Below are 144,179 nucleotides of genomic sequence, written 5' to 3'. Positions count from 1 at the left end.
CAACACTAAATTTGGAAGGGCTAGGTCAAGGGGCAGGATGAAGCTCTTGTTTAAAGGCAGGATCAGTATTCATGAGAAAGGAGCAGGCACCTAAGGAGGAAGAGGATATGGCAGAGCAATGCAGGGATTTAAGATCAAAAGAAGGTCAAAGGCAATTGTACCCAAAGTGTGATCACACACAGGGCTATTCCAGGGAGGACAGGCTAATGAGGCACACTGCGTGGCACCACCAATAAAGCTGTTTGTGGCACTGTGCCCATGTCTTCCTTACCTCAGGGGGCTCTTGAAAGAGGCTGTTATCCTTGCTTCACAGAGGAGGAAATGAGGCTGCCTAGATTCTGGGGACTTGCCACCAATCACCAAGCTCACCAAGTGGAGGAGTCAGAGCTCCGACCCCATCTCTGACTTGTTCTCTTTCTCTTTCCAGGGTGGCATCTGTTCCCACTTTATTAAGATATAAAACTTCAGCTCAGGGACCACCTCTTTGCGCCATGTTCCTCCCACTTTGAAAACAATCCCTGCCTCCTCCCCACCCCATCATCTCACTTCTCTTTGAGGCCCTCACCCCAAAGGAAGAAGATGACAGCAAAACACAAGTTTCCTTTCCTGAGCACTGATACTTGATCAGAACCTGCGCTGGAAGCTCTGCATATCTTTGTTCATTGAATCTTTCCCAAGATACTGCAAGGGAGTGCAGCCCCCAGCCCTTCCCTGCAGATAGGGACACCAGAGCCCAAGCCCATGGAGCTCAGAAGTGACAGAGCAATGGACAAGCCCACATCTGTCTGACTCCCAATTCTTTTATCTTAGCATGAAGACCCAAACTTTTCCCTGACACTGTTAGGAATTCTCAAATTCACCAGCTGTGGACAGAGTAAAAAATACATACATGATAGAGATGAATAATGGACAGATTCGAAAAGTCACCAATGAATTCCTTGGAGCTCTTTCATTATCTTTGCAATCAATCCCAGACTCCACTTGCATCTACTCAAAAAGATGCTGGGGCTCCTGTTGCCTTTCCTTGGCCCTGTGGCCTAGGCATCTAGCTCTGATTTGCTTGTTATGCACAATTACTTATCTCTTAGGGTTTCATGTATTCTTTGCACTCACCTGGAGTGGGACTGTATCTGAGTTCTGTCTGGTTTAATTCCATGACAATTGACATGAGTCCCATAGATACCAGCTTAACTGACAGGTTGATTGCAACAGTTTCAGTTATATTCTTGCTTCTGCAGATTCACAGAATAGTTAGTCTCAAGTCCTCTGCCTTGCAGCTTGCCAGGGGTGCACTAATATTTGGATCAAAGCTTCTGGCAGAACCTGGGCTATAGTCAAAATAGCTATCACATGTTAAGCATTCAGTGGGCTTCCTGGATACAGATACAGTGACAGAAATGGCAGTTATATTCTTGCTCTAATTTTGAAATGTCTATGAAAAGCACATGTCTTTATGAACCATTCCTACACACCCCTTTTGGCACAGGGCCCACCTACAGAGTGGGGGAAATAGCATTCCTGTATGATTGTTTGGCTGCATCACTGACTATTGCCTCTTCATGCACACCCACGCTCTTCCTTAAGATGTGCATGAACTCTGATCTACTTTCTCTTCTATTTTCCACCTGGATGCAGAGCGATTTGGAACCCCATAGGAACTACTTGCACACAGGCTTTTTCATCTGTTTCATATGACCTGCTCACCACACCAACCCAAGTTGTGCACTTTGGTCATGATTCTTAGTTACAAAGACAAGCCTAAACAGAAATATAATCCTGATGGAATTAGAGAATACTATTCTGTTAACATGTATAGCTAACAAATCCAACATAAGTAGAACTGACAGTGGGTACAAATGCAACTCAGTACTCAAGCAAGGTTATCCTGTCCTTAGTGTTGGGCACAGGGCGGTGAGTAAACACAGCACAGGGCTTGGTACACACACAAATGGCACCTCACTGGAACAGGCCACTGGGTTAGAGGCATCACCATCTCCTTTGCTGGGAAAGTTGTAGAGGAGCAGAACATGAACTAAGGATTATCTCACTTAGGTTTAATTACTGAGTCACTACCTATGGCTGTGTTATGGTTGGGTTAGTGGGTAGTAAAATGTATTTAGTGAGTCATATCTAATATTACTTTAATGGGTTGGTCTGAAATAGAATGATCACAATACAAAATATATAATAAAATGAGTGTTTGATGAAATTTGGGTTTGGGGCCAGCACTGCTGCACAGTAGGTTAAAACTGCAGTGCTAGCATACTCCACCTCTGATCCAGCTCCTTGCTAACATGCTGGGGAAAGTTCTTGGGCACCTGCAACATATTTGGGAGGCTGGGAAGAAGCTCCTGGCTTTGGCCTGGTCCAGCCCTGGCTGTTGCAGCCATTAGAGAAGTGAATCAATGTATGGACAATCTCTCTCTCCCTCTCATCCTGTCTCCCTCTCTTTGTCACTCTGTCTCTCCTTCTTTCTCTCTGTAACTCTGCCTTTCAAGTAAATAAATAAACCTTTCCTTAATAAAATAATTTTTTAGTACACATACACACACAGTAGCTCACAATGTATTTGTTTCCTGTGGATCATTTAGAAAACCTTCAGAAGTCACTGTTTTTTTTCCAAATCTCAAACCTCTTCTTTTATTCACTACTGCTTCAACAAAGAAAGAAATTTCTCAAGTTGTCCCAGAACTCTTGGCAACTTCCTTGACCCTTCTTGGATCTGATGTCACCCATGGCCTCCACTGCCTGGCTCAGGTTGTGTTGTAATGTCCTGTCCTCTCTTCCAGTGGAGAGCATCATTTGCTCTACTTGATGAAGAGCTTTTTCCCACGTTGCCATGTGTAAACAGCTCTTCCTCACCCAACCACTGTCTCAGTTGGTTCTGTAGGCCTCAAGAGAGGTACAATTAAGCACCATGGCAACCACCAAAATGGGATGAAGATCATTTTAATTTATTACTTAATAATAATGAGGTGATGGATGATACAGGAAGGAGGACAGAAAATACCACCCAATACTCTTGAGTGCCAGAACCATGGGAACACATTTGCCACACTGCCCTCACTCAGCCTTTCAGCCGGAACTACCATGACCTGATGGAGACACAGGATGACATCTGAAATTTCCAAGGCATCTGTACACCCTGCATTTGGAATCCACCACACAGAAGCTCCAGGCATTAGAGGTTCCTACATCCATATAAGACAGCTTGGAGACAGGCAGCTCTAGGTGTCAGCACTACACAGCCAAGGACAAGATGAGGTCTACATGTGACCTTCAGGAAGTCATTTAGTTTCTGTAATCCCAATGTTTTCCTCTCAATTAGAAATGCAAAATGCTTCAGCATACTTACAGGATTAAGAACATTAGCTAAGAACAATCGCAACAGTAATGGGCAATGCTTCCTATAGGCTTTAAGTTCTACTGACATTAGAGAACTGGTAAATCACAATTATTGCACAGTATGGTCTCAGTGGCAAGAGACAAGATACAGCTACACTAAATGATGCATTGTAACAAAATGTTGGAAAGAAGTATATCTAATACTAGTAGTGGAATGGTGAGTTTTGTGTATTCCTATTAACAGATACTCTCAACAGACAAAAGAAGTAGTTTTTTAAAATTAGCAGATAAAAGCATTAATTTTAAAATAACTAAGGAGGATAAATGATTCTTGCCTGAAAGGAGAGTTAAAGAGCTGAGGATTTCAGGAAAGACAGACCCACAGAGTTGCCACTGGCCAATTTGTATTCATATTGCCCTGAAAGGCCACATGAAAGTAAGGTTCAGTAGGCAGTCAGTTCTTACAATGCAAAATTCAACACATTTTGCTGTGATCCAAATATTTTCCTGTTTCGTTCTGTGATTCAGGAAAGCTGTTGAAATCTTTGGGAGTCCATTTCCTCTGCTCTACAATAGCAGGAGCTCTGTGAAGATTCCATGAGAGAATGGACGGGGTGCCCCTGCGTGGTTCCTTCCCAGGGATCCAGCAGTGATCTTGCCACGCCTATTTACAGGAATTCCTGGTTGTATTCAGGACTCATTTGCCTCAAAGTAAAAGCCCAAAACAGGTGTTTTTTTTTTTTTAAGACAAATGTACCAGAAAGACACATGGACCTGTCATGGATGGCAAGACAGGAGTAGAATCAGACTTCAGGGCATCCTGAGGCACCTGAACCAAAGCAGCAGCAGCAGCTCACACAGTCTCAGGGGCCACTTGAGTGTGAGTCTTCACTGGCTCACAACCCTGGGCCTGCTCTCCCCAGGACCCACCTCGCTCAGATATTAGCAGGAAGGTCCTAACACACAGGAAGGAGCAGCTGATTAGCCAGAGAGGTTCAGGCATCCCTCGGTAGATCTAATCCACTCTGATCCTTGCCCTGGTACTTGCCTACAAGTCATGAACTCCAGGTGAAGGGTCCCTGGCCAGGAGGGTGTGACTGTTATAACTTGCCACCTCTTTGCCACTCTATTTGTAAGGAGTCAGGAAAGTGAGTCACGAATGCAATTTGCACAGGATAAATGCTCATGTTCCAGAGACACTTCTTACAACCTGATCATAACAAACTGCTCCTTGAACAGATACAGCCACAGTAATCATGTCTTAGCTGTAATTTTGAAATGACTGTGACAAGCACATGTCTTTACCCATCATTCTTAGACATCTCTTACCACCTGTAGCAACAGCAGATAGCATTTCCTTGTGCTTGTTTGGCTGTGGCATTGAATATTGCTCTGCACTCACACACCCCCACACTCCTCTTAAGTTGTGAGTGAATTTTAATCTACTTTCTTTTCTAGTTTCCACCTGGGTGTAGCGAGATATGGAAACCCCCAAAGGAACAAATTCCCAGGCAAAATCTTTCATCTGTTTCAAGTGACCTTGTCACCACCCCACCTCACCCCCAAGTTGCATTCTTTGGTCAGGATTCTGAATCACAAAAACAACAGACACTTTACTCCAAGAGACAGAATTACTAAGTTGTTACATAACTATTAGCTTACATAACTGTGAAGTCCAAAGTCAAATAGAACTGGCATTAGGCAAACTGCATCTGGGAGCTCAGTGAGGTCTTTCAGATAAAGCTTGTATCTTTCCTTAGAGCAATCAGTTGATTTTATCTCAGACAAGATCCCTCCAGCCCCAGTTCAAACTGCCCTGTTAGCTAGCACCTCGAACAGAAGGAGAACCTGCCCAAGCTAAGAACTTCAGCAAAGATTCAAAATGGAGTCTTGTCAGGGGAACTTGAGTCATGTGCACAGCCCTGAGTTCATCCCTGTGACTAGGGAAATAGAAGATGCTCACTGTCCAAGTCTCCTTTGGAACTGGTCCACCGCAACTACATGCTTATCAGTGGGTCTGACCCACCAAAATCACATAGAGTGAAAAGTGGTTCTTCAAAGCAAAATTGGAGCTATTCTCAAAAGGAAGCATGATAAATTGGCACATGAAAATACAAAGTTTCATGACTTTATGAAACCGCTATTTCATTTTTCCTCCATTCTCTTCCCAGAATCTCAGTTTTGTAATAGTTTCTCATACCCTTGGGCAAAGATGTCTACTGTAAAGTTCACCACCCACATTCAGGATCTCTCCCCTCCCAAAGTATCAGATGTGGAGCCCACAATTTCAGCATGCCCAGATGTATGAGCAGTGAAATGGGAATACAATCGAGTGCTTGCCACAGAACTCACCCTGGGCAAGAATAATCACGTTATTATACTGCTTTTATGGCCTCCAGAGGTCATCCTATATACATGTGTCCAGGCTTCATAGTTCATGACTCAGGAAGCAGCCCCATCTGCTCTTACTTTAAGACAATGAGAAGGGATATGAGAATAAGCTAGAATATTTTCTGGGATCCCATAAAAGGGATTCTGATCAAGCACATGATGTTCCCAGTTTTTCCTTATTGTACAAGAGCCAGAAGTTGGCTTATCTTACTTACCTCTCTTCTCTAAAAGTCTAAGGAAAAGTGATTGAATTTGATTACCAAGCCCTGTTTAATTCTCACACTGGACCTGCCTACTTCACAATAGGCTCCAAAAAGCAAATAAGATAATGTGTATGAACATCCTTGTAAATTTCAAAGTGTAATTCAAAAGCAGGCTATTATTAAGTAATAATTATTATTAAGTAACAATTAAGTAATAGTTATTTATCAAATCTTTCAGCAATTACTTATTCATGGCATACTGCTTTTCACGTATCATGGCATTAGCTAGAACTATAAAAATGACTCATATGGTTTTAAGCAGGAAACAGCCATTGCAGATACATCTAAATCACCAGCAGAGGCTCCCCAGAGGAAAAGACATCTGAAATGGGTACCAAGTGGGTGTCTCTGCTGTTAGAGTAGAGGAGATAGGGGGTGCCTGACCAAAGACTCAGTAAAACACAGAAAGAATGGAAAAGCACAGGAGGAATTTATCTTGCATTCCCTACATATATCCAATGTTCTCAATCTACTGGTCTTCTTAGGATTCACTATCATTTTACATAATATGACAGCTAAATATTCTTTGTCATCCAACATTAGCTGTCATTTATCTTAATTCTCTCTTTCTTCCTTGGTCTTTAGAAATTTTGCCCATCCTCTTTCCTCAAGAAGTATCTATGGCCATCAACCTAGCTGGCTTTAAGAAAAAGCTTTCACTTTTCAAATTGGCTGTAAAATTTAAAAAGACCTTTCCCAACAACCATTGCTTTTACATGTGGGATTTTGTTATCCACAACCAAAGGCAGAAAGGGCTAATTATGCTTTTTAAAATAAAATTAATTTCATGCAGATACTTTCCTTCAAGGAGGACAAAATGATCTCCTAAATAAGTAAGTATACTAAAAAGCTATTTTCCCTCTAAATTAGAAGCTCGCCACGCTCCTCTTGAGTTCCTCCTGGATTCGCTGGCGTGGTTTCCAAGGGTTGCAATCTCAGCCTTCAGAAGGGCTCGGCTCTCCAGCTGTGCTGTTGCAGAGGAGAGTCTTCATTCCTCCTCAACCCAGATGTGCACCCTCTGCCTCAGTAGCTCCATCTATAAAACTGGAGGGCTTATCCCTGGCTCCTGCTATGAGAATACAGAATAGATGAACCCCTTGGGATTCCTACTGTCTTTCATGACCAACAAGTGGATTTCACGTAGGGAGTCCCTGCTGCTCTTTAAAAAAAAATAAGGAGGAAAAGGAAGGAAGAAGGGAGAAAAAGCAGGAGTGGGAGAAGGAGAGAGAGAATGAATCTGCTTTTCATATATGTAAATGGTTTAGCCCATAAAAAAAATCTTCCTTGAGGTAGGCAAGGTATAGCCTGAGGGTTAAGATGCACCTCCCCTCCCATAGATTGACACCCAGCTCAGCTCTTTACTTGAGCTTCTTGTTAAGCCAAAATTGTTAAATCCGGAATCTGCATTAAGTATTTAACCTTCTACCACCCACCATCCATGTGGGAGCTCCGAACGAAGACTAGAGGCCAGCTTCAACTTGGCCCAGCTCTAGGCCACTGTAAGAATTTGCCAAGTGAAACCAGCAGATGCCTCTCAAATAAATCAAAAACAACAACAAAAAAATTTTCCAGATCTTCATTTCCGTCATAGAGCCAAGTCATGCTCCTTTTATTAGCTATACAGTCAACATTTTTTTGGTGACAGTGGGAGATGTCAGGGTCACGTCTGTGATGCATAAAGAGGAGGTACTCAAATTGTCATTCGGCACCATGTTTATTCTATTGCGGGAATCAAGCGAATGAAAGACAAAATTGAGGGTTTGAGTCAGAACACAGCCACATTCTCCATCAAGCTACAATTTGGAGATAACAACAATCCACACTCAATTAGGAGAGAGGCAAGCCACTAAAACCTAGAAAATATATCAAATCAGTCACTAGGAAAGAGGGGAAAATACGTGGAAATGCAAGTGTCTTCTTCTCTCCATTATTCATCTCCGTGTAGGCTCATGGTTCCAGCACCTACTAACTGCTTCTAATGGCATTTTAATGGCTCTCTGCTCAGCTTTGTCTGGAACAGGGGGAGGCAGTCACGATCCCACTGGGCTCAGTCACCAGGTAAGAGGCAGCTGCCCAGCACCCACGCAGACACCCTGCCTGCAGTAGTGAGAATCTTCCATCTATCACTCCAGTGCTGTGTGGCCTGCAGTCTCACAGGGCAAGTGAGGACAACCTAGCTTGACCCCTGCTTCTGGGGAGCCATGAAGTGCGAGGGAGAGTGGTGACAAGTGTAGGAGGGCAGGGTCTAGAATGAGTATCTGATCTGACCACCTAGACAAAACCAAGGGAAGAGCTCCAGGGCTGCCCTCCTCCTCACACACTGCTGGCTGTCACTAATTCATTTCCCTGTCTTCGACTATGAAATGTGGAGGCTCATTCGAAATGTATAACATCAAGACGAGGGAGTGCCTCACATGATAGGTGTTAGCCCAGAGGGCCCGAGTGCAGGCAGAAAGTCCCTCGGTGATGCCAAAAGTTCCTGCTGTGAATAGCTGGGACTCATTCAAATGGAGCCGACCAATCAGAAGACAACCTTTGCCTCACCACTACTTAGGTTAGGTGTGCCTCGGGCCAGTTCCAGTGCGACTTGCCTGGCACAGGCCCGTGCAGACCAGTGAACCTCGCCCAGGAGCAGCCCCTAATAAAAGCCTGATTTTATCATCATTCTGGTCTCCATAGTCCTGCTGTTTTGGTGCAGATTTTATCTAACAATAGAAACCACTGTTTCAGGGAACAAGTGATCCAAGACAAGAGGCCAAGGGAGTGTCCCAAATGGTGACAAAATTCAATGTGGAGGAGGTCAGGCAAAGGGGGAGCTTCCTCAGGAAGATAAAGTTGCTGGACTGGCTAATGTGTTTTGAGAAACATGTAACGGAAAGATAGGTTGGGGGAAGGTTAGTGTTAAGAACTTAAAGCCAAAGAAAACAAATATAACTTCAAAAATGAGGCTTAGCACCAAAGACAACTCCAAAAATTACATCAAATGGTCCAGCTGGGAATGAGAGATACATGATGCTAATAGTGTAAATCTCCCCTTGTGGCACAGCCGATTAAAACCACTACTTGGGGTTCCTGCATCCTATGCCCGAGCGCCACTTTGAGCCCTGTCTCACTGTGCTCCAGCTCTCTGTTAATGCACCTGGGAATGCAACAGATGATGGTCTGAGTCCATGGGTCCCTGCCACTCACATGGGAGACCCAGATGGAGCTCCTGACTCTCTGGCCTGGCCAGTCTGGCTCTTACAGCCACCTGGGAGATGGAAGGTATCTCTCTCAGTTTTTCAAATACATAAAAAACATTTTTTTAAAAAAGTGAGTGTAAACCCTGAGTATTGCACAGATCCAAAGATTATGTAACTACATTGAGAGGCTGTGGGGAAGGGAAGTGAAATTAAGGAGAGGTCGGCAAACATCCTGCATTCTCATCTCTGGCAGAAGGAAGTGCATAGATGACGTCCACAACAGGAATTCCAATGTCTCCATGGCATCTCAAGATGCAGCTAAACCTGCCTCACCAGGAAAAAAATGAGTGAGGAGGCGAGAAGTGTTTGGGGGCTGTAAGAAGGGAGAAACAATGGGAAAGTATTGTTGGGCTTTTCTACTTTTTGGGGGGGAGTGGAGCTATTTATTTAGTCCTACTTGGCTTCCTGAACTCTGTGAATATGTAACATGAATAAGATGTTATGCAAACAAAACAAAAGCAGCCTTATGAACCCCAGTGTGGTTTTGCTAAATAAAATATAGAAAGCTCAGCTAAATTTGGATTTCTGATAAACAGCAAACAAGTTTCTAGCATAAATATTGCATGGGATAACCTTACACTAAAATGTTATTTATTGCACACTGGAAATTCAAACTTAATTGGCATTCTTACTTTCACTGGCTGACTCTGGCAGCCCTAATGACAAGAGTACCATGTCACTTCCTATTTTGTTCAGTATTATACCTATGCCACTTTATAAAGAAACACAAAAAAGATTTCTTTAAAGTCTCAGTTCCAGAAAGAGTTATGCTTCCTCCTGAGAAACTAGCCTGGTTTTTTCTGCCTCATGGGCAGTGTGAAACATGGAGAAAGACTGGTTTGCACTGGAGAGTTCTTAGCAAAAAGTTGCTCACCTGAGAATGTTAACCTTTCATTCTACCATGGCCATACCGACTGGTTGCAAATCAAACAAATTCTATAATCAAACCTATAAACAAAGCAAGCAAACAAAAACTCTGGTTTTCTAAGCAAACCCATTTTCAATGATCTCAGAACAATCCAGGGCAGCTGGGCCAGAGACTTTCTGGGCACTGACTAGATAAACAGGTGAGTCTGGGTTCAGGGGTGGTCCCAGGGGCCCACCCGCAGGGTGCCCAAACCAACACATGCCAGGCAGTATGGAAACAACCAGGGACTCACAGCTCTGCCTCGCCCTCTCAGCACAGCAAGCATGGGCATGGGGCCACGGGGCCAGCCAGCCATTGGGATGCTGGGCTTTGCTCTCTGTCCCCACAGGTGGAGAGGCTCTGGGAGGAGAGATCAGAAGCTGTTACTGACAGGGAATATGCCATCTCAGTCTCGCCATGCCCTGCTAGCTTGTTAGTGTCACTGACAGCTATTCAAAGACAGTAGAACAAGGGAGCGGGAATCTGATGTGGAAAAACAAAGAACACATGAGAAATCTGGCCTTGAGTAGATTCTTCCTGAGGTCCATCAGCCACCATCCCTGCTCATATGGCCTCAAACGCAAAGGGACTGCCACTGCCTTGGCGCTCACAGGCTATATCCAGGCAGCCAGACCACTGCCTCATGAGCTTTCCTGAGAGGCCCTTTGGAAGGCCAGCAAGCACACTGTCAGGGTTAGGGTACTTTCTGGTACTTACCTGCACTTGGATTGATTTAACCAGTTTTTTTCTCAAAGAGTTTAACCTCAGCTCAGGGTAATGGGTCAAATACTTAGGATTTTTCACTCTAAGCCTTGATCCAGGGGAACATTTTTTTCTGTTCTCCAACTGGTAGGGCAAACTGACTTCTGCTTCTAGAGTAGAAGAGAGCAGACTTTTCCAGAAGGGCTACAGGGCAAACAGTTGGGGCTTGCATGATCTCTGTGGTGAGTCAGGCCTGCCCTTCCAGGGCTCAGGCAGCCCTGGGGAACGCCCAAAGGGACAAGCAGCTGTGCTGTAGTCAGACCTTGGTTACTCAGCCAGAGTTTGCCAAGCCCTGCTCTGGAGAAAGAAGATCCCTTTCTTCTTGTTTTCATTTTTCTGTACCTTCATAATGTACACACAATTTTGTGAGCTGACGTGTTCTGCCCTGAGAGCAAAAGGCAGCCAACTGTGTACTGCCCAGTCTCACAGAGTTCTTACTTTGTGGCTCCTCTTGCTTTTCTGGATCTGTCATCTCAATTCTACACCCCACTATGCCAGAACTGATCCTAGCCCCTTTTCCTAAACACACACACCACCAGTCATACAGAAATTTGTCCCAGATTTCCCCACAATGCAAAATGCATTGAGTTTATGTTAGACACAATCCAATCTATTTAACACTAAGTGTGTTATCCTTATTCTCCTAGTTGATCTGGCTACATTCTTTTTAAGTTCTGGGCTCCTGGAAGGTTGCTTTGAAAACTTGTCCTGCCTTGTTGGATGGAGTGATTGAGTCCTTCATCTCATCCCACCCGCATGCCTCCCTGTGCACAGCTCTCCTGTGACATGCACCATTTTCTTCTTGTCACTTGGGACTACTTGAAATGATGTCACCATCATTCTTCCCCCTGACATTCAAAAGCCTCTTTACAGATCTTGTCTTAAATAACATGTTTTTCCTTCATGGCATAAATTGAAAGTCAATCTATTTATGGTTCTGAGCAATAGAAGCAAATCTCAATATAAACAGGGAATAGGAGTTATTGGAAATATTAAAAGGAGAAGCGGGGTTGGCATTCAGCACAGTAGTTAAGATGCATCCAATCAGAATGTCCATTCAAGCTTGGGCTCTGTTTCCAATGCCAGCTTTCTGTTACTGTGCACCCGAGGGCAGAAGGTGGCTCAAGTATTTGGGTCCTTATCAAACATGCCTGGACTTGAGTTCCTGACTTTGATCTGGCCCATTTCCAGAAATTACAGGCATCTGAGGAGTGAACCAACTGATGGGAAGTCTCTATCGTTCAGCCTTTCAAATAAATAAAGAGAAATGAAGGTGGACACCAGTGGTTGCAGAAATGCAGAAACAACAGCAACAACAGGGACCCTGGAGGCAGAAATTGGTGATCTCTGTTTTACTAAGGCAGTGGCAATGTATGGGGTACATATAAACACATCTTGCACATCTTTAACTGGATTCTAAAGAGTCAGTGACACTCTGGGCCACATGCCAACACTTGTTCTCAGGGGGGAACATGGAGTCCTGACATTGTCATTGCATCAGGACCACATGGACTGGCAGAAGCAGTTCCCCTACAGAAGGAAGGCTACACTCTCTTAAAGTGACAAGTGCCATACAACAAAAACAAAACAGATGTCCACTCTACTGTGTTTCCAAACAAAGACATCTCAGCCAAAAAGGACAGAATGAGCAGAATATCCTGCATATGTGCTAGAGGCAAACACAAGGCACTTAGAGCTTTACCACTGGATGCTAAACAGTGTTTTCTAAAGCATAGGTGTAACTGGGTCTGGCTGCAGCCTAAATCACAAAAGTCTTGCTCTTTGACCCAAAGACTTACTTATTCATGATGCCCTGAAAACTGGCCAAGAGTTCACTATTCTGACCCTGTCACATAGATAGCCTGTGACTCCACATGTGGAATGTGTCACTGACATACCTTATTATGTAAGAGGCAGGCTGTGAAATCCATGTCCACAGCTTCATGTCAATACTTGAATAGAATTGCTGAGGTCTCTGCACTGGACATGCCACCAAACATCCCAGACCCACTGTGTCCTGGGAGCCCTGAGCTCACCTGCTCATAGAATACAGGCCTTGGAAATCTGCATCCTCCTCTCTCCCAGCACTGATCCTCTGATCCCCTCTAGACTTCCCTGGGAGAGCATCTTGTAAACAATGCAAGCAGGACTTCCATGTGCTCTGTTTCAGATTTCAGAGGCTCCTGGTCCCTCCACTGCCACTGGCCCTGGGAGAACACAGACATTCTCACAGAACAAAGACCTCTATCCCTGCTATACCCAGAGTTCTTAGGGTACCACAGGCTGAATCGCTGGGGTCATGGGAGCATCATGGGGTCATGGGAGCATCCAACTGTGGGTTACACTGTGTTCTCAGTACGCAGTGGGAGGCTGGAACTCCTAGCCTTTGGTGGAACTCCATCACCACTTTGTTGGAGTAATGAATCCATCACAGACACCACTCACTCAGCATCTGCCTCTATCCTCCAACCACTCCCTACTTCCCGGTCCCATGACCTCATAGAGGTCATCTGGTAGCCCAGATTACAGGCATGTACTACATGAGGGCTGGGAGAGCACCTGTCTGGACTTCTCAAGCCTAAGTCACAATACACAAAGAGGATTCAGATGGTTGGTACTTCCTTGCCTACATACAAGTAAAAGCAAATGTCCACAAGGCCATGTGGTACTCCTCTTCCCTGTCACACCCTGATCTTCCCCCAGATCCCCTCTCTTCTCCTTTAGCTGGAACAAGCAAACACATCCATGTTAAAGTCCCCCTTGCAAACTGAACACTGCAATGCAACACTTGGAAGGAGACCTAGCTCTACCCACCAAAAAGGATCCACTGCTGTTATATGAGGAAAGCTGGCCCCCCAAAGAACACAAGGACCCCAGAGAGGGTTCATTAGCAACTGGTGGCTGCTGGAGGAACAACAAAATGTAAGGAAGGGGCAGAGGCCTAGAGACTTGGGGCAGTTAGAATCTACAGTTGGGTGCCCACAGCCTGTCAGAGTTTGTGGTTTAAAGTTAAGTAGACTCAGAGTTTAAGTTCTGGTTCTTTATTGTGTGATCTTGTAGAGGTTACTTAACATCTCAAGCCACTTTTTTCCCTATTTGCAAAGTCTGACCCAGAATGTTGTTGAAAGTACTAAGACAATGTACATCAAGCAGCTGGCATAAATGTTGCTGAATGTTGCTGAATAAATTCTCCCTTAAGATTATTGGGAATGGTGATGCCTCCAACTCAGAAGGTAGCCGTGGTCTGTTAACCGGGACCCCCAGTGATATGTCTGCCGTCTCCTATGCAAGCTACCACCACATGGGTCCATACCAAGGAGCCTCTAGTCTCCCCAGTGCTGGTATCTCAGAAAGTCAATTTCTTGCTAGACACAGGCACCTGATTTTCTGCCTTTCCTTTTTACCTGAGCCTCTCAAAAGGTAACTGCATGAAGCATCTCAGGCCAGCTTTTCAAAATGTATTTCACCCAACTACGGGCTTGCTCTTGGGGAGATCTCCACTTCTTCCACTCCTTTCCTGAGACACCTACCCCTTACTGGGGCAGAGGTCCATGTAGGTTTAGTCTTACCTCTGAATGTTGCAAGGCTGTTTTCCCTCTCTGAAGACAACATTGACCCTATAGTATGGAATTTCTCCAAGGAGAGAGGGGGCTGCTCCCTCTACCTTCATGCAGGAATGTAAATGCATTGGGAAGACTGGCTGTTAAGGCCTGCATGTGAAGAAACATGCGACTCATAGAGAAATGTTTCCTGTTCCATTAAAAAACATCATGGGATATGAATATAACCCCCTTTTTTGTTTTTTCTTCATCCATTAAACAATTCATTTCTTCATTCATTCAGAAGGAACACGTGCAAACAAATTCTCATGAATTACTCAGTGATTCCTTTACGTATTAAGGGGACATGCTGGCAGCAAAGCAGGAGGCAACAAGCCAGGAAAGTACAACCTTTGATGGTGGCTTGGTAATGGTGGCCCAAGAGAGTCGCTAACCATCCTTCTCATTTGCAAATAAGCCAGAAAAATCGGGTGTTTCTGTACATCCTTTGAAAACAGCGATGGGGAACTTTGTAAAAGTCACAGAAACCTTCTAGGGAGGAAGCCATTTAACTCCTACCAGGAACCAGGAAGCTCCAAGAGGAGTTGGTGTAGACACTGAGGACATCCAATGCAGAAAGGATTTAAATGACGTGGAGAGGAATCACAGTTTTCTCCTTAAGGTAAAGTGATCTGAGAAACAAATCGGCTTCTATTCCCACGATAATAACTATTATCTTTATTTAGTGATATTTGGCTTTTGTCATGTTGGAAAAGAATATATATAATTGTACATTTTTAATGTAAAGAAATGGATAATGCCCCATTGTGACATCACCTGTTCAGCTTTCTGGGGTGTTCCTTCTGATCCATTCACAATCACATGCTCACACACGCATGGCCTGTGAATGACTTCCTTTGATTTCATTGGCATCCTTTTCTACGTGGAATTGAGCCTGCTGGGTTGTTTTAAAATACATCTGTAATATAAAAATAATCCTTTTTTGTATGGTATAGTTTAATGGGCAGTGGGGTTTCCCTTTCCTCTCCCCAAGTTTCCTCCCCTTCCCTCTGTTCTTTGCTCCAGTCGTACAATGGGTGTCTTCTGTGAATTTAAAGTCTGCACATTGGCTCATCCTGTAGGTACTATATCAATTTGTTTAGCCAGGACCCCTCTAACCTTGCGTTGTTCCTCACTATGACACACAGCTCAGTGACCAGCAGCTTATGCCTCCTTCCCCACCTCTGTTTAACAGAAGTGATGGACAACAGTGTGGCTATCAAGTGAAAAATATCTATTGCTGAGCTGTCCTCCAGAAAAGCTGTAGTGGCCAATCACTTGCAAACAGGGGAGGGGAGATGACAGAGATGAGTAAGAGAGGTACAAAGGGGAAGAGGAAGTAGGGTAAAGATGGGCTGAGATGTAGACAGCACTGCTGAGTTGTTCTTTGTGAATCCTCCCCAAGCACATCTCAAAATGCTTATCAATTTTCCTGAATTTGGTTCCCAGAAACAGGCTCCTACTGACCAGTACTTCCATATTCTTCCTCCTAGGTTCCATTCTCAATGTCCAGGGGTCTAGTGGCATATGAAGTCTCATCTAAATCTTCAGTTTTAGAGCTGAAGAGGTGTCTTTCTCCCTTTTCAAATGGTGAGAGATGTCATCATCCAGAAACTGACTCAATAAATACTATCCAGACCACCAAAAGATTTTTCAGGATGTGTTTCTTCTTCCCTAAATATGCCTTGATTTTATTTATAAAGTAGCACATACTTATTTCTCAATTGGATATGTAGAAAGTAATATCAGAAACAAATCATCCACAGTCTTCAAAATGAGTCACTGCTAACATTTTACAACTTTTCCTCCCATGCTTTTATTTACACATTTGTCTTTTAGAAAACTATAAATGCACTATAAATACAGTCTTGTACTCAACTTTTTCCCACTAATTTTACCATCAGTGTTTGCTATAACCTTCATAAACATTCACCTTTATGGCTGGATGATTCTGTAAGTGGCTGTTCCTTTTACCAGGACATTTAGAAAATTTCTCCCTGCAAATAACACAGATCAACTTCTTTGGACAAAGCTAATTTTATATTTAGTTTTGATCTTAGTTTTTTTTAATATACAAAATACATACAACAGCTAGGAAGAACTAATCGCTTCCTGGGAACTTACTATTCCCCAAGAATTTTATTTGTCCTATTCATTCACAACAACTTTTCAAGGCAAGCTGTGTATCATTTGCCCACCTTCCTGATGAAGAAAATGGGATCCAGTCACCACACCTAAGCTGACCCTGCAATTAAATCTAGATCCTCTTTGTTCGAAAGTCCTTTATTTTTATCCAAACCACACAAAAACATTACTTTTCAGAGAGTGTATATACTCTTAAGAATATTAACATACACTATCTCTTATTCTGCCACCTTTTTACTATGTGCACTTGTTTATGTTTACTTGACTGCTGTGCCCAGAAAAGTTCTTATTTTTGTTTATCTTTGAGAGTAAGAGAGATGGAAGCAAAGGGAATTCTTACATGCTATTTCATTCCCTAAACGCCTCCAAACTACCAGGGTTGGGCTGAGACTGAAGCAGCAAACTGGGAGCATAATATCCCCCCCACCCCGTCCCATATGAATGGCAGGAGCCCGATTAGTTGAGTCATCAGTACAGCTTCTCAAACCTGTGATGGCAGGAAGCTGGAGTCAGAGCTGGAGGTAGGAACCAAGCCCAGGTACCACACAGTGGGATGTGCATGTCTTAACCACAAGGCGAGACAATAGCTCCTAGAAAAGCTTTTCAAGTTCTTATTGGTAAACATTCACCATGTTTTGCATTCCGTCCCCACCCCCATAGCTTGAATTTTTAAAATATTTAACTTCTTATTCAAGAATCCAGTTTAGAATATACAATCAGGTATGAAATTTAGTGTGTAGAATAAGAATAAATTTCTCTCAAATTTCTAGCCAATGAACCTAAATCCATTTGTGGCAGATACCATCTTTCCCATCGACTGACATTACATTCTTAGTGGAATATGTTTCTATCTTTTCCCTCCTCATTTATCCAGCCATCCATTCCTTTAGCAGTACCTGTTGCACTGCAGAGACTCACTTAAGGGTCTCCATGCAGTGAGGAAGACAACAGAACTGCTAGATGATAATCACATCTATAGTTATTTAGCTGTAACCTCCCTTGTTGTAACTATGAAGAAAATAAAGTCACGAAGGCTTAAACCAAGAGGCCCTGCTGTGTTCTCACACAAGCACCACACTCTTCATGTCCATAAGCTAATATTCCCTTCCTATGTCCTTACTAGGCTCCCTTGCGTATCTGCCAGGTGAAAGTAGGAAGGAAGTTTTTTTCAACACATGAAAATCACACTGTACTACTGAGTTAAATCAAGCAATGAAATTACAAAGAACCCAGATCTTCAACACATTTCACAATTCTATTCAAGTCTTCTTTTTCTAATTTTTAATAACATCTTGTAGTTTTCCACCACAATTGTTCAGTTTAACTATTAGGGCAGCTCATGAGCACATTTCGTATAATTCTGCTCTTCTAACCAGGATCCCAGTTTCCATTATATTTAGCATTTGTGTGTAATGTTGTAAAAGCAGATTACTAATTTTATGTTCTTCTTATATATTAAGCCACATAATCAAGTTTTCAGATTTCTTTCTTCCTTCTTTCCTTCTTATTATTCTTATAGTCAGAGAGAAGAGGAGACAGAAAGGTCTTCCATCTGCTGGCTTACTCCTCAAATTGCCACAATGGTTGTAGCTGAGCCAATTCAAAGGCCAGGAGCCAGGAGCTTCTTCTGGTTCTCCCTCATGGGTACAGGGTCCCCAGGACTTGGGCCATCTTTCATTGTTTGTCAAGCTATAAGCAGAGAGCTGAATCAGAAGCGGAGCAGCCAGAGCATGGACCAGTGCCCATATGGGATGCAAGTACTGCAAGAAGAGGCTTAGCGTATTACACCAGCGTCAGCCTGTAAGAGCTTCTTTCATTTGTACTCCTCAGAGTTTTCTGAAAACACATTTCTATATGAATAATAACAGCATCTTTCCCTTTATAATTATACATACACTTCTCTCTTGTCTATTACTTGTTTAGCAAGCTGGCCAGAATGTTCAGAAAAATAAATATGATCGTGAATTGTAAGTCTCCTTGCTTTGGTGTAAGCATTCTTCATTATTTCGTTGTTTCATAGGATACCAATTAATGGTTAAGTCTGATACTTTTCTACTCAGATTTTTAAATATCTATGTAATGACCCCATGGAAGATGAGTATATCTTTACGTTATCAGCTGCTGCACTGGTTGCATTTGAGTGCGCTAGCTGATGGGTTTTTTTTCTGGAGTGTAGCAACATTTTTGAGCACTGTGGAAGCACCCTGGAGCCTTGGCAAGAGGTCTGTGGTTGGCATCATTACACCTTGCACGTGTTGAAAGAGCCTGTGCAGGCTGATGGCAGGTGCTCCAGGCTCCTGAAGAGGAGAATCTCATCACCACCACCACCAAACCCCACCTCCCAGGCATCTGAGTGTGCCAAGGAAGAACACAGAAATTTCATGAGAACTCTAGAAAAACTTGCCTAGTATTACGTTAGTGTTTTATAATTTTAACAATAGGCCCATCTGGTCCATCCTTAAGTCAGTGGAAATATTCGAAAGATGACAACACACACTAACATCTGGAGGAAAAACAGACACTGGTTCCATGATCTATCCCTCCCTAACATGATCAAAGACTTAAAAAAAAAAATGTCACGGAGAGAGCCCTGGCTGGAGAAGCTTCCATTGAAAACATATAAACAAGTGAATAAGACACGCTCTTGACAAGGGACCCTTTCTCAGATGTTTTTGGGGCCCTTTTCTCCCATTTTGCTTAGGATAGAGGTGGAGATCTGCTTGGGAAGATGTGGCGAGGTCACCTTATTCCCATTCCATTTTGGGGTTTATAAAATACCGTCTGAGTTCATCAGTTAAACACACAGGTCAGCCCTGCTCACATCACCCTCCAGTGTTCAAGGTTCAGTGAACTCAAGTGTTTCCCAAAGAGGAGTGAGACTCACAAGCCCACATTGTGATTCAAACTCAGAAGTCGGTCAAAGACTCATTTCTTATTTATCTTTCCGTCCCTGTAAGTGACAAAACAAAGTGATCTTCCTCAGGCTTGTCAAAGAAAACTCACAACGCTAAGGACTTTCAGCAAACACAGGCAGCATGTCAACAGTTACCCATTGCCAGGATACCCAATTATTTACTCTGACGGCCATTGAGAAGGGAAGATTTTTTTTTTCTTGCAAGGCTCCTGTTTCCACGGGTAGCTCCTGTAATGATAGTTTTATGATGCCGAATAATACCAAAAAAACAGGGGAATTTTTTGGCTAGTTGAGATTGTTTTCATGAGCTATTGATATTGTGCACAGCTTCAAGGCTAAGTTAGTAATTTTTCCCCCTAGGAAAACAGAATAGGCTGAGCAACTGAGGACTTGCAATTTGAAAAAGAGAAAAGTGCATGGGAGGATTAATGCAGGAGTTACCTAGCATGCATGCAAACTTTTCATCCATGTACTGAAAAGCCATTCCAAGCTTTACTGATGTCCGAAAGAACATCACAGAGGACGGAGTTCCAGACCGTGACAGCAAGGCTTAAGTCCTCTTTCTTTCTTTTCCCCACTCCATCTCCCTCCCTCTCCACTCCATTTTCAGTTTGCTGCCTGCTGCCTCCTGGTAACCCATTTGAGAGAGCCCGGGCACCCTCACCTCTTCCACTTCCACCCTAAGATCTGTTTTGTTCTCCTACTAGATTCTCACTTCCTCTCTGACAGAACGTTCTGGCCTCCTCTCCCTCTTGATGTTCCTCGCCTGTCTTGGAGCTGTCACAATCAGTTGCCCTTGGAAAGAGATGAGGGAGGGAAGTTCAAAGACTCTCGCATTTTCAGAGTCAGGGTGATGGGCAAGTTGTTGGAGAATCTCACAATTTAATATGTTTTAACCATATAGGATCCTGGCACATGCAAGAAGAGGAGTTTCGCTGCTAGGCTACTGCACCAGGCCTTCTCTTTCTTTTTCTATCTCTGACACAATCATTTCTTGAGTATGTACTTCTAAGTAAAATCCTATTTTCCTGTAAACTTTGACAATTCCTTAAATTCCTTCTTGCAGCAGAGGCAAGCACCCGGACCAAGCCTGGCCATGGGTTATGCCCACAACACTTGAGGGGCACTGAGTAGGGACCGACAAAAACCTGTGGGGTCTAGTAGGGCTTTTTCACATCTCCTAGGCCTCTCCCTAGACACTCTCATTTGACAGTCACCTTGACTTCAGGCTTTCTCAAACCCCAGGCCCAGTTTATTGAAAAATCCTGTTGAGTTTACTTCAGAATGTGTCCAGGACCAACTTCTGCCCGGCGCCTCCACTGCTACTGCGCCAGTCCGTGCCAACACCAAGTCCTACTTGGCTTCATGCTCGCAGCCCACAGTTCATTTCCTGTTGTCCCAGGAATGCATCAGCACAATCTGATTATCTTAAAGCAATAGCAAAGTATTTTTTGAAAATAGATCTCACTGGGCCACAGCCAAGGTGTCCTGCTTCCTTCTGGGAGCTGTGGGAAGAGGCCATTTTCCTGCCCTCCCCAGCCTCTCTGGGCTGGCTACAGTGTCTGGTTCATGGCCCCTTCCCCCTCAGGCCTGCAAGAGATATCAATCCTCCAGGCTGTGACTCCTGCCTCCCTTTCTGACTTACAAGGATGCTGTGTGTCCATCTTAGCTGCACTTGGATCAACGTCTCAGCCACCTCATGAGCAACCATAATTCCACTGCAACTGCACATCCTTTTTGCATAAAAAAAAACACACTCACATGTTCTGCGGACCAGGCTGTCATATGTTTCCCACACCACCTAACCCACTCTCGGCTTCCCCTCCTGCCCTGCCTCCATCCCACCTGCACAAAGCCTCCAGAGTGACCCTGTCTGTGCACGCATCACATCACCACTCTGCTCCAAACCCTCTGCTGCTCCCCACCTCACAGCCCCAACACCACCACAGTTAGTATCAGCTGCTATCTTTAAAAATGTATTGACTAATATAAAATTCCTATCCTAGCAGCACTGATGTGACAGCATTACAGGAACCACAACTGACTTCTGCTTGCAAAAGTTTTTGTGCAAAGCTGACATCTATAGCCAGGCAGCCATCTGCTTGCCAGGTCACCTTTGTTCAATTTGGCTCCACAAAACAGACTGGGGCTTTACATCTTTTAGAGCTCAGATGCACTTAAACAGCATGGAAATCATTTGTTCCTTAAAAGTTTTTGGGGAAAAAAAATCCATGTCTTCTTAATACCTTTTAATTCAACTGAGCCCTAAATGGATTCAGCACAACAAAGATTAGGCAGTAGGATGAAGAAGTCACCAAGAGCAAGCTTTGGAAAACTACGTGTTATTGATGGCCATCCTCCAAGTCCTCTCCATTTTGCTTTCCCAAGTGCTCTAACGCCCTAATTAAATGCAAAAAAAAGGAATGGAAGTGATCTTTTCTAATCCCCACCTAGCTCTGCTTTAGACACTAACTTCCAAGATGCTTGTGTGGCTAAGTTTTAAGTTATATCCAAATGCCCCACTTCCCATCAACCAGATAGCTGGCCCCGTGTGCAGTAGGATGGTCACCCTGGCTAAGTTGAGTAAACCACTGGAAGAGAAGGCCTGTGATCTCACTCTAGAACTCCAGAAAATCCCAGAGACACATCACTGGTCCCTCCCATCCCCAACTACCATATATGCACTTTCTAACACACCAGCATAAATCTGAAAATAAAATTTGCCATGATCACATCTATACATGTGATTCTCTAGCATTCTCTAGCCCAAAGGAAGTCATTTTCACTTTATTCTAATAGAAAATTCAAATATTTCTTGCACACACACTACCTTCTTTGTTTGAAGCCTATGAATTGAAATTTGTCTAGTGTCATTCTTAATGGCATCTGAGCCAATTTCACTACCTCTACAAGAAAGCATTTAGCAACTGCACTCAGAAAAAAAGACTGAATCCATCACAAGTAGGAGTCTTCCATTAAATATATCAATGTGATTTTAAAATAGAGATCAGAGGGCATTGTGACCTAGTAGGTTAAGCTGCCATTTGGGGGATGGGACAAGCATTGGCTCAACAGACTAATCCTCCACTTCCAGGTACCTGCATCTCATCTGAGTGCCAGTTCGTTTTCTGACTGCTCCACTTCAGGTCTCATTCCCTGTTTATAGCCTAGGAGAACAGCAGAAAATGGTCCCAATCCTTGGGCCTCTGTATCCATGTGGGAGACCCTAGGGAATCTCCTGGCTCCTGACTTCTAATTGGCTCAGCTCTAGCTGTTGCAATCATTTGGGGAGTGAACCAGCAGATGGAAGATCTTTCTCTGTCTCTCCTTCTCTCTGTGAATCTGCCTTAACAATGGGAAAAAAAATGCCATGTGGGATACCTCCATCCCCATGTCTGAGTATCTAGGATTTGTTCCACCTCTATCTCTCCCCATATTCAAACTCATGGACCAGAGAGGCAATAGATCATGACTCAAGTGCTTGAGTCCCCAACACCCAATGAGAGACACAGATAAACTTCCAGGCTCCTAATTTAGCCTGGCCCACGCTTGACTATTGTGGGCTTTGGGAAGTAAATTAGCAGACAGATCATTTCTCTGTCTCTCTTGTTTTGTGTTTCAAATAGATATGTCAATGGTTTTTAAAAGGGTGGAAATTTGACAGTTGTGTCTTAAAACAAGACTTGGCAAGGCCTAGCGCTATAGCCTAGTGGCAAAAGTCCTCACCCTGCACATGCTGGGATCCCACATGGGCACCAGTTCTAATCCTGGCAGCCCCGCTTCTCATCCAGTTCCCTGCTTGTGGCCTGCAGTTGAGGATGGCCCAAAGCTTTGGGATCCTGCACCCATGTGGGAGACCCAGAGGAGGCTCCTGGCTCCGGATCAGCGCAGTTCCAGCCACTGCGGCCACTTAGGGAGTGAACCAGTAGATGGAAGATCTTCCTCTCTGTCTCTCCTCCTCTCTGTATATCTGACTTTCCAATAATAACAAATAAGAGTTTAAAAAAAAAGACTGGACTGTCCCCAGAACTGATGCAAGTGATTTTAGGACCCTTGGCTGCAAAAGAATCGAAGGTTCTTGGCTGCTCACAAATCCACAGAGTTGCTATCAGCAGTGGGCTTTCTTTGTGTTTCTGATGTCCCAACCTTAAGACAGAAGGTGTAGATGTTGGTTCCACTCATCCCATCCCCCAGCACACACATCTATGTTTGCTAGAGGGTGGAGTGGGATGAAGGGAAGCATTCTAGACCACTCCACAACTACCCTGCATTCTGACAAGAGACAGAAGATCAACAAGATGTTCTCAGCTGGCCAGAAAGACCTGGGTATTTGCAGCAATAGCCAGTGGTACACACCACCCTGTAGTGCAGCTCATTTGTGTCCATTTCTCCTTTATTCTCTCGGGTCAGAGAAATACTACATATTATAAAGCAACAACACTCACAGAAAGCCACACAGGACCGTCACTCCCTTGGATGACAGTGGCAAGCTGTGGAAAATGGGACTCCTGGTCCCAGGTGACTTACCGACAGATTGGGCAAATGATAAGACACAACAAGAGATGGTTTATGGCAGCATTTTCCCACATACCAGCACATGGTGTGGACTCAGAGTGTAAGCTGTCAGTATTATCATGGCCATCATTGTTCTTGCACGGTTACTGTTTAAAAACATGATTGCCACCGTGGGAAACACGCTGAGAGCTCACTGTCATGTTGTCATCACCCACCCTGCTCCTAGCTGCTGCAGGAGGCCAGGATGGGTTTTCCTTCTTCACTGTTCAGGATCATAAAGAGTCAGAAGGGAATACCAAGTCAAGACCTGAAGAAATGCCAAGTCTAAAAGCCAAATCCTGCTGGTAATAGAAAAGGAAGCCACGGCCAGGAGCCAGATAGAACTCAGAACATAGAAGAAGCCGATTTGGAGCAAAACCAAGGGGGATCCTGGGAAGCTGTCCAAAAAGGTGTTGGAACAGGGACTGCAGTTTGTCTTTCCAGGCCACTGGACATGGTCATGCTTAGGTACCAGAAGCTGAAGGACCAGAGCCCATCAACAACAGTGAAACAATAGCTCTCAGATCAGCATCACCTGGAAAATACTTTGCTAAAATGCAGATTCTCAGGCCCTGCCCAAATCTAGGTTGAATCCAGCACCAGTAATAAGGAACAGCAAAAGGGCAAGCAAGCCAGCATCTCTCAGACTGCACCTGCATCATAGTCACCTGGGCAGATTAAGAAATACCTGTGATCTGGCCCTACCCTACATCGTTATACCAAAATTTTTCCAGGATGGAGCCATGAAGTATTTGGCCTTTGAAAAACTCCCTGGGTGATGTTAATGGAAAATCACTAGTTCTAAAAACTCCTTTCAGGAGAAATCTGATAACATAGGGGTGCAAACAGGTCCCCACCATGCTGGGAATATTGGAGAGTCATATGTTCCAATTCTATCAGCCCTTTGCCTTGAGTTCCACGGAGCCTTAATTGAGATGGCTTATCCGAAGGGCCTTGAACAACACCACCTGACCTTAAGCAAAGACGTTTCTGCCTCAGATTGCTGAACAAATCATTCCTCGAGTGTCAGGGGAGAAACCATAATCCTTTGAAGTGAGCAAAGGGCAAGCTTTCCAGAACACTGGGATCAACACAAATGAAGGCCACTGGACGCACTGTCTCCAGAGGACCTGGGGAAGACCCAGCGCTTTAGCGACTGAGATGAAATGAATTCTGAAGTCAGTACAGGTTGATTGCGCTCATTGTGCTGGAAGAGCTGCTTACTAATTTCATTAGAGCCTTATATCTTGCTATCTGCTCAGCATTTCAATCTGTTTTCAGGTTTTTTTGCTTCTCTGTTGAATTTCAATCAGGGGAGGGAAGGCCAATGCTCTCTCCGCCCTTCCTGCTTCTTCCTCTGTGTCTCGTGATTTTCCTCGGTTGGCCTGGCTTCCTCTTCCTCTTTTACTCTCCATGAGATCTGGGGAAGGCCAAATTGTACATTTGATGTCAATGACACATCCTGGGGACTGCAACTGGCTGGTGTGACGACCACCTGCAGCTACCTCCAGCCATAATTGCCATTCTAATTAACTACAATTATTTGCTAAGAGCACTCACACATTTACCAGAGAAGCTAGATTAATGGCCACTCGTAACATCGCAAAGCTTGCGATCACACCAAGGCACCACCTAATTCCTTCCTCCTTCCAAAACAGCATGTGCAAACTGGTCCTGTCTTGCTACCTTCAGCCCACTTGGGACAGTCACATGGGGTCACGGGAGCAGCAGGATCCCACCCAGACTTTCCATCCGGAGCTGCACCCCCACCGTCTTCCATGTGCCGCCTCCTCGTCACAGTTGAACCAAGCCCTTTCTCCTTGCATTTCTTCGAAGTTTAGCTGCTCTGTTTTGAATTAATCTCCCACTCCTGCAAAACCACCCTTTTTATGCCTAACCTGGCTTTGTGAATTGACTGAAGAGGACAACTGGAGCAAGAGGCAAATGGTAGGGACGGTCCCGTCATGCTGGTCACATCAAATCTCGCTCCGCATGCAATTAGAGAAGCTGAGTGAGGGTTTGTGGAAAGGCTGCCTGCTCCTTACCTCCTTACCTCCACCGCCAGTTTTGGCTCTGCGGATCAAACTGCTCTTAGAGTATTCTACCCCAGCCCTTGCACTTAGCAGCCATGGCCAGCACCCCCAGATACATCTGAAAGGCATATACCAGGGTTCACAGGGCACCTCTCCATCTCACTTTGGTTGGGAATTGCTCCATACCTTGATTCAGGAGGCACCCTCTCCATTTGACAAACAACAGGTACAAGGGCGTAGGCATCATGGTGACTCACCCCAGACAGAACTAGGCCTAAAGCTCCCTGACGGCACACAACCAGCAACTGGGAACAACAACACAGGCATCTCTGGGGACTTCCTGAAAAAAGCAAGATCTGATGCACAGGGACCCACCAGGTTCCACACCACAGATTCCAAATTCAAGTAACTTCTTTTGGGGGTGATGTTGGGGCATGAATTATCCTAAGAGAGAGCACTGTATGCCACTATATGGATGAGTCCTCCTGCTCAAAATGCTCCTTGCTAGTTGGAAAAGGGAAAGAGACTGGGAAACTAGACTGGGAAAGGCGGGGAGTGGGCAGGAAACAAAGTGGTGAGTTTTGTTGTGGAGCCAGTAAGGAAAGGTGGGGACAGAGCAAAGACCCAGAACTGAGTGATCAGAGCTCCCACAAGGCTGGACTGAGGGCAAGAAAGGGCATCAAATCAGAGGAAGGGAAGGCAGGGAACAAAACTCCATACCCTGCCAGGTGGCTTTACGGCAGCCTCATCCCCCAGATCCAGTGGCTTCCATCTAACTGGGAACTTCCTCTCTGCTAAGGCCTATAAAGCCGGGCACACAACCCAGCTCCAAAGAGGGAGCAAGGCCATCAAACAAGAGTTCAGAATTTGTTCTGCTCCCTGGTTCACTCCCTTTTCATCCAGCTGCAAAGGGGAGAAGCAGACCCGTTCCCCTACCACAGCATTGCCAGGACCCAGTAGAAGAGCTGGATCTCTGTGGTCAGGCCAGAGGTAAGTCACATTTTATTGTCTTTGGGGAAGATCAGAATCCTAGAACTAGAATCCAGTTGTCTTCGTGCATTTTTTGCTGCTATGGATAGAGTATCAGACTGGGAAATTCATATTACAAAGAGGGAAGAACTTTCTTTGTCCAGGTTCTGGAAGCTAAGGGTCTAACATTAAGGTGCCAACATCAGGTGCGGCCTTCTTACTGGTTCCTACATGGCAGAGGACACCATGGCAGAGAGAATGTGATGGGAAAGGGGAAGGAACAGCAGTCAGCATAAGATCTCCCTTGAACAGCAATCGCTGCCTGCAAGAGCAAATCCACTCCTACTCTACCAGCATGAATCCACTCATGACAGTGCTGTCCTCCAGGCCCAATCGCCTCTCAAAGGCTCTGTCCCAGTATGCCCCAGGGGCAATCAAATTCCAAAGTGAGTTTTGGAGAAGACATTAGAATCGCAACTCGAATCCTAGCTTCTGTGCTGCTATTTTGTCTTGCTCCCCTGCTCCCCTCCATAACACCCCTTCAAGTATGAACTCCTTAGAGAAAAGCCTATTTCTCCTTTCATCTGCATCTTATATCTCTCAGTCTGGCACAAGTGTCCACTCCCAAAGCTAATAAACTCTGCTTAGGAAAACAAAAGGGGAAAAAAAATCTAGTTAAATATATGAAAGAAATAGATAATGTTTGCACTCTCTCCCGACTCTTCAGGCTCTGTGGGTGCCTCAGGGAGAACAGAACTGGGTTTTAGTCCTCTCTGCATTTTACATCCGAAGTACTGGTGCAATGCCTGCATGCAATAAATGTTAGCACACCCATGTGAAGCTGCAGATCTCCCACTCCCCATCTGATCATCATGGGTTCTCAGGCACTCTGTGGGTTCATACAGGCATGCGTTGAAGTTGTCTACAGCCATACCACCCTGAACGTGCCTGATCTCAGGTGTGCGCTGAGGGGCTGGAGGCATATGTCTTTCAATAGGAGGCATCTGGCAGCTCCCTGGCCGCCGTGCCCCTCTGCCAACCTCCTTCCTTGGCCATGTCTTTCCTTAGCATTTCCAAGGTCTAAATCTCTTCCCTCAGATCTTTCTCCAAGTGCTGGCTCCTCAGCCTCCTACCCTGCATGGGCTCTGTCCTTCACTGTTCTGATTTGTTTAAATTCTTTCTAAGCACTCTAGCCCAGCACAAGGAGAAACTACACTTCTGAAATCATATCACTTTTACAAGTGGCTTAGCCCTCGAGGACATGCCTGTGCTGTATTACCTGCAGTTACCTGAGTTCCATCAATGCCAGGTGAACTTGCCTATCATGGTGTGCTCCTCCAGGCCATCTGCCTTTCCTTCAGCAGGTGGCAAGAACAAAGATGCTCAACCAAGAGTCGGCACTCGTTTACTTCTGTGTACCAGGTTTACAGACAAGAAGAGAGCATCACAGACAAGTACTTCAAATGTTATTATTAATACTCAGGTCACGTACCTCACATCTTCCTGGCAGAGAGTTCTAACCACACATGTGCTTCTCAGAAACACCAGTTTAAGAACTACTAGGAAGAATAATTCTGGGCCTGGGCCTGGGTTTGACTATTGGCCTCTTCACTTCCTTGTTCCTTTACCAATCATCTGGAGGTAAAAAAAAAAAAATTAGTGCCCACCATACACCATAAAACACTGTATTGAGTTTAACACAAGCAAAGCACCTAGCGTAGGGTCTAGCACAAAGTACTAACATGCTGCTCCTAATCTTTGGTGCTACCTTACAGGTGGATGGTTCACATTCACAAAATCCTGCCTGCATCACTCCACCTCTCCTGCAGCCCATCCAATCCCAAAGCTCAGTAGTAGAAGCTGCCATGGTGTGGTCCTGCTGCCTGGTGACTTACTGGGGACACTGTGCCTCCACTTTCCTTTTGACTCTGAACTTAACAAGTTCCCTCTTTCCAGGGATGTTCCAGGAACATCCCTCACCAGAGGATGTATCCCCAAAAATAATAATTGAACTATAAGTGATGGCAGCTGCCAGGGCAGTTGGGACATGGGCCAAGGAACTTGGCATGAAGTGGAGTCAAGTTGCCATCTCAGCAGGAGAAATTGGCCCTGGCCAGGATGAGAAATGAGAACTGTTGCATTTAATGGGGGCACAGAGAAATCTGGTGTCTAGGTAATCCACTTGGAACCTCTTGGTACTGCCACTGATTGATTGTGATGGTAACTGGACAAGTTCAGCAATCACATCTGAGAAAGAAATGGTGCCCAAGGGTTGGAGTCATCAGAGTTGACAGTCTAAGTCAGCTGACAGCAATTCACTTAGACCAGCAGAAATCTTTGCTGAGGATAAGGGAGATAATTATCCATTGGGACTTTAAGCCCAGCTACTGTGAAGAGTTAATGCTTTTAACATTAACCTTGTTCTTAAGTATCTCTGCAAGAATGCTGGAGAAGCTACTTCCAGACGTTTCTACTTTCTACTTCCAGACGTTGTAGAAAGAGACAAATGTAGCAAAGGAATGCCTTCCTTAGCCATCAGGTTCCACACAAGCACATAGGGACCTGCTTGCCATCTATTGAGAGTGCTGACTGATGGGACTCATCTGAAAGCCCTGGCAGAGATGCCCTTGGCTGACGATTACTGCTTCTTGGAGTCATGCCTCCTGTGTAGAAGCACAAAGATCTATCACGTCTGCGGAGTCAGCTGAGGCCTTTAATTAGTGGTATCATTTGGATAAATACTGTGGGTGTTCCTCAAAGGCCCATGTGTTAAAAGCTTGTTCCTGAAGATCTTCTTGTATGAAGGGATTAAGGATGGGGTTTTACCCAATTCCGTTGTCTGAAGATGGGGCCTTGATAAGTCATTGGATTGGGCTGGTTGGGTTGGTTTGTTGAGGTGAAGTCTCTTGAGTGTGAGTCCGACGGCTTTATAAAGAAAAGCAGCAAGACAGAAGAGAATGCGCTCTCCATCTAGCTGCCTCCATACTCCCTACATCTCCCCTTTGCCAGCCTCCTCCTCATCAGAGGCTGCCTAATTTTAAAACGTGAGCTTCCGAAACTGAGCCAAAATAAACCTTCTTCTTGTGTAAGTGGCTTATCTGGGTATAGCTAATAACATCAGACTGTACCACTGTTCTTTCCCACTGCCAGCTCTGCCTCCATTCCCTTCTGTAGATGTAGATACAAGAGAACTCCCTATACATTTCTATGAGCTGTTCATCTCCGATTTTGCTGCCCACCCCACTGCCACAGAACCCACTTTCTCCAATTCAGCTCTTCTCTGTAAGGAAGATGCTATTTGCCTACATCTGCTTTACTCTGCCTTATTATTGACTCGGTCTGGACAGGGAGTTGGGGCTCTCTATTACATGACTTCAAAGTCCCTGTGGCTACTGCTATTAGGAAATCTGAGAAAGGCCAGTGCAGGCAGGCAAACAAGGCACATGCAGTGTGGCTACTGATAGGCCTCCATTTATACTGCAGGACCCCTGCCAAGAGCCTGGGGTCCAGAGAATCTGGAGGTAGACTCCACTATCGCAGGGGAGCAGTTTTATTTCAGGTTTGAGTCTTCACAAGCAGCCTCACTGCAGAGCCCCTTTCAGCCAAAGAATCACTAGGCTTTCAAGCACACCTGGTAACCTCCCCATCCCGGCCAGTCTTTGGTGGAGGGGTCTGGTGAAAGAAAAATAGGTCTGGGAAGAACAGGCCGGTGCCTGATTTCCAGCTTCCTTCTCACTGTCTGCAAGACCCTCGGCAACCCACTAAACGTTGCTGACCCCACTTTCCCCCTCTATAAAACTGAACACAAAGAACCTTGCAGAGTCAGTGGAAGGATTAAATATGATAATGTATGTAAAACCCCTAGCACAGAGCCTGGCTCTCACCAACTCCTAGGCATTAGTATTTTTTCACATAAAGAGGCTTTAAGCTTCTCAGTGTGATGAGTTGTGACTGGTCTCTCCTAGACGATTCACATACCTCCCACAGTGCCATTTATAAATAGGGACACTATTTACGCTTGGGTAGAACAAGCAAGGTTTGGGGCAGCTAAATAGGGCAAGGAATCGTCTAATGAGCATGCCTTATTTTTATCCACCACTTTGCATTTGAGACATTGTTATTTTGGTACAGGTCAGTCTCCCGGTGCAGTGTCATTTGTTGCTGATCACCTGGATGAGTTACATAACCACATTTAGACTCCAAGTTCAGAGAGCCATCAGCTCCAAGTGGAGAGATCAGGCAGAGCACAGCTTAGGGCTGTGTGAGAATTGGAGAGCAGAAGGCCAGGCCTGGACATTAGTAGAGCTCGTGACATGGCCAGGAGCAAGATCTTCGCTGGGGCAATGCTGCCTTCCAAATGAGGTCTCTTCTATTCAGTTGCAATTCTTGGGCCATTGGCCATGACCCCAGACTCCACTGCAGAATAGTAATCTCAGTAGTTTGGGAAAATGTTTTCAAATCAAGAGGAAGAAATACAAGAGGTAAATATCAAAAGAATTGGACAAATCAATAATCAAGGCTCCCTTTAATAAAAACTCACACCCTGTCCAGCTTTTTGACATCATTATCCTTCAAGCTTCTCCTGCCAAGAAAACCTGGGGCTGTGGAGGCTCTGGCTGAGCCTGTGCATCCCCACATCTCTGGTCCCAGCTTGGGCATACTAGGAAATGGGCCTGACCAAGGCGTAGAGCAAGACAAGGGATGGAGCATCCCAAGGAGGCCCCACTCCCTGCCTTCCTGAGCTGGCAGCTTGCCAATTCTGCAGGAATTTAGGAACAGGCCTACCTCGTTTCTGGCAGCACAGACCCACCCAGGAGGTGACCCTGCCATGCTGGTATGGCCTAGTCACCTCCCAAACATCCCACCATACCGGCACAAATGCAGGAAGCAGGGCAATCTTCATTTCTGTATCCCCAGCTGCCTTCTTTTTCTTTAACTGCCTTTCCACCTTCTACTATGAAACATGCTTTAAGGAAAGACAGAGTCAAGTTCCACCAGATTCTAACCTGGCAGAACATGAGAATGTGTCACAAACATCCAGTGTGGGGCCTAGCACAATGATTGCGTGGCTAAATCTTCACCTTGCATGCCCAGGATCCCATATGGCCACCGATTCATGTCCCAGGTGCTCCACGTCCCATTCAGCTCCCTGCTTATGGTGTGAGAAAGCAGTAAAGGATGGCCCAAAGCCTTGGGACCCTGCATCTGGGTGGGAGACCTAGAGGAAGCTCATGGCTCCTGGCTTTGGAATGGCTCAGCCCTGGCTATTGTGGCCACTTTGGGAGTGAACCAGTGTACAGAAGATCTTTCCATATATCCTTCATTCTGTGTAAATTAGAACTTCCAATAAAAATAAATTTTTGTAAAAAAAAAAAAATCAAGTGCAACCTAAACTTTCTAAGGGGAACGGGAGAGTGAGGCTTCTGCACGATGGTGTCTGGCTCAGGGTGAAGCGAGGCATAGTGCTGGTGCTTTGTCAGGGTACCTGTCCTTCAGAATCACCACACCTCACCCTTCTACTCAGTCCCTCAAATGCCTCCAACACAAATGGTGAGGATCAGGCTGAAGCCAGAAGCCTGGAACTCAATTCTGGGCTCCCCCATAAACTCAAATGTTAGACACTGGGATCAGGAGGAGTACTGGGACAAGAACACAGGCATTCACAGTCTGCACGTAACCAGAGCCTTCTCCAATCACTTCCTCCAGGCAGCCTTCCCAAATTTTCCAGCCTCCTCATGAACTCCTTTTAAAAATCCCCAGCTCTCCCAGAGCTCATGCCACAAATTTTTCCCTTAATGACAATCTCATTGTGTTTCTAAATTGCTTTACATTCATTCTCTTTTCCCAATGGAATTTTAAGATCCTTTAGAAATAAAAAGCTTTTCTCTCTTATTTCACTTAAAAAAAATATCATCACAGCCTGCATCAAGGGTGCAGAGAGCTACTCCCAGAGGCTGGCAAGTGAACTCAACCCAGCAGCTGAGCACAGTTCCTGGCACACCCTCGCTCAGTGCACATTCACTCAAAGAATGGATCAATGAATGAACGCTCCCCTATTTACCCACACCCCTTTAATTCCTCAGGCTGATTTTCTGAGAAACAGAATAAAAACATAAAACAATGAAATGAGACAAAAATATAACATAGTGGGAGAAAGTGCTTGGTGTTTAAATGCTTTCTCTACTTTTAATGGGGGAAATCTGGCTTCTTGTCCTCCCATTGATGGGCAGAAGGGGCTGGGTGTACATTTGAGATCCACATCTGCCACAAACCCACCCTCTAGGATTTGTACTCATGTCACCTGACAAGAAAAAAAAATCTGCTTCTAGCTATAAAGCAAGCTATGGAATGCTAAGATTTAATGTGGAAAAAAAAATGGAAGCAAACAATTTAACAACTGATACTCAGAGAATCTTGCATAGCCCTTAAGGCTTTTAGTTGCTATCTGTTCACTGCATTTTGGGATTTCTATTGACCAGCAATGATAATTAGAACAGTTTGGACTGTTTTTGTGATTGTGTACCCAAGTAAATATTCAAATCAATTTTCCTGCCATGCTTAATTTTACCACCTTAGATTGTTGTACCTACAGCCTAGAACGGGTAATCCCTTTCCTGGGACATCCATTCACTTGACCACATATGATTGGCAGAAACCGCAGGAGTTCTGCTTAATGAAATTTGCAATAAGTGGCATAGACACTCACACCACTTAACCTTGGGCATGTCGCTCACTCTCCACCTCCCCATGTGATTTTGGAATTCAATGTAATATCTAACAAATCTCAAAGATCAACAGCGCAAGAGTGTGCACATGTGTGCCTGCAGGTTGCTCATTCAGACCCAAGAGGAACAATATTCACCTTCCTGCTCTATTCTCACCTCTCCCAACACCCACTACTGCTAACAAGAGTCTAAAAAGTCAATCCTTGAATCTGACAAACCCATTACCATGGTTTTCGTCTCCCTGGGAAGAAGGTCAGATCAACTCCTAACCCAAATTTTGGTTTGAATGTTGAGGCTGACGAAGCCACATATGAACTAAGAAGGATTGAAGAGATTAATCACCTCCTAGATTAGGAGGACAGCCTCCAAAATGGCTAAAGAGAACGGAGGGTTACTAGGCTGGCTTTTGCTGTAGTCAGGGGTTACAACAAAGGCAGGGATCTCATATGCAGGCCAAGATTCTAAACTTCTAGCAGGTGTTAAGGAAGGATGTTGCAACCTTATTGGCAGGCTTATGAGCGGAGCAAAAGAGGAAGGAGAGTGACAGGCACTGGAGACACCAGCTGTCAAGCATCAACTGGAGTTAGATGCTTAATTATGCCATACTATAATGCCCTCACCTACTCAACAACACCCAACTCAACATGACCTTTCTCTCCCCCTCAAAACAAAACAATTACTCTCTCTTAAGCTCTTAAAAGCCAAAAATACATCATTTTTACCAAGTCCCCTCACTTACTTATCCTCATAGTACTTCTCAAAATCTTCTACCCCTTTTTCTTGTGTCAGAAAACAATGAGAAGCTGAAACCCTAGATCTTCACCTTTGCCTTCCTACCTGGTAACCTTGGATGAGGTCTTGAATCTTACTGTGCTTTGGTGTCTCATTTGTAAAATGGGAATCGTGATGATACCTGCACTACACAATTGTTGTGAGAGAAAATGAGGTGGAATTCATGGAATTCTTACAATGCTTGTAGTGTTGGCAATCTGTCTCTCAACTGGGTTTTACAGCACTTGCATCTTTCAACCATTTTTTGTTTTCCAATCTTCAATCTAAAGGTAGACTGGACTTTGTAAAGCCTAAATCTCACCATGTTTCCCATCTCTTCTTAACGCTGCAATCAGCTGCAGATGTCCAGACACTCCCTATGGTGATTCTAATCTCTTCACTTTGCTCCAGCAGAAAGAGGCAGAACTGACCTGGATTAGCTAAAGACACAGTGATGGCCGAAAAAGCCATCAAGAAATATCCGAAAACAACTGCTATCATATGTTTGTTAACAAGTAACAACAGTGTTTCTAAATCCAACGAACGTTACTATTTCTGATAGGAAAAAGAATCTGGGTAAAATAAATCTGACAGTACCTAAAGCAGTTCATCATAAAACATGTGACAGATGAACACAATCGACAATCACCTCATGCTGATAGCAATGGAAACTGCAGAATTCAATACGGAGGAAAATGCAAAATTAGCAAAGCATTAGTCACCAAATAAAAGTCCCACTGTCTGAGACATTCCATTGTTAAAAATTACTGAATAAACCGCACATTGATAGAGACTTTTGTAGTCCACATTTGACTTGGAAAATTAAAACTTGGTAAAATGAGTGTTCCTGAGGACATGCGGTAGCAGGAGCTTTGATGACCACTCACCACTAGATCAATCTTTGTCATAAATTTGATTACAAAAATCTTAGAGAAAATATTCTAGGAATGTGAAAATAAAAAAAAAATCTGGGGAATGATATAATGATACCATTTTGAAAATGACCTAGGTAATTTGTCTAAATAGAGTTCATTCTCTATCTTTCTGTCTCAGTGAAAGTTACCCAAATTGACAAAGTTCTCACTTAAATATTTGTATTTTTAGTTACAAAGGAAAAAAATTACCTTGCGGGGGGGGGAGGGGTCCACACAACTGTGTCTAAATGGCCTTTACCCTTACTTGCCCCTAGTCCTTACACAGGAAAGGATAATCCACCAAGCCGAGGACAGCGTCTTAAATGGGAGAAGTAGAACTGGGCAGCAACCAACACCCTTTTCTTTCTAGAGGCCAAATTCTCCAGTACTTCCATCCAACAGACCCAGAAACAGCTCTACTTTAAATGGACTCTATAACGCAGGAGAAAATGCAAAGTCCTCTGTGATTTGAACAGCCCCTTGCCTGTGCTTTTCCATATCATATTTGAATTCATATAAATAATCTTATTCAGGATTCATTTCATTCTTGCAGCAAGACTCATTAGCATGCCTATCTCACAAAGGAGTAAACTGAGACTCAGAAAGGTAAGGTAATATGGTCGACACCACACAGCCAACAAGATGGGGAGTCAGAATCTCAGTTTAGATCCTTCTCACCTCAAGACCAGTACAGACAGAGTTGATCCACGTCCTGCTTAACATCACAGACCCAGTGGCCCAATTCAAACCCATGAACACAGCTGATTAAGATTCCCAAGCATACTGCACAGGCTTCTTCCTGGAGCCAACACTAACCCCTCTGGAATATTCACCATCCTGTCCCCAATGCCCACCCCAGGCCTTCAGTCTCTCCTCGAAGCAGGCAGAAGGAGGAATCATGTGGTGGATGGAGTACAGTGTTTCCACTGAGCCCAGGCCAGATATCACTGGCCCAGCTCAATCTTATCTGCTCTCCTTCTCCCCTTGGGACTTACCAACTCCCCCAAAATTGGAGATGAGTAAGAGAGGAAAGCCTATAGAGGTGACATATTATTCCACTTTTCATAATTTTAACTGAAATACCTGAGAAGAGCTTCTTTGAGACAGAGTATCACTTCACCTTACAATGAAAAATGGATTCAGGATGTGGCAGAATCCCAGCTTGGCAGGTGTGGCAGCATCAAGCTATGGCGAGCCAGGAAGCGAGACAGAAAACCAAAGCTGAAACTTAAGTCAAACTCTCCTCTTTCTCAACATCTCCAAGGGCTCACCTTAAAGACACAAAGACTTCCTTCCCATCAGCCCCAGTTCTCAAGCACTTAAACAGCTCCATGTTTAATCAATCAAACATTAAGAATGCATTTCAACAACAGCATGAAATCCCACTCAACCCACAGCAGGTGAGCAGGGCTGAAGTCACTGTGTTCACCCACTCCCTTGGCCTTAAACGGCTCCACTGAGAGCATTGCTGGAGGCTTGCAGGCCGAGGAGCAGCTACTGAGCCCCTGTTTTCTGCCAGAAGTTCTGGACAAAAGCTGAGCTAGTGATGGGCTTCAGACGAGCTCCAAGACACCGAGTGAACAACACACAGGTTTCCAGTGTGTGTTCCCCACTGGAAGCTTCCCTAGCCACAACCAGACTCTCAGAAGCCAATGAACTGCAGCCATAAACCTGGCTTTCTCTCCATTGGCCAAAGTTTTCTCAAGTGTGATGCCTCCAAAGGGTGGCAGAGTTTAGTTAGTCCCTCTGTGGCTCTGGAGAACAGATCTCTTAAAGCCTCTGTTTACAGCCGTGAGCTTTAGTGACTCCAGTGGTTCCTGCAGCAGCAAGCAACAAGCTGCCTACACTCAGGACATGGCTTTGCCTGCTTCATTGCCACTGGGTCCAACAGGATGTCTCTGGGATGCAGGTTGCACTGGGCCTCCCAGAGGCTGAACCTTCTGCCTCCCTTGGTCCTCCTTGGGACCCCGGGGCAATTTCTGCTGCCCACAGATTCTCAATCTCCAATGTGATTCAACAGCTATTTCCTGAGGGCCTTCTAGGGACAGTACCCAGTGTTGGGGCTACATAGATAAATGCTCATCTCCAAAGGACCCATCCATTTGGCCATTGCTGCATGTGGATTATGGGGACTCATGATTACCAGTGCCCTTGTCCCGCCTGGGCCATGCCCTGCTCCCTCCCACATCCCCTTGTCCCCTTGTACTTTCTACTTGGAGAACCCATCCCATCCTAATGAGCACACAGTCCCTCACCCTACCATGGACTCTGACAAGTTCCATCTGGTGTCTCCCCCAACTGCATTCCCCAGGACATGCCCTACCAACTGTTATCCCTCTCCCCAAGCTTCTGATGGAAGATTCCTTTGGTCAGAGTGTGGGAAGCCCATGATGTGTTTTGCTCAGCAGTGCCACAGGTGTTGTACCCCACAACATCCCTTATGCTAACACCATTCCAGAACTTGTGCTGGGACGCAACTGCTCCAATTACCACTTGAAGAAGAGATAGGGTGGGAGTGCTTTCCTCTAATCCCTGCCCTCTTCCCCCTTGGAACCTTAACTCTTTGTAAGCAGTTTTCCAGAAACTTCTCCACCCAAGCCTATGAAATGGACTCTGAATGCCCTGCTTCGGGCAGGCTCAGATTCTCAATGTCCTTCTTGAAGCACATGGCTGCAAGCTGAACAGTGCTCTCATGGTGAATAGGGGACAGCCAGGGACACTAGGGCCAGCCTCCATCACTCTACTAGAGAGTTAATATGTCTAACACATCACACCTTCCTGGAAGGCAGATCCCACCAGCAGCTACCTGAGCTTACAGTCCATGAACACGCACTGTCCACTACAGCTCATGGCCCCAACTGTCCCACACTCACCTCTTATATGTTCTTTCTCTTTCAGCCCATTGTGAGACTTTCAATTTATACCGATTTTATTTCTTCTAGTAGGTCTAGGTTTCTGATTTCCTTTTTCAATATCCTTTTCTGGTTGTAACTTTAATCCTTACCCACTCCATGGCCTTGCAGGATCAATGAGTGCCGTTGTATTGAATGAAGTCAGAGACAGTAAGTGGGAAACAGCACAGGGCTAAGGGCAAGGACAGAAACCTACTAGAAAGTGGTCCATTCCAAAGGAAGAATGAAGGCCTCAGGTTACGTCAAGAACAGTACTGCTAAGGTCCAAGTATAAAAGCATTTTCACCCTGAAAGATGTTACACTTACCTTTTCCACAGCACCAAGCCATCATATCCTGCAGTGCAACAGCACCCAACAAGTAGTATTTCTACCGCCTGTAGGGGAGCAAAAAAAGTGAAAGTGGCAGTACCACAGGTATCACTGCTGTGGGATGGTGACAAGCATACCCACTGTGCAGCACTAGGGGTGATGATGCTGGCCTGGGCGCTCCCCGCTCCCACAGTAAGTCACAAGGTATGCCTACCCTTGGAAGTGTGTACTGGTAGAGGCTTCACTCACACTCACAGAGGTGACAGAGGGGAAGGAACCTAATCTGAAGCACCGACCGTCTTCTGTGGTTTAAATACTGTCCCCACAGCCAGTTTCTGGCTACTGTGGAACACTTCTAAGTGATACCTAGGATGCTTGCCTAGCGTTGCCACCGCACATGCAAAGGCACAACAGCAGTGAAGGAGGAAGGGATGCGTTGTGACTAACATCCTTATTTCAATATAACTTACTTAAGTTATATAACTCCAGCTTTACCAATAGCTGCGTATGACAACTGTTCAGCTAGCTGTCACAAGCCTGCCTAAACTAACACACCATGAGCTGGGAAGGAAGAAAAAGGCATCATGTGGTCATCAAGAGGTCAGGTTCACAGCACAGGAAGCCCCTCCAGGGATCTTTAGAACTACCTCACAATTAAGTGCGAGCAGAAGGGACGATAAATCAGCCAGGGTCAAAACTTAGAAAATATGGTTTTGTTGTGCCTTTGCTAAGCCTGTGTCCATTTCTGGCTCATAGGCAGCAGTTGAAACCCCTGAGCCAAGGGGTCAGCCCTGGGGTCTTTGCCTCTACAGATGCAGCTCCCCACTAGGCAAGACTGCTCCCTGCTCTGAAACTGGGACAAAGCTGCAAATTGCCCCCCTCCCCCTAGCAGCCTGACTGTGTCCTGAGGCATCACCCCCTTGGTGGGTTCCTGCTCCCCTCTGCCTGGGGTGACCTAAGAGCATACTCCTGGATCCCCCCTCAATCACTCACAGCAACACCAGTCTTCAGAGTCCCAGGGACAGAGGCAGTCCCAAACTGTCCAGCTTGGATCAACAACTCCAAGATATGGAGAATGTCCTGCCCAGAGCACAGCTGTGAATCAAGCAGTCCAAGTCCAGAAAGAGAGAGTTATGTAGAGGATCTGGGCGATGGCCCAGCATGGGTCGCAATTAATTGTTGCCAGGGCATTTGGCCGGCTGCATTCATCTCTCACACAGCACAAAACTGTCATATTGACAACAACTTTATTCAACAGTGGTGCCAACTAGCAAGTCTAAAAACAGTGAGCAGAGACGAGCGTTCCTGAGAGATTTCTTGAGCTGTCATCCTGAAACAGGTTCTCAGCTGCAAGTTCTCTGTACCTAACATGCCACAACAGCACTCCACAGGAGGCACTGCGACCCCCATCTCAGAGAGCAGCATGTTCAGTCTCAGAAAGATGAAGCAGCTTGCCCAAGATCATACAGCCCAGATCATTTCAATGACAGTCACCCACCCTGCGCTGCCTGGCTGTGGAACATGGGAGGTCAGCAGAGCCACTTCTCAGGTCAGCCCACTTTCCTGCCACATCTCTATCCTCTCTGTCATGTCCTGCTGCCTTCCCTGAACCCCACCGCTCTTTCAGGGATGCAAACATGACCAAGGCCTCAGAGTCCCAAAGGCTGGGATTGGAATCTAGGCTCTCCAATTTATGGACTGTGGGCTCACATGCTTGACTCGAGAGGCCTGGCTTCTTCCAACTACCACTTGTTGACAGTCATTCCTACCTTCCAGGATGACTGTGGGAATGACATGAGGCCACAGATGTCCAGCATCATGCAGAGCAGCCATCGTAGCAGGGGTCCAGCAGGAGCTGTCATCATAAGCCAGAGAACATGGCCAAGAGAGGAGTCAGGTCCTGGCCCAACCTTCATTCAAGTGCTATAGATGGGCATGGTTGGGTCCTGGGATCTTCACTGCCCTCCCATGGGGCCAACAGGCTTCAGTGGTCCCTCCATGGGAAGGAACCTTGCCCTGACACAGACACAGAACAAAGTGGGGGTGACGAGAAAGATTCCATAAGCAGCACTTACCACATGCTGGGCACTGTTGTAAGTTATTTGCAGAGACAAATTCATTTGATTTTTTAGATTTTATTTAAAAGGCAGGGAGACAAAGACAGACAAATGACAGATCAATCAAAATTTCCATTCTCTCAGATCCTCTCCAAATGCTTTCAACAGTCAGGGCCAGACAATGTTGAAACCAAGAGCCCCAAACCCAACTTGAGTCTCTAACATGGCTGGCAGGGATCCAACTAGCTCAGCCATTTACCAGCTCCCATCAAGGGTACACACTGGCAGGAAGCTAGAATTGTAATCAGAGCTGGACTTGAACCCAGGGTACTCTGATGGCGCCATGGATCCTAAGCCTTGTGCCACTGCCAGCCCCCATTTAACCTGGAGAGCAAGCTGGTGTGGTGGTTCATCCTTTTCCCACCTAAGTGAAAAGAGCATGGGTGACTCCCCCAGGGCCCACTCAGCCCTAAGGGGAAAAGGGACCCATTTCCCAGCAGCACCTTCCATCTATGCCCCCAATGAGCCTTCACAGCTCCAGCACATTCCTCTGTGATGACCCCAGTTCTGAGAAACACGGAGGAATCTCCCCAGTGTCACTCTCCCCCTGCTCTTCAGTCATTTCCATAGGAGACACATCGAGAGGCAAAGATCTCCAAACAAGCAAAATTGTGGGAGCAGAGGCAGTCCTGGCTTAACCCCAGCTACAGCTGCTACACAGCCTTTCTGGCTGTGCATTCCTGCAAGCTCTCCTTGTCCCAGTTTGCTCATCTGTAAAACAGACAGAATCGGCCTCATGGTTTTGTTGTGGGGCTGAGAGAGAGGCATGAGGAACTGTGCCCGACACCTCCATTGATAACTCCAGCTACTGTTGGACGCCTCTTGGCAGTATCGTGCTGCCACACCAGGCTTGTCCTCACCTGCCCTGAGACTCACTGGCATCCTCATTGGCAAACTGGGGATAAGAATCAAACCTTGCTTTGCAGGTTCCTTGTGGATATGGGTGCAACTGCCATCAGAGTACTGGACAAGACACCTGACCCGTGCCATCACAGCACTGGGCAGGGCGCCTGGTATCCAACCTGTGCCATCAGAGCACTGGGCAGGGCACCTGGTACCTGACCTGTGCTTTCACTCCGGTGCCCAGGCCATGTATTTTTAGCATCATGAGCAGCTTTTCCTAGGAACTTGATGTTTTTTGCAACTCCCAACAGATCACAGGGTTATTTCCCATCACCACCTATGGAAGGGAAATAATTGCACGTGTCTGTTTTATAAATATAAGGGCTACCTAAAGGAGACCTGCATCTCAAAGCTTTTAAAGGATCACTTTAGAGGGGAAAAAAAAAAAAAACCTCTCGCAGTAAATCCAATCTGAGGTCAGAACACAAAGGAAAACGGGCCACCAAGTGCTACCCTTCAAGCTCTAATTTTCAGTTTCTTTTCTCAGAAAAAAAAAAAAAGTCAACAATCCCAAGCAAATCCACACAGGACCTTAAGCTATTTGCCAACTTTCGTTGGGGACAAAAAGGACTTGCAGTTGCTGTGTGACCTTAGGCAGGCCATGTACCTTCTCTGGACCTCAGTTTTCTGACAAATACAAAAAGTACAGCATTAACTTCACGGGCTTGTGGTGAGGGTCAAGTGGGAATGCTAATTCAACTTGGCCCAGAAGGCAAAGCATGGGGTCAGGTTGAATTAGTATTATTTGATACTAGTATAATGACTCCCAACTTAATGCTTAACCCTAGACAGAGACCTGTAGGAAGCTGGTGACTCTGTGTCCTCGTCCCTGGTCAGTCTGAATGCCCTGCTTTGACAAGCTCCATGCCCTCGTGTCTCCCGTCAGAAGGCACTCCAACCTTTCTGGAACGAAGCAGAAATAAAAGCCACTCAGCTTCACAGGGTGAAGCAACGCAGCCCTCTCTCGGCAGGTGCATCCACAAGGGGGGGGCGGGCAACAGCTGCTGTCAGCAGCCTCATGGCCAAGGCTGTTTTCGGCAAAAGCATGGCTGGTCCACTTGGTATGCAGCCCAAGCAGGATCGACTCTGTCCCCCAGCCAGCAGTGCCCCAGTTGGGAGAAAGAGCCTTGGCCAGAAGGAAGCCTCCTCCTGGAAATGCCGCTGTGAATTCTGCCATTTCACACCATTAGCCACTGAGCCAAGATATGCATAGAATTTTTAGAAGTGCAATGCTGTTTTGGAAAGATTTGCTTCTTCTCCCTCCCAAATTGCCAACCAGAGGGAGATGAATCCAGCCCAGGATGGGGCTGAAATGCAAGAGCCGTTAGGTGAGCACTCAAGTTGTCACTGCATTTTAAACACAGCACACAACATGCTACCCAAACATCATTCATAAGCTCGAGTCACAGGTTTCACACGGAAACCGGGCACATGTAGAAATAGCTCAAGTATGCCCAACAGTAGGAAAACAAGGAGGTATGAGGAGTCAAGGCCACAATCACTGTGCCCACCTTGAACATCCCAACATCTCAACCTTGTCATCATGTATGCTCTTGCATATAAGCCCACACGCCACATGGAAAATTCTAAACAAGCCAATGTCCTTGTGTTAAACCACACAGCTCAACGATGCAGTGTCAGAACCATGGTTATCATCATGTTGTCTCACTGTCCAGCTGCCTGGCTGCCCACTGGCAGAGCAGCCCCTCCAAGTATCTGCCAGCCTGGGACATTTAGTTCCTCCATTTATCACTTCCTCCTCTGATGCACCTGTCTTGGCACAGAACTCATTATACCAGGGAACTGCCCCAACCAGACTCCTGGAGTCCTTAGGCCATTGTGCTCACACACAGTGGGGTGTTGAGGCTGATGTCCCACGGCTGGAGGCAAAACTCAGATCTGGAAGGAACACAAGAGTCTGCAGCACTCGTGAGCATCCTTGCAGCCTTCGGGGGGGTCCTGCAGATGTAACCTTGACTCTGGTTCCTTCCATTCCTTTGCAAGCACCACCCATCCTTCCATGGTCCCCACTCCCGTAGTTCAGGAAGTCAGCGTTGGACTCACAGGTGGGGGGTTGGCTGAAGTGGATCCTGGAAGCAGCACTCTATGATGACAGGATTTTGTCACTTCCTCCCCACGCAGTACAACCACCAGGTGTGGGATCTGAACACCACTACAGATTGGGACACAGGGGGCAACACCAGATCCACAGGGTAGCTCCACTCCCAGCTGCTGCTGGCTTCTGGCACCTGATCAGTCATGCTTATGTGGCCTCTTGCCCACACGTGCCCACTCTGGTTCCCGCTCTGATGTTACTCGCAGAAGTGAACTTTCTGGCTTGGCCCATCTTAGTCTCTGATGAGTTGAGTGTGTGATTTTGAGTTAGGAGCTCACTAGAGTGTAGATCATGCTGTGTGCAAAGAGGAAGGGAAAAGAAAGTATTAGTGAGAGCCTGGGATGAGTTCAGGACAACCTCCCAAAGGCGAGAGGACCTCTCCACTTCTCACCACCCCACCAAAGCACTGTACCCACCCCACTACGGGGCCTTGACTACTTCCCACAAAACCACAATGAACATCTGTTAGCAGAGCATGAATGATGTAATTGCTGTAAGCACACAATATTATTCTCATCAGGATAGTTATTATGGCTGTTACTCTTTTTCCTGTTATTGCACAGCAGGTCTTGGGGAGAAAAGGGGAATGCATAGGACTGCTTACGTCACCAACAACTGCGTGCTCACCTGATAGCTATGTCCAGCAACTCACAGCTTGAGCTGGATGATACATTAGTACCAGGAGAAAGGTCCACATGACTGTGGCCAGGGCCAATATAGGGCAAATACTCTCGGGGCGTACAATTTAAATGAGGTGCCTGACCCTCCTGCTTCTAGCAGGCTCTGCACATCATGGCAGTGCCCCAATACCAATACTAGGCAGGGTAAGCAGGGAAGACAAGTCTCCTGTGCTCTCAGAAGAGGCTTCAGGTTAATTATGCAGGGCTAACAAATGAGATCTGCACCAAAAGAGGCCACTTTTGTCTATTTGGCAGAAAGAAAAACTACCTGCTTTTCACATCCTATAATTCTACAATGAGAAAAAGATTGGTTTAAGAAGCAAAACCAAAAGGAATAAACTAAAATGTGTTTCACTTTAATCCTATGCCTCTGGGAAGACTGAAGGAACTTTACTCAGTAGCTGATGTTCCATCTCCCAGAACCTGTCAACCCAGAGCATCACTGGTCAGCTGCGGAGCCAGAGGATTTGCTTACTCCCCTTGGGAGAAGGAGAAGATTGGAAGTACATCGCTCATGATCCTCAAGGTGAAGAGCCACATTTCAACTGCAAAGCCAGCGCTTCCTTCACACCAGTACTGCGCCTCATGGCAGCTGTCTCTCCTTCCCCATCTATGTTCCTGCTTCCCTTGAACATTTGTTGAGTATCTGCTGCATGGCAGGTACCCTCAGGACTGGGGAACACCATGGGGAGGGCTACAGGGACTGAAGGCAGGCCCAGCCTTTCAAGACACATACAGCCACGCTGGAGCAACAAGCAAGGAGTCCATGGGCTACTGCTAAGCACTGGGCACTGGCCAGGGCACTGTAGATGCAGAAGTCCATGACACAGATGAGTTCTCAGCCTTCAAGGGACAGATCACCCACAGTGTAACTGCAGCTGAGAGAAACAAGCCTGGGGAGAAGTATGCCCCCAGAAGAACTGGGCAGGCGAGTGGTGCTGCTTCAGGAGCGGATCACAGGTCTGTTTCCTCCTATAGACTTACAAAGATCTCACTGTTGAGCAGGCAGAATTCTCACGACCATTCCCAGCTAGAACCAGTCTTTAATGCAGGACCATCCTTGACTTAGCATGGTACAGCTGAACAGTCTTCCAACTTTCAAGATTATCTTTGATCATTCAGAGGGGCTATTCAAGGCTTTATTATAAAATAGGCCTCATGTTGGATGATTTTGCCCCAGCTGCAGGCAAATCTCTGAGAATGTATAAAGTCAGCTAAGCTAAGTCATGATGTTCAGGAGGTTTAGTGTGGTCAACTGCATTGTAGGCAGTTTTCAAGTTATAGGGGCAGAGAATCTAGCAGGATGTAGCCCAATCCTAAATTGAGGGGTTTATTATTATTAGCTGGTCCATATCGTAAGGGACCCAAAAATATCAACTGGTCCAAAGGCACACTGAGAAGGGGGTGGCAGCAGATGGAGACTCATGATTAGCATAGGAAAATGAGCTAAGGCCCAGGAGAGCCAGAAAAACTGTTATGCATTATCTGGGATCTCGGACAAATTCCTTAACGTTTCCCAAGTCCTCAGGATCCCCTCAGTATCCGAGACCCTTCCATACCCAATGCTGCCTTCCCAAGCACTACTGCCTGAGCCTGTGCTCAGCTCAAGGATGACTCTGCATACACACAGAGCCTGGATACATGGAGCTGTGCTCTTCCCCAGCTCCGAATCTGGGGCTTGCAGGTGCAAGAAACTGTGCTTTTCAGCATCCCCGAGAGGTCAAGTTCAACAATGCATGAGAGCACAGTTAGACTACCACCTAGGGTGGCAGTGTAGTAGAAGCAGCAATTGCTTCCAATCCTGTTCTGGAAACAAAGAAGGAATGGATGTAATATAAAGACGGTGCCAAGGTAAAGAAATGGCCAGGAAATCAACAGTCAAACAAAATGCTTGGACCATGCATGGTGACACAAGCCCATCCACCAATGGCCAGGAGCTGCTAATACCACCCCGCGCCATCCTTCCACCTACAGCTGAGCAGGCATTGAGCTGCTTTGATTCCCCTGTGGAAATCCATCGGCCTCCCTCCCCATGGGCTTCAGGGAAAGCACCAACTCTGTGCTTCTGGCTTAGAGGAAGGACAATGCCATCTCTGGGGACAGACATTCAGCTCCCACAACCCCTGTCATAGCCTGATCCCATCCTGAGGTGGCCATGGAACCTGACATCCCCACCCTTCCTCTTCCTCACCTGCCTAGTGTCAGCCATGCCCCCTGGAGAGTGCTGGGATAGCTGAAAATGTCTATGGCCCTGCCAGAGGTTGGGTGGGGCCTGCAGGGTGACAGGTTGAGAAGCCTCAGAGATGAGCCCCAACAGGGAGAGGATGAAGGAAACATGCTCAGAGAAGGCACTCTCTGGGGAGCGGGGCGAGGGATGTCCAACCAAAAGGCCATTTGCTAAAGCTCCCTGCTTAGCCAGGAGGTTCTGAGTGCAGACGTGAGAAGAAGGAAGATTCCTGAAATGAAATTGCCAAGTCAGCAGGTTCCACTGAATTAGGATGGCCTTATGTCATCTGGGAAGAATGGAGAGCATCAATATAATGACTGTACATGTCACACCATGAAGCATGATCACCACTGTGGGGTATCTGATGTGAAATCCCAGAAATTTTACCATCAGGAGAGGGGGCCAGGGACCATGAGGCTATGACCTGAGGCCATAGGTAAGCAGGGAAGCACTCCATGGAACCCCAAAAAGCAGGAAGCTCAACTGGGAGGAATCAGCAGCCTACTGTTCTGTTGCTGATTCGCTCCTGAGGTGGAGAGGGAGGATAGCAACAGCAGCAGGAGTTTTCCATGTGTGGCTCTAAGCAAGAGCACAGCAGCACAAGGCCTCCTATGGGACCTTCTGGCCCTCCCCTTTTCATACAGAAGCTCTTGTTACCAAACCTAAGTGTAATCACGCCCAGGTAGCCACAAAGACGCCCCTAGTCTCATCCACCTCCTCAAGACCAGCCTGAAATCTCCTTCCCCTGGTTGACAAAGTCCTCCTCACCAGGCAGGGCAGTGACTCACCAGTAAAGGTAGTAGAAGAAGGAGAGAAGATAGAAAGCCAGCTTGCACCAGGCCTCCTTCTGACAGTAGCTTAGGGTGTCTGCGTTCATAACCACCGGTGGGTCGTAGGCGAGTTCCGAGCTGTCTGCAGGACAGTGGAAATACCTGGAGGACAACAGGGAAGCAACATAAGGGACTCTGAGGCATTGCCTGCGCCTCGCCCTCCCGGCACAGGACTCCAGTGACCAGCAGCTATCTGCCTTCCACCAGTGTCAGAGTTGGGCACCTCTACAGTGTGGCTTGATGGCCACCTCCTAACAGGAAGGACACTCGGATACGCACACAACTGCTCTGACATATAGAAGAAAGAGTGTGTCACTTGCTGCCATCTGGAGGCACCAAGAAGGGACTCCTTCCAGCAGAGCTGCAGGTGTGGTGGAGGCAGGGCCACCTTGCCTCCACACCACTCTACCTGCCATTTAACTTAGAAATTCATTGCATTGGATCTCCCACCCAGATTCCCCTTGAAAATCCCCAGTGCCCTGGGAGGGGCCTCCCACCTTAGGATGCAATAAATGTATAGGTTCTTCTCTGAGAGAGATACCCAGCATGGCGAAGTTGATGCTGACCATGTACAGGGACAGAGCACTTCCAGGAGGAGCTGGGGGTAAGTGAAATCACAGTAGGTGGAAGGCAGGAGGCAGGAAAGAGGCCTCGAAATACCACATCTGCAGCTGCTCCGTGCGAACCAGTCCAGGCCATGAAGGAGCCCAGGACACTGAGTCACTACCCTGAGAACCTGTGCCCTGCTCGCCTCCAAGCACCCAGGCCCAAATCTCCTGCTCATGAGCTGCCTGTCAATCACTTGCTGAGGGAGTTCTGAGAGGCCACATGTACAGGTCAGTGGCTCCCACAGTCAATCCTGACCAGGCATCTAAGAGTGGGTTCTTGGTGACAGACTGCACCCAGGCCACTTCCAGGCCACTCTGTGCAGTATTTACTCACAGAGCTGGGTAGCCAGCACCATCATCTAACAGCAGATCATTCCCCTCACCCCACATAGAAAGCTCTGTACCCATTGGCCATCGCTCACTCCCTCCCAGCCCTTGACATTCACTCATGTTCTTCCTGTCCCTACATATATGCCTACTCTGGGTTGTTTTCACAGAAATGGGATCATACAGCATGTGACCTTTTGCGCCCAGTTCCTTTCACTTATATTCATCGATGCAGTAGCTGGTATCCGTTCTTCTTTTCGTTGCCCAGTGATATTCCAGCCTAAGGATGTACATAGCATCCAGCTGACCCACTGCTCAGCTGCTGGATAATTATGGATAATGCTGCAGCTGTCTCCAGCACTGAGCTACAAGGTAGGCTTGAGGTTAGTGCAGCCACTGGGAGGTGCCTTCCCTGCTGAGATTTGCTGCCTAGAAGCAGCCTGGGAAGGTGGCTTTGGGCGGGGAGGGGGGGTAGTTCCTGAAGGCAGGCACAGGGTGATTGACCCACCTGGGCTGTCAGTGTCCCTGGAGAACAGGCTACTCGGACAGGAAGCAGGCAGGGGCCAGGTGAGGCAGACTTACCTCCAGAAGTGATAGAAAAGCAGTGGGACATTCAGCCCCAGGGTGAGCCACTCCTGTGCACACAGGAACATGATGCAGAAGAGGCTGTGGATGGAGTATTCCGGAAGTACCAGCTGCAGAAGGAGCAGAGACACGGGTTGGGGTTAGAGGCCAAAAGCCATTCCAGCTTCAACAGCACCTGATACTGTGTGTCCCACGGAGGTTATGCAAATGGCCTCCCACAGCCACACAGTTACTACCCCAATGCTGTGATCCACCTCTGCCAGGTTCTCCTCCATATGGTACTGGAGCTTTTTTCTCCCGGGCCCAACTGGGCACAAACCCTCTTCACTTGCACCCAGGGATGACCACCAAGAAGCAGGTTAGGGATGATGTAGTCCCTGGCTATCCCTTCCAAGGTAGAGCCACCAAGACAGTGTGCTCAGAGTCCCCAGTAGCTCCTCGGCTGCTTACTCTTATCCTATCCCCTGTGAGCTGTCACCCCCAGTAACCCATAAACCTGAATGGAATTGGTGCTCTTGTTCCAAAATCAGGAGCATCAGGAAGAACCTGAGAAGTAGCACTACAGAGGAGCCAAAACAAAGACAAACAAGTGGTTCTTCTCTCCTCCTAGGAGCTGTCACTCCAGAGGCAGTGACACCAGTGGATGGACATGAGGTACAGGACCTCAGCACCATACTGACCGACCACATCGGTACCCCCTTCCAAGCACCTCCCATGTCCTGGGAGCTCAGGGGGCCAGCCCTTGGAACTGGAGGCTGAAAGTCTGCTATGTGTATCTCCATGCTGTCCAACCATCAACGTACACCTCTTCTGTCGAGGTGTGACACGAGAGAGACGGCAGCCCTGAATCACCTACTATGGCACCACCCTGGGTTCCAACTCCAACAAATCTCTGAGTGGATTCCAGGCTTGTGCATTCATCACCACTGCTCTATTCTCCCTGGGGCCTGATGTGTGATGGGAGCTACAGCCTTCCAAACCAGGAGGATTCATCACTGTGCCTATGCGAAGGGAAACTGCTTACTGAAGGCCAGCTGTCTGCAGAGGTCTCCAGGATTTCTAGGGATTGAGGAGGTGGGTGTTGTCCTGGGTGGCCTCTCCCAACTGTCCCTCTCTATGTAGAACATGGGACAGGGTCCCTACAAGTCCTGGGCTCCTCACATGGCTCCACAGAGACCTTGAGGAGTGGCAGTGCCTCTCTACAATCCCACTCCCCCCTTCTCCCTCGTCCGCAGGATGTAGAAGATGCAGGAGACTTGCTCCTTCTAGACCAAACAGAAACCAGCCCATCCCATGGCCATAACCACTGTCCTTCATCATCTTCCAGTTTGTGGCCCCTGAGGCCCAACAAATAACATTTCCCAGCCCCCTAGTGGCTGGCTGGGGTCCTGGGTGCTGTGAGCAAAACAGGTGTGAAGAGGAGGCTGCAGCACCTGATGGCTCAGACAAAATGCTCCCACGCATCTCCCTACTCTCTCTGACACAGCAGACACATGGAGGGAGGTGGCTGCTATACTATTCAGAAACATAAGACAGGCCCCTGCCTCTGTGATGGACTCAGGGTACCAACAGAGCTTCCTGTAGCTAGATAGAACCTATCTCATCCAAACTAGTCGGCAAGCCCTAGAATGAGTCATCAGTGGAAAAGCCAAGCTGCATGTCCTTGCCTCCTTCTCCGCCCCCAGCCTATCCACACAGTCCTTTCATGAGCAAGCCACAGAGGCCAGCCTGGCATGCTGCCCTGTTACTGGACATGCCAGGGAGGGGCTGGCCACCAGGCAGGCATAATACTTGCTCTTTTGTATGCACAGTTGTACCTAATATTTCCTACCACTGATCAGTAAACAACTATTCTGTAATGAACACTCCCAAACTCCCCAGGCAAAATATGGAAACGGACTGAAGCACCACCATAGCCCCATGGCCCTTGAGGCATCTCTGAGCAATGGAAAACTGTGTTTGCTCATAAAAGAGGCTGATGAATGGTGCTAGTCTCACTCCCTCATTCAATGAATGGAGAAACTATTTCAGGCAGGCCACAGTCTACTGAATTCTCATGTCTATTTATGCCTTGCTCTCTCTAGTGAAAAGTACTAAATTCATAGTCTCAATATAGGTAGGATGAGATTGCTGAAAAGACTGCATTTCATTCTAACCAGGGGGGATATCACAGAAGGTTTCCTGATCAAGGCATAATTATGGGAAGTTGGAAGCAACGAGTAAAGCCTAGTCGGATATGGAACACAGAGGTCAGTAATCTAGAAGTGGACCAATGGGCATAGTCACATAGAAAAGGAAAGAAGCCATCACCCGGGGTGGCTCTCTCCCAAAACATCCCACAGGCCCCACCTTCTTCAGGATGTGAAGGCCAAGCCAGAGACTGTGCGAGGACTGGATAGGTGCTAACATTATTCTACCTGTCCTGACTTCCCATCCAAGTTCCACCCACAGCTCAGCGTTAGGCCTTCCACCACAACCTCGTTTCCCCCAGAAACCCTATTTCTTTGTGTTTGACATGTTTTACACTCATTGATGCATCCTGTTATTCATTCACATATCCAACACTTGCTGCTTCATCTCCCTGGTAACTGTCACATACAATGGCAGAATGCTGTGGTGAGGGGCCCAACTTCTGCCTTATTTTCACTACAATGGTAGACAGGGACATTAAGGAGAGATTCATCTTGCTCCCAGAGGAACAAGAAATAGAGGATGTGCATGAGTTGAAAAGAAATAATGATGAGCCATGGCAGGGGAGGGGGCAGAGACGGAGAGGAGAAAGGCGGAGAGGTGCCAGGTGGCCCTCCTGTTGGAGAGTTATGTGCTCCCCACGCATCCTAGGAGAGGGGTTTTAAAGGGCTGATGGAAGCATGCTTGGGTCCCAATACATTGAGAACCTTGACCAAGAAAACCACAGGGAAGACTCCCAGCTGCGAGACTGAGCCTGAGTCTCCACCCACCTGCCAGCAGACCCTGTAAACTTGGACAAGCTTTTGTGCAGATATCACCTTGAGCTGAAAAGATCTGGCCTCTCTCCATGGCTATGTGAATCCTTATCTGTTACAGGATCATCTACAGTACCAGATCAGGGAGGCCCAGCGGCGTGGCCTAGTGGCTAAAGTCCTCACCTTGAACGCACCCGGGATCCCATATGGGCACTGGTTCTAATCCTGGCAGCTCCACTTCCCATCCAGCTCCCTGCTTGTGGCCTGGGAAAGCAGTCGAGGACGGCCCAAAGCCTTGGGATCCTGCACCCATGTGGGAGACCCGGAAGAAGTTCCTGGATCCTGGCTTCAGATCGACACGGCACCGGCCGTTGCGCTCACTTGGGGAGTGAATCATCGGACGGAAGATCTTCCTCTCTGTCTCTCCTCCTCTCTGTATATCTGACTTTGTAATAAAAATAAATAAATCTTTAAAAAAAAAAGTGCCAGATCAGGAAAAGTTGCCAGCAGCACTGAACCTGTCTTATGGGTAAAACACCACACCTCCCAGCAAGGCACATCGGACAGGTGAGGGAAAGAGCTCCCAGAAAAAAGAGACTCCTGTTGGGACAAATGTGTTTAGAGAGGAGGGAATCACAATTCTCAGATGCTAACCTACTCACTGTTGGCAAGGAAGTCAGAAAAGCGGCCCAGAGCCAATGATATTTCCTAATTTTCCTGATAAACCCAAGCATCCAGCTTCCACATGAGGTTAGAAGCACCAGGGACTATTCCACAGCCTGCAGGTTGAACCAGGGAACCCCAAATCTTGCCTCTTCTCAACAACCATCTTCAGTTCTCTGTGTGTCTGTCCTAAGAGTTAACAGTCTGTGAATGCAAAGAAAAAGCAAAAGGTAACAGTGTATCTTTTATGGGACTGTCCAGGCCTGCTTAAATGGGCCCTAAGATAGACAGTTGTCCTGAAGGTGAAGGCAATTTTCTCATAAATCCTTCACATCTGTCCCTAAATGAATAGCAACACACTGGCCCTGCTCAGAGTACACGGGGATTGGGGGGAGGGGACAGCAACAAGATGGGATAAGGTTTGGCAAGCTTGGGAAGTTAGGGTGTTGCTACACAGAGAGACTACGACAAAAGAGTGCCTCTTTAATAACCTGGTGAAGGTCACCCAACACAGACTACACCAGCAGTCTAAACATCCAGTCCTGGAGGGTGGGCAGTCCAGTCCTGGTAGGCACTGCCCTGTCAGGGCCCCACAACCCAACCTCAGAGAGCACAATAAAGTGAGAGCAGCCCAACAGTGAGGAACAGTGCATGGGCTGACTTGGAAGGTTGCCTGTCTGGTGGTGCTCAAGTGCTAAGTATGTGAATCTGTACCTACATTTATCAGGTATCTTCATTCATTCATTCATTTGAGAGAGGGAGAGCTCCCACTTACTGGTTTACTCCCCAGATACCTACAACAGATAGGGTTGGTCAAGAGCTTGGAATGCAATTTAGTTCTTTCACATGGATGGCAGGAATACAATTGCTGAAACCACCACTGCTGCCTCCCAGACCTGAGCTGGATATCAAACCCCAGCACTTTGACAAGGATCCCACAAGGCAACCAGGAAGAGTTCAGCTCCCTGTTCCCCAGCCCTGGTGCACCTGCCCTGCCTCCTCTTCCAACCCATTCCTTTATTAGAATCCAGCAGTGGTCCAGAGCCACCTGGAGGTCTTGCTAACATGGACTGCCAGACCCTATGGGACTTGGATGTGGGTGGATACTTGGAGTCTGTCCTTTATGATGACTTCCTAAGTGAGTCATTGAGAACACTGCTCCTCTGATTGTGGTGCCAAGACCATATTGCCAGCACCACCCAGAAGCTCCCTGGAGCTGGAGAACTGGGGCCCTGTCCCAGATCTCCTGAATCAGAACTTGCACTTTGCACAAGCTCCTCAGGTGATGTATAGGAACATGAAAGTGTGACAAGTAGTTGCTGAGCACCACCCACCTACATCACTCACCTGGGGCACTTGTTTAAAATGCAGATTTCTCAAGAGCCAGCACTGTGGTGTATCAGGTCAAGCTACTGCCTATGATGCTGGCATCCTATATGGATGCTAGTTCATGTCCCAGCTGTTCCACTGTGACCCAGCCTCCTGTGAAGAGCCTCATAAAGTAGCAGAAGATGACCCGAGTGTTTGGGCAACCACATGCAAGACTCAGAAGAAGCTCCTGGATCCTGATTTTGCCCCAGCCTGGATGTTGCAGCCATCCTGAAGTAGACTCTGGGGCCAAGAATCTGCATCTTCAGAAGCATCCGGGTGACTGTGTCAGACTGAAGCTGAGACATGTAGACCAAAGGTCGGGAAAGCACCTGAAACAGACGCTTCTGTTCTCCTACACCAGAGTATCCCATGTGCACAGAAATCCTTATAGTTAGCTCTGCTTACGGGACTATAGCCTGGGGAGAGAGTGTGGTCATGCGCACCTGGCTGTCAGTAGTCCCGTCACCACTGTTTGGCAGAATTCCAAGGCTCCTCTGGTCCCTGCACTCAGCAGCCTCCAGTCTTGGGGGGCCGACTTTGGCATCTTCCTGGGATGGAGGGCAGTGCTTCAACATCCTTACACTCCCAAATCTTCCTTCAGGTCCCCCCCATATTCTCCCACTCCTCCTCAAGCTCACCACTTCACCCTCTCAGTCCTCTCCCACCAATCTGTAGCCTTTTTGGTGTCTGCTCATTCAGGAGGTGACTGATTCCATGTAATCCAACCTTTAGACGGCAGCCCTGCCCACTCCTTCCCATCCTTCTAACACCAGTCTCATGCAGCATCAGGAGACACCTGGATTGCAGGGGCACCGCTGCCCATCTCCTCACACACGCGCTAAATGTCTACACTGCCTGAGAAGCCACCGGGAGGAGGGGAGAATGCAAGCACACTCGGATAAATAATGCCCCATTTTCCAACGGATGTGGTTCCCCTATGACCTACTGCCACTTCAGACATCCTACCCCTTGCAGAAACCCTCTCCTTTTCTTACTTTCTCTAAGCCAAGGATAACGTGGCGGGGGGGGGGGGGACGGGGAGTGGATCAGGTTCAGAGAATGAGGAGTCATCCGGCAGAGGGTCAGGATGCTTGAGAGGGGCACTAACTGTAAGGAATGTTCCAGAATGCAGAGGACAGGGTGACAGGTCCCACAAGCCTTGTTCCAGGGCTGAAAAGCCCCCACTTAGGCACTCACTCAAAGTTAACCAGCAACAAGCTCTAGCTAGGCCATGAATGTAAAACAGCCTGAAAAGGGGAGATACAGTGTAAGCAGCAGCACACACCTCACAGTCCATCAGCCATGAAAAAGGGGGAATAGTATCATGGCTTAGAAAATTAAGCCTCAGCCTACCATGCCAGCATCTCACACTGGCATCAGTTGGAATCTCAATTACTCCAGCTCCAATTCAGCTCCTCCTAATGAACCCTGAGAAAGCAGTGGACAATGGCTCAAGTGCTCAGGCCACTGACTCTTCTGGGAGACACAGAAGCAGCTCCGGATTTTGGTTCCTGGCTCCTGGCTCCTGGCTCCTGGCTTTGGACCAGCCCAGCTCCATCTGGGGAGTGAACCAGCAGATAAAACATTTCTCTTTTTCCTTCTCTCTAAAATTTGCCTTTGAAATAGAAACAAGTAAATCTTAAAACACACACACAATGAAAATGGACAGTGAAGGACAAGTGGAGGCAACCTACAGGAACGTGGCCTGGGGGAAAGAGGACAGAACCAACAATTCTCACTGAGGGAGGGAAGCAGAGAGTGCCCCGTGGAGGAAATGCCCTCTACGCCAAGAACACAGCTTGAGTTCTGCTGAGGAAGGCACAGCAGATGCCACGAACCCTGAGCACCATCCCTCCACCCAGGTGCTTCAGAGAGTTACCATTCCTACTTTTTGTCTTACTTATTTCAGAGAAGGAGAAAGAAGAGTGCACTTCTATCTCCTGACTCACTTCCCAGATGCCTGCAACAGCCCTTGGATGGGACTGAAGCAAGAAGCCAGGAACTCAATTCAATCTCCCATGTGGGAGGCAAAAACCCAGAAACCAGCCACTTAAGCCATCACTTACTGCCTCCTATGGTCCGCAAGAGCAGGAAGCTGGAGCCAGGAGCAGAACCTGCTACGAGTTCCAAGTCCAAGATACAGGATGCGAGCATCTTTACCACTGCACTAACTGTTAGACCAAACGCCACTTCTTTTTCTTCAGGTTCTGAAAGGGCCATCACCTACAAGCTCTCCACAGAAGTGACCTGAAAGATTTTCCTTGATAAATCTGAGAATTTGCAGGAAACACCTGCAATGACCGCACCTTGCAAGGGAAGACCATGGTGACATGGAAGAGGCTGGAGGGAGAAACAAGCCATATCTTGCATAAAGTGGCTGACAGTGAATTCATCTGCCCAAGCTTGCTGGTAAACTTGAGCCCAGCTGTGAGACCTGCCCTCCTAGCCTCCACAGGGCCCTCCTAGCCCTAAGCAAAGAGCAGAGACTGCAAATCCTGAAGAAAAAAAGATTGCATCCAACTCTGAAAGCCTTCGTAATTCAGTGCCTTTGCAGAGTGGCATTTTCCATGTGAGGCTCCTTACCTAAGGAGAAGCCGGCACTGCCAGAGAGAGAGTTTCTGTCACTACACCACTCAGCACCTCATAAAGCAAGCCTAGACCCGGCCTGGATGTTCAGCCGCACCATATGCTTCCCATTCCAAGTTCTCCACATGCTGGAAGCAGACGATGAGCCAGGAGATAGCCCAATGTTAAGCACCTGTTGCCTTCAGCAGGCTTGAGAAATTTTGCTCAAAACGAAAGATGACAGTGAGGGTAAGCTGAACAAGACAAGAGGCAAAGTGGCATGTGGGGAAGGAGTGCAAACTGTGATCATCTGCAGGATCAATAGCTATCAGGCGTCTGCTAGTGCATGCACAGGAGGGTGGGCCAAGGAAGGACAAATGAACCCAGCCTCTGCATCACCAGGAAAGCAGCTGTCCATCCCTGCAGGGTCCAGCCAGGGATCACATGAGCTGGGCTCTTGCCAAGCTTCCCCAAGAGTTTGACCTAGTAACTAAACACTGGGAAGAAGACCCACATGAATGTCCTTTTCCTCCCAACAAGGGCTTGCCTGACAGTCCTTTGAGCCTTGGCTCTAACCTGAGCTACAAAGAAGTGGCAGCAACGAGCACTGGATACAGCAGTTCAAGCACCACTCAGGATGCTCACCTCCCATAGCAAGGGACCAGGCTTCAAGTCTAACCTCCACTCTCTATTCAGCTTTCTGGCCAGTGGCAGTTGAAGGCTCAGGGAGTTGGGCCCCAGCCACCCACAAGAGACAGATACTGAGTTCCCAGCTCCCAGTGGACCATCCCTATCTGTTGTAGACATACGGGGATTAAACAAGCAGATGGAAGACCTCTGTCTCTCTTTTCTCTCTCTCCCCTCCTCTATCTATCTGTGTGTGTATTTACCTCTCAAATAATGTTTTTAAAAAGAAGCAATAAACCTTGGATAAACTATTTATTCTCAGTGGATTCAATCTCATCTATAAAATAAGAATGACAACAGCATCTCTTTCATGGGACTGTTAAAGCATTAAGTGAATTGATACGCAGGAAGCTCTGAAAAGATCTAGCACATAGTACCACTTCATACCTATCTGCGAGAACAGGCTTCTGACTTGCATGATCTCTGTAGTTCCTTTCTGCCCAACTCTTCTGCATTTACTTCATAAAAAAAGCAGCAACTAAATCCCCCTTGAAAATGAAGCCACCTTTCCCTCTACAATCTATTTGCAAAGCCTGCACATTTTCAAAATCCTCCTGCTGCACTACCTTCTTTCCCCAGAAAGGCCATGTGCTGTGCAGAATGTGGCCAATTTGTGCATTAACAGCAACAACTCCTAAGTTACAAAGCTCGTCAAGCTCCTGCAGACTGACACTCTCATCTCCCTGCATCACTGCTGTGCATGTGACGTCACTGTTGTGTGATGTCACTGCTATGTGTGTGAGGTCACCGCTGTGCATGTGGAGTCACTGATGTGTGATGTCACTACTGTGCGTGCATGCCATTGCTGTGCACATGACATTATTACTGTGTGCATGTGTGTACATGATGTCACCACTGTACATGTGATGTCATTGCTGTGCATGTGGTGTCACTGCTGTGTGAAATCGCTGCTGTATGGGTGACATCACTGCTATGTGTGTCACTGCTGTGCATGTGACAATATTGCTATGTGTGACATCATGTTGTGTGTGCATGCCACTGCTGTGTGCATGACATCACTGCTGTGTGCATGTGTGCCACTGCTGTGTGTGTGATATACTTGCTGTATATGTGGCATCACTGCTGTGCGGAATTGCTGTTGTATGTGTGACATCATTGCTATGTGTGCCACTGCTATGTATGTGACATCACTGCTGTGTATATGCATGTCACTGGCTCTTTCTGCATCTTTATGGTTCTCACACCATAAAACCATCAGTCAACACAGGGACTGGCACCACAGCACATGCCCGGCAATTTCACACTGATTCATTCAACAACTGCGTGCTGAGAGTCCATGTAGTACCAAATGCTGCGACAGGCCCAGGACAAATGAGGTGAGCACTCCAGGCATCCCCAGGCTGGTGGCAGTGGTTGAGGGCTGCAGGCTGCACTTACACAATGGCAAGTGAAGGTCAGCAGCCAAAGCTATGGGCAGTGGGAAAGCCAGGGGCTGGCATGTACCATGGCATGCAGCCATGGGGAAAGGGCTCCACTTCGGAACAATGGCAACTCTTTGCTCCAGCCATCTCTGAGTCCTGAGAATAGCTGCCCCCAAATGCCAAGGATGCCATGAGAATCCTCTGCACCCAAATGAAAAAAAGAGATTTCACAGGTGAGGAGGTAACTGCCACTCCATCCACCACCTTCTGCAGCCCTTCCAGCCCCAACCTCCATCACATCCCACTGGAATCACAAGACTCCCCCTAACTGGGCAGCACAGTCCAAGTCACCCCAAATCTACTTTTTACTTGGCAGCCAGAGTGACACTTGTAAAATATAATCATGGCACTTTCCCTGCCCAACCCTCCCATCTTCTCTGAAAACAAAACCCAGCTCCTCAACATGACCTCTGAGGCCCACAGGGCCTCCTTGGCGCCCTTCCACCCCACAGTCCCCCACTGACTCCCTCGTCCACTCCACACCAACCACATCTGTCCCAGCCCAGCCTGTGGGTCCCCACCTCAGGGTTTTGGTACCTGCTGCAGCCTCTTGCTGGACATGGCCTCCCTGGACTTTCACAGATCTGGGTCCACCCGTTCGAGGGTCAACTCAAGGTCATCTCCTCCTAGCACCCATCCCTCATTTACTTCCATCTTTCCATAGCATTTATCTCATTATCTAAAACCACATTATGCCCTTGTCTATTCATTATCTATTTCCCACACTAGAATGCTCTCAAAGGGCAGCTTGCCTTAGTCACAGCTTTATCCCAAAGCCCACGATCACAGCTGGCACAGTGTAGGTTTGCTTGGATGAGTAACTCCCTGGGCCTCTGATAATTCCATCACACAAACACAGCTAGCATCATCCTCAAGTGCATTTCTGAGTCTGAAATTTGCAACAGCCACCCAAGAAGGCCAAAAAGGCACTAATCAGCACTAATCTAAGCAAACCTGGGATTCAGTGGCTCTGGCCCAATGTTGGTGTATTTTCCACACCCATAGCTGAGTGATTTATTAGAACAGACAAGACAGGAAGACTAGTATTTTTAGGGGGGAAGATGGAAGATCAGCAGTAACCAGTGTGCAACTGGGCGTGAGATGCTGGTTCTCAGATGAGGGATGGCCAATAAAACCCTCCACTCCATCAGGATGCCGGCTGGGGGAGCTGAGCAAGACAAGATTGAGGGCAAAGCCTAGGAGGAAGCCCTTGGTCTCACCAACAAGGAGCAAATGGGGAACAAGGAACTGAGCTAGGAGACTGATAAAGAGCAGCTGGACAGCTAAGGGGAATAGCAGTGAGTGAGCGGTCAGCAAAGTTGGCAGGGTGGTGGGGCTTTGTGTTGGAACACATAGGAAATGTTGGCAGCCAGCCTCTGCTGGCAAGATGCACATCCTCACTCAGATTGAACACCTGTAAGCTGAGTGATGGTGCTGGAATCACAGCCACATCCATCACTGTGCAGCGAGGCACAGCTGTAACGTGGGGGTCAGCGGCTGGCAGAAGCAGGAGCAGTACGACCATGAACCATGACAAAGTCACACACTTAGCTGATGAACGTTCTCAATTTTCAGTAAGACCAGAGGCACTTTGTGCAAGGCATGGGTGCAGTGATTACAGTTTTAATGCTGACTAATCAGACCCCCATTAGAAGATCTCCCAGGGAGTGTATGTGAAACCTGGTTAGCCCAGGGCTACCAATTGTAAGCCCTGGACACCTCAAGCCGCCTCACCAGCAGAAAAGACAGGAGAGACAATGACAAGGATACTATAGTCACCTAATTAGGCCTAGGTACTTAGAGTTAACCCTTCTGTGGAAACATGCTGAAAGACATGCAGCAGCTGGAAAATCTGACAAGATGGGAAACTTAGTTGAAAGCTCCAGAGTTTTCAAGGTGGTTGCCAGGGCAACCTCAGGGACCAAAATCTGGAAGAGCTGAGGCATTCTATTTTAAAAACACCCAGCTGATCATCAGGGAGCCAGAATGAGACAACCAGACAACAAGACACCTATCAAAAACTCATCAATAGGAGTATTTCCCAAAGTCAACAATAATTCCATCTATGAGGTGTATTTTGACCCTTGGAAAGCAAAGAACTTCAAAGTAACACCCCCTCCACCAGACAGCGGTAGAATCTAAAGAACTCTATTTTTCATTTTTAATAAATGGGGAGAGTGAAGAGGCAGGGGTGGAGTGTTGTGGTTAATCCTCAGCCTGCAGTGCTAGCATCCCATATGGGTACCAGTACTAGTCCCAGCTGCCCACTTTTGATCTAGCTACCTGCTAATGGCCTGGGAAAGTAAGTGAAAGACGGCCCAAGCCTTGGGCCCTTGCACCCATGTAGGACACAAAGTTCCTGGCTTCAGACTGGCCCAGCTCTGGGTCCTTGCAGCCATTTGGGGAGTGAACCATTAGATGCAAGATCTCTGAATTTTAAATAAAAATAAATGGATCTTTAAAATAAATAAATAAATGTAGGGTACTTACTTATTTTTGAAAGAGAGGGTGGGGAGAGAGAGAAATATTTCCCATCCCATTCATTGCTTTACCCCCCAAACACCTGCAACCACCATGGCTGGACCAGGCCAAAGAGGAGCTCAGGACTCAATCCAGGTCTCCTACACAAGGTGCAGGAACCCAAGTACTTGGGCCATTAGCTATTGCATCCCAGGGTACACATGAGCAGAAAGTAGGAATCAGAAGTGCAAACAGATCTAAATCCAAGGACTCCCATATGGCATGCTGCTGCCCCAGGGCGTCTTGGCCATGGCAACGAATGGCATCCCTGGGATCTGTATTTTAAATGCTGTGCCTCCTGCCACCAGATCTGTGGACCGTTACTAAAGTGAGAGGAAGAACTTACTGTCAGCTAAAAAGGGTCATACAGGACTTGGTGGAAGTGGGCTGGCCCAGATTCAGAGACAAGTGCCTGGGCGAGGTCCCTGAGTGGGCCACGAAGGGCAGTAGAGGAACAGGGACTTGATGCAGCAGGCAGTGAGGAGCCTCAGAGGTTCAGGAATAGCCTGTGCCCAGCCACATTAGCAGAAATGATCCAATGCAGCCACGTGGATGAATTGGCAAAAGCATGCACCTGATTTTGAGAACACCATAAGCAAACCTGTGGCTCTGAAGAGGGAAGAAATTAAACATCTAAGTTTTCTATAACAGGAGTGAAAAGGAAGCAATGAAGAAATGTTATTTTAAAATGTTAATCCATGCCTTGATCCTCAAATTGGATAGCAGTTGGCTCACCAGTGTGGTGTTCGTGAATCATGACATATTTGTCTCTGTACAGCTATATTAAGCAATACCTGGGATCAGGCTTAAGTTATTTGTGTTTGGAAATGTAGTTCTCTGGGTGTGTTCCAGTTTCTGCTTCAGAGGAGATGCTGTTATCTTTACACTCATCTACAGAGGGCCTCCAGTGTGCCAGGTACACACTGTACCACAGGGCAGCCAACAGGGTGGAAGTAGCCTCGGCCCTCAGGAAGATTACATGCTGGTCAGGAAGGGCACACTGCTGTGCCAAGAGACAGCTGCAAGCATAGCCCAAGTAGGGAAAGCACAGGCTTTCTCTTCCAGTGAGATAGAGAAGTGTTCACAGAAGGGGAGACATTTGAGTGAAATGCAAATACAACACATTAACCCACAGAGAACATTCTAGGGAGCATCCTGTAAGAAATGGCACCAAAACCAGAAATCCAGAGCAGAAATTGTGCCTTATGTATCTCCATGCGCAGCACTGGGTGCAGTCTTGCAAGCACAGTTTAGTACAACATCCATGTTGGGTGAGCTAATGGGTATCTGAAAGGAAGCAAATTTCAATGAGGCTAAAGGATGAGTGGAGCCAGGGATCCGCACAGGGGTGAAGCCATTGCTTGAGATTCCTGCATCACACACTGGGGTGCCTGCTTCGTCTCCTGATGCTCTGCTTTTGATCCAGCTTCTTCTTAAAATGCATCCTGGGAGGTAGCAAATGATGGCTCAAGTACATAGGTCCCTGCCACCTATGTGGGAGACCCAGGAACAGTTTTGGTTTCTGCTTTGGTCCTGACATAACATCAGTTGTTGTAGGCATTTGGGGAGTGAACCACAGGTGGAAGACTGATCTCTCTCTCCTTTTCAACTCAAATGAAAATTAGTAAGTTTTTAAAAGATTTATTCTTACTTGAAAAAGTTACAGACAGAGAGGGAGAGATAGAGAGAAAGTAATCCTCCACCCACTGGTTCACTCTCCAAATGGCTGCAAACGCCAGAGTGAGCCAGTCTAACGTGGGGAGCCAGGAGCTTCCTCCAGCTCTTCCACTTTGGGCATAGGGACCCAAGGACTTGAGCCATCCTCTGTTGCTTCCCCAGCTAGCAACAGGGAGATGAACCAGATGTGGAGCAGCCAAGACTAGAACCAGCACTCATATTATCTGGTTTTATAGGCAGAGAATTAGCTTGCTATGCCACTGCACTGGCCCCAAAATAGAAAAAAAAATCTTAAACATTCATTAGAGGAAATTGCAGTGTTAAATGGTCATTCACTCTCAAAAATCAGGATCCCAAAAAGGCTTCTATGTAAAGAAAACACAGACAATCAAGGTTGCTTAGGTCATTCCAACACTAGAGTGTAGTGTGAACAGGGGAGGAGAACGGGTAAACAAACCAACGACCCAAAGCAACCTAGGAAGCTATTGTTATCGTCCAGCGAAAGGCAAACGGAGCTGTGCCAGCAGTGGCATGGAGGACAAGGGCTGTGATTCATGAAGCACTCCAGAAATCAAAGCCACAGAATGACAACAGATGTAGCCTCCACCCCAAGGAGCAGGGCAAAGAACTGACGGCAGGTGGAATGTAGACCCATGAGCCCATCCCTTCCTCTCTGCATTTTTGCTTCAACCTGGAAAATAGGATATGTCCTTCAACTCTTCACTCCTTGAGGAGGCATCTTGGAGGAAGCCTGTGGACGGGCTTCTCTGTTCTGGAACCAGTTTGTCCTTCAACTGCATGAATTCTTTCTCCACTCCTGCAAGCTTGTGGGAGGGTTATGTGGTCTGGGGCCAGAGCCTGCCTCTTGGCAACACAAGCCTGGGACCTACTGCTTTTTGACAATGATTCGTTCTCCTGTTCTCCAAAGTTTCAGAGTGCTTCTGTGCCCTTCCACACGTATGAACCCTCACCAAGACCCTTGTGCCTGTCCCCAGTTAGCTTCAAAACTAAAGAGGTGAAGATTTATTTGTTGGCTCTCCTTTCCCGGATACTCAGTGTGGAGATAAACAGCAGGACTGGGTTAACAAGGTCCAATAGTGACTGCACACACCTGGAATATGAAAGGCTGAATAGCAAGGGACATGCAGACATGGGGACTATAGAAAGATGAAATCATCACAGGCACTCCAGCACTGAAGAGGGGAAGCTCTGGAGACAGAGGGCTAATGCTAAACTAACATGTGGTGCTTGACAGTGAGGGGGGGGAGGCCATAGAGAGAAATACCCCCAGGGCTGGTATTATGGTGCAGCACGTCAAAGCACACCTGTGACGCTGGACTCCCATGTGAGTGCTGGTTCATGTTCCAGCTGCTCTGCTTCTGATCCAGCTCCCTGCTAATGCGCCTGGAAGAGTAGCAGAGGATAGCCCAGTGTCTGGACCCTGGCTATCCATTTGGGAGATCCAGATGAAGTCTGAGGCTTACTGACCCAGTGCTGGCCCACTGCAGCAGATGAAACATTTCTCTGTCCCTCCTCCTCTCCCTCTAAATCTGTTCTTCAAATAAATAAATTCTTTGAAAAAAAAAAAAGAATGAGCACTTCATTCTCTGCACCACTCATCTGTTCTACATCCACTCTTGACAAGCTCTGTGCATTTTTAAAAAAGAAAATTGAAATCTGGGCCTCGCGCAGGAGCTTAGTGGCTAAAGCCCTCGTCTTGAATGCGTCCAGGATCCCATATGGGCACTAGTTCTAATCCAAGTGGCCCTGCTTTCCATGCAGCTCCTTGCATGCAGCCTGGGAAAGAAGTTGAGAATGGCCCAAAGCCTTGGGACCTTGTACCCATGTAGGAGACCCAGAAAAGGTTCAGACTCCTGGCTTCTAATCAGCACAGCTCCAACTGCTGTGGCAACTTGGGGAGTGGATCAGCGAACGCAAGATCTTCCTCTCTGTCTCTCCTCCTCTCTGACTTTCTAATAAAAATAAATCTCTAAAAAAGAGAAGACTGAAATCTATGTTTACAGATCCTAAAATATTAAAAGGATCAAACAAGGCAAATTGGCAGGTCATATCTAACCCACCAGCTTCTAACTGCAACATGGCATGGAACAAGAATATAAGGCTAAGAGAAGAACAAGCAGTAAATGCAGGTACAGAGAAAGGAGAGGGAGATCAGAAGGAAAAGGGAAGATTATGCAAGACAGAAGGGAAACTACTAGAAAGACGAGGAAGGAGGTGAGTCACATGGCTCCATAGGAAGTCAAGGGCACCAAGACAGAGACGTCAGCCCCGGTAGATCCAGTCATTGAGATGCATTAGTGACCTTCAAAACATCATCAAAAGAACACCTCCCCGACTGCAAGGGATTCTGGGATAAAGAGGCATGAGGGACCGTAGGAGGAGTGAGAACGATTCTTCCCAGAATTTGGCACAATTTGAAAGAAGAAATGTGTGGGCTGGAAGCAGGAAGGGTTACCCAGGTCAGTGATTTTTTTTTTTTAGAGCTAGGAGGATGAGACATGTTTGCTAACGGCGGCTAGAGGCGGGGAGAGCAGGAAATGGATGAGACAGAAAGGTCCTGGGGAAAGAGGGAGCTAGTGTGGATGTGCTACAGACTGAGAAGGGTATCACATCCTGGGTGAGCTTTTACGGGGCAGAGGGGCCCTGAGCAACAAGGAAGGTTTGGAGGGATGAATCTGTGGTGAGGAGCGGGAGGGGAGGCATGCGGCACAGTGGGTAACATGCCACTTGGAATGACTCCAGTCCCCTGTTAATGCCCATTGTGGGAGACAACAGGGAATGGCTCAAGCGTTTGGGTCCTCGCCATCCAAAAGGGAGACTCAGCTCGTGGCTTGGGCCTGGCCCAGCCCCGGCTGTTGCTGACTGACAATGAGCTGGCAGATGCTGGATCCTGAGCTCTCCCTCGTTATGCCTTTCAAATACATAAAATATATTTTGAAGATGGTAAAGTGGAGGGAGAAATACAGGCAGAGCTCAGTCTCCAGGGTTCGCACTTTCTCAAGAGTGTATGTGACAGAGAAGGCAGGCACTGAGGGGTAGCAGACTCCCTGGGGAAATGAAGGAGCTCTCGGCAGAGGGAATGTGATGGGGAGTGGACTGCAAAGGCAGAAGCCAACTGCATGGTGACAGAGCAGGAAGTCTAGTGCTGGACAGAGATTGTGCCTTGCAGAACCTGGGATTCCACAGCAGAGCGCAAAAGGTGAGATGGGAAAGGCATGTCAGTCAGCACAGGTGACAGGGCAAGAGGGTCACTCCTCCTGGGCCCTCCCACAAGCAAACAGGCACACAGTGCACGCTAGCCAGACATGGACCAGGAGGTGCAGCCCAGGAGCTCCGCAGTGGGCAGCCAGGCTTCTCAGGAGCCACGCTATAACAAACAATGTGCATTTAAAGATCCTGGTGCCCTACAGGATCACAGGCAATCCTAAAACCACTGACCTGCAGACCACAGGACCAACAACCTGCTAGCGCTGTCCCAGAACCCAGTGGCACACTGGCCGTGCCTGCAATCAAGAAGAAAGGCAAGCAAATCCACTTCAGTGAATTCTGTAGGTCAACTCTCGATCATCCACACCAAAAGAGGGGTACACCACCAAGGCGCAGAGCAGCAGGGGATCCCTTATCACAGGTTCAGGGTGATGAGTGTTTTGTGCTTGCTCATTTTCCATCCAACAGATTTGCTCTCCCAATTACATCCTGCTTATATCTCCATTAAAACGAGCTTCCCTTTCCCGCAGCCAGAACAAAGGGACAGTCAAGCAGAGGTTGGATACCTGCAGGATACAATGAAACAAAGGCTAATCCACCTGCCAACAGGGAGAGGTCAAGGGTATTTCCACAAGTACACTGAAAAACAAGCCCAGTGAAATCAATGTGAATGATACTGTGAAGGGAAAGAGATGGGGTCAATCTCAACTCTCATTTGTGACACAGGGGTCTCTCTGGTTCTGCTCACCTGCAGAACAAGGGGCCCTTGCAGCTCTAACCTAACATGATGCCAACCTGGAGTGTGGTGACTACAGAAGCCTCAGCACTGGTGACAGCTCCCCTTTCACTTCCTTGCTAAACACCTGTTGTGTGGGCAGCAGGCAGGGGCCTCACAACTCAGTCCCAGCCATCACTTGTACCTGGTCTGGCTGGGGATGAAACGGCAGTGCTGCCTGCTGAGCGTGATGGAGAATACTGAGATAACCCCCAGAAGGAAAGAAACCACCTGACACAGGACACAAAAGGCTTCCCAGAGGGTTGGGAGAAGAGCTGCTGTTTTAAGAAAGGGGAGGTGTGATGGGCCTGAGGACTTGGGATACCCACATCCCACACTGCAGTATTCCTATATGAGTCCCAGCTCTGCTTCTGATTCCAGCTTCCTGCTAGTGTGCAGCCTGGGAGGCAGCAAGGAATGCTTGAACAGTTGGATCCCTGCTATTCAAGTGGGAAACCCAAGTGGCACTCTCGGTTTCTGGCTTGGCCTGACCCAGCCCCAGCTGGGGTGGTCATTTGGGCAATGAAGCAGTAGATGGAAAATTTCTGTCTGCCTCTGTCTGTCCCCTCCCAGCTCTTCCCTTTCTGCCTTCAAATAAATAATAAATTTTAAAGCTTTTTTCTTCTTTATGAAGAATAAAATCACCTCTTTATGCACTGGAACATAGTAGATAATGCCACCATTCACAGTCAGCATCTCAAATGGGTGCTGGTTTGGGTCCTGGCTACTCCATCTCAGATCCAGCTCCCTGCTGATGTTTCCTGAGAAAGCAACACTTCTGCTTCTGCCTGGAGCTGCCTGGTGACCTATGTGACAGGCCGGCTGTGGGCTCCCCTGGGTGACAGGGTAGGAGGGAAACAGACTTGCCTCCTTACATAACTTTGGGGAAAGTCGCCTGGCAATTTTTAGAAAAGTACTTGTAAGCTCATATACACTGGCATGCCACTCAGTACAAGCCACAGTCCATAAAAGTGCAAGTGAATGCATTAGGTGTGCTGTGCAATTCATTTTTGAGAGATCTATAGCTTTTAACTTAGAGGAGCTGCACAATGTAATGGTTCTGAAGAAAACTGAAGCCATAGTAAGGCACCCTGCTCCCAATCTATACAGCGTATGTCCCAAGACCTCCCGTACCTGACCCACACTTCACACTAAGCCTTCCCATCCAGTACAATAACCATTTTCATTAAGCATTTATTACACACCGGAACTCATTCTTTTTGCATTTAAAAAGCAACAGCAAAACTCGCATGAATTTCTTCTTCCCAATTGCACAGAGAGAAAACACGTTCCTACATATGTTCACACAACTTAGCAACCTCAGTATATGATTCTTGTTTTTCCTTATAGGGAGGACTTGTTTGCCTTTTTAGTTATAAGAAGTACTGTGTGGCTTCTCCTTGGCTTATCTGAGTTGTACTATCTCGCCACTTTGGAAACTGAGACTACTTGAACACACACTGGAAAACCAGGGCAGTTGCTCTGATACTGGAAATAGTAGTGAATAAATAACGACTAATGGGCAGGCAGCATATACAGTGTATATACACTGGACAAAGGGGTTAGTGACATTCCAGGTGGGACAGTGCAAGATGGTGAGAGATCTTGTCACGCTAATCATAAAGTGTGCAAATTAATACTCTTGAGTTATCTGTGTCTGGAAATTTCCATTAAATATTTTTGGAACACAGTCAATTATAGGTAACTAAAACCTTGAAAAACAAAACTAGGTTGGAGGTGGGAGGTTACCATATAGCAAAAAAAAGGTTTTTATACTCTTGGGACAAAAAGACATTAAAAACAACTGTATATTAATATGGGTATGTGTATTTACTTTTAAAATGCAGAAAATAAAGTTAGAATACAAGCTGATTTTGGTGCCAAAAAAGTGAATCCACACATGAGGGGATCTTCACAACATTCATGAAAAATCACAGTATGCATGGACTTCAACAATTTTACATCAAAGTAAATATTTCTGTTTTCAACTGAGAGGCAGAGACAGACATAGTTCCCATCTGCTGGTTCACTCCCCAAATGTTCGCAATGGCTGGGTCTGGGCCAGGGGGCCAGGCCAAAGTAAGGAGCAGGGAAGTTAATCCAGATTTTTCATGTGGGCAGCAGGGACATAATTACTTGATCCATCATTGCTGCCTCCCAAGAGCTGTATCAGCAGCAAGCTGGAACTTAGAGCAAAACTGGGAAACACACACAATAAGAAACTAAATCAATGGTTTAACCACTAGGATAAATGCCCAACCCCAAACGTAAAGATTTATTTGAAATGTGAAGCAACCAAAAGAGAAGAAACAGATCTTCTATCCATTTTGCATTCCCCAATTCCTGCAATAACCATGGCTGTGCCAGGCCAAAGCCAGGACCAAGGAACTCCATCTGAGTCTCCCTCTTGGATAGCAAAGACTTGAGTATTTGAGCCATCACCTGCCACCTTCCCAGGCACACTGGCAGGAAGCTATATGGGAATGTGGAAATGGGACTGGATCCTAGGTGCTCCAACATAGAATGCAAGCATCCCAAACCTCAGCCACACCACAACAACCACCCTAGACCAAGCTTTTAACGCTGGTATGTTATTGTTAGTAATGAGAAAGGAAGGAAGAGTTCATTAGCATTTTCTCCTGATCTTTGCATCATTTTAAGTACAAATAGGAACATGCTACTTTTATAATTAAAACAACTAACACAGGCACCACGCAGTTAGCTGGGGACCAGGCGGAGCAAGGGTAAACTCTCACTTCCTTGGACATCAGAACTCCAGCTTGCACCAGCAGTGTCTTTGGACTTTGGACTCAGAGTGGTATCACTAAGCTCCCCTAGTTTCAGAACATGGGACTTGGGTTGAGGCATGCCACCTGGTTCTCTGGCTTGCAGGTGCTCTAGTGTGGGATTTCTCAGACTCCATAATTGAATGAGCAAATTCCTCTAAGCCTTTTTCAGGGCCAGCATTGCAACATAGCAAGTTAAGTGATGCTGGAATCCCGTACGGGCAATGGTTTATGTCCTGGATGCTCCACTTTCAAGCTAGCTCCTTGATAATAGCCTGGAAAAAGTACCAAAAAACAGCTCAAGTGGATGGGCCCCTTCCCATGGGAAACCTGGAAGAAGCTCCTGCATTTTGGTTTTGGGCTGGCCCAGACATTTTTACTGATTTGGGAGTGAATTAGTAAATTCTCCTATGGGAGAAATACCCTACGCAGTCACCACAATGGTCTAGTCCACTCACACACTCTTTCACTGCACCAGCAAAGCATGATTAGCTAAATGTCATTTTCTCAGCAAAGTGCTAAGTGGCTGCTATGGTTGGGATGTAGTTTGTCCCCAAGGACTGCTGTACTGGATGTGTGGTCCTCAGAATGATGGGGCTGGCATGACGGGACCTCTCGGGGGTGGTGCCTAGAAGATCTTCCCATCATGAGGGAAGCAGGGGTCAGAAGGAATGAAGATAGCTCTGGTGGGAGCTCTGAGCTCTCAGTGAGTTGTTATCAGAGCCAGCCCACCCTAAGTGTCCCTCTGGCTTCCTGTCGCATGACATGCTGTCTCTCCCACACATGCTTTTACCATGCTGCCCTCTGCCACTGGCCACTCACCAGAGGCAAAAGCAATAAGGCTGTCAAATCTCCGATCTTCAACCTCCAAACTGTGAGCTTCGTTTATGACACAGCTTGCTTCAGATATTTCATTATAGGTGGGGGGGGGATGGGATGGGACGGGGTATCATATCATGTCACATCATGTGATATAACATAGTATAATACAGCAGTGAACACAACATACAATACTCTTACTAACTTCTTAGTCTGCTGAGGAAAGCAAACATAGTAAAGGTTTGTGGTATTTTTTTAAGGTTATTTTAAAAGCAGAGTTACAGGGAGAGAGGAAGAGACCGAGATCTTCCATCCTTTGGAAGATCTCTCTCTAAATGACCACAACAGCCAGAGCCAGGAGTCAGAATGGACAGGGCCCAAGCACTTGGGCCATGCTCTGCTACTTTCCCAGGCATGTCTACAAGGAGCTGGATTTAGCAGTTGAGACATGAAGTGACTTCCAGGGGATGCTGGTGTCACAGGCACTGGCTTAACCTATTGCCTATGCCGTAACATCGCCCCACAGCAAGCACTTTGTAAAGTACTATACCTTGTAAGTTGCATCTATCACACTTATCTTCCTTTTAAAGACAAGAATATGTGTACTTGAGATACTTTATCAATAATTCAAAGCAAACCAATATCCATCACTCTTGGTCTCTATTAGCACAGGCATCGCCACAAACAAAACGTGAAGAGCTAGACGTTTGGCCTAGTGGTTGTGACAGCAACTGGGATGTCCTCCTTCACACTAGGGTTCCTGGGTTCAAGTGCCAGCTCCGCTTCTGCTTCCAGCTTCCTGCTACAATGTACACCTCAGGAGGCAGCAGGTGCTTGGGTTTCAGCCACCTTGGCTGAGCCCTGGTTGCCATGGTTCCTTGGGAACTAAATTTGTGGATGGGAAACTTCTGTCCAATTGTCTGTCTGCTTTGCTCTGTTTGCTGCTTTAGTTAAACGTGTAGGTGCCACAAAAGCACCTATGAATGTCTGGATTGTGAAGAAAATGATGCAGACTCTGGGAAGACATATGGCTTTCACTTCATCTGTGAATCCTGATGATGGAATCTGAACCACACATTATCCCCTCATAGGAGGAACCTGCCTCACAGGCTCCAGGACACAAGTGGCGCAGACACTGTCCCTGCCAACGTGCTGAGCAGCAGCAGTGGTGACGTCAGCATTGAAAGAATACAATTGTGGAACTGTTCTCGCTGCGTGTTCCTCACCCACCTCCCTGGGCTGTAACTGGGGATCACTGCCCCCAGAATTTCATCATAGCTTTGACCATTTGGCAGATAGAGAAAGAGAACTGTATGGCTTTTCTGTCCCTTCACAATAACGGCACTTTGCATTTGTATAGCACTTTTAACTTAGGCAGTGCATTTTCTTGTCTGTTGCCAGGCTTTATCCTAATGAAACAAAACTCCATGTGTTGTGTAATTGTCTGTTCCGCAGAGAGAACTTAGGAATCAGAGCCAGTGGAACTCTGTGCTGGAGGAGAACCAATGCCCCAAATTGCTTCAAGAATAACAAGTCCCACAGAAGTTGCAAATGGAGCCAGCATGATAACTCAGCAGTGCATCTCCTCTGTGGGGAGAAGTTACATCTGGTGCCTGGGAAGCAATTCAGCACACACTGGGTGCCCAGAGGAGTCCTCAGCTGCTTCCAGGGGATCTCGCTACTACCCCTGCCCAGCTCCAGGCTGATGCCCACTTTTAACTTTAGGAGACAGTAAAAGTTGAGACTGAAAGGCAGAGACTCTAACCCTACAGAGAGTGGGAGGGCATTAAGAGTTGGCAATACCGGCTCATGATGTGGCCTAGAAACAACCCACAGAATGCTTGCTGCCTCTTCAGCAATTTGGAAAAGGACAAGAATGAGTATTTGGAAGGATGAGCAAAAAACAAAATTTTTATTTCTCGCCATGTTTTTTGCAAAACTAAGCCATGTGAAAGTGAAGCGGCCACCAAGAAAAACAAACAGTCCATGGATCACTTGCACCAAGTCCTTCTGCTGCACTGGCCTGGAAGTGAGATCCACTGGGTACCTGCTGACAAATTATTGCTTTGACTCTGGTACCACTTAGGAAATCAGGTCCTCTGATTCACACCCTGGGAAACAGCGCAAATGCCCTTCCACTTGCTCACCAAAGTTTGGCTCACCCTCCAAATCAGTGACTCACAGCTCAGTGCCCAGGCTAGGCTCCAGAACAATTAAATGGGAAACACTGAGACATGATACCCAAGCAACAGTATTTTTCAGTCTGTCCAGGTGACTCCAGTGTGTAAACAAAGTGGAAAGCCAGCACTGTGACTGCATCCACTGCAATACCCACTCACTGTTCCAGGCAGCATAGGACACCTGCCACTCACCTGTCTTTGGTCTTCTGCCCACGCCTTAACCTGAGCTCGGCAGTGAGAGCTCACACGTTACAAACAGTCCACAGTGTTAGGTGGCTGTTAGTCTCACAGTCACTAATCCACTTAGCTAATTTAGAAGAAGCAGACACCCTGATAAGCAGCATAGCAGGTGCAGAAATAAAGAGGACATGATCCGTGCCTCAATAAGATAAAAGTGTAAGGTCTGTGTATTGGGAATCACAAAAGTTTGAATAATCAGCTCGGGAAGGCAGAGAAAAAACAAGAGGGCTTTTAGAAAAACTGAGCATATCCTTACAATGATCTCACTTTCTCTCTCCATCTATCTCAGTGCATAGCACAAGACTATGAACATAGTAGTTGGTAATAAATTCCACTAAATCAAATTGGTGCCCACTGGGTTTCTTCCATCATGACCAACACCAGGATTCCTTAGCTCCCCCCAAGCCCCAACATGCCCAGCCTCTTCAGATACCACCTGACATCCTGGAGACGTGCAGACTCAGCCCCTCCCCTCAACTCCCCTTGACATTTGGAGGTGAATGTCAGTGGCTGTGTGTCCTTCACTGGCTGCACCACTGGAAGCATCCCTTCTTGTAAAGGACATTGGCATGATCCATCAACATCTATAAAGATCCCCACCCTATAGCCAAGTACACAGTCCCCCAGCATGAAGACCAGCTATGGCCATTTGCCCAAGACCTGATCTACAGGAGCAAGTGAATGGACCATGCCTTCACAGCAATGGCCGCTTTCTTCACCCCTCCTCCCTTCTACATCTGGGAAGGTCACAGGGTTGACACCTGACGAACCAAAAAAGACCTAACAATGAAGAGCCCCAATGGCAGGAGCACCCTGTGTCTCTGGGGGACATCGCAAGCTGCTGTCCCCCACCCAGCCTCTCATCAACACAACAGCCCTGCCACCCCCAGAATGCGCGCCACTATGTTCTAGCCACAGCCACTTTGTTTTTGATTTACTCACAGCTGAACCCACATCTCACTGCACTTCCCTGCCTCCCACGCATTCTACAAAACCTTATGTTCCTTTTCACATTCATGAGAGGAGATTGTAGGAAAACCCAAGCTATTCCTGTCAGAACAGTCGATGACTTCATGACTTCCCACAGCACAAAGGCCAGGCTGCAAGAAGCTGCTCTGCCACTGAAAAACAGCAAGCTGACAAGTTGGCTTTCCTCTGGTCTCAGTAGTCCTCAACACCACAATGGCAGGGTGAGAAGGTGGCCATCGTTCTCTGACAAGGCCCTTGGTAGTCTGGAAACCACTTGCACCTGGGAGTGCAGACAGAAGTTAAAGGGGCTAAGGAGACTGGGCCTGGAGCTAGAACCATGTTTTTGGAACAAAGTAGATACGGTCAGCCCACTCACAGGGTTGCATGAAGATTTAGTTCCACAGCAGCTTCAGGCCCTTGCACAAGCCAACTAAACCCAAAGTTTAACTTTAAAAAGGACTCATGGCTTTAATCATCAGGGTTATCAAGAAAAACAGAACCAACAGGGCATGTGTGAAAAAAGAAAGACTGACAGTAGTTCCCCTCTATCAAGCTTCATTTTCTGAGATCACCCATGTTCCAAAATTACTATGGGGAAAATTCCAGAAATAAACAATTCTTAACTGTTAAACTGCATGCCATTCTGAGTAGTTGTAGTGTGATGAAGCTCACACTGCCCCTCCTGGGACATGAGTGGTTCCTTTTGTCCAGTGGCTCCATGCTGTATATGCTATCTACCCGTTACTCACTAAGTAAGCATCTTGGTCATTGGATCAACTGCCACAGTATCACAGTGCTCATGTTCAAGGAACCTTTATTTTACCCAACAATGGCCCCAATGTGCAAGCATAATGATGCTGCACCCACTTTGGGTGCTATAAAGTGGATCCTTCAAATGAGAAGTACAAGGCAGTCCAATGAGCTGTTTTGAGAAAGTAAGAGACATCATACTCACCTAACTTTCACCACAGCTATTTCTATTGATGTTCTACTTTATTATTAGCTACTGTTGCTAAGGTCTTACTAACTGTATCTCAGCTATAAACCAAACACTATCACTGATACAGATGTATAAGAAAAAGACATGGTATACTCAACCGTTTGGTACTGTCAGCGATTTTACTTCCAGCAAAGGCTTTGGAACCAGAGCATCCTCCAGGGGTAAGGCAGGGATACAGTATTTTAAGAAACTGGGTCACATGATTGCAGAGACTTAGTATATGCAAAATCTGCATGGTCAGTGTCTGGCAGGTCAGAGATCCTGAAAGAGTAGAGTTTGCAATTGAGAGCTGGGGCCATATATGAATGAACATCATCCTTGCTCACTGAGTTCAGTGCTCCCCACCAGCCAATACAGCACACTCACACTGCAGAGGGTCATCCAGTTTGCTCAGAGTCCACTGGTTTCAGTGGGATTCTCACAGCCATGAGACACTCACAACAGAATACCCAGAATGACATCTGACTATAGATTGGTACACCTTGGCCCGGTTTCTTTGACCCATAAAACTAACCCATGGACATCAAGGGGTTTCCACGTATTTCTGGATGGATATGTTTCAAGATTTATCCAGATATGACTGGAGGCCAGTCAGGTTTGAGAACCAATTTCAATAATGTGTGTGCTAAGGGAGTTTCTTTTCTCACGCCCATAAGGACTGCACAAGTGTCACCCTCCATGAAGTTGCGTGTGCCAGGCCTACACGGATCTAGAAACCAAGCTTCTGCCAAGTCTTGGGCCAGAAAGACATTCTCTCCATATGTGGCCAGCACAGACAGCCCATGGAGGGGTCTGCTCAACTGGGGCTCATTACATAGGAGCTGGGTGCTGGCCACATTTGCCCATTAACCATCAGCTGCCCTGGGTCAAAGCTTGCTGCCCTTTCCCTTTTCCTCTAACCCTGCAGGCCTCAGGGAGCTGCTGAGGAGACACATGCGTATCTACCCATCACCCAAGCCACCCTATTTCCCATAGTTTTTCTCTGCCCTGGCCATATAGGTAGGGGCATTGTCAAAAGGCAAGTGACTGGGCCTCCCCAAGAGCTACTGGAACAGAATTTCAGGATGTCGTTCCCATACGGATATTAGCACCATGCTCTAACCAACTGACCAACACATTCCCACATGGATATAAACTGAAAAATCTCCAGAGGTGACGTGACTAGAAAAGATGATGAGAAACCACCAGCTCAACTCAGAACAGATACAAAAGAATATCAATCTCTTGTGCTATTTCCTGACACAGGATGAGTTTTCACAATAAGGCAGCCCTGAAGAACAGGCACACCCACTGCCCTGGGACTCTATGGTCCCTCCCACTCTGACCCTGGGTGTAGCCATTTGCTTCAGCCAATATGATGCTTGCAGAATGAATGCAGGCAGAAGCTTCAGGAAGCACTGTGCATTCCCACCTCTCTTGGAGGCCAGGCCCACAGAAACTGTGGGCTGAGAGAGCAGAGCAAGCCCAATCTCCCCCAAACTGCATCTGCACCACCTCCCACAGCTGGGGCCCACCTGGGTTAGCTAATGGCCTGTTGGCATCCTGGTTTAGGCATGAGCCCAGCCAAGACCAGATGGATGCTTTCCCAGCCCCAAGCCCAGCCACCCCAGATGACCTGTGCACAGAGCAGGAGAAACCAAAAAACTAGGCAATGGCTGTCGGCTGGTCTGATAGCTTATCCCTGTGGCACTGGAGGACATACAAGGACAGCTACCCAAATGGGAATGGAAAGTCAGCACCCATTAGCGAGGGGTGTGCTTGCCCAGCCCTTCCTTCGCCTGTCGCAGCCCCAAGAGAACAGTGAAGTGAGGATGGGCACCGTTTCCACCCCTCCAGCTTCCGGCTCAGCAGCCCTGTGACAGCACCACTATTTACTCAGGGAGTGACATGTCCCAGCTTGCCCTCTAACTAACAAGGAGCTTGCCACAGAGAGCGTCTCAAAATACATTATACATGAGACACGGTTTCTGAACTAGCTACAAGTTTAGTTCTGGCATTGGCTTACTTTTCTTCAAGCACTCCCTTTAGGGGTGAACTCCTCCGACAAGCAGGTAAATGGAGTGAGGGGGAGAGCCTGGTAGGGATCTGCTTGGCCTCAGCAGCTGAGAGCCAGGCATTTCCGCAGGGTCCCTGAGGCTGCATGTGGCTGTGGGATTCCTGTCATCCCTTTCTAACACCCAAGCCAAGTAACTGCACTGATGGCCCTTACACTGCGTGTTTCAAGGAGAACCAACAATTTGCCCCAATTAAAAATGTGGACCCTGGGGCTGATGCCATGGTTTAGTAGGCTAAGCATCTGCCTGTGGCACTGGAATTCCACACAGGTGCCAGTTTGAGTCCCAGCGATTTTATTTCCAATCCAGCTCCCTGCTTATGGCCTGGGAAAGCAGGGGAGGAAGGCTCCATCCTTGCGCCTCATACCCATAAGAGAAACTCAAAAGAAGTTCCTGGCTTGGATCATCTCAACTCCAACTGTTATGCCCATTTGGGGAGTAAAGCAGTGGATGGAAGATTTCTGTGAAATGGGACCATTAATAGCAGCTACTTTCTTCTATAGCTGCAGTGGAGATGAAGAGAATTAATATTAAAGCGAAGCAGCAATCACTGCTAAAGACTGCCAGGGCTCCTGACAGATTTTAGAAATCCTCCTTCCATGGAAAACTCCCCACAACTGTCTCTAAGTTCACATCTCTCCAGTAAAATCCACCATTCCCTCCTGAATCCTGTGGGAAAGACTGTGTTAACAGCTGCCAAGATTCCAACTCAAATGAATCCCTCATGGCAGCAAATGCCAGTAATTAGAGAAAGGCGCCATATTTGCCATCCTCCCAAGTCATGCAGGGCCAACAAGCCTCCCAAGGCACTGAAGCAACGTGGAGTTCTCTGGAGGTGCTATGGGGAGAGAGGAGAGAATGCACTTAGTAGTGCTCGCTGAGCTCCAAAAAACTGGGGCAGAGCTTGAACCCACCATGGGCCGATCTGTAGAGTCAGCAAATGGAGAAGCCGGCACTGAAGATCTCTTCCTTCTATAAAAGTTACGGTTAGCTCCTGTCATCATCATGTTACATAACAAGTCACTGCAAACTTCAGTGCTTTAACAGCAGCCACACATCTAAAGGATGGCTGGGGGTCATCAGAGCCAGCAGGTTACAGGTGGGCCCAGGTGAGAGCCCCCTTCCTCTCATCTCTCATTCTCAGGACAAAAGCCAATAACACCCAAGGGCTCTTAAGCTCTCCCCTCCTCTCTCTCTCTCCCTCTCTCTCTCTCTCTCACACACACACACACACACACACACACACACCCCTTCTCTTGTTCCAGGTGACAAACCCATCACACAGCACAGCCCAATGACATCAGTAGGGAGAGACTTCTGGTACATGGAACTACTGCTAGATCCCAGGGCAAAGGTCACAGAGACAGAGCCAGCATGAAAGACAGATGAGTTCTCCAACAGCCCCGAAGATCCTCACCATTGGGTGAATACTCCACTATCAGAATCTGAAATTTCTTCATGTGGAACCCCATATTGCCTTTTTTAACCAGCCCCTGCAAATTAGGTCGCTGGACCTGGATGAGGGGAAGGATAGACTTGATAATAATGTTGTGCTTTCACTGGACACAGCTGACTCCTCTAAGACACTGTCTCATCCATGCCCCACCTCCCCCAAACCCTGCTTTCAGAGCCCTGCAATGGCATTTCTGCAGGTGATTCCAGCTCTGCTCACGGCTTTACCTCCCACACAGCTGCTCCCTGGGACAGAGGTGGGACTCTCCTCAGAGGCACAGACAGACGGTTCCTGGTGGGACCAGTTGTAGTCTGACCACTGCTTTGTTCTTCCCAGTATTCAACCTGGAGCACCTGCCCTATCCCATCAGCCTCCCCAATGAACAAAGCAACCCTCCTCCATCCCCAAACCCCATTCATTCATCCTCCTGCAGCACATCTTAGTGAGAGCTGCACAATGAAAGGGAAAACCATCTTCCACCAGACCATCTGCCATCATCCACTAGCATCAACCCTGCAACAGGACCGCATGTGCTCCTGGAGAAAGCAGGACATGAACTACAGAATCCAAAAAATAAAAGTAGGGGGGAGCCCAACAGGGGTTCCCAACTATACAACTGAGCACCTCTCTTTCTGAACCAATTCAGTCTGGCTTCAAACCACCTCTCCCGATAGCTGGGCTACCTTGGTATTAGGGATGTGACAGACAGTGCCCTACTCCACAGCCACAACTCAAGAAGTTTCTCTTCACTCTCACACCGCTCAGTTGAGCTCACATGTACATTCATCTTCTCCAACAACCCTCTGAATTTGCAGTTGCCACAGGAGGCCCCATAAGAACCCTTTATGTGCCTAAAAGCAGCCAAAAAAACAAAATCAAAAAAACAACCTCTGGCTTTCACGATGCTCTTTTAGTGCCCCCCTCAAATCCTCCTAGTACTCTGCGATGGGGAGGGCCACACCCAGAGCAAGTCACACTTGCCACGCAAAATGAATCATAAGCCCAAGTTGACACAAGCAGCCTACAGTTCAATTACCCAGGAGCACATTTGCTGATAATTACAAAGCTAAAAATGGATCCACCCTGCAAACCCCTTCCTTTCTCCCAAGCAAGCCGAGGAGGTGGCGTCACAACAACCAGCTCAGAGAGGCCCCACACAACAGAGTGTTCAGGAGACGAATTCCAAGAAATTTCTTGGAAGGTACAGTTCCCAGAAAGGGGTGATGTCAACAAGAACCATGAGCCCTCCCCCACCGTTCCCGACACACACTCAAAGCATGGGAATGTGATGTCCGAGGCCCATCCTAACTGAGAAAGAGACACAAGGTGGAGGCCAGGGTTGCCTCATCTCCTGAGGTCACTTAGACTTGCAGAGCAAGGGCTGGCCAAGGCAGATGCCAGTGGAACAGCTCAGCCCGACTCAGGGCCAGGGGTGTGTTTAGGGTGCTCATCAACATTCTCAGTGGGAGGCAAGGGTCAGGGTGATGACTGCTCCAGCAGCTCCGAGCTGGAGACACGACTTTCCTTTCGTTCTCACAACCCCTCTGTGATGGCACACCACTGTTACTACTCCCATCTGGGGTGGCACTCCTGTACACACCACGGGTCATACTGGTCGTAGGATAGAGGCGGCACATGGGAGTGGCAGCAACAGCTCACCAATTTAACTAACCCCCTTCAATTCTGAAGGGCCCACAATTGGCCAAGAGAAGACAGGGAGGTTTAAGTTCAGACTACAGAAGGCGGGCACTAGCAGGAAGGAAAGGAAGCAGCTGTAAGTTAGCACCTGAGCCAAGCAGGAAGACAGTGCTGAGTTAAATCTGATTTTAAAATGTCAGTAGTAAATGGCAGTCACAGTTGTCAAATTTATATAACGGACATGCCTGAAATGAAGAAATGAACAGGTTGTCACTCTCCCACAGGGTCCAATAAGAAGGATTTAGATTGTAGAAGTTAGCATTCACCTACTTAATATTTGTAAAAGATTTATTTACTTATTTGAGTGACAGAGAGAGAATATCTTCCCTCCACTGGTTCTCTCCCCCAAAACCCACAACTGCAAGGGCTTGGGCCAAACCAAAGGCAGGAGCCAGGAACTCCATCTGGGTTCAGAGGGTCCAAGAATTTGGACCATCCCAAACACACCACTGGGGAGCCGGATGAACAGAGTAGCCATAATTCAGAAAAGCACTCTGATATGGGATGCGAGTGTGACAAGTGGCAATTTAACCCACTGCACCACAATGTCAGCTCCATTTTCTAAACACTGTCAGCAGCCTTAGGACTGCTCTACACCCAAGTCACAAGACAAGATGATGAACAGGCATTCCAACAGGAGCAGAGATTCCTACACACCTGGTATCCAAATGTACCTCTGAGAACACAGGAATTTCCAAATTCAGGCAAAGAACATGTGAGCCACAGCAAGACCACCGGGGTCAGACCATAAGTACCAATCACGTGAAACTACATTCAGAAGGAAACTGCATCTATGACATCAATAGTGCCAAGTAATTAGGGTACACACGCTGTGTTACAAGGACAGAGGTGGCTCCTGGGGCAGGCTGCTGGGAGCCAGGAAGCCACAGCCTGCAGAAGCTGCCATCACTCACAGTCATGGCCGAAAGGATGTCCTCCGGTTCTCTCCCCGTCTTAGCCACTACAGTGAGCAGCAATAATCAATGTTTCACTTCACAGAGGCAGCACAAGCAGAAGCAGGAGGAAGTGAAAAGGGCAAAATCCAGGAAAAGGTACTTGCTGTGCAATGTTTCCTAGCATCAAATGTTTCAGTCTACTGTTTATAAAAATGTATGCAAACTATATGCAGATTTGCAAATAGCAATGCTAATTCTTGCAAAGCCTGCCTGCTTTCCTATCCTGGTCTCTGACCTTTGAAAGATCCAGTGCTTTAAAGCTGTGAGCAGCCAGACCTTGGTGGAGCCAGCCTCAGGCCCTTCCTTCTGTGCAGCCGGAGGCCATGGTCAAGCAATAAGGAAGGGTAAGCAAGGTAAAAGGACAGACTCAGGGATTCCTGTTCTGCCAGAGGACACAAGATGAAATGCTCAGGGGTGGGGAAGGAGGGCAATCCAGATTCTGAGAGAGAAAGCTTATTTGATCCACTCTTTGCTACTTAATCCAAAGTCTACGGAAGTGGTAACAGGAGCAAGGTGTACCAGATATTATCTGGGAGAGTAAATTACATATTCATGAAGTCACATTATACGTTATTGTTATGGGGTGCGAGTGAGATCACACCAGACATGTCTAAGGTTTTATTAAGGAGTCTTTATTAACCAAGCTTGTTGATGACAGAGCACACAAGAAATAGCAGATCACAAGTCCATATGGCAACCCAACCAATCATAATCCAACCAAACACAATCCAAAGAGGAATAAATGGTCATTATCCTTAAATCCATCCATTAAGCTAAAGACCTATGTCCCGGCTTCCCCAACAATATGTTATCCTAAGAGACACACAACAAATAACCTAGACACACTTACAAAGCTGCAGACATTCACCTTTCCCTGGCTTCTCTGCCCATATTCCATCACTGCTAGGCCTCACCTCTCCTGGAACTCCTGACAGTACACAGACCAGAAACAACATTATTATATCCATTGTCCTATCTAAGCACTGCACAGTGATCATGCTCAGGGGGTTACCTGTCCTGGGTCAGCCAAGAGTCAAGGTGCCAGAGCAACGGAAACACCTGACCAGAAAGAGCCCCTGCTTCATGAGCCTTTTAAAGGGGCTTGTGAGGGGAGTGGTTACACAATGCAATACCATCCCCTCTTGGTTGATAGGTGAGTCACAGGTGGGCAGGAGCAAATACCTAAGTGTTGTGAGTTAAGGAGTTAAGTGGCACTCATTGGGATGGGCAGGAACAGGAACTGGGCTTATAGCTAAAAAGACCTATTGGACTCATCTGCATCCAACATCCTAGCCAAATTAGGACGTGGGAGGAAGAGCATACAAGGAGAGGTGAAGGAGCAATCACTGGCTGCACTCTATAACATTCCCCACTTCTAACACCTGAGTCAAATCATTGATTCCGTCACATATAAGAGTTATTCTTTATTCCTTGGATCACTAGTATTTTTATGTGTGTGTCTTATCTGAGCACACTCCCCTGCTGTGTCACACAAGATGTGGAATTCTAACATATGGACACCCTAACAAAACATGCAAGGACAAGTAATTAGCTAGAAAATAATTGGCTTCTTGATTAAGCACTCTTAGCCAGAGAAAAGTATCATTATTGAACTATAGCAAAAAACTTCAGAAACTTGCAAAAATGTTCTCCCTTCTGCCGGCACAGGCACAGCATTTGGTTACTTTCCTAGTCACACAGGCTCAAAAATGCCCTTCAGGTTGACAGGTGGCTGCCCATGGCCTGCTGTCCATCCACTCCGCACAAAGCTCGGGGATGTCCTTCGGCCCAAGACTGTGATGTTCACTGCAGCCTGCTTGTTTTGTACACTTTGCTGCAAACGGTTTCCTGATGGGGGAGGTAGCCCTCCAGTCAGAGCTGCTCTGAGTAGCAAGCCTGAGGGCAGGTGCACATGCGTGCTTCCCCCAATGAGTTCAGGGCAGCTGCAGCCTACAGCCCACCAGCCATTCAGAGAGACTCCCCGCCTGGTGTGGCTCCCCCTTTCATCACAGCTCCCCCATCCTATCCCTCTGACACTCCCAATGATGCTGCCAATCAAACTGCCACACTCAATGACAGGCAGAAACCTCAAAGGAAAGCCAGGACCCAGTGAAAACCTCCTCTGCACGTGAGGAGAGGGTGTTCCCGAGCCCGGCACCAGACAGGAACAAAGGCTGTGCAGCGACACCAGCTGTAGAAGCCATCCATCATCATGCAAAGATGAAGAGGCTGGAAACCCGACCAGAGGGCACCTGTAATCATCAAGAGCCAGCGTGACACCAGATTGATGGCCACCGCTTTTAATTAGCTCCTCTTGTCTCAAGAGGTTTCCAGGGAGCTGATGGTTTGCTCGCAGCTCCCCTCCCCTGCTGCCATTTGCCTTCCTGGGTAGACAGAGCCAGTGCAGGCATCAGTCCCCTCCACAGTGAGCCCGCCAACCAATGGGCAATGCCCCACCCACACGCCCCACAGCACTGCACTGACCTTTCGCAGAAGGAAGCAGATGCGCTCAATGTTCCTCAGCCGCTCCCTCTGTTGGGATATACCAGAAAGAAGAGACAGAAAGTGAGGGGTCCTGCTACAAGAGGGGGAGAAGCCCACACCACCAACCCCAGTCACACACACAACCCCTCTTGGGCGCCCGGCCAGCAGGTAGCTTTTTCCAGCAAGTTCAGGCTTTCTTCACTCTACCATGTTACACTTATTTGCTGCCAACAGAACTCTCCTTCTCACCCAGCAAATTTTTGTGCACCTTCTCCTGTAGGCCACACCTCAGCCTCCAGGTCCATGTGAAATGGTCATCCTGCAGAATGGGGGCGGGGGGTGCACAGGCTCACAGAGCAGCACCCTGCAGCTGACAACTGGTCCTCCTGGGAGGACTCTCCACTCGGGTCTCAGATGGCATATGCCCCTCCATCAGTGCACAAGGTAGACCAGTTCTCCCCACTGACTTTATTTTTCTAAAGTCAGGACACTTGGAGTGAGTAACTTCTCCCACTAAATTAAAGACAGCACAGTGCCCCCAGACTATGACTTTTCAAGAAGTCCAAGTCCATCTCAGAGAGCTGATTTGATGCCCAGGGAGGAAGTCACACCACACACTCAGAGCTGTGGCCTCTCTTTTTCTGCAGACTTTCATGTTTTCCAAAGCGGCACAGAGCACAGCTGCGGAAGCTCCTGGTGCTTCATTACCCAGGCAATTTGGCTGCTACAGACATAGTGGTAATGAGATTCCTGGTGAATGTGGAGAAGACAGGTGGCTGGGCCCCTTCCAGTTCCCTAATTGAATCATCAGTGTAGTGACTCCTGTGCGTCCTGATGCCCAGAGGAAGCAGCACATCAGGACAAATCAGTGTCCAAGTGGCTAGCAAGACAGATATCATCCCACTTAGCACACGTGTGCAAGCACGCAGACATGTGTGCACACAGGTACACGCATTCACACATGTGTACATCCATGTGTGCTGACATGTGCACATGCAGGGACACAAATACACATGTATACACGACACACTGCCGTCCACTCTCCAGCAACACAGCAGTGCTCACAACCTCACAGTGCTGCTGAATATCCAGCAGGTCCAAAGGAAGGCAGACCTGAGGCACGAGCAGTGACCCTCGGCATTCCCCTCCCCTCCACTGCCACCAAGTGAGCGCACCAGGGAGCCCAACAATGTGTGGCCTTTGGGAGCATCTGAGATCTTGACATGGGCACGAGGCCTGACAGGGCCCTCGTCACCAGCTAGCAAAGCCTAGATTTCACGCCACTGGAGCCCGAAGCGCTGCGTTAGTGGCTCCACAGAGGCTTGGAGAACTTGCAGATGAGCTAAATGAAGCATCCAAACCATTTACTTCCTGCCAGGTATAAAGATCCTAGCATTTCCTAAATGGATGCTTTTCCATTTAGGGCTTTTACAGAGGGGGAAGGAAACGCTGCTTTTGTCTTTAGTCTCGAACACGCAAGTGTCTTTCCCAGGGTACCTAGGGTACCTACCCCTAGGGACTCTAAGCTAACTATGAAATGTCTGAGCTTCATGGGGCCTGGGCTCTTTAATTAACCTGTGAGCTAATCAGAAAGGTGGCCATGCCCATAGATGTGTAAGAGAACTGAATAGGATGTGGGACAGACTGGACCAGTCTGCTGCACATACTGGCAAGCTCAGGAACCAGGGCTGGGAGCAGGCCTGGTAGGGATTATCTGGGGGGTCACTCCTACTAGGCTACAGCTCCCACTGATGAATTTGAGGGCCAAGCGTGTAGTGGGCAGGATTGGGATGAGCCACAGCATCAGCTGGCTTGCATAAGAGATGGGGCTGGAGATAGAAATGACCCAGCAATTGTAACTACCAGTGTGTCCATCATCTGATGTGGGTGACAAAAGAGCCAGACCTCATACTAGCAAGCACTAACAAGAGTCAGGTCTGGGATCACTTCAGACAAAGTTTATTTAGGGATATCCCCAAATGTCAGGTGGACTCAGAAGAACTCCAACCACGAGGAGAATCATAACTCTGTGGTCTGACTGTGGAGTGCATATGTCAGAACTGGCCTCCTCAGTAGGTTACATGGAGCAGTGGACAGCAGGCCTAGATGCTCATGGAGCATATGGCAGTCCACTGGGGCCTGCAGAGGACTTCTAGTACCATAGCAGAAGATGGAGGGCAGAACAAATTGGACAACTATCCCAGCCAAGCATTGACAGCAAATATCGGGGCAAACAGAGACTCTAAAGTAGAATATGCCAGCCAATGGACCTTGGAAAGATTTCCTCATCCTTGGATTGGCAGTACAGATAGCATTTCAGAACTATCAAAACCACTTGAGCAGAACACTCGGAGCATGCTCCACATCAGGGACCCTGGGATGACATTAAGGGGCCATTCCCCATCCCTGGGTACTGAGGCAGTTATGAGGATGGGTGCAGCTTCTCCCCTTATGACCCCTCTTCCTCCAGATAAGGAAGAAGAAAAAAACAATCTAGAAACAATGGTCTCACCCACTTTCCTCTAACCTTCACCCTCCCCACCCTGGAAAACTATGTAAACATCATCAAAAATAAAAATAAATAACAGCAAAAAAAGAAAGGTGGCCTTAGAAATTGTAGTAGAAGAAAAGATCCAGTGTTGGTGCTACATGGCTGTACCCTCCAAAACATATTCATTCTTTCTTCAGCAAACACCTCTCATTCATGGAACAGCTACTGTGCACAATTTCTACTCTTACACTTGGCTTTGTACAGGAGTTCCAGGGAGTTTATCCAAGCCCTAATTTTCTATGTCCTGTCTAAACTAAGGAACTTGCCATGATAAGGTAGAAATGGACTCCATAAAAATATGTCTATGGTCCTGATCACCTCTAAGCCATGCGGAATTTTGGGAGATGAGCCCTGTGTGGTGGTACAGTGAATTAAACCGCCAGCAGTCACACCAGCATCCCCTATGCACATCAGTTCAGATCCAGCTCCCTATTATTGTACCTAGCAAACAACAGATGATGAAGATGACAAGCAGCTGGGCCCCTGACACCCACAGGAGAGACCCAGATGGACTTCCAGGACCCTGGCTTCGTTCAGGCCTAGCCATGGTGGCTGTAGCCATTTTAAAATGACTCTCTCTCTTTCAAATAAATAAATCTTTTTTTTAAAGGACACTGAACAACAGGAAAAAGTTCTTATGTAATATTTACTCTGCAATCACACAAGAATGCTCAGGCATTTTTCTATCTGTGCCACTTTTTTCATTATCTGAGACCAAGCATCTGGGAAGAGGGAAAGCAGCTCTGTCTTCCCTGGCATCTGAAACCAGAGTGTGTTCCCTGTCTCAGAGCAGCCCAGTGTACCTGCGAGGTGTCAACGAGCCAGGTGTGCACAAAAACATGAGAAGACGACACGAGGGCAAACCCTCTGAGATGAGAACTCCAACTCATCCCAGGGGTGGCTGGGAGATGCAAACAAACCTGAGTTTAACGATTTCAAGTCCTCCGAAAGACAAGCTGTGAGGTGGATTTTACAGAAGTGACTTTCAATGAGTGTGGCTCTATTTCCATAGAATCAAAGAATGTAGTGCTACAGGCACCCTCAAATGACACAAAAGCAAGTCTCATTGAAGAGACGACAGACTGGGAGGTAGGCACACAGGTTTCAGAGCCAGACAGATCCACGCTCAAATCCTAAGGATTGCTTATGAATGCCAAGATCCTGGCCAGGTCAGGCAGCATTGTGGACTGGAAATTGGCTCAAGGAACCTTGTATCAAGTGGCTTCTTTCTGAGGATTAAGCGTTGTTTATACTAAGTTCTTAACACAGAGGGAAAAAAAAAACTGAAAAAAAAAGTTACAATTCCTGTACGCATCGTCCGCTTTACAGACAAGGGTGCTGAAGCCCACCCTGGCCAACAACTAGTGGGACCTCCCTAGATGCTGCCCTTGGCCCTTGGGTGAGGATGAGGTTGGACATCCCCCAGGGTCCGAGGGCCCCACCCCAGCAAGTGTTCTCTCTACAGCTTCAAGTACCCACAGAGCTCCCCCTCTACTCCCTGCACCAATGCTTCTCCTTGCTTCTGCATCCATTTAGAAGCTCCCCCAAAGTAAGGCAGACAGGGGGGCTAGCATGCAGGGACTGACAGCGAGACAAACACAAAGACACTGAGAGCCACGTGTCCTGAGGCAGGTGGATCCCACACACTTAACCTGAATCAGAACTACCAGACCACTTCAGATTCCCCCAAAACATGAGCTGGCATTGGAACACTGCACTATCTCAGATCAACACATGCTGGGGCACCAGTAAAGTGCTCGGGGTTTTATATAGTGTCCTACCCATCAAATCATCACCTGGGAAACCTGGCACACAGAGAGGGATGCAGCCAAAAACCCCTCTCCTTGTTCAAGGACCAGTAACTGAAAACCAACAGACTCTTCCCCGGGCTCTTTGCGCTGTCAGCTTGACTTAACAGGACAGTTCAAGACCTCAGCAGGCCTGGAGAAGACTCCCCACTAGCATTGAGCTGCATAAAGGGGAGCACTCAGCAGGTAGATGTTCTTTATTCCTCCAACTCATTGAAGCCTTTATCCTCCATGCCAGGCACTGGTTAGCCTGTGGTGACATCAAGTTCTTGTCACTGTCCCCCCAATGACTTACCGCGTGAACAGGATTACACTGGTCTATGGGGCTCTTAAAATCTGTCCTTAGCTCATCAAAGGCAATTATCTGCAAAAGAATACAGAAAGCAGGCGTCAGTGCACAGGTGGGTCAGCTCATGTGTCCAAAGCATGAACCTGGAGGTTGGCTTCAACACGATGACAGAGTGTGGAAGAATGTTTGGACATAATGGGCTCCATTAGGAGATGGTCACCATTACAGCTGGGGACAGGCACATTGACTATACTCTTTCATCTGCTGTGCATGCTTCACATTCCCCAGGGAAAGCTTCTGAAGTCTCCTATGCTTTACTTGGATGTAGGGAAGGGCCGGGGTCAGGCCAGGGCAGGTTGGCAGGCAGATAAAGTACAGAGGTATTGACAGGGGGCCAAACAGGCAGAAGGTGGGCCAAAGAGACAAACCAAAACTCAGGAAGCAGCATTAGTAGGAACGGAAATGACCAACTCTCTAGAGGCCCATGGCCTGGACAACCAGCTCCCACACAGCCTTCTACAGCTCCACGAGAGCTCAGTCTGAATACAGACTTCCCAGACAAGAGTGGCTTCCCTATGTATCTGTCAGGGAGAGCTGTGCAAGTGATCTTTTCCAGTCCCAGAACACAACACAACACAACCCACAGGAAGAACCACCTTGGAGGTGAAGGCTCTCAAGTCCACAGCCTAATCCCAACCAACCTGTCTGCAGCAGGTGGACTACATGGTGGAACAAGGTGGCATCTGACCAGAGAAGTGGCTCTAGGAGACAGGAGGCCCCAGTTTCTCCCAAACTCATTACTCTTACAGCACAGAAATGAACAAAGCCAACTCCCCAGATGTGCATCACTGGGGGGCTGGGTATCCTAGATTTTCTGGTAAAACCACTGAAGCTAAAAAAGCCAGTTCAGCACCTCTGAGGGTCCCTGACCCAGGGACAAGGGACTGAGAGAGAGAACATCTGTCTACAAAGCGATCACAGAGGTAAGCACTTGGCCTCCGCATCCCACACCGTGGCCCAGCTCTGCTTCCCATTTCAGCTTCCAGCCAGTACAGACCCTGGAGGCAATGGGGGACGGTTCAAACACTTGGGTCTCTGCCACCCGCACACAAGACCTGGATTGAGTTATATGCTCCTGGGTTTGGATTCGACTGGGACAGCCCACACTATTGTAAGCATCTGGGGAATGAATTGGAAGGATAAAAGCAGGCTTGCACATAGGCCTCACAGAAAAACAGGCTCATCCATAGGTCATGTAGAGGAAGGGCTTGCACAGTAGGAATGGGGGTGGGAGAGAGGGAAGAATGAGCTGGCTCTGAGTCAAGAGAAACAAGGCTGGTACTGCCGGACAGTGAGACAAATGTCAACTAAACACATAGCAAGTGCCGGCAACTGTGCAGTGATGCTTTGACAGTCCATGGCTAACAGCGGAGTCTTTGCTTCTGTATCTGCCTGCCTGCTTGCTGCTAGTGCAGAAACCAGTGTTTTTATCCTAAAGCAGCTTGTGACAAGGGACCATCAAGACCCAACCTTTCAGGGGAGGCCCAGGTTGGCCGACGTCATCTGACTCAAAGAAAGGTTACTTCTTTTCTCACAAGAGGCTATGGGCTTCTTAGTGGTCTTATTTCCATAACAAGTCTACTGAGGGAAGGTATTTCTTTCTCTAAATCAAATAAATACAAATATATCAATATTTTCAAAAGACTAAGGAGAAAGCAATGGTCAACGTCTGAAAAGGAACAGAGTGGAACAAGACAACTACATGGGAGACGGACTGGAGTTTCACATCACTTTTGAAAATTTAATTAAATGAAGCGGTCAAATGCCATTCCAACTTCAATACTCCTACAGAATCAGAACACAACTCTGCTATAACCTGCACACAGTGTCCCCTGCCAGAGTTAACTATCCCACCTACAGCAGCAAGGAATGTACACTGGCCACCTCTAACTGTTCATCACTTTGCTTTATTGAACTGGCCCGTGACTCCTTGAAGCATCCAAGCAGTCTATTGAGCAAACTCTGGCCTACAGGCCACCTTATTCCACCACGTAGTCCACAGAGCAAACTCTGTGGCCTAGGAAAGCAGCAGAGGATGGCTCAAGTCCTTGGGCCCCTGCACCCATGTGAGAGACCTGAAGAGGCTCCTGGCTTCAGATCAGTTCAGCTCTACCTGTTATGGCCATTCTCTCTCTGTAAAAATCTATTTTTAAATAAAAATAAGTAAATCTTTAAAAATCTAACAGTAAGATTGCTCTTTGCAGTGAGTCTGTATGACTCTTGACCAGTGCAGTCACAGGAACTCCTCCTCACTCAACACACAGAACGGCAGGTTCTTGGCACAGTGGGAAACCGCCACTCTGGACGACTGGGCTCAAATCCTGGCTCCCCTCCCAACTCTAACTTCCTGTTAACCCACACCCTGGGCAGCAGCAGCGGAGGACTCAGGTGGTTGGGTCCTTGCCACCCATGCAGAATTCGAGTCTACAGGCTTCAGCCTGGCCCAGCCCCAGCTATTCTATATATTTGGGGGAGTGAGCCAGCTCATGGAAGTATGGAAGTGGGGAGTGTTCATTCTTACCTCAAATGAGAAAAAATTTTAAATAATATAGAATGGTTCCACCATTCTATCACACCTCAAAAAAAAAACACAAAGCTGCCTCCTGTTGCCCCCTGGGAGTTAATCCCCACGCCTAACCCCCTGCTCCCTGATCAGTACTCACTCCTGTTCTCCAGCCCCATGGTTTTGCCTTTTCCAGAAAGTCACATCAGTTGGGGGCCAAGCAGTATAGGGGCACAGGAGTCCTTCCTCCTTCTGATGTGACATACTCAGGGCTCACCACACAGTGCTGTCATCAGCAGTCAACTCCTCGGTCTGCTGAATGAGACACCAGGAGTAGATGAGCTACACTCTGTCCATTCATTCACCTGCTGAAGGATGTCAGGATTGTACCTAGACTTTGATCATCATGAATAAAGCTGCCAAGAGCATTTGCATAAAGGCTCGTGTCTAACTGCTACTGCATGCCTGGGAAGGCATTGCAAGACAGCTCAAGCACTCGTGTCCTTGTTGCCCATGTGGGAGAGCCAGGTTAGAGGTTCAGGCTCCTGATTTCAGCAACAAATGGGCAGGCAAATCTGAGGAATGAACCAGTGGATGGAAAATCTCTTTCTCTGCTTCTCCCTTTGTTGTTGCCTTTCAAATAAATAAGAAATAATAATCTTTTTTAAAAATCTATGTTCAGGCCCAGCAGCATGGCCTAGCAGCTAAAGGTCCTCGCCTTGAATGCACCAGGATCCCATATGGGCACTGGTTCTAATCCTGGCAGCTCCACTTCCCATCCAGCTCCCTGCTTGTGGCCTGGGAAAGCAGTTGAGGATGGCCCAAAGCCTTGGGACCCTGCACCCATGTGGGAGACCTGGAAGAAGTTCCTGGATCCTGGCTTCGGATCGACACAGCACTGGCCATTGCGGTCACTTGGGAAGTGAATCATGGGATAGAAGATCTTCCTCTATGTCTCTCCTCCTCTCTGTATATCTGAGTTTCCAATAAATAAATAAATCTTTAAAAAAAATCTATGTTCCAATCATTTGTTCTCCCTACTTTTAATTTAGCAGGCTGATTTCTGATTGGTCATTTTGGAGGGTTCTTTGTGTGTGTCGGATACAAGCACCTGTCAGTCACGCACTTAGCAAGCATTTTCCATTCTGTGGCCTGTCTGCTCATGCTTAGCAGGTTTGTCAGAGCACATTTTGCATTTTCACACATTTCAGCTCATCTCATTTCTGCTCCCCTTTAGGATTCACACCTTGGGTAATGCAGCCCAGAATCCTTTTGATTATACGAACTTGCAGGATCACAAAGGTTGTCTCCACTTTTCCCTAACACCTGGAGTTTTCTCTGTGGGAAGGTTTCCAGCACAAATTCAATTTCCTTATACATGTAGTACTTGTCTAGTTATCTGTTTCCTGTTTCACGACGTTATGTCAAGCATCTGGTCCATTTCATCACAGTTGTCAAATTCACAGATTTATATTCAAAACTACTCTTAGTCCTTATTTCTCCTTCCTTCATGAAACATCTCTCCTGCTTTTTCTTCAGATTTTCTGATAGGGATGTGTTCTGTTTACAGCACAGATTGCAGCAATAGGCTCACAGATATGCGGTTGTCTCTAAAATCATTAAGCATCATGCAATACACAAACACAGCTTTTTAGTCAAGGCTCCAGAAAAGATTAGAATTGGAAACAACAGAGCCATGGGGACCAAGCAGGCAAAGCTGTTCTTCCACAGGATGCTTGACCATGACCCTAGAGAGCCATCATGTCCAGGATTCCCTTGGGGTAGGCCCTTGCCTGAAAAAGCAGGGCCAAGATGAAGCGTCGGGCTGGCACCAGAACTCCTACAAGAGATGATGCCAGCAGGAGAGAGAAAGGAAGACACTAAGACCCTTTGAGGACGGCCCATTGGTGGTTCCTGGAGGAGAGATCCGGAAAAGAATGGAGCTACCGTAGTCAGACCCTGCTCTTGCCACCACTTGGCTTGGGCTGGTACATCCCCAGATGCCCTGCACCAGCCCTCGGGCCTCGCCTCTCTACTCACCCAGATCCACAAAGCAATGATTTGCTGCAAATGAAGCCTGGGATGAAAGGCCTGGAGCACCAGCTGTCACCACTTGGGTCTGCCCAACATCTGCACTGCCTTCCTCCGCCTGCAGCCTGGACCCGACCGAGGAGGAAAGGAAACAAACCCTCAGAGGCTTCCTTCATCAGGGATAGGCATTTAGAATCAAACACAAAAGTGATCTTGCCAGTCTACAAGAGCAACTGTGCTAAGAATCGGCAGGTTGTACCACAGGAAAAGCAAAACAAAACCTTGGGAGAACCAAATGGCGGAATAGGGTAAGGACATGTTTAAACAGCCAGAGAAATATTAGCCAGTGTGAAGCAGAGAGGACACATTCCAGCAAATAAGAGAGGACAGAACAACAGCAGAGGGGTACCTGGAGACTGACAGACACAGGAAAACAGTGGACACAACAATGGTGTTGCAGTAACTGATCAGCGGCATTCAGCAAGTGGTGATCCAAATCATACCAGAAATCCACCAGCAACCAGGTGGGAAGAGACTTTCACTGGGAGCTTGAGAGGTGAACCCAGACAAAGAACTGCCTGTCTTGCTGGTTTGTTTGCTTTGATCAGGAACAGAGACAGAGCAGCAGATACCAGATGAGCAGTACGGAACAGGGTGGATTTCACAAACCAGATCACCCCTAGAGCCATATTGGGCACCAGTTTGTTTAAGGAGGTAAGGGCTATGGACAGAACTGTTCATGCGCTAAGATGGAAGTGAACCCATTTCTGATTCAGCAAACTGCAACAACATGGCATTCTACAGGTTCCACCCAAGACAGGTCTGGGTAGCCCTCAGACTTGACAGCCAGCAGATCAAGAACTCTAGTAGTGGCACATCAGGTGCCATTCTTATAGTGTGACAAAGAATTTAACACTGCAGGGGACAACAGTGAGCTGCACATGCACTGAGCTTGGCGAGAACTCACCGAACTCATCGCGTTGTACTGGTCCCACAGGAAAATAATACCGACTATGGCTTTGTATGGGTCAAAATAGGTCTATGTGGCCCTTGACCTAATGGCCAACAGGTTCTAGCAAGATCACCACCAACAGCAACCTAGCTATATCGGACACCTGGCGTCTCCCTAATTCTGGGACCTGCTCCAACTGGAAGTGGGAGAAAGGTTGTACAGCCCACAGTGTAGCCTCAGCACAGGGGTGGCGACTGGTGAGCCAGGAGCTGGGGCTATGGAGACCGTGGTAGAAATCTAACATAAGAACCCAGACCTGGAACTTGCTGGAGGGAGTGGCACAAGTGACTGCAAACAAAGAACTATGGACCAACTACAATAAGTAAAATAGAATTGTAGATCTGTGACACAGCTTAGAAACCTGCCCCACACACTTTGCAGTCACTTGTGCCACTCCCTATGCATCCCCTTACCAAAATGATTCCATTTGCCGGAAAACTCTGTGGACTGTGGAATCCTGCGCAGGGATTTCCCCCCAGCTAGAAATCAGTGCTGGGAAAGATTAAATGAGATAATGAATACAAAGCCCCAGGCACTCGGTTAAGTAACAATAAATGCTGCCACTTTGCATTATTGCTGTCATATTCCCATGCAGCTGTCAGGGGCCCGTGCCTCTGGCCCCATGCCTCCCCCCCACCCCAGTCCCTAACCTCATTATCATCCCTCAGGCTAAGCATAGACCCTTCGCTGTGCAGGGGAAAGGGCTGTGGACAAAAGCCAAGGATAGATCCACCATGAGGCTACTGTAGGTGCATGAGAATGCTGGTCCACCTTGTTAAGGTGGACCGAGCCCTGGGATTTCAGGAAGAGAGCAGAGGTGAGCAGATGAGCCAGGCAGGGAAGCATCAGAGGTCCTGTAGTCTGGATGAGTACAAATTGGAGCACACAGGGCAGGCTCACAGCCACCGTCTGTGCCAGAACCTGCAGACACAGCTGTTTCCAGCACAGCTTCCCTGGTCTTCGTCTCATTAACTGAGAACAAAGAGGCCCCAGAGCCATGCCCTTCTGGGACACAGGCCAAGGGAGCAGGCACCAGGGCAGGTCTGGCCCCAGGAGACTTGTTCCTGTAACACTCAGCAAAGCCAGATATCCCAGCTAGCAGAGGCCAGAGCCAGAGAGGAATGCAGAATGAAGATACTGGGAAGGCCAGCCCTGAGTAGACTTGCTGATGGGCCACGGGGACAGGCAGGGTGGCCTCTGGGAAGACATGCACACTGGGGGAGGGGTTGAGGAAGGGTAGCAGCCTGAAGTGTACTGGTGTCTTCCGGTAAGCCAGCTCAGAGCTGCTGCCCACTCAGCTGGGCAGCTCAGGGAGGCTGGGAACCATGGAGCCTGACCTAGGTAACCATGCCCAGCTCCAGAGGCCTCCTTCCTCCTACCACAGTTGGGCTTGCTCTGGCATCCCAGGCTCAAACAGGAGCCTGCAGGAACAATTTCCAGCTCAACTGGTGCAGGAACTTTCAGGCCTCTCCTTCTGGTTCCAACGCGTTCTGCTTCTTTGAATAAGCAAGTGCCCCCACCAGCATGCTCCAAGCTCTCGGGGAACAGTCACTGAGTGTGGATGGGCCCCAACAAAGCTAACAAAGCCTCTTCCCCGAAGATGTGATGCTGTCACTCTGAAACGCTCACTCTGGGCTGCCAGATGCCAGGCACCGGAGTGGGAGCTGCACATCATTTACCCAAAACACAGCAGCAAGGGTGGTGTGGTGGCACACCAGTTTAATCTATCATCTGCAACACCAGTATCCCATAACAGCTGGGGGTTGGGGTCCCAGCTGCTCTGCTTCCAATCCAATTCCTGGCAATGAGCCTAGAAAAGCAGCCGAAGATGTCCCAAGTGTTTGGGCCCGTGTCACCATGTGGGGAGTTCCTAGATGAAGTTCCTGGCCCCTGGCTTTGGTCTGGCTAAGTCCCAGCCAGATCATTTGGAGAAAGAACCAGTGGACAGTAAAGTCTCTCAATGTCCATAACTCCTCCTGTCTCTGTAACTCTGCCTTTCAAATAGATAGATATTAACAAGAACATGACAGCTTCTGGGAGTCCTACTCTATTCAGGAGGGCATCAATGTTCATCTGCATATAGGAACTTTCATTCAAACTAAGTGAGACTATGTAATGATAGCAGCTCTAGCCCAGAACTGAAAATTTTCCAAGCCATTGGTGGTGGGTCGCTTTTGGCTTATTTTGAGACCCTGAGAGGCAGAAGGTAGAATTAACCTTACTGTCTGGTTCATTACACAACCTGATCTCAGCAAGACTCGATCCTACTTTACTCATTTCCTTTGATGCCCTTTGCTACCATTCCAGGCAATCACTAGTTTACACTTAATGTGTAACTTCGCTGTGTTCTTACAAAACGTGCATGGTCTGTATACATACACTTTGAAGTGTAGGTAGCTGCACCTCACTCTCTTGCCTTCTGCATTGGGCTTCTATAGGAGTGGCCACTAGGTGTTGTCCATCCTTTTTCCCTCAAGAAACGCAAACTTGACCTGACCTTACCACCTATCACCCATAGTGTCCCCTCAGGGTTCAATGTAGCAACTGCTTTGGGATTTACACCCAAGAGCAGACCAGCTGAGTCGTGAGGTTTATGTGTTTGCAGCTGGACTCATGCCTCCCCGGCTGTCTTGCAAGTGGCTGCCCCAGCACTGCTGAGCACTCCTGGGCATTTCAAAGGAGACACCTAGCAGTCTCCAGGATACAACATGTCCTCTGTCATAATGTGCATTTCTTTTTTAAGATTTATTTATTTTTATTGGAAAGGCAGATATGCAGAGAGAAGGAGATGCAGAGAGAAAGATCTTCCATTTGCTGGTTCACTCCCCAAGTGGTTGCAAAGGCTGGAGCTGAGCCGATTAGAAGACAGAAGCCTCTTCCAAGTCTCCTACATGGAAATGCAGGGTCACAAGGACTTGGGTCATCCTCTACTACATTCCCAGGCCATAGGCAGGGAGGTGGTAGGGAATTGGAGCAGCTAGAATATGAACCAGCTCCCAGATGGGATCCTGGCAGACGCAAGGCAAGGATTCTGCCATTAGGCCTTATGATGCCCACAGCCTTCAAGATTTCCATTTCTGTTGGCTGCCTGGCTGCCCACAATGCCCCATAATTTTCAATGGGATTTTCTGCCACTGCTCCTTTCTAAACGGAACCTGCTGTTGATGATGACACATCAATCCTCTGCTTTACCTTCTCTCACTTGTCACCTGTTAATGGATGAGCTGCCTGTGTCCACAGTGTGCTTCACGAAAGGAAAATTAACACCATCCATTCTTGCCTACTGCCTCATATATTTTGAAGTTTACTGAGGAAGTTCTTCCTTTCCCTGAAGACACAAAACACAGAATCCAACAGTATTTTCCATTTTCTTTATGAAGTTTCAGGGCTCATTAGTCTCCTGTCGTTGGACGCTGCGTCACGCCATAAGATTAGTCACTGCAGTCATTGAATGTTTTATGAGCAATTACTAAATTTGCCAGGCACTGTACTTGGAGCTGGAAGAGAGAAGACTCAACCAGCTCGATGACAGGTGCAGAGTAAGAACCCATGTGTCAGGAGGTGAGAGGACTCAGGAAAGGAAAACTACAACATGCAGATGACCCTGAAGAAACAGAACATGGTTGCAGTAATCTACATAGATTAGAGAACAGGGAAACTACTTTCTGATGAGAGCCACTGAGTATAACACTGTGTATAGGCCATACAAACCTATCCGGCTTAGCCAGCTATAGATTTATTGAATTTCAAGTCTCACTGGACTTGGCTGCCTGGCAGTGCCAGGTCCAGTGATGTTGCCTTCCTTACACATTCCACTGACTGGTGGTTCCCCAGCAGTAAACCATACTCAAGTTTGATTTAAAAAGAAGATCACGTATACATCTGGGTAACGTATGAACAGCCCAACACAGACTCTCCAGGCAGATCTAGAACTCATTTCTGGAAGGATTTACACCAAGACTTAAATTTGAAGCTTTAGTTCTCAAAACTAAACGGAATCAACTACAAACAAACAAACAAAAAAATTCACAACATATAATTGGTTCAGCCCCCATGGTGCTGGCAGACTTCTTCCTTACAGAGCCTTTTAAGGGGCAGCCACTTCCTTCAAACTGGTGAACTGGCAACTGAAGGCCTATCTGGAGCTGAGTGGATCACTTTGTCAATTGCCCAAGACTAGCACCCACCCCACCAATCTCCTGCAGAGACGTCCCTTCCCCAGGAGGCACTCAATACTTTAGTAAGATTTTTCTACATAGCACCATCTGCTTTAAGAAGTTTGAAAAGCTAACACATCAGAAATTAATGAGTAGACTTCAATGCAAGAATAGTAACCACAATATCAAGGAAACCACAAAGGCACACACAGGATGTGACTGCTTGGGCCCTTCCTAGCCCCGGGTCAAGGTCAGTCAGCAAGTGGGCACTGGTCATTTCACAGCCTGCCCCATACTATGTCAGTCTTCAGTGGCTGGCAGCATGTGTGGGTACACAGCCCAGGACTCACGAAAAGGGCACTGGGTGAGGATTTGAGTGTAGCTCTGGATTTGCTCTTCTCCATGGGATTCTGAGCAGTCACCCTGCACCCTGTACTTATAGTCTCCTAATGGGCAAAATGAGCACATGGGATTGGATGAGCATTTCTGATCCAGGATAGGGATGGCAACCTTTGCAGATTTCCCAGGGAGATCTTCAAAATACATGGGGGCACAGGCTTTGGTCTGGATCTGCTAGATGAAAGCTGGACAGTAGCATACCCATGGCCAGCTAAGAGCCCCCCGGACTAATCACTCTAGCTCCCACATGTTGGTTACATGTGGCTTGTGAAAGGTGAACCCCTCAACCCAAAGGATCACTCAGACAACAAAATCCCAGCCCAGTGGCTTCCTTGGGAACCTACGGCCAGAATCCTTGGCTTTGTCATGGAAGCATTTGACCCTCACCTATGGGTATCATTCCACAGTGTTGAAGAAATGGGAGAAAGGAGGAAAAGTGTTGATCTTTTTGTAAATTTGAACTTCATATTTCAAATCATAATGTAGCTCCAGAGCCCCTCAATCTAAAACACAGCTTTGTTCTCAAAAGTCAGTCGAATCACATAGCTAGTGAAGAAACCCAAGAAATGATAAGGGTCCCAAGGATTCCAAGAGGAACCACTCCTTGAGTGAAGATGACACTATGTTTTGATCACTGAAACAGGGCCAGGCATACCACAGTTCAAGGAAGGAAGGAATGAAGGAGGAAAGGAGCAAAGGAGGAAAGGAAAGAAGAAAAGAAGGAAGAAGAAAGAAAGGAAGAAAAGAAAAGAGAGTTTACCCAATAAAACAAAACTAATGTTAGAAATACACACATAAACATGCATCCATTCACACATGCACACACGTACATCCCAAAGATTACAGGTCCCCAAACAACTAAATTCATTGGCTTAAACAACTGAAGTCACCTGGAAACTCAAAGGAGAAGAAAAAGTGACCATTAGCACACTTCTTAATGTCCACAAAGAAAGGCGGTACCAGTTCCCAGGGGCGGGGGGTGGGGGGTACACATACTCTTCCCTACACTAAAAGATAACACACACATGGCATGTACCCTCACAGCCACAGGTGTTGCACTGCCAACTGCAGCACCCCTCAGGAATGACTGAGGACTCAACACGAAAGTGCGACTCAGTCCAACAATGCTGGAGCAGGCGAGCCCAGACAGTGTGGCCCAAACTGTGAATGTGGTTCAGCTCATCTGCCATCAGTGTACTGTGGAACAAACACGCTGGAGAACAAACAAGGAGAGGGGAGGGTCAGAAAGGGCCCAGGCTGCACGGGAGCCTCGTGGCTCATCAGGCATGGCTGTCTGTGGTCAGAAGGCACTGTGTGCCCACAATGACATCACAACAAGCAAAACTAGAAGAGTCTAACGGGTTCTTCCTTTGACCTAAATGCCAATTTTCCTTCAGCAAAGGCAAGCTGAAGTCTCCACTTTTCCCTCCAGGCCCCTCTTCACACTGTAACACTTGATTCTGGTCCTGGAGAAAGACCCCCAAAGATAATACTATTTAGCTTTCCTCCTCTTGCCAGTGGGAGACAGCAGCAGAAGACAGGGAGGGTCTTAAGAGGGGACTTATTGTCTCCTTCCAGCTGCACCGTGGCTTGGTAGTGTCTCTGCTCTTCCACATACATCTCCCATGGCCCAATTCCCACCAGAGTCCCATGAAGTTCTGAGGACAGCTGGTCCTCCTGCCTCCTTCCACCTTGGGGCAGTAGCAACTTCCCCAGCTGCTAGATCCCCACCCTGTTGGTTTCTTAACTCTGGGCTTCCTCAATAAAACACCTTTCACTAAACTCTCCCCAGTGACTGCCAAGAATGTGTCTTCTTTCTTCTATGGATGTGCTGACACAAGCCCCAGAAAGAGTCCCTGAGGTTGGGTCAGGCTCCATCTCCAGAAGTACATCTGCATAGGGAGGGAGAGTTGGCCAGGACCTCAACATCCAACGCCACAGGGAATGGAGCTCTTCAACTCAGGGCTACCAGTGGTGACACCCTTGTTCAGCAGGAGGTTAAAACAAAACAAAAAGCAATCTCAGCAAGTCTCTGACAGAGTATCTGGCTTGAAGCAATGCAGCTTCCTAACAAACTCCGCAGAATGAATTACTTGCACAGTGCATTCCTGACGTGACTAAAGGAAGTGACCCGCCGTATTGGAGCTGCTGGAGAGAGACAAATTTTTCAGGACACTTGCTGACTGTTGTTTTAGAATGAGGCTTCAGACGCCAGCTAAATGTAGTGTCAACTGAGGTCACTCCTGGTTGATTAAAAAGGAAATAAAAACTGTCTCTCCAACAAACGGAAGAGCCTTCCAGTTAAACACAAAAGCAAACTCCACGGCATGAACGTGTGAATGACCCAGAAGCAGTTCTAAGTCTTTGCTCGGAGGTAAGAGGGAACAGAGCCTCTTTCCCCTTGTTCACAGTGGACAGTCAGCCTCCCGAGAGGCCATGGTACACGGCAGCAGTACCTGGGAATCCACACGGCATCACCACTTCCGAGTGGAGGCTGAAGAGGGACTGCAGGGCCCTGTTTTGCTTCTCAGGTTGGTTCCAGCAAGAGGTGTGCAAAAGTGAGCAACAAAAAAATGCAGAAATGCCTAGAACCCAATCTGAGCCATCAGTCTGAGAAATAAGCCGCACAATTTAAGAAAGGAACACATGAAAATTAGATGCAATATCGACAGCACTATAGCTTTTAATAATGACTTTGAAAATAATTAGGTAGACAAATGACTGAGAAGGAAGTGGTAACCTAGCGTAGCTATTAAAACTCAGCTGGTCGCTCTCAAGTGTGTTAGCACCACATGCTATCCTTTCCTGGTCTCCATCATTTGGAAAATATAGAAAATTCTGGAGAGTTTTGCTGATGCCTGAGTCCCACCACCTCCTCCCTCTTAAAACCAGGAGTGCAGGACCTAGACAAAGGCGAAGACAGGAGCAGAGTTTCCTGCTTGAGTTAGTTTTTCAGATACTGTTCCAGGAAAGCGTGCATTGCAGTACGGTGATCGGAGGGAACCAGAGAACACAGATGAGGAAAGCTCAGAGACCAGCCTGAGTGTGAGCACATGCCAATAACATCGTGCTCCACACACAATGACATATGCCACATGTATGATGACATACTGTGTCCATGTGCCATATAACACACACATGACAACATACCCCACCCATGGCACGCTATGCATGCATGACGACTATTCAGTACATACATCACACATGTCAGCATACTCCGCACCCCTGAAGGGCCCTGCGCCCCCGCTTTTTCTGGACACTGCCCGAGCCTCTCATGTGGAAGTCCTGACACACTCTCCCACAGAGAGGCAGCTTCTCCAGGGATCTCCCCCTTCCCACCATCTCCCTTACATATCACAAGCAAAACTCCCCTATGAGTAACTCCCACTTGAGGCTGATTATTTAGGGACACTCCAAGAGAACAAATTCCTGGTGTCTGCCCAAACTCTCGACTCCCAGCAAGGCCTAGCATTCAAGGCCAGGAAGAGAAAGCAAGCCCAGGTGCACAGCACAAGTGCATACATGGTCCAGCCCCCACCAGCTGGAGTGAGCTGGACTCCGCTGCTGTGAGCTGAGCTTGGTGTCCAGGAAGCAGAGCCCATGTGCCATGCCCCCTGCTCTGCGTGGCTTCTTCCTCTGCCACCCTGGCTGGCACACAGCACCTGCCTGCTACCTCTCCTACCAGAGCCACAGCTCAGCTTGGCTCTTGCCCACTCCTCCCCCTCAATTCCTCACACCAGCCCCTTTCTTTCTACACCAAGCAGCTGGCTGGCAATCCGGCAGACTGCAAATTGAGTGGGCACCTGGAAGGGGCACTTCTGTTAATCCAACTTACAGAACCACTTCCCCCTGCTGGGGCCTGCAACAAAGCTCATCAAACTTGTGGCTTCCATGCAGCAGCCAAGTGATTCCCTCCCACCTACCAGCCAAGTCCCAGCCTAGCAATGTCAAAGTTACCCGAGCCCAACTGTTAGCTTCCAAAACAGCACCTGCTCGCTCACATCTGCAGGTGCCTCTGGGCAGAGCAGCACCCAGGGTAAGGGGGTCTGGTGAGGTCCCAGGGCCAGTTATCTGCTAGCTCCCAGGAGCCAAAAGGCACAGACAGGTCAATCTTCCAGGCCAATCCTGGTGCTTCACAAGCATGTCTAACCACATCCAGAACGGAGAATTTCCTGGGCCATGCAACTGAAGGTAACAAGGAGATAATAATTTTACAACTCCTAGTGAAAAAAATGAACTGTGTTTCTGCATGAATGCATGTGTGTGTGCCCATTTGTCTGTGTCTATGTCTATGTGCTCCTATGTGTTGTGCATTTGTGTATGTCTATGTGTGCCTCTGTGTATGCATGCATGTGTCTGCATGTTTGTATATCTGTGTATCTATTATACGCTTCTGTGTGTGTCTGTGTCCGTGGGTCTGTGGGTGTTGTTCTTCTCACTTTCAGCCTAGCCTAACACCTCCAGGAAAACCAGCCTCCCACATAAAACACCACACAGGAAACCTCGATGACCCGACCAAGCCACCATCTACACTGAACATGTACACTCCAACCCCACCTCCTGTCCTCTGCCCAGGAGCCCAACTCTTAGCCACCACAGTGACCAGCTCCACCTGAGGGGCAGGAAGAACCCTCCCCTTAACTGCCATCTCATGTGCTGGGTTCCAGCGACCCATCCTCAGCCCCTGGCTTCCCTGGGTCAGCTCAGGAGTCGTGGCAGGAACACAGTGCTGGTTAGAAGCAGCTGGCCACATCACCAGGAGAATGGTGTGCTAGGACTGTTAAACTGAAACTGTCCCTCCATCCCTCCACAGCCTACCCCACCAACTGCCCAACACTGCCAACACAACAGCCCCGGATTCCCAAAGCCAAAATGATACCAAAATCCAAGGCCAGCAGGCACAGGGCTGCTGTGTGCAATGTAGGGAAGCAGGGTCAGGCTGCTGGACTCTGGAATTTATTTGTATATTGGGTTATATAAACTGACAAGTTGGCCTCAAGCACTAACTCCGAGTACTTAACATGGCAGTGCTGAATTTGTGTAACTTGTGGGGAGCATGCACCCGGCTGCTGCCCCTCTTGGTCAGTGCCTGCTAAAGCTTCCATCCCACTGAGCAGTGGCCCCCGTGTCCCCCACCACTCCAGCCCAGCCTCAAACCCTGGAGGCTCCTGAACCACACTTTCCTAAAACAGCTCATTTAGTCACCACCAAGTCTCCTGCTTCTCCTGGGTGCAGCTCGGGTGGCCATAGCCCTGGTATTGGGGAACAAATCACTTAGGACACTTGGGTTGTGAGCCCTGTAGAGCCCCAGCCCATGACACTTTGGACCCAAGGAAGGGCATTTTGTAGGTGAGTAAAGATGAGTGTGTACTATTCCTATCAGACTACTGGGGAGCACAGCCAGCACCTGTGCTCTTTCAAAAACCCCACAGACACTCAGTGAAAAGTCACTACCTTGTCACTCCACCTGACTCTTCAGGCTCCCCAGGATTTACCTCCACATTTATTTCCAAGAGCATACAAGAATGTAAAAGCAGCCCAGAGCAAGCCTGAGTCCACGCAGCCATGTCAGTCCTCACTGTTGTCACACACCTACTTTTGACTGGCATGGGCAACACACATGACCATTTGGCAACCTCCAGGAAAGGAATCCCTGGGAACGTTTTCAGCTTGGATAAAATCTCCCCTGAGAAACTTCTAACTATCCAAATGAAGCTAAGTGGATTTCCGACAACACTGCAGAGAACTCTGTCTTGGCCATTAGAGTGAAGTGTGGGATTCATAATTCATCCCATAAATTCAATTGAGCACCTATTGTGTAAGAGGCTGAGCTGGGAATCAGGTCTCTATTGTAGTATTCATTTCTTATAGCCACTGTAATAAATTAACACAAATTTAGTGACTTAATGCAGATGGGTGCTCAACAAATATGAATGCAATTAAACCCAACTGCTTTTCCTAGACTATACTGCATAGGGCCGCAAATAGCCTGCACACTGCCAAGGGCAAGAGATTATCTGATTTATGAATTAAACATGTTCCGTCCCTCTCTTCTGCATCTCCCCACTGCTTCCTGCCCTCTGGCCATCTCAGTCCTTGTTAACTCCTTCAGGGAAAGGTGGCCAGAGAAAAAGCATATGTGACAACACACATGCCCCTATTCAGGGGCTTGGGGTTGAAAATGTCCAGATTTGGGGTGTGCCTCTCTTTACATTTCCAGACTACAGGAGATAAAAACATCCATTGGTCACCAACACAGAGCCTTGCAGAGCACACCTGCCATAGCCCAAACTGAGCCAGGGCCTAAACCTGCCCACCTGCCACAGCTTGGAGACAGGCCCAGGAGCAGCATAGAGGTCCTGCCCTCTGCATGCCAGGCGAGCTGTGCAACCTTCCCATAGAGCAGCTGGGAACCTCCCATGCTCCCACGCTCAGGGCTGGCAGTGTTGGCAACCTGTGTCAGGACCTCCATCCTGGTCTCACACCTTCCATAGACAACCCAGCACAGCACTGCTGGCAGCACTAAGGGCAAAGGAGACAGAATCAAATCTCGCTGTCTCTTCTTTTTGGATCACCTATCCAGCTCACCACCTGCTGGGGTGCCACAACAGCAACGAACACTAACCAGACATTAAACAAGGCAAGCCCAAGAACATCAACAGAAGGGAAGGGCGAGGAAGGCAGAGCGGATGGGCATGAGAGAAAATAAAGAATACATCCAACAAGATGGGAGAAGCACAAGGTAAACGCAGAGGGGCGTGCATTTGGCCTAGCCAATGAGGCTCCTGCATTCTATATGGGTGTGCCTAGGTTCTAGGCTCAGATCCACTCTGCATTCATCCTCCTATTGATGTAGCAGTGATGGCTCAAGGGTCCGTCCCCGCCACCCACCTGGGAGACCCAAACCGAGTTCTCAGTTCTTGGCTTTGGCCTGGTTCATGTCCAACTGTTGCAGGAATTTAAGGCAATGAACCCAATAGCTGGAAGAACTGTCTCTGCCTTTCACATGGATAATTATTTTCCCCCCACAAAACAGACATGCAGCTTTTCCTTAGCAAAGAAAAACTGTATTTCCACCTGTATGCTGCTGCATCTTTAAAGTTAATACAGAAGCAGCCGAGCCCTCAATGAGAAAGCCAGAAGAGTTTTACAGTGGTCCCTGCTGAGGCAGTCTCCACTCTCTCATGAGCCCCCTTCCTCAGGACCCAAGATGCTCCACTGTGCCTCTTCAGCCACTGTCAGCACCGGATCTGTTAAAAGCATAGAAGCCATTGCTCTCCTCTTGCACCCCCAGCTCTGATACGCGTGCAGCTGGCTGCCGATGCACCTATCATTTAGGTAAGTTTTCAGGCTGCTAGCTGAACTTCTACAGGTTTCTGAGGAGCTCTTTGAACTTGAAAGCGTCCTGTTGTTGTGCAAAACCCAGCCCTCTAGTGGCAACAGGTGAGCATTACAAGTTAGTAAAGGAAAACAACCTATAGAAGACAGTGCCCAGCAGTCAGTACTTTGCCACCCACCTGGGCAGCCAGCACAAACGTAACCGACAGTGGATGAGGACCACGTGAGTACATGTCACTGGAATGGCCTTATCCTCTCCAGAATTCAACACACACACACACACCCTGGGGTGTGCTGGGCCGCTGGCTGCAATCCGCAGTCAGAAATCACCAAGTCATTCCAGCTCTCTGCCATGCAATGGTCTGTGTCCTTTGCTTTCACCCTGAAAGTGGGACACCTATGGAGACACTGATGGTCTCTTCCACATACTCAACGGCCAAGCCCGTGCCAAGTAAGCAGGCCTCGCCAGGAACTGCAGCAACAACTAAGGAGGAGGTAGGCTTGAGCCCTGCATTCAGAGAGCTTTTTCAGTCCTAGGGTCCCCAAGGCCACCCGGCCTTGACCACAATTCTGTCCCCCTGAAAAATTCACCAGGGCTGCTGCCAAAGCCTACAACTCCATGTCTGGATACACTGGGGTTGGCCTGTCGGCTCTAAGATCACTCCCCAGGTGCCTAGTGGGGAGGCTCCCTGACTTCCTCGACTTCCAAACCCATCCCACGCCATCCTTGCTTCCTCAGCTTGCTCAGCCTCCTGCCTGGTTCACTCCAGCAGAACTGACTGGCCTTCAAGGCCCTATGTGGGGCCAGTGAAGTTATTTTTGACATCTTGCTGCATCTAGCCCAGATTTCCTGAGTATAGCTGGGGCTCCATGAAGACATGCCGGAACCAACAAATGAAGACACTGTGGGTAAAACATAGTGCTGACACACTGTGGCGCTGGCTTTCCCTGCATGCCCCTGCGCCCCCAGGCAGGCCCGGCTTGCCTCCTTCCTCCATGTCCAGGGCCCAAGATTCCAGATAGGTAAGGTATTTGAGCACTGAGACCAACCAGGGATGCACCTGACTAGAGGAAGATGAGAGAGAAATCAAAGCAGACTCCCCCGTGCACACGTGCGCATGTGTGTGCACACACACACACACCTCTGCCACCTACAGGCCACAGAAGGCCCACAGAGGCCATGTCCAGGCTGCCAGGCCTCAGCTGGTGGGCACAGGTGGAAGTGTGAGATCTGTAGGAGGGCCACACTTTAGGGGTGCCCCGCCCTAGCCTATCTCCCCACAGGGCTTTTCCTGGGGCATGTGTAACGTGCAGCACCACCAGCTCGCCACAGCCCCACTTTTCTTTCTGCCCAACTCCTCGACTTCTTTCCTCACAGAGTCAGGCTCTCTATCCCAAGAGAAGGACCACTCATCCTTGGATTATCTTCTATTAGAGCCCCTCTGATCTACAGGCAATTCTAAGGCCAGGATGAATTACAAATGTCAAATTCTGTAGGAAACATAAAAACCTCAAGGGACAGCGGAATGTCATTAGCAGATAAAGAAAGCCCCTGCCTGCAGTGCCGGCATCCCATATGGATGCCAATTTAATCCAGCTCCCGGTTAATGCACCCGGGAAATCCCTGGAGGATGGCCCAAGTGCTTGCGACCCTACACCCTCCTAAGAGACCCAGAAAAGCCTCCTGGCTCCTGCCTTTGGCCTGGCACAGCCCTAGCCACTGCACCCACTTGGGGAGTGAACCAGTGGATGGAAGAGCTCTTTGGAACTCTTTCAAATCAACCATCTTTCAAAATAAAACAAGATAAAAATCTCTACCAAAAGAGCATAGAGTTGGAGGCAGTAACCAGAAAGGGCTATTCCAGAGGTAGAGAACTGTGCTGGCAAGGAGAACTGCTCAGGGCGTAAACTGTCTACAATCACCTGCAATCTGTGCCTTGTTTTGTCCCTAACTAGCGATGGAAGCAGGGACCTAGGAGCACCAGGAAGGGTTTGGGTGTGGGAACAAGCCATCATCCTTTCCTGTGACAGGGCCGCTAAGGAAGCAGTGGGTGACAGAATGTAGCAAAGGAGAGGGTTAGGGAAGCATCCCACATCCTTCAGCCAGCCGCCCCTCCTTCAAGAAGGGCCCCAGCGTCCCAAAGGGTGCTTGGGGCCCAGCTGGAGCAGCCTGGGCAGAAGCTCTGCTGGTGGTTTCTGTGTCCTTAGCACCACGTTTACCTGCTTATCATGACAGTCATCAGCCTTTACTGTGACATAGTAAAGCCTGGCCCTCAGAGAAGCACCTGTCAGGATGTGCACCCTCCTGGGTAGGGCTCCTCTCCAGGCAGGGGTTTCCTGTGAAGGCTGCCTGTCTCCAGTATGCAGGCAGGGCTGGGACCTAAGCTCTGTCCATACTCCTGGCCCCCTGAGAATCTCCCTACAGTGTCTGCCCACTCCAGGAACCGCCACCTGGACAGGTGGTCTAGCCTCCTCAAGGCTGAGTGGGAAGGGAGCCCAGCGCAGCCCCCAGCAGACAAGCCCCTCCTGGGAAGTTCCCCACGAAGTGTTCTTCCTTCATTATGTGAACCTTTTCTTCCCTCTGTATTTTGCGCAGAAAATCCGAGTTAACTTCAACTCCAAAATCAGGGCTCCTAACTCAGACATGCATGGAAAATGCCACATGCTTCACTTCCGTCTCTTTTTCTGTTTTGGAAGCACAGAGGCCGCCAGCCAATTGGGCTGTCCTCTGCAAGGCAAAGGCTGCAGTTGGCACTGGCAGCTAGGGAGCCAGCCTCCAAGGACAGTTGGTCATCTGAGCAATGAGACCCCAGCTGCCACACGGTGACAAGCAGACCACGGCCCTGATTCCAGGGGCACTGAGTCAGTCACTGGGACAAAGGGAGTGCAGGCTGGCTTCCTGCTGGTCTACAGAGGTCTTCTCAAGGCAAGCCAGGGGCCCGAAAAGCTTCCCAGGCAGAGAGGAGGTGATCCCTCTGAGTGGGCAGTGAAAGAGATGGCTACCCAGAGAGAGGCAAGCAGGTACAGCAGGGCTGGCTCAAGGCAGCACCCAGGGGTGCGCTCAGTTCCAACTCTGAATTGGGCTTGCATGTGTGAAGGCTCCTTGCCCACAGGTCAAGAACATTCTCCCCATGACAGATAGTGCCAAGGCTAGAAGGCCAATGTCCCCTACCCAGCTCATCCTGAAACTCCACAGCCTTGGTGAGTAAAGAGGGGGGCAGCCTGCAGGGAAGGGACTAAGGTTTGGGGGCTGTGCCTTGGGACTAGAGGGGCCGGCAAAGGCCCCTGACGTCCTTCCGTTTGTCATACCACATGAGGACACTCGGATGGCACCACTTCTGAGGAAGGTTCCTTCCTGGACATGGAATCCAGCAGCACCTTGATCTTGGTTGAACTTCCCACACTATAGTTAAACTATTCAATCTCAGGTGTTTTGTTAAAGCAGCACACACTGACACAGAGAGAGAGGAAGTGAACAGAGGTGAACGTTCATACAGCCCTCTGGTTCACATCTTCTCGAGGGTCAGCAACATGTCAAACATGGGGAGCAGCCTGAATAGTAGATGTGTACCCCATTCCTTAATTCAACATCTTTCTCTGCAGCCCATCTGCAGAACCACCAAATATTACATAATCTGGTGACCAGGCACAGAGGAAGCATGAATACTTAACATGCACAGCTTTATGTTAATATAAAACACAACAGGTTTGCCTGATTTTAAGAAAAAAAAAAAAAGCAGCAGCAGCCCAGACATATGGAAGGAACACAAGTAGTTTTCCTCTGGGCTTTGCCCTAAATGGACTGTGTGGCCTCATCCAAGCCGCCTCACTCCTCTGGGCTCCAGGGACCTCATCTCTAAGACAGAACCACGTACCATCTCAGGTCCCTGTATCTGATGGGATTTCAGGACTAGGTGACCATCCGACTCTACTTCTGTGCAAGCTGAAGGAAAAGAAAACAAAGCGGCAAGCAGTGAACTAAGCCCTCCCAACCCCGTCCCGTGAGCAGAGATGTGGCGTATGTAACGGTGCAACAGACACAGCCGCTGCTGGCTGAGCCCCTGGTCCACACCTCTGATGACCCTGGATCTTGGTTTAGTGAATTGTTGATGTGTTATTCCCAAACAAAACATTCTACCTGGTGTTTTGAAATAAGAAATGAAAACATCCAAAGGAGTAGAGGGATTAAGGAGTACTTCCTGAGGGCTGGTGTCATGGTACTTCACACTAAGCCGCGACCTATGATGCTGGCATCCCACATGAATACAGGAACAAGTCCCAGATGCTCTACTCCTGCTCCCAGCCTGGGAAAGCAGCAATGGACAACCCACGCACTTGGCCCCTACACCCACAGGGGAGACCCGGACCGAGTGCCAGGCTCCTGCTTTTAGCCTGGCCCAGCTCAGTCACTACAGCTGGGGCCATTTGGAGAGTGAGAGGACTGACACTCTCTCTCTCCCTATCTCTCTGTTTCTCTCTCTTTCCTTTTCAAATGAATAAAAACATCTTTTTTTTTTTTTTAATGTAGCAGCAGATGCTGGAGGGAAGGTCTGTGGCCTCGTGAAGCCTCCGTTAGGAGGTCTGCATCCCATGCTCGCTTACCTGACTCTGGGTCCTGCTTCCTCCAAGGCAGAGTCTAGGAGGCTACAGCAATGGCTCGAGTGCCTGCTACCCGCCTGGAGACCTGGACTGAGTTCATGACTCCTGAATTTGGCTTAGTCCATCCCCAGTGATCTGGGGAATAAACTAGTAGATGGGAGATTGACCTACCAAATTTTTTTAAAAGTAGCTCCTGGCAACAACCAAACATTTACTGTGGTCCAGGCTGGGCAGTCACAGCCACAGCTGATGGATGGCCCAGTGGGGTATGCTAGAGTCAACATCCCTAGCCAAATCTCCATGCGTCCCAGTCCAGGCCTCCATACTTCCTTCTCCTCCCTATAGTGCAGCACGGTGCACTTCCTGAACCAGACCTGCTGTTCCTCCAGTTATTTCTTGGCTTTAATAATCTCACCACAGCAGCCTTTACTGGGCTTCATGATAGCAATGTGGAATGGTACAGAGGAGCTCATTTTAACGGCAGTGCCAGCCGGCACGCAGCACAGCTCTGGGCCATAACATCACCTCTCCCCCAGGGGAGACACTGACACTGCCTCCCATTTACAGAGCAAAAGAACTTACTCGGGACGGCAGTGCAAGTTGCCAACTTTGCTAATTGTACGAGTGGCTCCAGGCGGCAACACAGCGGGACGCATATTAAGTGGCACAGACAGGACTTGGCAGGGGGAGGGATGGGCACTTCTTATGCCTGGCTCTGAGGCAGGCAGGAAATGAAAGGCAAGCACATCAGCAATCGGGGAGAGAGGTGGGCATAGGGGAGAGAAGAAATAGAAAGGAAATGTTGGGTTTTGCTTTATTATTTATGTTCAAGATTTCAGAATCAAACTGGCCAAGAAACCTTTCTCTTCTCCTGGATCCACCACGGCTGCTCCTTTACCCTGGGTGAGTGCGTGCGTGCTTTGCAAAAGCATCATCCAGGGGACCCTGTGAGGGCCACAGGCAAAGCAGGCAAGATAAACATTGGAAGAGCGTGCCCACTGCCTCCAGGACCACTGCAGGTGCTCATGATGAGAAGGTGGAGATGGTTCTCAGGGCAGCAGGCATCGTTGCCCCATGGGGGATCCCTTTCAGTCCATATGCCCTCCCAGCCTCAGCCCCACCACTCCGCATCAAGCTGGGAATGACGACCAATAGGTTCTCTGCCTATAGCCACCCTGCCATGGGCTTACATAGCCAAGGGTCTGTGGCATTGGGAAGTTGACCTTGGCCTTGCAGAAAATCTTGCCTTCTCCAAAGGTGAGGTAACAGACTAAAAACTCAAGCTTATCTTGCCAGTGTAGACCCTGAAAAGCAGCGGAGATGGGGATAATAATAATAATAATAATATCCCCACCAGCTACAGAGGAGATCTAGACTGAATTTCTAAGTTCAGCATGGCCCCACCTGGACTGTCGTGGGCATCTGGGGAATGAATCAGCAGACGGGAGATACCTGTCTCTGCTTTCCCCAGGTCTTTACCTCTCAGGTTAATAAATAAATTAAACAAAATTTTTTAAATATTAAGCCAAGCAGCCCAGGCAGCGACTGACTGGCATTTTTTGTTCACCCACATCCAGGTCCCATCTGGGCACCAGTCTCATGTCCTCTACAGCATGCTCTCTCGCCTTTAGGGACAATGTAGGGCAACCCAGAGGCCCACCCTTCCACCAACAAGGTGCCAGGAGGCCTGTAGTGACTGCCACCCTCAGCCAACAGTGGCATCAGCCCTCACTCAGCCCAGAGCCTCCTCCTTAGGAAAGATTCCCAAACAGCAGTCCATACCTGGAGATTCTGCTTTCAGACTTCTGCCCTCTGAGTGCCCTAACTTCCCTTCCGTCACATATGGGCCAGAGATGACATCCAGGTGCCTTAACTGACACATTCCCTGACACTGAATACCTGGGAGGCCATAGGAAGCAAAGCCACGCCAGGGGACCCAGGCGAGGAGAGAGCTGTGGGAGAACCAGACAGGATCTGAGCATGCCCATCGTCCAGCTCCTGCCCTTCATGCCCCTCGGCTTTGTCTGAAGCCACAAGAAGCTGGCCAGAGAGCACCACTCGGCAGCAGCACCAGACTCACTAGCCTCCAGCCCCCTTCCAGTGTGTGGGAGCAAAAGGGATGTGAAGCCCAAACACAGTTTCCTCCAGCTGGCATTCCACTCAACTCCCTGTCGCTCTCCAGAGAAATCACTCCAAGGGAAATCACAGCCTGTTCATAGTGCAGCAACCTAAAGATCCACCACATCCTCTGGTTCGATTCCTGGTTCAGGATGAAAATGCCACCTGCCCCAATACCTGCCTGCCTCTCACCCCCCATCTCAATGGTTGCTACAACTCCATTCTCAGCATCCTCTCCTGCTGCAGCCTCATGAATACCAGCCGGATGACCTGTTTCCAAGCCTTACCAATGACCTGCCTGCTTGAGTCACAGGACTGTGGAGAGCTGGCTGAAGATCTCAGGCCAATCCCAGGGGGCTTGTTGTAGCATAATGCAGCCTGTCACATTTCCCAAGGATGCAAAGACAGAGCAGGGAAACAAGTGGGGCAGCTTTCAGTGTGGAATGCAGGACCTCTGGGCACACTTGTGTTCTTTGTTGATCTGCCCACAGTTGCCACAAGGCCTTGCATGAGCAGCTCCATGCCTCTGCCTGGAATCACACGCACCTATGGACAGCACTGGGTTGTTCCAGGAGCCACCACCCTCAGAAGCCACCTTCCTCATCTGACTGCTGGCCCCCACTTCCCCTCCCTGTCCTGTATCCTGGCCCTGGCCCACCCAGTTCCTACTGCCTAATCTTTGCATTCCAAGGGCCTGGCTAATCCTTTGGGTATTTCCATACCTACGACCAGTGGATGCAGTTGTTAACTCATTGTCTTAATAATATTCACAGAGCACTTTTTTTTTTTTAATCCAAGAAACAAACGTCTCTGTTATATAGGGGGACCATCTGGGCTGCCACTGTTGGCTATGTTGCTATCAACTCTTTTTTTAGAGTTCATGAATCAGTTTCCAATAAGGGAAAAAAAAAAAACACAAGAAGTTAGTGCCAAGACTGTTTTCCTCCCCTGCACTTTTCCCCAGCAGGAGAACTGTATCCTGCAGTCAAAATGGTCCATTTAAAACCAAAACAGAAATGCCACCCAAGATCAGTGCTCTGCAACCATCAGCCCACAGCTCCAGACACTGGCTCTCGCCACCAATGAGCAGGTGGGAGGTGGCATCACCTTCCCAGTCCATGAAATGACCCACCTGCTGGGCCAAGTGCTAGTGGGCTGCTTCCAACTGACCTCATCTACAGAGGAGAAGAAATCAAAGGAGGTCTGAGGCAACGGAGAAAGAAGGAGAGGGGCAAGAGAACCAGAAAAAAAGAGTAGCTAAGGCCTGGAAGTCCCTAGCAACAGGGATGGCCACAAGCACAGCCAGCCAGCCCACAACACCTGCTAGGCAGTGGCCGACAACTCAATTCCAGGGTTCTGGCCAGAGGACAACGTGACAAATGGAAGCCAGAAATAAGGATGAATGGGAAAGATGATGGATGGAACCAGGAGAACTTTCATGCGGGGACTCCCAGGGGTCTGGCTGGGAGTCAGACCCATGACCTGAGCACACACCTAGGGTCCTCAAAGACCATGTAAAGGGTCAGAGGTTACCACTCCATCCTGACAAGACAGCTGTCTCAAAAGCCCGAGTCGGGTCTAGTCACATTTATGTGCAGGTTATGCAAAAAGGCCGGGAGCCCTGGACCCCAAACCAAGCAGAGAGGCCAGCAATGGTACAGTCCACGTGTGGGATGAACCACTCCCACTGAGGCATGGATCCCCAACCGTGTACACTGCAAAAGGACACACAAGTAATTCCTCATCTGCTCCCCACACATGCCCTGGGAACAGGGAGACAGCAGAGTCTACCTACAATGGGATGATTAGGGAGGAGTGGGATTTGCACAGCTGTGGACTTCTTCATAGGGGAAAAACAAAACCTTTTATTACTTGAAATAGCCTAAAGAAATGAGAAAATGAGAAGTCATGGGGTGTAGGTAATGGCACAGTGGGTGAAGCCACCACATGCAGGACCCCTATCCTACTTCAGAGTACCAGTCTGGGTCTCAGCTCCTCCACTTCCAACCAGCTTCTTCTAACAACACAGGGGATGGTTCAAAGACTTGTGCTCCTCCCACACATATGTGAGAAACAGGTGGAGTTCCGGGTTTCCGGCTCTGGCCTAACCCAGCCCTGGATACCGTGGACATTTGGGGAACGAACCAGCCGACAAAGCACTCACCTGCGCACTCGCTCTCTTCCTCCCTCTGCATTTCCTCCCTTTGTGTGTCTGTGTGTCATCCTGCCTTTCAAGCAGGTGAAAAAAAAGGAAAGAAAATTAAGTCATCCTCCAAACTGTCTCCCAGTGAGCTGACAACCTGTCTCATTTCCATGCCCCCAGCAGTTCCCAGCTTTGAGGCAAAAATGGAAGTGAGAGCCTGCTGTCGTTTGCAGCCCAAGTGAGACTGCTGATCTCCCCCCTACCACGGCAAGTACCACAGAAATGCTAGGTCTTTGCACTGATTCGTAAGCAGAAAGACAAGTAAGATTTTCACAAAAATGAGAACTTTTTTTAGTAATACTCCCTTTGGCTGTGAATGGCAGATGCATTTCTCAGTTCTCAACCACTCAAAACATTCTCAGCCCTAAAATCACGGGAAACACTACTCTACTCTTCCTGACAAAATCTCCTGGAAGAAAGATCTGTGGTCCGGGGCAACTCCCTGCAAAACCCGACAGCTGTCCACGGTAAGATGTGTCAAAGGGCCACTTACAACTTCCAAAAACTAATGCTTCATGATAAGACCTGGTTGAAGACTTTATAATTTGGGGGCCGGTATTGTGGCATCTGCAATGCTGCCATCCCATCAAGTTGCCAGCTTGTGTCCTGGTGGCTCCACTTCTGATCCAAAGCCCTGCTATTAGCCTGGGAAAAGCAGCAGAGAATGCCCCTAGTGCTTAGGCCCCTGCCACCCACATGGGAGACCTGGAGGAAGTTCCTGCCTCCTGGCGTCAGCCAGGCTGAGGCCCAGCCCCAGTTGTTACAGCTATCCGAGGAGTGAACCACGGGATGGAACTCTGTTTCATTCTCTCTATAACTCTCTCAAATAAATAAAATCTTTGTAAAAATAATATATTCTTGGAACAGGCAGCGTGCCCTAGCAGCTAAAGTCCTCACCTTGAATGTGCCAGAATCCCATATGGGTGCCAGTTCTAATCCCGGCAGCTCCACTTCCCATCCAGCTCCCTGCTTGTGGCCTGGGAAAGCAGTTGAGGATGGCCCAAAGTCTTGGGGCCCTGCACCTGTGTAGAAGACCCGAAAGAAGTTCCTGGTTCCTGGCTTCAGATCGGCACAGCTCCAGCCATTGCATTCACTTGGGGAGTGAACAAGTGGACAGAAGATCTTCCTCTCTGTCTCTCCTCCTCTCTGTATATCTGACTTTCCAATAAAAAAAATAAAAACATCTTTAAAAATATATTATTATTTTTTAAAGATGTATTTTTTTTTTTTTGGAAAGGTAGATCAGATTTACAGAGAGACGAGGAGACAGAGAAGAAGATCTTCTGTCCACTTGTTCACTCCCCAAATCAGGAGCTTCTTCTAGGCTTCCTCTAGGTCTCCCATATGGGCAAAGGGTCCCAAGACTTTGGGCCATCCTTCACTGCTTTCTCAGGTTATAAACAGGAAACTGGATGAGAAGTGGAGCAGCTGGAACATAAACCAGCACCCATATGGGATCTTTGCACTAGCAAGGTAAGAATTTAGCCACTCGGCCATTGTGCCAGGCCCCTAAAATATTTTTCTTATAAAAAAAAAAAGACTTCTTGGGGGGAGAGAAGATGGCCGACGTAGGAGGAAGGCTGTGAGAGAGCGTCCAGTGAAAGAGGGATAGAAAGTTACAGAAGCAGCAAAGTGGAACAGCAGGGAATCGCAGGGAGAGGTCCGTGAGGCTCCCTGGGACAGTGTGGAGCCAAAAAGATCCACACAACTCGGAAGAACAGCGAGAACGGAGCAGGGCAAAGGTAGAGAAACCGACATCCCACTCCAGACCTGCTGAGTCACTTTTGAAAGCGGCCTGACGGGAGACGCGGACAGCCCGGAGGCGGGGAGATCGGGCGGACCGTCGCCGGAGGGAGGCGGAGGCAGACTGCAGCGGCCGGACTTTGGTGAGCCGGGGGGTTGACGTGGTAGCCTCCGCATTCCTTGACCCCCTACTGAGGGTCCAGCCTCTGAGAACGCGGGGCAGAGAGACTGAAGCTGTCGGGTTTATGCCTTGGGAACTACGCACAGTGGTGTAGGTGGCTGAGGGGGCACCAGGAAGGCGCCTCGGATGTTCCTACACTGAGAGGGCCAGTGCGTCTCAGTGCGCAGAGGCTGCTGGTGAGGATCTGGAGTCCTCCACATCCTGCCTGGTGGAAGCGCGATAACATCGGGAAGACCCTGGTCGCTGCGCCGAGCGGACTAGGCGGCTCCGCCTGCAGCAGCCGAGCGGATTAGGCGGCCCCGCCTGCAGCAGCCGAGCGGATTAGGCGGCCCCGCCTGCAGCAGCCGAGCAGACTAGGCGGCCCCGCCTGCAGCAGCCGCCTCCACAGCGCAGGTATCAGATGTCAGGGGAGCTTTGAGACTTGGGAAGTGTAGCGCTGTGTGTCCCCGGCACGCAGGTACCACTCCCATAGGGTGAACTGCTCACCCCTCGCCTCCCACCCCGCGGTTCTGAGCGTGGGCGGCCCACCGGGAGAGCTCTGAGAACTCCTGCATCACACTGACACGGTGCGAACCTGCCGTGAAATAATAACAGGGCGCCTGGGCCACTCCCCCGCTAAGGGCCGGTGTGAGAGAGCCACACGGGAGCGGGGGCTCTGAACACCCGCACACCGCGAGTGGTGGATTCACTGCACAGGAGCCACGCCTGGAAAGTGCCTCACCCACAGTCCCGTGTGTGGGAGACGCACCAGGTGGGCTCTGAAAAACCTTGCAGTCCCTGACACGGAGAACGCAGGGAGAAAGCACATAAAACCTTCTAAGTCCTGTGGATTCCCGTGCGGGGGGCACACCCAGAGAGCGCCTCCATCCCTCCACGCCCTGGGGTGTCACACCTGTAGAAGAGGTGCCCAGAGTGTGCCTGGAGTCCACTGGGCCCCCAAGGTGGTGCTCTTCAGCCCCGGGCCCTGAGAACGCACCAACGGTGCCTTGAAGATTGCCACGCCCGGCAGCACCACGCCTGCAGGTTCCAATCTCTGCAGGAGAGCACCTGACAGCCCCTCAACACACGGGTTCATTTGCCCCACCAGAATACACCAACGCAATGGGAAAAACCACCAGAAAGAGCTGTGCTCCAGATGAAAGAGCCAGCACCCCACCAAACATGGGCCAAAAGCCATTATCAATATCGGCGATGCGAGATGAAGACATGGACGTGTTACCAGCAAAGGAATTGATGAAAATAATGCTAAAATTTCTCAGAGACGTGGACACAAAGCTGGAAGACTACCAGAACCGCATAATCACCGAAATACAACAAATCAAAACCAAACTGGATGCCCAAGAGAATAAGATTGAAAGCCTCATCAACAGAATAAATGCGGCAGAGGAAAGGATCTCTGAAACAGAAGACACACAAAATGAAAGTGCCCAGCGAATTAAACAGCTGGAGACAAACCTCAGCAAAACTAATAAAATGATGCAAGAGATGAAGGATTACCTTAGAAAACTGAATATTCGGATCATCGGCCTCCCTGAGGGAGTAGAAAGAGAATCTGGGATGCAAGCAGTGCTTGATGAAATTATACAGGAAAACTTCCAAAACACTTGGAACACGAATCCACCCCGCATACAGGATGGACAGAGAACTCCCAACAGACATGATCCAAAGAGATCCTCACCCAGACACACGGTGCTCAGGTTCTACTCCAATGAAGACAAAGAAGGAATCCTGAGACAAGCACGAAGTAGAGAAAAGATCACATACAGGGGAAAACCCATCAGAATCACTGCTGACTTCTCCGAAGAGACCCTACAAGCAAGGAGAGAATGGACAAAGATCTTCCAAGTCCTGAAACAAAACAACTGTCAACCAAAAATAATCTACCCAGCAAAGATCTCATTTGTATATGAGAACGAAATCAGATACTTCAATAGCAAAGAAAAACTAGAAGAATATGTCTACACAAAACCAGCTCTGCAAAGTCTCCTTAGAAATGCACTAGTCCCGGACAAAAAGGAGGCAAATCACAAACAAAGCTGGCAAATAAGAAGGTCTCCAAACTAAAAGCTGCACAAACAAGACAACTACATTGGCAACAACACACACACAACACAATCACATGGCAGGGCAAAATTGCAAACTCTCAATTTTAACTCTCAACACAAATGGTCTAAATTCACCAATCAAAAGACAGAGATTAATAGAATGGATCATCAAACAAGACCCAACCATCTGTTGCCTACAAGAAACGCATCTAACCAGAAAGGATGCAAAGAAACTGAAAGTGAAGGGATGGAAAAAGATATTTCACGCCAATAGACGAGAAAAAAAAGCTGGGGTAGCTATCCTAATTTCAGATGAAATAGATTTCATTCTAACTAATATCAAAAGAGACAGGGAAGGCCATTTTATACTGGTGAAAGGAATGATCCATCAAGAAGCAATCACCATCATTAATGTTTATGCACCGAATCTTAATGCACCTAGTTACGTAAAGCAATTACTTACAGACTTAAAGGAAGACATAGACACCCGCACAATTCTTGTAGGCGATCTCAACACACCTCTAACAACAATGGACCGGTCCACGAAACAAAAACTCAACAAAGAAACAACAGAGCTCACACAAACAATAGAACAACTAGACTTAGTAGACATATATAGAACTTTTTATCCTAAGGCCACAGACTATACATTCTTCTCAGCGGTGCATGGCACCTTCTCCAGAATCGATCACATGATAGGACATAAAGCGAATCTAAACAACTTCCAAAACATTAGTATCATACCATGTACCCTCTCAGACCACCATGGGATGAAACTGGAAATCAACAACTCAAAACTCCCCAGGAAGTATAGGCACTCTTGGAAATTGAACAATATGCTATTAAACGAACAATGGGTCAGAGAAGAAATTAAAGATGAGATCAAAAAATTCATGGAAACCAACGAAAACTCTGATACAACATTCCAAAACTTGTGGGACACCGCCAAAGCAGTGCTAAGAGGTAGATTCATTGCAATCGGAGCGCATGTCAAGGCCCAAGAAAGACGCCAAATACAGGAACTAACCACACACCTCCAGGATCTGGAAAAACAGCAGCAGAAGAGTCCCACGCACAATAGGAAACAAGAAATCATCAAAACAAGGGAGGAGATAAACCAAATAGAAATCAAAAAAACTATACATAAAATCAACAAATCAAAAAGTTGGTTTTTTGAGAAAATAAACAAAATAGACACTCCACTGGCCCGATTGACCAAAAAAAAACAAGAGAAAGTGAGAATCAATAGCATTAAAGATGAAAAAGGCAACATAACAACAGACACTGCAATCATTAAGAAAATAATTAGAAATTACTACAAAGAACTGTACTCCCACAAATTTGAGGACCACCAAGAAATAGAAAAGTTCCTGGACTCCCACCACTTACCAAAACTCAGTCCGGAGGCAACTGCAGAATTAAATAAACCCATAACCGAGGTAGAGATTGAAACAGTCATCAAGGATCTCCCAACGAAAAAAAGCCCAGGCCCAGACGGCTTCACTACAGAATTCTACAAAACATTCCGAACAGAACTAACCCCAATCCTCTACAAGCTCTTCAAAACAATAGAGGAGGAAGCAACCCTCCCAAACTCATTCTATGAAGCCAACATCACCTTAATCCCAAAACCGGACAGAGAACCATCAGAGAAGGAAAACTACAGACCTATCTCTCTGATGAACATTGATGCTAAAATTCTCAACAAAATCCTAGCCAATAGAATTCAAAAAATCATCAGACAGATCATTCATCCGGATCAAGTAGGATTCATCCCTGGAATGCAGGGATGGTTCAACATTCGGAAATCCATAAATGTTATAAACCATATCCAAAAACTGCAAAACAAGAACCACATAATAGTTTCAATAGATGCAGAAAAAGCTTTCGACAAAATCCAACACCTCTTCATGCTAAAAACTCTAGCCAAAGTAGGCATAGATGGGAAAATCCACAACATAATTAAAGCAATTTATGAAAAACCCAACGCCAGTATCATACTGAATGGAGAAAAGCTAGAACCCTTCCCACTGAGATCTGGAACAAGACAAGGGTGCCCGCTATCACCACTGCTATTCAACATAGTCCTAGAGGTACTTGCAGAGGCCATAAGACAAGAAAAAGAAATCAAAGGCATACGTATAGGAAACGAAGAAGTCAAGCTTTCACTATATGCAGATGACATAATCCTATACATAGAAAAACCAGGAGAATCAATACAGAAACTGCTAGAACTTATACGAGAGTTTGGCAGAGTGGCGGGGTACAAAATTAACGAACGAAAATCAACAGCCATAGTGTACGCAAATAACACCAAGATGGAAGAAGATCTAACCAACAGGATACCATTCAAAATAGCAGAGAGAAGTATGAAGTATTTGGGAATAAATCTAACCAAAAGCGTAGGAGACCTATTCGAAGAAAACTACAAACTATTTAAAAAGGAAATTGAACAAGACCTCAAAAGATGGAATAACATCCCGTGCTCCTGGATAGGCAAAATCAATATCATTAAAATGTCTATACTACCACAAGCAATATACATTTTCAACGCAATTCCAGTCAAATTGCCCAAAACATTCTTCACGGAACTGGATACAATGATTCAAAAGTTCATCTGGAAACACAAAAAACCACGAATAGCTAGAACCATCCTGAAAAATAAGAGATTAGCAGGGGGAATCACAATCCCGGACCTCTGGACATACTATAGAGCAGTGGTTATCAAAACAGCCTGGTACTGGCACAAAGACAGAAAAGAAGATCAATGGAATAGAATAGAAGCACCAAAAGGGAACCCACACAAATACAGCCAATTAATCTTTGACAAAAAGACCAATGATAGCTCAAGCAAGTGGGAAGGCCTCTTTAGTAAATGTTGTTGGGACAACTGGCTGATAGCCTGTAGAAACAAAAGGATAGACCCACATCTATCACCATACACTAAGATCCAATCTACATGGATAAAAGACCTAAACCTACATCCAGAAACCTTCAAACTCTTGCAAGAAAATGTAGGAAATACACTGCAAGACCTAGGAGTAGGTTCCGACTTTCTAAGAAGGACACCAAAAGCAATAGCAGTTGAGAACAGAATAAACAAATGGGACCTCATCAAACTAAGAAGCTTCTGTACAGCAAGGGAAACAATCAACAAAGTAAAAAAGCAACCCACAGAGTGGGAGAAGATCTTTGCACACGATATAGGCGATAGGGGGCTAATTTCCAGGATATACAAAGAACTTCAAAACAACCAAAAAACCAAAACAAACAAGCCACTCAAGAAATGGGCAAGGGAAATGGGCAAACATTTCACAAAGGAGCAAGTCCAAATGGCAAACAAACATATGAAAAAATGTTCCAGCTCCCTAGCAATAAGGGAAATCCAAATTAAAACATCGATGAGGTACCACCTAACACCAGTAAGATTGGCCCACATAAACAAGAACACCAACGACGCTTGCTGGCGAGGATGCGGGGAAAAGGGAACCCTACTCCACTGCTGGTGGAGCTGCAAATTGGTACAGCCTTTATGGAAATCAGTCTGGAGAACACTCAAACAACTCGGAATCTGCATGCCATATGACCCAGCAATAGCACTCCTAGGAATATATCCAAAACACCTGTTTTACGACAAACCAACATGCATCCCCATGTTCATTGCAGCACAATCAGTAATTGCAAAAACATGGAAGCAACCGAAATGCCCATCAATAGAAGATTGGATAAGAAAGCTTTGGTTCATCTACTCCATGGAATACTACTCAGCTGTTAAAAAAAACAAAATGCAGTTCTTTGTGGCTAAATGGGCACAACTGGAAACTATAATGCTAAGGGAAATGAGTGAATCCCAAAAGATTAGATACCACATGTTCGCCTTGATTTAACCTGTAATTTATTGTTTGGTTGTTTGTTATTTTTTGAACGTGTCATTGATGCTGTCTCAACCCAGATGTTTCGAAGAATGGAACTTGCATTATTTTTAACATATTGTTTACCCAATACTATGTCAATTAATTCCATAATGTTGTATATTGATACTGAGGCCTTGTTGGGGCTTTTAACCGACCGGATCTTTACTCTGTTAGACCTATCTTCAGACCATAGAAGGTCTCCCCAGGAGGCCACTGAACTTATCTGGACAATAAGACGCTGAACTTTATGCTAGGCATGTGTTTGCAAGCAATGAATCTCAACTGAACTTGAACTATGGTTATGCAGCAAGGTGGAGGAATCCACCATGGGGGGAGGGGTATGGGGAGGGGTGGGGGGAATCCCCAGCGCCTATAAAACTGTACTACACAATACAGTGTAAGCAACAATAAAAAAAAAAAAAAAAAAAAAAAAAAGACTTCTTGAATGGGCATTTAATAAAGTAGCTGAGACAACACTTGGCATATCCACATTCCATATCAGAGTTCCTGGGTTCAAGTCCCCACTTGGCTCCTGGCTACAGCATCCTGTCAGGGTGCACCCTAGAAAAGCAGCAGTAGGGATGGATCAAGTGTCTCCCAGGCATCCATAGAGGAGAACTGGACTCAGTTTTGAGCTCCTGCCTTCAGCGGCCTGGCCCAACCCAGCCACTGAGGGCATTTGGGGAGTGAAGCAATATGTCTCCCTCGGACATTCAAAATTATTTTTTAAGAATTTTTCTGGGCCCGGTGCAATGGTGTAGTGGTTAAGGACCTCGCCTTGCACATGTCGGGATCCCATATGGGTGTCAGTTCTAATCCCGGCAGCCCTGCTTCCCATCCAGCTCCCTGCTTGTGGCCTGAGATGGCAGTCGAGGACAGCCCAAAGCTTTAGGACTCTGAGCCCGCTTGGGAGACCTGGAAGAGGCTCCTGGCTTCAGACTGGCTCAGTTCCAGCTGTTGCGGCCGCTTGGGGAGTGAATCATCGACGGACAATCTTCCTCTCTGTCTCTCCTCTCTGTATAGCCACCTTTCCAATAAAAAGAAAAATAAATCTTTTAAAAAAGATATTTTAAAAAAAGAATTTCTCTAATTGTCCTATTTACTAAAATACTTGACAATCTCAAGTAATAGAGTAAAATAGACCCAGACCCTTAAGCAACCAAGTCAACCCCAAAGGTCCATAGCACTGCTACTGGCTCAATCCTAGAGAATAGGCCAGAAGCAGCCACCGCCAGGGGCAGAAGGCCAGGAAAACACAGGAAGCTGGCACAGCCAAGATCAAGGACTGGCAGATCTCCTTGGTAAGACTGGAGGAGCTGCAAAACTGCTCCCACACGTCTTCAGAAAAAACCTGTAAGGACTCAAGAGAGGAATGTTCACACCGAGAGTCACAGCATTACTCACACCAGGCAAAAATGGAAGCAGCCCAAGTGCCCACATGGAGAATGAAAGACCAAACAGAAGGCAGTGTGCAAATACCCCCAACGGGCTATCACTCAACCTTACAAAGGAAATCTGAATACAATATGGATAAACCATGAGGACATTACACTAAGTAAAACTATGCATACACAGGACAAATACTTTATGATTCCACTTACATGAGGTGTGGAATCAAATTCATAGAGACACATAGGCCAGTGGGAGGAAGGAATGAGAATCACTGTTTAATGAGTTTCGGCTTGGGAAGATGAAAAAGTTCTGGAGGTGGACTGTGGCGTGTTCACGCCTCGACATGTGAATGTGTTTAACGCCACTGAATTGCACTTAAAAATGGCCAACAATAGTAAACACCATGTTCTGCATATTTCACCATAATAGAAAGAAGTAAACTTAAAAAAGAAATGTGACAGAAACAGTGTAGTGGTGTGGCTAATAAAGCCTGCAATGCTGGCAGGCTTATGTTCCAGCTGCTCCACTTCCGATCCAGCTCCCTGCTAACGGCCTGGGAAGGCAGCACAGCATGGTCCAAGTGCCTGACCACCAACATGGGTGACCCAGATGAAGCTCCTGACTCCCAGCTCTGACCTGACCATTGGGACCATCTGGGAAGTGAACTGCTCCATGGAAGGTCTCTCCCTCCCTCCCTCAAATAAATAAATCTTTTATATATTTATATATACACATATACACACACATATATAGGAAAGGAGATAAAAATGAAAAATGATAGCGCCAACAGTGAAAACTGGAGAGCTAGGTGGGAGCACTCTGTCTCCTGGGCAGTTAGAGAAACAGAGGGGAGTACTGGGTGGCAGCAGGACAGTACAAGACAAAGAAATGCCAGGTTAGCTGACAGACACCCAGTTCACATGGGCACACACTGAGCAGGCACTTGGTCTGTGTGGGGTGAACACATGGCCCCTCTCTGCTCCCACATGCAGCACGGGCCTTAACAAGCTGTCAGCCAGGGTCATTTCACCACTCCTCTAAGACCTTGGTGCCACGAGTCGGGTGGTGCTAGGAGGGTGTGTTCCCAGATTCCCCAGTACCAGCAGCAAGCATTTGCAGAAAGAAGCCATTCCCTCCAATAGGCACTTCCTAGGCACACAGGCCTCTGATGATCTCCTGAGACAGGCACTGTCCTGCACAGCCTCCTCAGGACACAGTCACAGAGTGAAAGACAGGAGAAGCTCTCAAGCCCCAGAGGCCAGCCTGGGCGTGCACACCCAGCAGGACAAATTGCCAAGCACTGTTCCCACAGCCGGCCACCACTGTCCCAGAGGCTACGGTCTCCCCTATTCTTCAAAAGGACCAGGCCTGCAAGCTTCCTGACTTTCTAGCCTGAAAGGGCTCACTCATTCCACACTCCAAACAATAACCACCAGCCACGAGTCCCACGCTCAGCAACTGTCCTGCTCTGTGCATGCATAAAGAGGACCTCAAGAAGCCCACCCTCCTTCAGCTTCTGCCTCCCTGAATGCCACCCACACAACACATGTGCCAATCTGAACTCAGGGTGGTGTGTGAAGGGCAACAGGCCATCTCAGAGTCATATCCCAGGAAGGGTGGGACAGGCAGCAGGTAAGGAGTGCCACGGGCTTAGATGCAAGCCGGAAGAAGTCTTTCCTACAAGGGCTGGGACAAGAGACAGCAGCAGAGAGTTCATAGGGAGGCAGGCAGATGCCATCATGTGACTGACCAGTGATAACGCACTGAGGGGCTGGGATGTCAACTCACAGTCCTTCTATCCCATGATAGTCTAACCTTAGAATCAACCCCAAGCCCTGTGTAAGGTCTCCCAACACCAGTGGCACACAAACACCAGTGGCCCCAGTAGAGCTGAGCAACCTTGTCTCGATTTAGGTACCATCTTGCGCATTTCATATTTCAGCTTTATTTTAGCATATGTAAGACTGTTTCATGTTTGCCTCTCTTTCTATGCCAAATTAAAAACATTTGCCTGTCTCATCATTAAGTTCTGGATCGCTATTCAGAGGCCAACTCAGGATTTAGTTGTGCACTTGGAGATTTCTGTGGTCTTTATGGAGTTCATCAGATTCCTGGTTCCTGGCTCTGGATCAGCTCCACTCTGGCTATTGTGACTATTTTGGGAGTGAACTAGCAAATGAAAGATCTTTTCCCCTTTCTCTCTGTAAATCTGCCCTTCAAATAAAAATAAAATGAATCTTTTAGTAAAAACTATAGAAAAGGGCCAGCATTACCGTGTAGTGGGTAGTGAGTGCCTGGCATGACAGCATCCCATATGATCACAAGTTCGAGTCCCAGATGTTCCACTTCTGATCCAGCTCCCTGCTAATATGTTTAGGAAAGTAGCAGAGAAAGCCCAAATCATTAGGCCCTTGTGAGACCGAAGAGAAGCCACTCAGCTCCTGGCTTCAGTCAGACCCAGCCCTAGCCATTGTGGTCATTTGGGGAGTGAACCAGTAGATAGACGATTTCTCTACATGTCTCCAACTATACCTTTCAAATAAATAAAATAAATTTTTAAAAAGTAAATAAGTGCAGGGCCTGGCACAGCAGCCTAGGGCTACAGTACTTGCCTTGCATGCACCAGGATCCCATATGGGTTCCAGTTCTAATCTCAGTAGCCCCGCTTCCCATCCAGCTCCCTGCTTGTAAGCCTGGGAAAGCAGTCAAGGAAAGCCCAAAGCTTTGGGACACTGTACCCATGTGGGAGACCCAGAAGAGGCTCCTGGCTTTGGATCAGCTCAGCTCTGACCATTGTGCCCGCGTGGGGAGGGAAACAGCACATAGAAGATCTGACTTTCCAATAAAAAATAAGTACATCTTTAAAAATGTAATAAACATTTAAAAATAAATAAGAGCAGAGGAGACAGACAACCATGGTAAGATACAGACTCTCTGGGTAGAACGAGCCCAGTCGTCAGCTGCACACTGCAGAGCTGAGCCTGCGGCTCGTAAGCATCATCAGTGGGCAGAGCAGGACGAAACCCGTGCCTCTGGTCTCTTTCCCTGTGGCCCTTCATCTGTGAGAGGGGAAACTTACCAGAAGCAACCTGCTTGGTAAGCCCGTCAGTTGGAACTTAGCTGGTGAGACCAATCTCAGGATGCCTGTTATCACTGCACATTCCTGCCTCACTTAAGCCATCGAGGGACCATCTGCACCTGGCTGCCAGCAGATGGGAAAGAGGGTTATGTCACCATCATTCAAAATCAAACACTGGTGCTCGGAGAAGGCAGTGGAGCCATGGACTCGCAGCAGACTCAACCCTTGTGATGCTGCAAAGGGCAGAGACTTATCCACACTGCCCGCCACCCGGGCCAGTCCTGACATTCCCTCTGCTCTCAGACATACCCTAAAGTTCTCAGGCTGCAGACACAGCCTGCCCACCGATCCTGACATCGCTCTTGTTCTTTGCCGCCAGTTGTTCAGCTCCTCTGCCTAGCACAGTTTCTGTCCCATCTTGCCTTTCCCCGCCCTGCCCCTGCCCAGCAACTCTGGGTTGGGGCTGGTGAGCCTATGTGCCTGGCCCTCCACCAGCCCCAAGAAGCCATGAAGCTGAATAGCTGACAAGCATTGCAATGACTCCTGTGACACCTCCCTACAGAGGAAGAGGAGTCTGACTCCCCAAAGAATGACCCAGGTCCTGAGTTGATGTGTTCTGTGGCCAATGACCTGCGATTACAGTGCCAGCCCTGCATTGGGCAGCAAGGAAAGTGGCAGCTACTCCAGGAGCTGACAGTTCAGACACAAAGTCTAAAACACCACCACATGGCACAGCAGCCATGGGACTCAGATGGGGGTTGCAAGCAGTGGGCAAGGCTTCCAGAGGGCCCAGGCTGCCAGACAGCCAGCCAGACAGCCCGGTGGAGAGTACAGAGGATGGACAGCATGCCCACATAGACACTGGACAAAGAGCCATCAAGGCCATAAGCAGGAGCATGTGGCAAAGTCGGGCATGAAATCACCTGTCAGGGCACAAGGCTGAAAGCCTTATCCACACACGAGTCCCTGTCAGATGACAGCGTTGGGGAACAGGTAAATGAAAGCAGAGGAAGAACCCACTCAGGAGGTGTGGAGGAGGAAGGCTCAGGGAAGGAGCAGTGAGGAACCCAGGGCAGGGTCCCAGGAGCCAAGCCAAAAGAGAACCCGAGAGAGAAGAGCAGGAAGAAGGTAAGACAGAGGACAAGACAAACCCTAATGGGTACCCAGAAGTGGTCCAGGAGGCTGCAGGTGCTCTGTCAAGCATAGGAGCACAAGGCAGGGATCAAGCGACATGAATGTCTTGTTCAATCAAGTAACACTGGCAGCCCCAGGAGGTGGGTATAGCGGCTTTCTATGTGTCTGAGGTTAAGACCAGAGAGCCAGGGGAGGGGCGTCTCCGCAGCATTGGGAGAACAAGGCACTTACTTCTGTCCAGAGGTCCCTCCGGGTGACTGCGGGAGCTGAAGACCCAGACAAGTGGAGGAAGCAATGGGGCAATGCCCCAAAGAGGACACAAGGAGAGACCCTGCTACTTTTGAGTCCAGAAAACAGAATTCACAGGAGTCAAATCAGGAGCGCTAGGAGGAGATCCGCACTGCAGTGCAGCAGGTAAAGCCACAGGAAAGGCACGGACCCCTGAAGGGAGCACACGCTGCTAGGGAGAGTTACAGTCAACAAAGCCAGCAGAGAGGGCGATTGGTGCAGCAGGGGCACAGGTATCCCCTGGGGGCTTGGCTCCTCTGCTTCTAACCCAGCTTCCTGCTGGCACACCAGGGAGGACAGCAGCTGAGGACCCAGGTGTCCCTGCGACTCATCTGGGAGACTTAGAAGCTGAGATCTGGGCTGCTGGCTTCAGCCTGGCCCAGCCTTCCCAATTCCAGGCACTTGCAAAGTGAACCAACAGATGGCAGATACCTATCTCTCTCTCATTTTTAAATGAAATGAAAAAAGAAAAAATACATAAAAGCTAGAAAAAAAAATATTGAGGACTAGCATCATGGGGAGCCCAGGGCAGGGAGAAAGGGGGCATGGCGGAGAGCAGGAGGCAACAGGGGCAGGTCCAGGATGCGGCTGGGAGGAAGGAGCCACTGGAGCACAAGTCAGATAACCAATGGCACCTACAGCCAGGTTGATGGCAGGTGGACAACGACCAGGTGCCAAGTCCTCCAAGGATCCCCAGAAATGCAGCCCACAGGAGGCCAATGACAGTGACCAGAAAGGGCGACAAGGATACCACCTAGACAACACAAGGACAGGAAAATGAGGCAACAGAGGCATCTGTTTGCAGATTTCCAGAGAGGAGAATGATCAGTAGAAAAAAGGTCCAGAGGGGAAGGCCCAGGACCACGTGGAAGATACAGACCAGCAGCAATGGGCCTGGAGTCGAGCTCAATGGAGCCAGCAGACCATCACATTTGACAAGAAACTCAGTCCAGAAGGGCTCCAGGATCTGGCAGGGCCTCACAGCCCCTCTTGGCCTAAATGTTCATTCCACAATTCCAAGTTCAAGAAAAGTCTCTTTAATGTTTCTGCATCACTCCACCCACTGTCCTGCAGTCCCAACTTGTCTCAGGCAGCCTGTAAATTCTGCACCCCGCTCTCCTCTCACTCAACACCACGGGGCAATAATGGAAGCCGCCTTTGTCGGCTCAGCTGTGGGAAGTGGTCAGGTGGCATCTCCATGTCAGCCAGGGCTTGGTGGCTAGAGCTCACACAGCATGACACCCCCAGGTGCAACCACCCTGTCTCCCCTGGCTGCCCCTCTGCAGGTCGGCTCCAGCATCACCAAGGAGGGCCACGAGGCCCATAGCAATGGCCACTGATTGTGGCAATCCATTTCCAAGGTAGCCACATGCCAGCGTACAAGAAAAAAAGCAAAGTGCCTAGGGAGGAGCGTCTGAGAGGCGGGCAGAGGCCAAATCCTGAAGGAGCCAGCGCATTGGCCAGAAACCTGGCCAGCCGAAAGGGCCCATGAACACAGTCCACACCTGCTCAGCGAGCACCTGCCAGGCACAGGTGCCTGTTCTAGAGCAACCACAGTGACCACATCTCCTTCCAGTACAGCTGTGAGGCAGCGGAGGGTTGTGGGTCTGAGAAGGAGCTGGGCAGGCCGGGGCAGCAGACATCACACACTGGCAAGGCAGACACCAGAGAGGCGACGGGAGTGCCCTGCACCAAACAGAGGCAGAGGGCTGGCCAAGAGCTCAGCACCCTCAGATGAGCAGGTCAAGGCAGGATCTTAACAAAACAGGTTAGGGTCAGCCCAGACCCCGGCACACAAATCCATTTGTGTTGTTGTGGCTCCTGTTTCCAGGAACACAGTTTGAGGAATCGAGTCTGGGACCAGCAGGAGCTAGCTGAATGGCTCAATGGCAGACTCTGTCTGCCCAGCAAAATTACCTTTCAACAAACATGCCCTTGGATTTCCTCTGTGAGAATCCCTGAAAAAGCCATGAAAGCAAAGGAGCTTCCAGAAGAAATGAACACCAGCTCCTTCCACGGGATATCGCACAGTTTCATTTAATTGTAAGAACTCGCAGTGACTCCAGATATTAGAACCTTAAAAGCTAAGAGACTGAAATAACTAGTACTAAATCTGATCCCCCACCCAAGAGCAGATAGATACAGCTGCACTGGTCAAAACGAGCCAGCCTACAGACCAGCCCCACCATGCCAGGGCCAGGCAGCTCCCATGGGTGAACACGGGTCACCTGCCCCTGGCTGCAAACAGACGAGGCCCCGCAGAGCACTTTTTTCTCCTCCTAAACATCCTCAGGCAATGTTTAAAAACATGAAGGACCTCCCATCCTTTCTGGACAGTATGAGAGTGCTGATTTTCTTTCATTCTGAATCACTGTCTTTTCCAAATTTTTCTGGCCATAAAGCTATATTGTCTCATAAGCAACAACAACAAAAAAAATTAATGGAAATAAAACAATTCACTTTTCATTATAACTCCAATCAAAAAGCCCAACCAGAAATACTTTATTGGCACAAAGATACTTGGGGAAGGGAAGGCTGAACGGCTATTGCAAAACCCACAGGCAGTGATGGCAGTTGGAAGGAAGAGGGTTTGGGCATTAAAAGTCACACAGACACAGCTCCAATCCCAGCTCCAACCTCAGGCAGGTTTCACAGCCTCTCGGATCCAGAGTTTCTTCATCTAGATAGGAAGGCAGGGACGGCTGGACTGTCTGGTCAATAAGAGGCCTGATGCCTCAAGGTGTACAAAACCATGGAAGAAAAGAATAACCTTCTTCCAAAAGTGACAGGTTTACTCAAAGACGATAGTTGATGTAAAGTAAGGGGATAAACTGAAATACTGTCATGACAAAAGAAATGCAACTTTAAAAAAAAGGCTTAAAAGAAATGTGCTTACAGCTGACCACATCTGTCCCTGCTCCCAGGCATCTGGTAAGAACAGGGCTAACAGCTGGAGCACACCCAGGAGGCCCTCTACAAAGCACCTAGAATACAGCCTGTGTACTGTAAACCCAGAACGCAGTGGCTCTTGGTACACCCCTCCTTAGCAGGACTAGGCATGGTAGAAGTAAGGAAAGTCACCCTCCTCTCTCGCAGCCTTCACACTGCCTTGGAGCAGGGGTTCCAACTAATAAGAGCCCACCTTATTTTGGGGGGGGTCAGCATGTGCTAAGCCATCAATCAAGAAAAACCTAAGAGATCAACAAATACATGACAAATTTACAGAGCTCCAGAGAGGTGGAAGGAAAAGACTGGAAAAAAACTACCTGGGGCCCAGAGCAGTAGCCTAGTAGCTTAAGTCCTCACCTTGCAGGTACCAGGATCCCATATGGGTGCCAGTCCATGTAGCCCCCTGCTTCCCATCCAGCTCCATGCCTGTGGCCTGGGAAAGTAGTTGAGGATGGCCCAAAGCCTTGGGACCCTGTGCCTACATGGGAGACCCAAGAAGAAACTCCTGGCTCCTGGCTTCAGATCAGCTCAGCTCCAGCCGTTGCGGTCACTTGGGGAGTAAATCAACAGACAGAAGATATTGCTCTGTCTCTCCTCCTCTCTGTATATCTGCCTTTCCAATACAAATAGATAAATCTTAAATTAAAAAAAAAAAAAGAAAAGAAAAGAAAAGAAAAAAGAAAAACCTGCCTGAGACTTGGGCATTGTGTTTCAGAGTGAAATTCAGAGAGTACACCACTGGCTTCATCATCAGAGGCAGGAATCTTGCAAGTCCACTCAAACCTGCACAGGAACAGGGAATTAACTGCACCCAGCTATCCCTCCTTGGCAGCTTGCACCTGTCACCCAACACAGGAGATCACCTGATTGTCACTCAAATCTCTCTTCCTCAACCCCCGCTGTGCAAACCACCCACTTAATTAACCTGTTCTTGAATTATTTATTATCATCCCCTGAGTGAGAGGCATTCATGCTTGCTGGTTTACCTACCATTCCTAGGGCTTGGCTCAGAGAACTCCAACCCCTACAGACCCGGATGGAGCAAAGCCTCCTGTACCTGCCGCCCCATTTTTGACCCAAGGAGCCATGAGCCTTTCAAAGCAGCCCAAGTTCCTCTGAGCCTGGGCCAGCACAGGCCTACTGCACTGGCTGGGCATGACCTCGGCCATACTCGCCTTTCCATTCTCAATTCAGTAGCTTCCTTTTCCCTTAACATCTGCTAACACTGCCAAAGCCCATCGGTTAGACCCAGCATTTGGGGACAGAGGAGGAGAGGGTACAAGATCTCATCAGCAGCAGCCAGCCAGTAGGGGTGGGTTTTGTTAACCACCCCTCCCCCAACACACACACGCCTTGCTTTGTATCTGAATTCTTCCCACTCACCTTTCATAGGTCTGCACTTAGACGTGGAAGGAAGCTCCAAATCACAAGCGCAGTCTCCCCCTGTTCCTGAGGTCCCAGGGTCAGGGCCCCACTCCTCCCTGACATGAGCTACAACTGGATGCTGGGTTCTAGCATATTCATTCATTCATTCATTCATTCATTCTCTCCTCTCTCCCACTTCAACTCATGCAAAAAGCACAGGCACACTGCCCACCCTGCAATCTTCTTGGAGGGCCAGCTCCCTAGAGGTGCAAGGGTGCTGTCAGAGGCTGACCAGAACTGCCCTCCAGAAGCATCTCAGTCCTTCTCTGATCCTGGATTTGTAGGGTCTCCAGGAACGCTGCAAATAATGGGAAGCCAACAGGTGATGCTCCTGCTAAAGCCCCTGACCTTGGCCATTCTTCCTGACAAACTTGGAAGAACCAGGAGAAGGCTGTCCCGAGAGTGCACTGGCCTTGCTGGACACTGCTGACTCCGGACCAGCAGTACCAAGGTCTTAGTGCTGCTGCTGCAACGGCCCCTCCTCCTCTTCTTCCTCCTTCTCTTCCTCTTTGCAGCTTTCCGTCCTCTCATCCTAGCCACATCTAAAGAACCAGACCCCCTCCACTGCCCACAACTTGGCCAGTGTGGCCCCATGGAGGGTGGCAGGCAGTTTGTGCAGCTTGGGGGCTGCTGGGAACCTGCAAGGACTCCCCGATTGCTCCCTGCATGGACTCCTCGGGAGCTGTGTGGCTGCGACCCCAACGGGGCAGAAGGTCTAGGGGACTTACACACTCTTCGGATTCCTGTCCCTCCATGCAACCCAGGCTCCTACTTCCCCCTCTTCTCCCCTCCCTGCACCCGCCTCTCCCTCCTTCCTCTCTGAAGGCGCTCCCGCCGCGTTTCCGCTGTGCCTCCAATGATGTCTAAACGCAGCCCACCACAAACGCTGACATTTTCCACGTTGAGTTGTTATAGTTACTTGACTAATTGCCGGGCCGACCGCGGCGCTTCTTGGCCTCCCGCCTGCAGGAGATAAGTGGGCGGGGGACTCAGGAAGGGAGATGTCCGGGCAGGCCCGGGACGCTGAGCAGGCCCTGGAAATGGTGTCCTGCGCTAGGTACCAGCCGCTACTCCACCTCTACCCGGGAGGTGAGGGCGCACCCCGCGGCCGTGGAACTGGAGATGCGGCCAACAGTCTCCCCTGGCCCGGAATCAGGGAGCAGCGAGGGGTCTGTGCCAAGCAGGTGTGCGTGGCCAGCAGCCCAGAGCGCCCACGAGCGCGAGGAGGGGAGTGAAATACCTCGGAAAGGGAGCGGAGAGGGACGCACAGGGAGCTAAAAGAAAGAGTTGGACATCGCGGTGGGTTACTCACGTGCCAGATGGCGAAGAAGATGAGCGCCGCGCACAGCACCAGCGACAGCATGTAGCAAAAAGCAGCGAAAGTGAAGGCCATAGCTGGCAGACCCCGATCCCACAGCACACCAAGAAGCGCCCGGGACGCCCACCGCTCCTCCAGGGCCGCGCTCCCTCACACCGGGGGCAGCAAGCAGCCGGGTCTGCGCGCGCCCCTCCAGGCCAGCAACTCAGAGACCCCGCGGGCCGGGGAGACGCGCTCGGGGCAGTAGCGAATAGGAGCGCGGACCCGGCCCGCCCGCCAAGACAGGAAAAGGTGCAACGACGGTCGCTGGCATGAACTGTCCCCAGACCAAAGAAGAAACCAAGTCAACAGGGCACACCTTCAGACGGGTGGCCCGAAGAGAGCCCGCTGGAGAGTAGCGCGGCGAAGGATGCGAGGACCAGGGAAGAAGGTCCCGGCCCTCCGGAGTCCCCAGGACAGAGCCCCGCGCTGTCCGCGCGCGTCCAAGCTGAAAGCAAGAGGCGAGCGCGCCCCCGCCCCGGCCACCAACGGAGGGCGACCGGCGAGGTGTCCGCCGGGCTCCGAGAGCCTCCCGAGTCCCAGGAGCAGCGGCGGCTTCTTCACGGGAGGACCGCTCTTCAGGTAGCAGAGAGTGACAGTGCCGTAGGTCCTGCGCGCCCGACGCGGCTTGCCACGCAGCTGTGCGCTCAGAGGAGCGACGGGTCCCGGTTCCAACCGCCACCGCGAGCCCGCGGGCCTGGGTAACCCAAGTGCCAGGGAACTGGGGGATAGGATCGGGGCTGACTCGGACTCCGGCCCGGCGGTCGCCTGCCGCCCGGGTGGCTAGAGCGGCGGGTCTCAGGCCAAGCGGACCTCGCTCCACCTGCTGCTGCTGCTGCTGCCGCTACCGCCGCGAGACTGTAGCGACGCGCCCGGGATCCCCTCCCGGCGCCCCACCCTCAGCTCCCCCTCCGCTAAGCAGCTAAGCACGCCCTCCCCGGCGGGCGGAGACTGCGGGGCCAGCCTGGCCCGAGGCGGGTGGCGAAGCGCCGCGGGGCGCACGGTCCCCTCAGCCGTGGCGCCCGTCGCGCTCTGGGAGGAAACTTGCGGGCGGCGGCCGAGCGCAGGTGCGGCGTGCCGGGGCGGAGCCGGGACTCTTTACCCACGTGCGTCCGGAGGAGGCGGGAAGCTGCGGAAGGGTACGACGCGTGGTTCACGCCCTAGCGCGCCTGCCGCTGGCGCAGCGAGTTTCAGCCCTGGCACCCAGCGAAGCGGGTGATGGGGGCGCCTGGCAGGTGCTGGGGTCTCTTGAGGAGAATTCCCGTGATGGAGGGTGGCGTTTACCCCGACTGGAGGATGCTGCATTTACAGCTCTGCCCTTGACCCTGATTTGCCCTCTGTCCTCAGGGTTGGTGGACTTTTGTGGGATTCGTATTGCTGGTTGTTGGTCTAGCTCAGTTTCCTGCTGCTAACCTAAGCCTGAGAAATAAGCATGAAAGTCAATCATTTAAAAGGACTAGATGGGAACATAGAAAGCCTAGGAGGGAGCTGGCACTTGGTACACATGGGTTAAGAGGCAGGGGGAAACATACTGTGGTCTCAGCTGAAGAGTACTTTGAAAGCTTGCATACTTGTCAGGCCACTTCTCTTAGAGCAGAGGGACAGGTTCCAGTCATTGCAGGTGGAACTTTGAATCATGTGGCACAGTGAATGAAGCCTGTCGTGCCAGCATTCCACGTTGTTCACTAGTTCAAGTCCTGGGTACTCCATTTCCCATCCAGCTCTCTGCTAATGTGCTCCCGCTAATGTGCCAGCCGCAGAGGATGGTCCAAGTGCTTGGGCACCTGTACCCACATTGGAGACAAGGACGAACCTGCTGGCTTCTAACATACCCAGCTCCAGATATCAAAGCCATTTGGGGGGTGAACTAACAGATAGAAGATATTCTCATTCTCTCTCTCCCTCACTTTACCTTTCAAATGAATAAATCTTTGGGAAAAATACAACCTTGAATTTCACATCAATCTGTCCAGGAAGCAAAGAGGATGACTGGCAAATCTAGGTAGCCAACTAGAACCACATCATGGTTTGGAGGGGATCTCAGGGTACTTGAGACCTTGCACAGGGAAGTGTGCGTGCTGTGACTCTAGTGTGCCAACCATAGAGATGCTTCCCATGGCTTCAGAGCCAGAAAGTGGATCACGGAGCTGGCCATACCACCTGCTATTGACAGAGCTAAAATCATACTCCCCTCCAAACCCAGGCTGGCTGTGCTCCACACACACACACACACACACACACACACACACACACACACACACACACCCCTCCCTACCTGGCCCTCAGGCTACACCTCCACTTTAGAAAGTAAACATGCTGCAAGGGAAAGTGGGGGGCAGCTGGACCAAGTCCGGGGAGCTGGCCACAGGCATCACAAGTCAGCATTTCACAGGCTTTCGACTGACCAAGAGACCAGCACAAATCAGAAATGTGAGGCTCCTCATGGGAAAACTAAGAATTTCAAGAGAGAAACAGCAGGGCCTTCAGCCGAGTTGGAAGCCCTGCCGAACAGCAGACCTGACCTCTGCAGGAACCGCACACCTGTGAGTGCAGCCCGCTCGGGATCACGCCCCTTGCTTTCTCTTTTCCTTGAGTCTTTTCCCAGAGTAAACAACCACTAAAGAAAATTAGGTAGAGCAGGTGTTTGGCACAGCAATGAAGCCACCAGTTACGATGCCCATGTTCTGTATCCTATAGCCTGAGTTCAATCCCAGCTCCAATCCTGATTCCAGCTTCCTGCCCATATGGACCCCATGAGGCAGCAGGGGGTGTCTCATATGGTTATACTGACTCTGTAGACCTGGATTGATATTCCTGGCGCTGGCTGGACCCAGGCCTGGCTATTGCAGACATCTGGGTAACGAACCAGCATACATAAATACATAAATGCCTCTGTGGGACAAGGTTGTGGCACAGTAGGTTAAGCTGCTGTCAGGATGCCCACATCTCATATCAGATCCTGGCTCAAGTCCCACTCCTCTGCCTCCTACCTAGCTCCCTAACGACCCCAGAAAGCAGCAGATGTTGATTCTGTGCTGTTGTGGCCCTCTGGGGAGTGAGCCAACGGATGGAAAATCCCTGTCTCTCAATCTCTCTTGGTCTCTGTGTTCTCCCTGGCTCTCTCCTTGCACTATGCCTGTTGAGTTCATCAATCCATCGATTAATAAAGTGACTAAATCTTTAGGGGGGAAAAAACTATTTACAAAAAAAAAAAAAGAAAATTTGGGAAACACAGAAATGAAATCATCGTTTACTAAATACTACCAACACATGTAGTGAGATAATTCTGTCTAGCTCTGCTTTTTGCTTTGTATTTTTACACAGATGATTTCTTGATTGTTGTAATTATACTACATAAACTTTTGTGACACAAGAACAATACAAGAATAAAAACATTGATAGTTTGAATATTTTGAGTCTTTAAGCTGATTTGGTCTTTTGTCCCTGCTGTTGCTTCCTTATGGTGTCCTAGCTCCGTGTGTGGCAGTAATTTTCATTGTATGCAAACAATTGTTTTAAACAGTCCTTTGCAGACATTTGAGGCCTGAGGATGAAATGTTCTGCAGGATGTTCTGCTTCTTCTGCCAAGTGTCTGAGGGAATCTCACACTCCAGAAATGCCTTCATCCAAAGGCAGGGTCGAGATGCACTGGGTGGGTCACGAGTGTGTTCTGTGAGAGGGCTGGTCTGTCTGCCACGCACCCGTTCATACAGAGCAGTTCCTCAATCCCAAGACCAATCAGCTGGCTTATGAAGTCCCAAGAAGGGTGGTCTCCCATCCCCTCCCAATGCCCTAAAAAGCATGACTAACTCCTCCAGATCAGCAAGTGCCTGGAGGGAAAGTAAAAAAGAGGGGGACCCTAAGTGCTAGGCTCACCTCTCTGAGGCCCCAAGAGCATGGAGGGTTGGTCCCAGTGGCCCCCGGCGCCTGAGTTCTTGGAGAGGCGGGATACCTCGAGAGCCTGCATCAGCTCCTGAAGCCATGGTCAGTGGGAGGATTGGCATGCACTGTCTAGCCTGGCACTGATGCTAGCAGGAAACTCTACATCAAACGAAAACTTCAGACAAAAACAAAATCAGTCCACCATCCTGCCACACCGGTAACCAGTGTTTTTCCTGCCTTTTCTCTCTGTGCTTTGCCTTGTTTTATTCCTTGTAGAATAAGGGTCTCAGTAAAGGGGATTGAAGAAGGTTAGAAAAATAAGAACCCATTCAGTTACTGCTTATTAATTCAAAGATGTTATTTAGTATTCACTCTGTGCTGCACAGGTCAGGGATCCACAAGGTTTCTGGCCCAATGAGTGGGGTAGAGGCTCCTGCACAACGCAATATTATCTAAACAGAAGTGCCTGTCACCCAGTAGAGGGAGGAAAGGATTGGCAGAGTGAGTGACCAACCTGCCTTGTTTCCTCAACCACATAAGTTACAAAGTCTGTTTCTTCTCCAACCCACCATGCATCCAGGAGTGGCCAGGTGACACAGTTTAAACCCACAAAGTGTGCAGTTTCTTGTGCCAGCCTGCAGACTCGATGCCTGGAGATACAGCAACCAACTGCTGTATGACCATAAATGGAGAAATCAACACATTGAGAATGGAAAAACAAGACAGAAGGAGCAAGACATTGACAACACTGTGGCTTCCAGCATCGTGGTACTGTTTCCAGGGTACTGTTTCCACGCTATGCTAACGTGGGCACATGAGAGAGACAGAATGCCTCGAAGGCAGTATGATCAGGGAGGGGCTGTGGACAGAGTGACCTCCATGAGTACGCCTGGTCCTGTGACCCTGGTGCCTTCTCACCTGCTGCCAGGTTTTTGCACCAAAGTTGGCCTGTCTTCAGCCAGCCGGGTCTGGGCACATGGGGAAGCTCCTCCAAGCCTGTCCCATTTCTGCCCTCTCCTCCTGCTCTTGTCACCACTCACTCTCAAAACACCTATTAGAGAAACGATCAAAGCATAAAACAGTGACTTCACATTCATGGGAAGCCTAAGGGAGGCTGGGGCCTCCTTCCTTACCCTCCCGACCTCCATTCCACTCCTAGGAGGACCCACAGGTGCCTCATTGGCACAGAATTCTAAGAGCACCTCCTGCCTAGCATGCTGCCCCATTAGTGAACTCTGAGCCTTCAGCTGCTTCCTTGCTTCCCAGCCAGGCTGTGTCAGAATCCAGAATGCTTTCCTATCCTCCAGCTTAAACACAGTTCGGAGAGTTTGCCTTCGAATTCCAGCCAGAAGGATACAGTTGCTGGCTGAACTGCTTCCCTAAAACTTTCTTCTGTATCTCTCAGGTAGGTTTGGATTTCGGTCTTGGGTCTGAGCTTTTGTATGATTTTTTACAGAACAGGAGCTAGTACTATGGCACAGGCGGTAAAGCACTGCCTGCAGCACCAGCATCCCATAAGGGCACTGGTTATAGTCCCGGCTGCTCCACTTCCAATCGAGCTCCCTGCTAATGGCCTAGGAGAGCAGCAGAAGATGGCCCAAGTGCTTGGGCCCCTGCACCCACATGGGAGACCTGTAAGAGGTTCCTGGTTCTGGGCTTTGGCCTGGCCCAACCCTAACCATTGCAGCCATTAGGGTGGTGAACCAGAAGATGGGAGACTCTCTCTGTCTCTCCCCCCGCCCCTCTTTCAAATAAAACTTTGGGGGGAAAAAGTAAAAAACAGCAGGATAGAGACCTTGAGAAACTACATTCCCTAGATTCAACAACTGCTAGCTAGCAATTCACTCTACCTGCTGCAGATGAGCCCTAAATTGTATATGCTGGTGATCGCAAATCCTCTTCTTGCACACAATTCACACAATAGTGACTGCTCTGAAGTTTGCATGCCAGGTCTGGGCAGTTCTGTGCAGGACACTGGATGGGACTCATAGGTCACCAATGCCCCTTGTTTTGGAACTCCCCACAGGTCTAACCTGAGGTAGTTTGGTTTGGGTCTGGGCTTACTGGGCATATTCACAGGAGTAGGGAAGTCAATAGCTATACATGATGTAGGCTGAAAACATTTTTTCTTTTCTTTACAATAACTGAAATTGAACTTCTTGGGTGACCAGCAGGAGTTTCAGCCTGCACTGCAGCTCCCTGCAAGGTGCTGCCTCACTGCAGGGGCTCACGCAGCACTGCTCTTCGTTCCCCTCACTGCTGCTGTCCACTCGCTGGGAAGCCCCAGCGCCTGCTCCTGCCTCCATGGCCCCCCCAACTCCCATTCCTGGGGTCCTGCCTCTCCCATGAATTGAAGGCCTGGATCAGAGCATTGCCAGTCAGCAGGATGCCAGAAAAAGCCTGGGTCTCTAAAAAGCTTCTATTTTGGAACCTTGTAATTTTCCCATCCTATATGTGCAAGTGCAATGATTCTTACACTAGTCAATATTTCGGTTCTGATTAGTAAATAATACAATGGCTACTGCAGTCAACAGTAAAATTAATTATTAAATTCTAAATTAAACTCATTCATTCAGGCTAGCTGTCATGGAATGTCACAAAGACTGTTGATAAATGGGCCAAGGGTCTGCTTGTTTAGCACCAAACACACCCTACTGTGCACATCAGGTTCCCCACTTCTCTGAAATCACATGGCTCCCTCTGACTTACATTGCTACTTTGATGGTATTACAATACATGTGCAGTTACATGTTGCAATTCTGATATATGTTATAAATGCAATATTTCAATAGCTATACATTTAAGAATTTATAAATCTGAGCTGGCATTGTGATATGGTGCATTAAGCCACAACCTGCAAGGTTGCCATCCCATATGGACACAGGTTAGAGTCCCAGCTGCTTCACTTCCAATACAGCTTCTTGTTAAATTGGCCTGAAAAAAGCAGTAGAAGATGGCCTGAGCACTTAGGCCCTTCATGTGGAAAACTCAGAAGAAGCCCCTAGCTCCAGGCTTCAGCCTGGCCCAAGCTTCAGCCATTGCAGCCATTTGGGGAGAATTTTCCCTCTATCTCATCTCTTCTCTTCTCCTCCCCTGCTCCAACTCTAACTCTGCTTTTCAAATAAACAAATGAATTATTTTTAAAAAGAATTTATATATAAAACACACTCAGACTAAAGCAACAAATGTAGATGCATTTTTAAAAGACAATGCATTTTTTATTAAAAATAAATTCTATAAATAGAGAGAGAGAGAGAACAAGACAGAGTTCCCATCAGCTGGATGCTTCCCCAGATGCCCCACTGGCCATGCCAGCAATGGAGGCAAAGCCACTAACTCCACACAGGTCTCCTGCAAGGAGGGCAGGGTCCCAACTGCTTGAGCCATCACCTCCCAAAGTTGGCATCAGCAGCAAGCAGGAGTCGGGAGCCAGAGCACTCTAATGCAGGATGTGGGCTTCCCACCTGGTGGCTTCACTGCTGGGCCAAACACCCAGCCCACGGCTGTGTTCATCAGCACTCCATACCCTGTCCCATACCTCCCTCCTCTGAGCCTGAAGCCCAGGGCGTCTACCACGTGGCCCCAACATCTGTGGCACTGTGCCAGAATCAGTACAAAATAACACTATATTCTTTATCACTTCAAACCAAAGTAATTGGATTATAAGAAACATAACATGAGCATCTCACCAGTGCCACTGATGCAAACACTGGATGCCCCAAGTTCACTGCCCAGGGGCTTGGGGGACAACCAGAATGTGCCTCCCCCAAACACGGAGGATTGTCAAGCTGAAGGCCAGGAAGACACAGATGGGGAAGGGGAGCCATCTGCCCCCTGCCTGTGCAAGACAGGACCATAGTCCCTAAGTCACCAAGGATCCTGTCCCAGTGCCTATAGGGGAGAACAGACGTGAGCCCTGGCAGCCACCTTGGGCCTAGAGATGGAAGCGAAGCAATCTACAGGGACCTGCTTCACCAATCACCCTTTGTCTACTCTTTGCCTTCTGCCAGGTTGCCGCCCTGACACACTGCAAGTCCTTTTCCTAAATCTTGCCAATGCTCTATAAACAGATTTTTGCTGAAGATGCTCCTTAAACTGGAACACAGGTCCCCTCTTAGAGAGCTTACTCATTCTCTGGGTAGCTCCTCTACACACATGAAATAAATATGTCAAGCAGCTTCTGTTTGTTCTCTTCTAAATTTGTCTTAGTTTAGTGGGGTCCCTTTCAGCTACAACTTTATGAAGGCTTTAAAAAGTCATCATTCTTCCCTTACAAAAATGCATATTCATCAAAATAGCAAATACATTCTAGAGGGGCTTTATGCTTCAATTAAAGAAGTTACAAGCATCAGTGAGGAGCATTCCAGAAATGAGTTTCAGAGACTAGTGCTGTAGCACAGCAAGTTAAGCCTCCACTTATGAAGCCACCATTCCGTACTGGAATGCCAGTTCAGCTCCCAGCTATTCCACTTCTTATCCAAGTCCCTGCTCATGCTCCTGAGAAGGGAGAGGATGATGGCCCAAATACTCAGGCTCCCATACCCATGTGGGAAATGGAATTCCTAGCTCTGGGCCTTCACCTCGCCCAGTCTTGGCTGTTGCAGCTATCTGGGGAGAGAACAGTAGATATTTAACTTTCTGACTCTCCCTCTCTTTTTGTAATACTGCCTTTCAAAAACAAAAAATACATCTTCTTTTAAAAATCAGTTTTATATAATAATGCATTTGAAATAAATCTAACAAAAATGCTAATCAGATTAAGAAATACAGAAAAAAAATATCCTTCAAAATGTTAAAACCATTCAGCATGTAGCTGAGCTGGGCTAGGCTGCAGCACCACCAGCATGAGCTGGAACTGGGGGCACATAAGACCGCGCCAGAAAACAGCACCCACCAGCTAATGCTGAGGTAAGGCAGATCATGCCAGACCGGGCTGAAGCACCCACCAGCTAATGCTGAGGTGAGGCAGATCATGCCAGACCGGGCTGAAGTACCCACCAGCACATGTGAGACATGGGGTAGGAGGGAATGCGAGCTTGGTAGTGGGACTGCAGGGGCTCCCCTGCTGGGCTGTCCTGCTCCCACTGGTGAACATGAGTCCTGGAATGAGGAGCAGACCAGGCCAGGCAGGGCTACAACACCTATTGGCCTGCATGTGAGCTGGGTTAGTGGGTAAACCAGACAGGGCTAACCAACTGTATCCATTGGTGCATGCATAGGCCAGAGTAAATGTAGGCTGGTTGGGCTTTTTCACAGCATCAGCTGGTAAATGCTGGGACTGGAGACAAGTCCTGTCAGGCTAGACTGCAGAAGCAGCTGGAAAGTGCAAGATCCGGGGCAAGCAGTGGGCCTAAGTAGGGAAACTCTGACAGGCTGTAACTCCCACTGGTGAGCATGAAAACTAGGACTGGAGGTGGACCTGGCTACACAGGCAGAGGCACCCACCAGTATGAATGCGGGCTGGATAGTGAGATCAGTTGGGTTGAGCTAGGTTTCAACACCCACTGATGCATAAAAGAGCTGAATGGGATGTGGAACAGACTGGACCAGTTTTGCTGTAAATACGGGCAAGCATAGGAACCATGGTTCGGGACCAGCCTGGTGGAGATAATTGGGGGTTGTTCCAATCAAGCAGTAGTTCCCACTGGTGAATGTGAGGGCTGAGCGTGTGGTGGGCAGGGTGGGCTGGGTCACAGCATCCATTTAATTGACCCAACAATTGCAACTACCAGTGTGTATGTAGAGTAGTACACATGAGTGATGGACTTAGCCAGACCCTGTACTGGCAAACATGCACAAGAATCAGGTCTGGGATCACGTCAGACAAAGTTTCTTTAGGGATATCCCCAAATGTCAGGTGGACTCAGAAGAACTCCAACCTGGGGAAAATCGCAGGCTCTGTGACCTGACTGTGGAGTGCATGTCAGAACTGGGCCTCCTTACTGGCTAAGATGCAGCAGTGGACAGCATGCCCAGATGCCCATGGAGCATATGGCAGCCCATTGGAGCCTGCAAAGGACATCTAGTACCATAGCAGAGGAAGGAGGGCAGAACAAATTGG

General features: G+C 48.3%; 1 protein-coding gene across 4 annotated transcripts; it reads right to left on the bottom strand.

The window, feature by feature from the left end:
* Nucleotides 1-40,885: 40,885 nt before the first annotated feature.
* Nucleotides 40,886-134,311, bottom strand: CNIH3 (cornichon family AMPA receptor auxiliary protein 3). Of its 4 annotated transcripts, XM_040985760.1 has the most exons (9): nt 134,192-134,272; nt 88,316-88,384; nt 83,658-83,709; nt 83,156-83,177; nt 81,469-81,483; nt 51,715-51,730; nt 49,147-49,259; nt 47,588-47,731; nt 40,886-44,186 (listed from the first exon to the last, which is right to left on the bottom strand). In XM_040985760.1, the coding sequence occupies exons 1-9, from the start codon at nt 134,270-134,272 to the stop codon at nt 44,159-44,161; spliced, it is 540 nt and encodes a 179-aa protein (XP_040841694.1). In that variant the 3' UTR covers nt 40,886-44,158. The 4 variants fall into 4 exon arrangements, with proteins under 4 accessions (XP_040841694.1, XP_040841693.1, XP_040841696.1 ...); XM_040985759.1 differs by lacking the exons at nt 51,715-51,730; nt 81,469-81,483; nt 83,156-83,177 and having other exon boundaries at nt 83,662-83,709; nt 134,192-134,311; XM_040985762.1 differs by lacking the exons at nt 47,588-47,731; nt 51,715-51,730; nt 81,469-81,483; nt 83,156-83,177 and having other exon boundaries at nt 83,662-83,709.
* Nucleotides 134,312-144,179: the final 9,868 nt, after the last annotated feature.

This window comes from Ochotona curzoniae, unplaced genomic scaffold (genome assembly GCF_017591425.1).
Source record: "Ochotona curzoniae isolate NIBS_2020 unplaced genomic scaffold, NIBS_Ocur_1.0 contig_430, whole genome shotgun sequence".
NCBI classification, from domain to species: Eukaryota; Metazoa; Chordata; class Mammalia; order Lagomorpha; family Ochotonidae; genus Ochotona; species Ochotona curzoniae.
This window is presented reverse-complemented; position numbering and strand designations above follow the sequence as displayed.

What these genes read in the sequence shown, in the direction of transcription:
- CNIH3 (XM_040985760.1), bottom strand. Translation starts at nt 134,272, where the DNA reads ATGGCCTTCACTTTCGCTGCTTTTTGCTACATGCTGTCGCTGGTGCTG. An exon ending in CTTCCTTCTGCGAAAGGTCA is followed by an intron (nt 83,178 to 83,657) that starts GTGCAGTGCTGT and finishes CTGTGATGAAAG; the next exon opens with GGGGAGCCACACCAGGCGGG. An exon ending in TTCTTCTACTACCTTTACTG is followed by an intron (nt 44,187 to 47,587) that starts GTGAGTCACTGC and finishes CTTTGCACACAG; the next exon opens with CATGATCTACACTCTAGTGA.